Genomic DNA, 144,179 nt, shown 5'->3' with positions numbered 1-144,179 from the left:
AACATATGCAACGTCAGGCGTTAGCAAGCATGAAGGCCAATTAGTGAACTCTAATGCTAATTCAAATCCAAGACATTTACACCAATAAGGTGTTAGATACCATGTATAAAACATGAATCTAACAATACCTTCACAGTCTTTAAGATAATAAGACAGTATTAAGACGAAATAATTTGAAATGGGGCATTGACACCAATGACAAAGGAGGCTGTACAGCTGCTTCAGCAAAATTGCTTCATTAATCCTTTCTGAGCACCAGAAGCTGTATAAAGGTGAAAATGAAAAGATCTGAAAATCAGCTTAAAGTAAGGTTTCCTTGTGTGTCTGGGTTCATTTATTACTTATAGTCCTCTCAGCTGGTTGCAACACAATATAACACTTTCTCCAAGACAGTTTTTTTCTCTTTTTATAGTATTTAATTTTTGTGGTTTATCATTTAGTTTCCATGCTTTCACCATGGGCCCTCAACCCTCAAATAAAACCCCAACCCACAACATTTAAACCAATACAAAAAAGAAATGTTTCAAGGAACAAATATTGCTACAGCACTCTGCTCATGCAGCTATGTCTAAAAATTCTGGATTCTCCTTTGAAGAGCTCACATCTAACTTTACTACAGAGCTCCAAGCTGAAAAAGATAGTATGATTATGAGGACCAGAAGACAAGGAAAACCAGAGAAATTAAACTTTAGCAAGACTGTGATTTTTTTTTTATTGTATTTTATTACATATACTGAATTAGAAACTGGATTCTATTGATTGTGTCAACAGCACAACAGTCTCTAAGTATCTTCTACCATGATTTATTTGTGCTCAGTCATGCAAAAGGTAATTGCCCAATTGCTACATGTATTCTCTGAGTTCAGAATTTCAGATATACTCCTGATCCACTCACATAGATCAGGCACATTTGCAGTCATTTGCTTGACTTCTGCAGCAAATTTATAGTTTTAATTATTTTTTATTTGTTGATTTTGTTTTCTTTGGAATTACCCTCCACAAAATTAACTTCTAGGAAAATACTTCTTGGAAAATTGATTATTCTATTCTCTGACTAACTGGTGTTGAAATGCTTATCCGTGGTTGATGTCTGACCTCCTAAAGTCTAAACATAGGGAGAAACAAAGGCAATTAAAAAAAATAAAATCTCAGACCAGCAGTAAAACATTTTCCAAAATGCATTAACTACTTTCAACAACATAACATGAAAATGACTGAAACTATTTCCTTTACTTAGAAGACACTTGAAAATAAAAGAATAGAACTGCTCTTTACACAGCTTTATGAGTATCTGACCTTACCTCCTGTCCTGGTTTCGGCAGGGATAGAGTTAATTTCCTTCCTAGTAGCTGGTACAGTGCTGTGTTTTGGATTTAGGGTGAGAACAATGTTGATAACACACCAATGTTTTAGTTGTTGCTAGGTAGTGCTTACACTAGTCAAGGACTTTTCAGCTTCCCATGCTCTACCAACGGAGAAGGCTGGAGGTGCACAAGAAGCTGGGAGGGGGCACAGCCAGGACAGCTGACCCCAACTGGCCAAAGGGATATTCCATACCACATGATATCATGCTCAGCATATAAAGCCAGGGGAAGAAGAAGGAAGGGGGGGACGTTTGGAGTGATGGTGTTTGTCTTCCCAAGTAACCGTTACACGTGATGGAGCCCTGCTTTCCTGGAGATGGCTGAACACCTGCCTGCCCATGGGAAGTAGTGAATGAATTCCTTGTTTTGCTTTGCTTGCATGCGCGGCTTTTGCTTTACCTATTAAACTGTCTTTCTCTCAACCCACGAGTTTTCTCACTTTTGCCCTTCCGATTCTCTCCCCCATCCCACCGGGGGGGGAGTGAGCGAGCGGCTGCGTGGTGCTCAGTTGCCGACTGAGGTTAAACCACGACACCTCCCCAGCAGCGTAAGAAGACAAGTACTAAAAACATTAGTTTTTAATCTTGACTTTACAAAAGCCCTACATTCAGCTTAATTCCAGTTTCTTCCTTATATCTCGTCTAAATCTACCCCCCTTTAGTTTAAAGCCATTCCCCCTTGTCCTGTCGCAACAGGCCCTGCTAAAGAGTTTGCCCCCACCTTTTTTATAAGCCCCCTTTAAGTACTGATAGGCTGCAATAAGGTCTCCCCAAAGCCTTCTCTTCCCCAGGCTGAACAACGCCAACTCTCTCAGCCTTTCTTCATAGGAGAGGTGTTCCATCCCCCTGATCATTTTTGTGGCCCTCTTCTGGACCCGCTCCAACAGGTCCATCTCTGTCTTATGCTGAGGGCTCCAGAGCTGGACACAGTACTCCAGGTGGGGTCTCACCAGAGCAGAGTAGAGGGGCAGAATCACCTCCCTCGACCTGCTGGCCATGCTTCTTTTGATGCAGCCCAGGATACGATTGGCCTTCTGGGCTGCGAGCGCACGTTGCTGGCTCATGTCCAGCTTTTCATCCACCAGTACCCCCAAGTCCTTCTCGGCAGGGCTGCTCTCAGTCCCTTCATCCCCCAGCCTGTATTGATACCGGGGGTTGCCTCGACCCAGGTGCAGGACCTTGCATTTGGCCTTGTTAAACCTCATGAGGTTCACACAGGCCCACTTCTAGAGCTTGTACCTCCTTCCTTGCCTGTCCCTTCTAAACAGATAAAGTGGGCAATTTCCTAAGTACTGATTAAACCCACCCCATGACCCAGACAGAGAAAACTTGTGAAGAAAGCAGTGATGTGATTAAAATTGTAGTGGTTGCAACTAGCATATGCAATGAAAAATCGAGGAATGGTCCCATGAAACTGTGTCTGAGAAAAAACCCTCTCATTAGCAACTGCCCTAACAGAGCAGACTGATGGTCTGTCTATACCCTGCATCTAACAACGGGTAGAAATGGAGAATACTCAAGAAAATGCCAGAGGTTAATTAGGAGTATATTTTTGTAGCATGTTTTATTCAGAAGAATAAATTGGAAAATTGATTTTAGTGTCACCGATGCTTTCTAATAAACCACTCTTTGTGCACAGTATATATTTAGGCCTCGATGAGTTACAGCTCTATAAGGTTTCTGTGACCAAACACCCTAAAAACAACAGGGCTCCTTGAAGATGTGAGCTTGCGCAGCCAGAACCCACTGTAAGACTGAGACTGAGCAGATATTTTCATTAAGGTATCTGTAATAGTGCCTAGGAATGTTTCCCTAAGGAAGCCAAACCTTTTAATTAACATATATAATACTTTCTTCCAGATGAGGTCAGCTAGAGCTTTTTATTTTTTTTCAGTTATTCCTAATAACATATCTCTCATCAGGATGCACACACTCGCAGCATCTCGTCTGCTTACTTCTGTCTCAGTGTAAAGTTACTGCAATGGAGCAACCCAGCCGCTCTGCCACCAGGTACTGGCAGCACGCGCACTTGTCAGGACACAGCACTGCCAGCCCATGTTGTTTTGATATTGCTCCAACGCACCCGCAACTTCTGAATTATGGAGTCTCAACGGTATATTTCTGAGTTCCTTCGGAGCAATGCCTAAACTACCAACAAACCTTCACTGATAACTCGTGTCATTCACTTCTTGCCCTTTCCTGAAGGATCCTAAGAAACAAAATACCCTCAACCCCCCTCAGAAACAGAGCCCAGAAAGGCGAAGGGAAGAAAGAACACATCGGAGGTGGGAAGACGCCGAGGTGAGCTTTGAACTCCCTCTTCCCCAAGCACCTCGCTGAGGAGATGAGAGGCCCCCGCCTGCCCCACCGACCGCCCCCAGGAGAGGCCGCAGGTGCCGCTGCCGCCGCGGCCGGTGGGTGCAGGCCTGGCTGGGGGGCAGCCCAGCTCCCCCTCCGACCCCTCCTCACGCTCCCTGTCCCGCACGAAGCCGCCATGCGACCCCCCGGCGGGCGGCGCTCCCGCCGTTCCGCCCGCCTCGCCCCCCCGCCCGCCCGGCGGCTCCGGGCACCCCGCCGCCGGCCGGGTCGCGCCCTGGTTCCCTGCGCAGCGTCGCCGCCCCGCGGGGAAGGAGTGAGCGAGCGAGCTCCCGCCCCGCCACTTCCCCGGCGGACGTGGGGCGGCTCTCGCCGACGCCACAGCCCCGTCCCCTGCAGACCCCGCCGTTACCTCCGCTCCGTGCCCCATCCCCCTGCGGCGGTTTCCCGGCCCGTCCTGCGGCTACACCCCCGGCCCGAGGGGAACTGGCAGTCCAGCACGCCCGGCCGCCGCACACGGGCAATGAATAGAAACGCGCCCAGCGGTCCCCGTCCTCCCCCCCGCCCAACTTCAGCAGCACCGTCTCCGCCTCACCTCCGCCGGGCAGTGGCGGCTCCTACGCGCTGGGGCTCCGCTGCCGCTGCCTCCGGCCCGCGCCCCGTCGGGCTCGCCCTCCCCCGCTCCCGCCGCGACCATGCACCGAGGGAGGAGGAATGGGATCCCAGTGAGCGTCGACCCGGCCGCCCCCAGCCGTAGGGAGGGAGGGAGCCGCGGTGCGGCGAGGGGCGGGGAGGGACGGGACGCGGCGGCCCTGGCCCTGCCCAGGACCGGCCCCCTCACACTGACGTCCCCCGCCCTGACACCGCCAGCCGCGACGGGGTGCCCGCGCCCGGGGGGGGTCGCCCAGAGTGGGGCCGGGCGGGAGATGAGCGAGGGGAGGAAGGCCCCGTCCGGCCTGGTCTGGGCCCCGCGGGCAGCCGCCGAGCGCCCCGCGCTCGGGCATGCCGGGCCGTGTCACAGCTGTCCCAGCGTGCTGGCCAAAGAAGTCACTGGAAATAGTCCAAATAAACGCTGACCCGTCATTCTGTCGGTTTAAATAACCAACATTCATTTATCTGCCTCCTCCAATGGACCTGGCTAAGAACTGGCACTGGCCTGCAAGACTGGCCGTGTCAGGCCCCGTATTAACTATTTCACTTCTCATCATTGTAATAGAAACAACTAATTAATCTGCCCTGTTTGACCTAGTCTTGGAGGACACATTGAATAGAAAGTGGGAATGCTAAACACCAACTCCCCCCATTTCCAAACATTCCTCTTTGTCTAGATCTTCTGAAAAAATGCAATTAATTATTATACAACTTACACTGCAAGAAAATGTCTCAAAAATTGCCTGCAAAGCTTCTCTTCTTGAACCTTTTCCCCTCAGAACTAATAATTTCCCATCAGTCTCCCTTTAAAATCCCAGTTAACACATTTCCAGTTTCAAAGAAGCACTCTGATGACCCAGGCTTTTCAAGAATTTTGTAATTTTTAAAGTGTCTTAAGATGTCTAATTCTAAGCACATATGTGTCTACTAGCAGTGATACTCATTTAAAGCATCTGCAGAGAAAATTATGGTTTAGGCTTGGACACGTCTCCACATACCCATGCTATTCCCTGCTGTTGTGCCCTCATGTTGTGTCCTCAACTGATAGTGGATGACAGGTGTCTAACTTCATACAGCTTTTCTCAACGTCAGCTTCACTTGCTAGACTGGAACTGGCTGTTGCAATAGATAAACCAGCCACTAAATGGGTCAATAAAATAAATCACTCGGTATTTCAGAGACATAAATGAACTGCTACACCAATGTAAAACTTGATTTGCCACAGCTAAAGCTGTTTTCCTCCTGGGAAAAAGTAAGGAGTTCTCTTTTCACAGCTATCAGAGTGCTATCTTTCACAAACACTGCATTTACTTGAAGCTATGGTTTTGAGTTGAATTACTCTTTCACTCCGATGATACAGAGGGATCTACGCAGGCTGGCCCTGCTGACAGCTTGGGACTCCAAAGTCTTCAACAGATCTGTGCAAAGGCTCCCTCCATCTGACTGGGTCCAGTTGCTGGATCCATGCCTTTTTAATTAGTGTCTGCTGCTCAGAAAATCAAAAGCCAGTTAATGTTTTCCTAAGTATGTAGGTTTAGGAGGAAGAAACAAGCACAAATAAACAAGAATAATGTTCCTGTGGCAGAAACATTAAAAACATATACAGGTATCTACACTTACTGAAAACAGCATATGCTTTCATGCCTATGTTTATTGTCCAAACTTGTATCCTTATATTACTTTTCCCCTTTCTTTCTGGACAAGTCATCAACCAAAACATTCTAAAAAAGTTTTATTAGAGATATTTTTGTTTGTTCCTATTAAAGACACTGAAGATTCATTTTCTACAAAATAAGGGTGTCTGTAAAGCTGAACTCTCTGTGACCTCCAAGAGCAGCTACTTTAACATACAACAGGAAACAACTCAATAGGCCTGTCCAGAAATAAACATCTGTTTAAAGAATATTTTAACCCTAGAGACTTCACACAAATAGAGCGGTCACAATGTTATTTGATATTACAAAATTAATGTAATAGATGTATTAATTTCCAAAAAGACCTTTTGCATTCCAGTTTTTGAGTACGCTTTGAGCTAGTCTCCGTAATAGATGGCTCTACTACTTTCGGATCAGAGTGTTTTTCCCAAACAGATAAATGCCCTATGCTGTTTCAAAAGGATGTGTTAGAACCATGATAGTCCATCAATAACGTGGGGAAAAAAAAAAAAAGAAAAAAGGACATTTGAAGAATCTAAGTCAGGGGAACCCATCTGTTACAACTTGTTTTACCATAGCTTATAGGAACCTTGGTCACAGGTCAGACTCACACTGTACTATGAACACAGAGTAAAATGAGGGCATCCTGGCCAGAAACATCTTACACTCTAAACAAATCAGTCAAAAACCCCAATGCCTAGATACAGACAAGCATAAGGATGCTGAGAACTAAATAACAACAACTACTGATCAGCATTTTTGGCAAAAGTATCAGCGTAAAAAAAAAAAAAAAAGGCCCTGAATCTATCATCACGTAAATCTATCATCATGGATTGTTTGTAATATAATGGACATTTTGGTAGCAAATGAGAGATGAGAAGAGGCTGTGCTTAAGCTGAAAAGGACATTCAAAATTAGGATCAAAATTAGAAATAAAAAAAATAGAAGAAAGGGACTAATATCTTTCTAATAACTGCACAGTACTTATTGGTTGTGGTGGGTTGACCTTGGCTGGCCACCAGGTGCCCACCAAGCCGCTCTATCATTCCCCCTCCTCAACAAGACGGGGGAGAGAAAATATGATGAAAGGCTTGTGGGTCGAGATAAGGACAGGGAGAGATCACTCACCAATTACTGTCACAGGCAAAACAGACTCGACTTGAGGAAATTAAATTAATTTATCGCCAATTAACACCAGAGTAGGATAATGACAAATAAGAACAAATCTTAAAACACCTTCCCCCCATTCCTCCCTTCTTCCCGAGATCAACTTCACTCCTGAATTCTCTACCTCCTCCCCGCAAGTGGCTCAGGAGGGCAGGGAATGGGGGTTGCGGTCAGTTCATCACACGTTGGCTCTGCTGTTCCTTCCTCCTCAGACTCTTCCCCTGCTCCAGCATTGGGTTCCTCCCACAGGAGACAGTCCTTCACAAACTTCCCCAACGTGAGTCCTTCCCACGGGCTGCAGTTCTTCACGAACTGCTCCAGCGTGGGTCCGACCCACGGGAGACTACTTCAGGAAAGGACTACTCCAGTGTGGGTCCCCCGCAGGGTCACAGGTCCTGCCAGGAGCCTGCTCCAGCACGGGCTCTCCACAGGGTCACAGCCTCATAGAATCACAGAATCATTAATGTTGGAAAAGACCTCTAAGATCATCGAGTCCAACCGTCAACCCAACACCACCATGCCCACTAAACCATGTCCCTAAGCGCCTCATCTACACGTCTTTTAAATACCTCCAGGGATGGGGACTCAACCACTTCCCTGGGCAGCCTGTTCCAATGTTTAACCACTCTTTCAGTAAAGAAATTTTTCCTCACGTCCAATCTAAACCTCCCCTGGCGCAACTTGAGGCCATTTCCTCTCGTCCTATCGCTAGTTACTTGGGAGAAGAGACCGACACCCACCTCGCTACAACCTCCTTTCAGGAAGTTGTAGAGAGCGATGAGGTCTCCCCTCAGCCTCCTCTTCTCCAGGCTAAACAACCCCAGTTCCCTCAGCCGCTCCTCATAAGACCTGTTCTCCAGACCCCTCACCAGCCTCGTTGCCCTTCTCTGGACACGCTCCAGCACCTCAACATCCTTCTTGTAGTGAGGGGCCCAAAACTGAACACAGTATTCGAGGGGCGGCCTCACCAGTGCCGAGTACAGGGGCACGATCACTTCCCTACTCCTGCTGGCCACACTATTTCTGATACAGGCCAGGATGCCATTGGCCTTCTTGGCCGCCTGGGCACACTGCCGGCTCATGTTCAGCCAGCTGTCAACCAACACCCCCAGGTCCTTTTCCGACAGGCAGCTTTCCAGCCACTCTTCCCCAAGCCTGTAGCGCTGCATGGGGTTGTTGTGGCCGAAGTGCAGGACCCGGCACTTGGCCTTGTTGAATCTCATACAGTTGGCCTGGGCCCATCGATCCAGCCTGTCCAGGTCCCTCTGCAGAGCCTTCCTACCCTCGAGCAGATCAACACTCCCGCCCAACTTGGTGTCATCTGCAAACTTACTGAGGGTGCACTCGATCCCCTCATCCAGATCATTGATAAAGATATTGAACAAGACCGGCCCCAAAACTGAGCCCTGGGGAACACCGCTCGTGACCGGCCGCCAACTGGATTGAACTCCATTCACCACAACTCTCTGGGCCCGGCCGTCCAGCCAGTTTTTTACCCAGCAAAGAGTACACCTGTCTAAGCCGTGAGCCGCCAGCTTCTCTAGGAGAATGCTGTGGGAGACGGTGTCAAAGGCCTTACTGAAGTCCAGGTAGACCACATCCACAGCCTTTCCCTCGTCCGCTAGGCATGTCACCTGGTCATAGAAGGAGATCAGGTTGGTCAAGCAGGACCTGCCTCTCATGAACCCGTGCTGGCTGGGCCTGATCCCCTGGTTGTCCCACTCATGCCTTGTGAGCGCCCTCAAGATGAACCGCTCCATAATCTTCCCCGGCACCGAGGTCAGGCTGACAGGCCTGTAGTTCCCCGGATCCTCCTTCCCGCCCTTCTTGTAGATGGGCGTCACATTGGCAAGCCTCCAGTCATGCGGGACCTCCCCTGTTAACCAGGACTGCTGATAAATGCTGGAGAGTGGCTTGGCGAGCTCCTCCACCAGCTCCCTCAGCACTCTCAGGTGGATCCCATCCGGCCCCATAGACTTGTGAGCATCCAGGTGGCATAGCAGGTCATTGACTGCTTCCTCTTGGATTATGGGGGGTTCATCCTGCTCGCCGTCCCTGTCTTCCAGCTCGGGGGGCCGAGTACCCTGAGGATAACTGGTCTGCCTGTTAAAGACTGAGGCAAAGAAGGCATTGAGTACCTCAGCCTTCTCCTCATCCTCGGTGACAATGTTCCCCCCTGCATCCAATAAAGGATGGAGATTCTCCTTGGCTCTCTTCTTGTCATTAATATATTTGTAAAAACTTTTTTTGTTGTCTGTAACGACAGCGGCCAGATTGCGTTCTAGCTGGGCTTTTGCCTTTCTCATTTCCTCTCTGCACGACCTAACGAGATCCCTGTACTCTTCTTGAGTTGCCTGCCCCTTCTTCCACAAGCGGTAAACTCTCCTTTTTTTCCTGAGTCCCAGCAAGAGCTCCCCATTCAGCCAGGCTGGTCGTCTTCCCCACCCGTTCTTCTTACGGCGTACAGGGACAGCCTGCTCCTGCGCCTTTAAGACTTCCTTCTTGAAGATCGTCCAGCCTTCCTGGACCCCTTTGCCCTTCAGGGCCATCTCCCAAGGGACTCTCTCCACCAGCATCCTGAACAGGCCAAAGTCTGCCCTCCGGGAGTCCATGGTTGCGGTTTTGCTGGTCCCCCTCCTTACTTCACCAAGAATGGAGAATTCTATCATTTCATGGTCGCTAAGCCCAAGACAGCCTCCGACCACCACATCTCCCACCAGTCCTTCTCTGTTTGTAAGCAGCAGGTCGAGCGAGGCACCTCCCCTGGTAGGCTCACTTACCAGCTGCGTCAGGAAGTTGTCTTCCACACACTCCAGGAACCTCCTAGACTGCTTCCTCTCTGCCGTGGTGTATTTCCAGCAGACATCCGGGAAGTTGAAGTCCCCCACGAGAACAAGGGCTAGCGATTGAGAGGCTTCTGCCAGCCGCTTGTAGAACGCTTCATCCGCCCCTTCATCCTGGTTGGGTGGTCTATAACAGACTCCCAGCAGGATATCTGCCTCGTTGGCCTTCCCCCTCATCCTTACCCATAAACACTCGACCGTATCATCATCACAATCGTTGAGCTCTAGACAATCAAAACACTCCCTAACATACAGGGCCACCCCACCGCCTCTCCTTCCTCGCCTGTGCCTTCTGAAGAGTTTATAGCCATCCATTGCAGCACTCCAATCATGAGAGTCACCCCACCACGTTTCTGTGATGGCGATTAAGTCATATCTCTCCCGCTGCACAATGGCTTCCAGCTCCTCCTGTTTGCCGCCCATGCTGCGTGCATTGGTGTAGATGCACTTGAGCTGGGCTATCGATTTTGCCCCCGGCATTGGCACGCCACCCCTAGGCTCATCTCTAGTGAGCCTGGTTTTATCCCCTTCCCCCTTCAAACCTAGTTTAAAGCCCTCTCAATGAGCCCTGCCAATTCATGAGCAATGATCCTTTTCCCCCTGTGAGATAGCTGGATTCCATCTGCCGCCAGCAGGCCCGGTGCCGTGTAAACCTCCCCGTGATCAAAAAAGCCAACATTCCACCGATGGCACCAGCCCCTGAGCCACGTGTTGATCAGGTGCGTTTTCCTGTTCCTTTCAGTATTCTTCCCTGCCACTGTAGGGATTGAGGAAAACACTACCTGTGCTCCCGATCCTTCAACCAGTCGCCCCAGTGCCCTGAAGTCCCTTTTCGTCACTGCAGGACTTCTCTCTGCAACCTCATCACTGCCAGCCTGTATAACCAACAGCGGGTAGTAATCGGAAGATCGTACCAGACCAGGGAGTTTCCTAGTAATGTCTCTGACCCGGGCCCCAGGGAGGCAGCAGACTCCCTTGTGGGATGGGTCCGGTCAGCATATAGGGCCCTCTGTTCCCCTCAGAAGGGAATCGCCTACGACAATTACCCTCCTTTTTTTCTTAGCAGAGGCAGTCATAATGCGTGGGGCTGACCGCCTCACCCTAGGCAACCTCCTGGATCAACCTTCATCTACATCCTCGTTTGCCTGGCCCTCAAGCTCCAGGGCCCCATATCTGTTGTGTAAAGGCAACCGGGAAGGTGAGGGAGGCCGGGCGGGGGTTCACCTGGCACCCTGAGCAGGGACCTGTTTCCATTCCCCCCCTGTCACTTAGGTCCCCTCTTTCTACCTGGTGGCAAGAAGGCAGGGGATCCTCTACTTCTTGTGGAGCCTCCATCTGCTGCCTTTGCCTCAGGGATGGTAGGATGCGGCTCCACCAATCTATCTCCCTCTCACACTCCCTGATACTCCTTAACCTTTCCACTTCCTCCTTCAGCTCTGCCACCAGGCTGAGCAGATCATCCACCTGGTCACACCACACACAGGTGGTGTCTCTGCTGCCCTCCAGTACAAGTGACAGGCTCAGGCACTCCCTGCAGCCAGAGACCTGGACAGCTGTATGCTTGCATGAGGGCTCCGTCTGGGTCGCCACATTCCTTCTGGCGACGGCTTTCGGCCGAGTGGAAACCATAGCTGGTCCTCTTCTCAGAAGCCGACGATTACTAATTGAGTTGGCCTCTAGAGCCAGGAGGGGGGCTACGCCTTAGCCCGCTCGCCTTCCCTGAACGCCCTGCCTGCGCGAACTGCCGCGCAAACTGCCGCGCCACGTCCTGTTTGCCCGCCCTGTTCACCACGCTCCGGGTCGCTCACGCTCCCTGGGGGCTGCTCGTGTATGTGAGGGGATTTGGCCGCCGTCCCTCTTGTCCCCGCCCACGCTGAGTCAGAGCTGCCGCTCGTCAGGAACTTCCTCCTCCGGCTCGGGGCGGGGAGGTGGGGCACCCTCCCACTCCCTGCGCTTTTGCTTTTCGCGGGTTTTGCCGCGGTTTTGCCGCTTCAGGAAGGGTCCCCCGGCGCGATCCTCCGCTCCGGAGCCCTTCGCTTCGGTGGCTTCGCTGAAAATGCCCCTTTGGATGCATCCACCTGCTCTGGCGTCGGGTCCTCCACGGGCTGCAGCTGGATATCTGCTCCACCGTGGACCTCCATGGGCTGCAGGGGGACAACCTGCTTCGCTATGGTCTTCACCACGGGCTGCAGGGGAATCTCTGCTCTGGCACCTGGAGCACCTCCTCCCCCTCCTTCTTCACTGACCTTGGTGTCTGCAGGGTTTTTCCTCTCACATATTCTCACTCCTCTCTCCTGGCTGCTGTTGTGCAGCAGTTTTTTCCCCTTCTTAAATATGTTATCACAGAGGTGCTACTGCCATCGCTGATTGGCTTGGTCTTGGCTAGCAGTGGGTCCGTCTTGGAGCCGGCTGGCATTGGCTCTATTGGACACAGGGGAAGCTTCTGGCATTTTCTCAGAGAAGCCACCCCTGTAGCCCCCCCCCACTACCAAAACCTTGCCACACAAACCCAATACATTGGTATAAACTAGCTTAGCTCAGTTGGCTACAGTAGAGATATATCATCCTCCTAACATGAAGATCTTGGCTCTTCTATGACTCTTATAATTTCTCAAGAATTTGGAACAATAGGGCTGAAATCGGAGAAATGTGAAAGCATGAATTATTAGTGAAATGTGCATGACTAGATGATGTGATGAGAGCAGGAACTGACAAGAGAAAGGCCAGGCCATGAAGCTTTCCGTTTGTATGTGTCAACAAATCATTAAAGGTGCATGAGGATTTGCAAATGCTACATGATTTGAAAATCTGTTCTGCCTTTAATTTTTTGGTTTACTGCCTTTGAGAGGAGAGGAATGAAGAGTGTCAAATTACAAAGTGGAACTCCTACTGCTGACCAGAAAACATTGGATTTCCTTGTTCAGACCCTAAGGGAAAGAACAATAGCCACTGTTACAGCTTTTTGGAACTTGATTTCTAAGCAGTAACATAAAGCTAAATATGGGCCCATTTTAGAGCTATAGAAATCTAACAGGTTTACTAGACTCTCTGTCTGTATAGGCTTTATTATCAGTCTACCAAAAGAAAATTCTCTCTTAAACATATTTTTTTCTTTCTAGGGTTTGTAGCTATCATTTGATCTTTATGAAAAAAACTTCTTTCATTTCTAGGTTTTTGAGCAGAAGGACAAGAAAATGGAGATTATTACATTTTCAAGGAGTAAATGGAGATTATAACATTTTCAAGACAGTAAATTCTATTAATGATAGTTCCTAATACTAGCAGGTTTGTTTTGAAACTGAAGTTCTATGAATAAATGTATGTTTGATATCTTTCTCTGGAGTCATATCTAGCTAACATTTATTTTAAAGATAAACACACAATGAAAAAACCTAAAATAACATTAAACAAGAATAGAGTGTTTGTAATATGCATAGATAAAAAAAATCAAGTTATTAACTGAGAGAGTAAGTTTTTCTTCTTCCAACTTTGACATAGGTTAACAGTTGTTGGCACATCACATTTTCAGATTACTGTTCAAAATAAGCCTATGATTCCACAACAAATATAACTTTATCAGGGAACAAGAATCAAAGTTTTCCCTGAACTGAGAACACGATTCCAGTTTACATTATGAACGGGAATCCTTAATTCGGCTCTATAACTAGACTGGGCCGGTTCATAAAACAAGCTGGAACCATGACTGCACTCAGGTTGAGTGATCAATATCTTGAACAAAGTTTTTCCAAAAGGCACCATTTTTGACACAGCCCTGTCTCTATTTCTCACAATATCCTCTCCTCTCCTTCTTTTCATATGGGCAACTAAGACACACAGATGTTAATTAATCATTAATTAATTCAGAATCTTCTGAGTGCAGCTCCTGGGCAAAGATCTTTCACAAACACTGCATTTACTTGAAGCCATGGTTTTGAGTTGACTAACTCTTTCACTCTGACAATACAGAGGCATCTATGCAGTAGTCAGCTCCTAAGACAGCAGTGGAAGGAAACAGTGCTTCGAGGCCGCTGCAGTTGCATGCACTTTTTGGGCTGACAGTTATGGATCTAAATGATTCCAGATCTCTGCTACATCTAGAGTTTTGATGATTATCACTGTATTATAGTCACTTATGGCCTGGGTAAAGTTTAGGATGAAGTCTAAGTGATTTCACCAAGCGTGAAAAAAACATTTTATTTTATTCTAATGCACATCAGCAGTATGTTTATGCAAAGCACAATGAAAATAAACTATGGATAAAAATAGCACTTACATATAAAATGAGGCCATTACTTTATTTGGACATGCCATCAAACAAATGTCATTAAATCATATTAAGTAAAAGGATGGATAGTGGCTGCTATTAAAAAGTCAGCTTTTGCTAGCAGCTCGTGATGCTTACAAATACATTTCTATAGGTCATGAGAAGAATGGCTGTTAAATGATGTTATTATAGCAGGGTATCAGCATCGTCACTGCTTCTAAAAAAATAGATGTTAATGCACTGAGTAATTTCATCTTGGTATTTAGAACCAGAGACCCAAAATGTGAAATTTAGAAGTAAAACAAACTTAGATAAAGTAGAAGCTTGCTTTGTTTGGATTTGGGGTTTTGGACTGGGTTCATATATATTTTATGTCACAAGTTAAACATAAAATGCATAATTCATTGAATAGTACAAATATCATCAATAATATTTGTGGGTTAATAATTAGACTTGCCTCTTAACTCAGTCTTTATAGCCAAAAAGATGGCTTCTTGCAATTTTATTTATTGCTATAAATAGAATAAAAATTTGGATTGAAAAATCTTCCTTTTTGTAAGAAAATGCTCTTCATTTTCTAGAGGTGGAATAATAATTAAAGAAAATTTTTCTTTTAGCCATTTGTTTACTATACCATGGCCTTATTTTCTTTATTATAAAGTAAATATGGAAAAAGGCGGAATTCTAAAAAATTCTCCACATAAAACAATGTACATTAAATCCCTGTGTATTGTGGGCAAAAATAATTACCAAAAAATCCTGTTGTTAACAAGCAATTATAACTCAAAGGAATTTCAGACACCTTATACCTGCTGCCTCTAAGAGACAATCTCTCAATCATTCACTTCTGTAAATGTTTCTTCAGAGTGGGCTACTTTCTAGGGAAAATATAAACAGAAATGCAACTGTTCCACTCTATTCCCTCCTACATTTTTCAAAATCCAGCTGGGATATTTTCATAAGTCTTCTTTGATATTATAAATGTGCCTATTTTTTACTCAGCCAAAGGCTGTGCCATTTCAGCTGTTCTGGATTTTTTTAGGCTGAATTTATGGCAAAAGAAAACTGTCAGTAAATTCTTAGCCAGGCTTCTCCACTATATTAGTCTCAGAGCTTTAGCTAGATGCAGAATAATGTTAATGTATACGTTGCTCTTATCCAGTTGATTAATATACCATGACCACGCCATCTTCATTATAAAGTAAAGCCAAAACAGAACTGAAAAGGCAGGAGAATGACTTTGTTTCTACAACATGTCACTGCTGGGGCAGGGGTGTGTGACTAGACCAGATTAATAGCCACCTTGGGATTATTTCAGATGGTGCTTTATCAATCAAATATGACTTGCAGAACAGAATATTTGAAAACAAAGCAAAGGGGACAAGAACTAGAGTGAAAATTCAGTACATCTATAAGGGCCACCTACAAGGCAGCAGTGTTTTCGCGGTTTTTGGGATGACAGTTGTTATGATTTTCACAGCCTTTTAAAGGCTCCTCTTACCACTAATACACAGGGCAGAGTGAAAAAAATTATGATCCTCCAGAAATTGACTGTTTTAATGGATAAACTGCACTGGTGAGCAACACTGAGAAAATAGTTTGGAGTCACAGAACTGCCATGACTGGAATCTATAGAAAAAAAAAAAGATATTTGTTATAGTGAGTTAAGTAGAGTCAAGCTGAAACTGAGATGGATGTCTGCTAGAAGTGAAGTCAAGCCTCAACTTAATGCTCTCAACATTCATTTTTCTCATTGTCCAGAGACCTGTTAAACTTTTTTTCCCAGTGAGGCAGGATAAATTTAAGGGTAACTTAAGGGCTCAGATGTCCTTGAATAAGCCATTTCAGAGCTCTCTATCCACATTCCCATATAAAAATTGATGACTCCTACTTCACAAGTGTGCTGGAGAATGTACACAACGAAGAAAGGCTCCAACACACTGTGTTAACAGGGCCATCAAGTGATGTTCCCGGCAGAATTTTAGATCCCATGAAATGATTTGGGCAGGCCACAGATGTCCTGATCAAAGTTTTCCATTCATTACTGTGGGCTCTATGCCCAAAACTACTCAACAAGCATTGCTGAATACAGAACATAGCTTACTTTGTTTGTATGTGTATTCACTGCGTTCTAACTCCTTGTTTGCTTGAAGAAATCATAAGAATGCATGGCACAAAGCAAGACAGAGTTCTTTATTTTTATCACTGTCCTGAATGCCAGAATCTGGCAGCACAGAACTGTGGCTTTGGTGTAGTACCTTGTTGTGGCTTTTGAAGACTTGTCCAAATAAGCACTGCATTCCTTAGATCCAAATCTAGCGATTCTGACTGTACTTTTTCTAACTATAGTCCTGCAGACAAAATATAGCTTCCTTTGTTGCTACTGAGTTTAGCCAGAATTAGGGGATCAACAGCCAGTAGCTGCTTTGATGATGGCAGCTGATAGTCACTTTTTAGAAACTTGGCAGCAGATGTATCACCAACCTTTCCAATATCTCTCCACTCCACCCTGCAAAAATAACACTCTCAGGAGGGAACACTAACACAACAAGAACTTAATGCATCATCCTCTTTGCCTCCGCTAACCACGGTATGCCATCATAACAAGGGCCGTCACTGAACCCATCCATGGTTGGATGGCTGACTCACTCTGCCTGCCGTGTGCCAAAATGTTTTTACTGTTCCTTGCAGCAGTTCTGCTCAATGTAGATGAGCTCATTGTACAGCACCAGAAGAAGACATGTGAGAGCACTGGAATCAGAACATTCAAAGCAGCTTGGGACCCCAGGGAACTCTCTACACCGTACATTTAACCAGGATCTTCCTATATAACAACCTGAATCAAGTCCACTGTTTGTCTGCAGCTGACAAAGACAGTAAGATGAAAGAGTTAAAACACTCAGTTGGAAACCTGCTGACAAAAATATTGCTTACAAACCTCCTCAAACTTAGAATTGGTGTGGGGTTTTTTTTCTTCTCTTAGCAAAAGCACTACTTTCCCATTACAAACCTCAGCTTATTTATAGCTAGAAAGACACGAAACCTGTGGGTCCGCTTAGGGTGGGGCTGCAAAGGGGCTACCAAGGGAAGGGCTGGGCTGTAGAAAGGGCCATCCATTGCGTTGGAGCCAAGGTTAGTATTATGAGAGAGACACAGCCTCAGGGTCCAGTTGGAGGGGGGCCTGCAGTGGGCCGTCAAAGGAACAGGTAGGCAGGAAAATGAATTCTCCTTTGACAACTGCTACATCTTGGCAATGGTTTGGTGTTCCTAGGCTAAGCACATCCCACACCTATGGTTAGATTCTGGATCAGCATGTATTGCTTGACATTATATATTTTTTTCTTTGTCAAGTTTTCTTTCATTTAGACTGTTTGCCTTCTGTGTTTTGTGATTCACTTGCCTATTTCTCATCTGGGTTTCCCAGGCCCTAGGATTACAAACATGACTATGCATGCAGATAGTATGCCCTGGTGTGCCAGACTCCATCACACATGCCATATCAGTGTTTCTGTCACTATCATCCCTTTCATCACAACTCTTTGGTACATCCGCAATAGGGTGGCACAAGTCTAATAGGATACTCTGTATAACCTCAAGCTTGTTTACTGCTTCTTAAAGAAAACATGGAAGAGCTTTGGAAATACGCCTAGTAGCATTACTACCATTAAACCACTTTGTCAGAGAGTGAGATGAGAGGCAAATTCCCAGAGACCAACAGGGACTGCTAGTGGAGCTTCAAATCCACACAGACCACAAGGGTTTAAACTCTGGGTTCTTCCGTTCAGAGATTCTGAAGAGGATAAAACTCAGTTTCATCCAAGCCCCATTTATCAACTTTAGGAAAGTTGGACAAATTATTTTCAGGCTGAATATAGGGCCTTTGACTCAAGAACAGGTCCAGAACTTCTGTTTTGCTTATAAAATCATCCCTTTGTTGTTTGTGTGCATCTTTTTATAAATAAGCAATGCAGAATGAATAGCCAGTATGAGCATTCTTCCTAAACTTGGTTACTTTTCCAAAGCTTAAATAATTTTTACAATATAAATATGAAGACTTCTGAATTCAAAATGCTCAGATGTTTGCTAGATTAAGAATGAATCTTAACTTGGAAAGGGATGAAATGAAGTTTTATTTAGAGAGTTCAAAATGCTTGCATTTTTGAATGCTACTCAAGTAACCACAAAACATATAAAGAATTCTGTACTTCCCAATTTGAAACAACTGAACAATATACAACTCTTTGGTGATGCCAAACTAAATGTGTCAGCCAGCTGTTTTTTTCCCCTAACCCAGTTCAATTAAAATATTTTATGAAAGGCCACCCATGGAAAATAATTAGGAATTAAATAATTGTGTACTGTAGCTGAGAAAATAATGAATCCTTGGATTTTAAAATATAACATCTTTTTGTAAGGAAAAAGGATAAATAGAGGGTGAATTTAATACCTACAGAAAATAATGACATGCCACAGTCTCTTCCTGGTAGATGAACTTCTATTAGCAAAATATTAAAATGTAGATTGCAGAACATAAAGAAAAGAGAACATATAAAAGCTCTACTTACCTCTGAAACTAAAATTAGAAGTTCTTTTCTAACTTTAGCCAAGGAGCTAACATTGATAGGAGACTCAAACGCATAAATTACTTGAGCTTTTACAAGTTAGCTGATGTTTCTTTCTTTTCCATGAAATTGGATATCAGCATAAGAAGATCAGTAACTATATTAAAAATATCATTGACAGAAGTCCCCACTTTTGTGGGTATGCCAACATCTTTCCTCATGTAATATGAGTACAGAATGCTGAATGACACACAGGAATGTAGGGCAGAAATTCCGCCCTCCCCCCACCCCCGAGTTCAGTCCCTTGTTATTGTGGCAACCACATCCTGTAATTGCTATTATAAACTAAAACGTTATATGTGGGTATTGACTGAGAACAGTAAGCTTTCTAGTCTTACATGTCTGCTTGTGTAGACAGAGTGCTAAATAAGTATGCACTATGAAAAAACCAGCCAACTCTTGAAAGAGTGACGATAATGTAAATTCATCGGATCTAATTGCCTTATATACTGGGGAATGGCTGTCAACTTCTCCATCTGCATTTTGATTGCAAGAATAAATTAACCAACACATTCTGAATGAATAACAAATAGAGTACTAAACAGATGGAACCTCTGATATTTGGATGATTTATTTCAAAAAGGCATTTGAAGGCCAAGCTGTATCATTAATGCATAAAATACAGAAATAGTAACACTAAAAGTTGCACAAGGTGATTTGACATCTTATTCTTTCAGAATCTCATATTCCAAACCATGTTACTAACTATATGCTACAGAAAATTAGGATATGAAACAAAGTTGCAGTATTAAACAGATAAGTTATAAACTAGCATAAAACATTATATTGGTATAAAATAAATAAACTGCAATAGTTAGGAAGGGGAAGGGCAATAAAGGTTTTCTAGAGCTACTGAAGGAAGATGTAAGCTTTGTCAAGGTGATGCCATAGCTTATAAAAAGGTTTTGTTGCTTGTGTTTTCCGTCCCTTGCTGTGGTCAGCAAATAATGGACTCTGAGTCTCAGTTATCATAAAGAATCTTCAAAAGCTCAAAAGTGAAATGCTGCTGTGCTGTGAAGCCATGATTGTCACAGTCCATTTGGATCTGTCAAATTTACAGGACAATGTACCCTAAGTTATTTTAGGAGCTCATTAGGAAAGAAAACAAACACACATGAAACAAGGGCTCGATCCCATTTGTACAGACTAGTAATTAACCCGTGAGGTTTCTAACCCACAAGTTCTCTAATTCATAACTCATGCACCTATGAGCAAAATACTTACCTAGCTGATGGTGAGAGTGCTCATCCTTCCTCCTCCATCACAGTGCGGGTGTCCCCTGTATCACACTGGGAAGCATGAAAGCCTCAGCAGTCCAGCTGCTGTTGGATCTGATTCAAAAGATTTTTGGGTAAGCTGACATATTTATACCTTCCAGCTTGGAAGTTTGGTCTATACCATTTCCATAAGTTAGTGGATTCTGAAGAAATTGCCAGACAATTAATATGTAATTATTATGGCTGCAGGAGAAAGCAAGCTGCAGGTGATAACGGCTGCATAATGACCTTTACTCCTTCCTGTCCTGGCTACATGTTGTTCTCGCTTTGACCTAATGGCACTTCTCCCAGCATATATCAGGCCTTAGCATGAGCTGTGTGTTAGCCAAAATCTGAGCAGTAGTTGAGTGTACAGTCACACATGATAGAAAGAAAAGCTTAAATGAGTTTTGTGAAATGGAAGGAGATATGATCATGTATCAGTTCGGAGACTACCTTTGCAGAACATATAAATTCTTTTTTGATATTTTAAAGATATTGGTTAATATGAAAGTTGCTAAATGTGATATTGTAAGAGCTTCTGTCACACCATACATATTTTACCAGTGAAAATTCAAATTAGCTGGAAGTAGGTCATAAACAGACAGAGATGATTCTTCAAAGAGTGTGTAGTTAAGCTGTGGAAATACAGAAAAGGATTGTGTGAATAGAATCATAGAATCATTAAGGTTGGAAAAGACCTCTAAGATCATCGAGTCCAACCGTCAACCCAACACCACCATGCCCACTAAACCATGTCCCTAAGCGCCTCATCTACACGTCTTTTAAATACCTCCAGGGATGGGGACTCAACCACTTCCCTGGGCAGCCTGTTCCAATGTTTAACCACTCTTTCAGTAAAGAAATTTTTCCTCACGTCCAATCTAAACCTCCCCTGGCGCAACTTGAGGCCATTTCCTCTCGTCCTATCGCTAGTTACTTGGGAGAAGAGACCGACACCCACCTCGCTACAACCTCCTCTCAGGTAGTTGTAGAGAGCGATGAGGTCTCCCCTCAGCCTCCTCTTCTCCAGGCTAAACAACCCCAGTTCCCTCAGCCGCTCCTCATAAGACCTGTTCTCCAGACCCCTCACCAGCCTCGTTGCCCTTCTCTGGACACGCTCCAGCACCTCAACATCCTTCTTGTAGTGAGGGGCCCAAAACTGAACACAGTATTCGAGGGGCGGCCTCACCAGTGCCGAGTACAGGGGCACGATCACTTCCCTACTCCTGCTGGCCACACTATTTCTGATACAGGCCAGGATGCCATTGGCCTTCTTGGCCGCCTGGGCACACTGCCGGCTCATGTTCAGCCAGCTGTCAACCAACACCCCCAGGTCCTTTTCCGACAGGCAGCTTTCTAGCCACTCTTCCCCAAGCCTGTAGCGCTGCATGGGGTTGTTGTGGCCGAAGTGCAGGACCCGGCACTTGGCCTTGTTGAATCTCATACAGTTGGCCTGGGCCCATCGATCCAGCCTGTCCAGGTCCCTCTGCAGAGCCTTCCTACCCTCGAGCAGATCAACACTCCCGCCCAACTTGGTGTCGTCTGCAAACTTACTGAGGGTGCACTCGATCCCCTCATCCAGGTCATTGATAAAGATATTGAACAAGACCGGCCCCAAAACTGAGCCCTGGGGAACACCGCTCGTGACCGGCCGCCAACTGGATTGAACTCCATTCACCACAACTCTCTGGGCCCGGCCGTCCAGCCAGTTTTTTACCCAGCGCAGAGTCCACCTGTCTAAGCCGTGAGCCGCCAGCTTCTCTAGGAGAATGCTGTGGGAGATGGTGTCAAAGGCCTTGCTGAAGTCCAGGTAGACCACATCCACAGCCTTTCCCTCATCCACTAGGCGGGTCACCTGGTCATAGAAGGAGATCAGGTTGGTCAAGCAGGACCTGCCTCTCATGAACCCATGCTGGCTGGGCCTGATCCCCTGGTTGTCCCGCTCATGCCTTGTGAGCGCCCTCAAGATGAACCACTCCATAATCTTCCCCGGCACCGAGGTCAGGCTGACAGGCCTGTAGTTCCCCGGATCCTCCTTCCCGCCCTTCTTGTAGATGGGCGTCACATTGGCAAGCCTCCAGTCGTCCGGAACCTCCCCCGTTAACCAGGACTGCTGATAAATGATGGAGAGCGGCTTGGCGAGCTCCTCCACCAGCTCCCTCAGCACTCTCAGGTGGATCCCATCCGGCCCCATAGACTTGTGAGCATCCAGGTGGCGTAGCAGGTCATTGACTGCTTCCTCTTGGATTATGGGGGGTTCATCCTGCTCGCCGTCCCTGTCTTCCCGCTCGGGGGGCCGAGTACCCTGAGGAGAACTGGTCTGCCTGTTAAAGACTGAGGCAAAGAAGGCATTGAGTACCTCAGCCTTCTCCTCATCCTCGGTGACAATGTTCCCCCCCGCATCCAATAAAGGATGGAGATTCTCCTTGGCTCTTTTCTCGTCATTAATATATTTGTAAAAACTTTTTTTGTTGTCTTTAACAACAGCGGCCAGATTGCGTTCTAGCTGGGCTTTTGCCTTTCTCATTTCCTCTCTGCATGACCTAACGAGATCCCTGTTCTCTTCTTGAGTCGCCTGCCCCTTCTTCCACAAGCGGTAAACTCTCCTTTTTTTCCTGAGTCCCAGCAAGAGATCCCCATTCAGCCAGGCCGGTCATCCTCCCCGCCCGTTCTTCTTACGGCGTACAGGGACAGCCTGCTCCTGCGCCTTTAGGACTTCCTTCTTGAAGATCGTCCAGCCTTCCTGGACCCCTTTGCCCTTCAGGACTGTCTCCCAAGGGACTCTCTCCACCAGCGTCCTGAACAGGCCAAAGTCCGCCCTCCGGGAGTCCATGGTTGCGGTTTTGCTGGTCCCCCTCCTTACTTCACCAAGAATTCTACCATTTCATGGTCGCTAAGCCCAAGACGGCCTCCGACCACCACATCTCCCACCAGTCCTTCTCTGTTTGTAAACAGCAGGTCAAGCGAGGCACCTCCCCTGGTAGGCTCACTTACCAGCTGCGTCAGGAAGTTGTCTTCCACACACTCCAGGAACCTCCTAGACTGCTTCCTCTCTGCCGTGTTGTATTTCCAGCAGACATCCGGGAAGTTGAAGTCCCCCACGAGAACAAGGGCTAGCAATTGAGAGGCTTCTGCCAGCCGCTTGTAGAACGCTTCATCCGCCCCTTCATCCTGGTTGGGTGGTCTATAACAGACTCCCAGCAGGATATCTGCCTCATTGGCCTTCCCCCTCATCCTTACCCATAAACACTCAACCGTATCATCATCACAATCGTTGAGCTCTAGACAATCAAAACACTCCCTAACATACAGGGCCACCCCACCGCCTCTCCTTCCTCGCCTGTCCCTTCTGAAGAGTTTATAGCCATCCATTGCAGCACTCCAATCATGAGAGTCACCCCACCACGTTTCTGTGATGGCGACTAAGTCATATCTCTCCCGCTGCACAATGGCTTCCAGCTCCTCCTGTTTGCCGCCCATGCTGCGTGCATTGGTGTAGATGCACTTGAGCTGGGCTATCGATTTCGCCCCCGGCATCGGCATGCCACCCCTAGGCTCATCTCTAGTGAGCCTGGTTTTATCCCCTTCCCCCTTCAAACCTAGTTTAAAGCCCTCTCAATGAGCCCTGCCAATTCATGAGCAATGATCCTTTTCCCCCTGTGAGACAGCTGGACTCCATCTGTCGCCAGCAGGCCCGGTGCCGTGTAAACCTCCCCGTGATCAAAAAAGCCAACATTCCACCGATGGCACCAGCCCCTGAGCCACGTGTTGATCAGGTGCATTTTCCTGTTCCTTTCAGTATCCTTCCCTGCCACTGTAGGGATAGAGGAAAACACTACCTGTGTTCCCGATCCTTCAACCAGTCGCCCCAGTGCCCTGAAGTCCCTTTTCGTCACTGCAGGACTTCTCTCTGCAACCTCATCACTGCCAGCCTGTATAACCAACAGCGGGTAGTAATCGGAAGACCGTACCAGACCAGGGAGCTTCCTAGTAATGTCTCTGACCCGGGCCCCAGGGAGGCAGCAGACTCCCCTGTGGGACGGGTCCGGTCAGCATATAGGGCCCTCTGTTCCCCTCAGAAGGGAATCGCCTACGACAATTACCCTCCTTTTTTTCTTCGCAGAGGCAGTCATAATGCGTGGGGCTGACCGCCTCACCCTAAGCAACCTCCTGGATCAACCTTCATCTACATCCTCGTTTGCCTGGCCCTCAAGCTCCAGGGCCCCATATCTGTTGTGTAAAGGCAACCGGGAAGGTGAGGGAGGCCAGGCAGGGGTTCGCCTGGCACCCCGAGCAGGGACCTGTTTCCATTCCCCCCCTGTCACTTAGGTCCCCTCTTTCTACCTGGTGGCAAGAAGGCAGGGGATCCTCTGCTTCTTGTGGAGCCTCCATCTGCTGCCTTTGCCTCAGGGATGGTAGGATGCGGCTCCACCAATCTATCTCCCTCTCACACTCCCTGATACTCCTTAACCTTTCCACTTCCTCCTTCAGCTCTGCCACCAGGCTGAGCAGATCATCCACCTGGTCACACCACACACAGGTGGTGTCTCTGCTGCCCTCCAGTACAAGTGACATGCTCAGGCACTCCCTGCAGCCAGAGACCTGGACAGCTGTATGCTTGCATGAGGACTCCGTCTGGGTCGCCACATTCCTTCTGGCGACGGCTTTCGGCCGAGTGGAAACCATAGCTGGTCCTCTTCTTGGAAGCCGACGATTACTAATTGAGTTGGCCTCTAGAGCCAGGAGGGGGGCTGCGCCTTGCCTGCTCACCTTCCCTGCACGCCCTGCCTGCACAAACTGCCGCGCCACGTCCTGTTCACCACGCTCCGGGTCACTCGCACTCCCTGGGGGCTGCTCGTGTATGTGAGGGGATTTAGCCGCCATCCCTCCTATCCCCACCCACGCTGAGTCAGAGCTGCCGCTCGTCAGGAGCTCCCTCCTCCGGCTTGGGGAGGGGAGGGGAGGGCTGGGGCACCCTCTCACTCCCTGCGCTTTTGTGGGTTTTGCCGCTTCAGGAAGGGTCCCCCGGCACGATCCTCCGCTTTGGAGCCCTTCGCCTCGGTGGCTTCGCTGAAATGGCGAAATTAGCAACAGTTTACAAGGGTTCAAGGAAAGGTTGTGCAACCTCATGGAAGAGAAAAAATCACTGACGGCAACTAAATACACAGAAGTTAAGTCTCTGAGGCTCTGAAGCGATAGTTTAGAAGGTGAGAGACAATCTGGAGAACTTATCACATATGCTTGCCCTGGCCATACTCTGGCTGCAACCATCTGCTTTCTGATGAATGAATGGAGGATATTGAACCTTGGTCTGACACAGGGTTCCAAAACACATCCAACCAAACCACAGAGAATATAGGTTTGCCCAGTATAGGAGAATTATTTCCTCTCAAACTATTTTTCTTCTTTCCCCACCTTCAAGGCTGAAGAGAGTGAATGAAATAGAATAGAAAAAATACTGAAATAAAGGGACAGAAGTGACAAAGGAGAAAGAGAAACATGAGAGACTGGGAAAAAGACAAACAGCTGAACAGGCTTCTGGAGAGCTTTGGCTTCACTTCTACTTGTAGGAACATATCAAAGGTGGAAAAGGCAAGCTAGATTTAAGACAGTGTAATGGAGAATCAGCTGTTTCAGAAAGCAGGAATTGCTGTTCATTTTTATATGCATTTTAAGTTTTCTTAAGTTTCGTCTTTTCCATGCTTTATCCTTTTATTTTAAAAATGCACAAATTCTGTCAAGTCCATCTCTTCATGAATCTATTTGCTAACAATTAGCACAAGTCTCCTGAGGGAAAACTGGGAAAAGGTGTGCAAAATTTTAGTGCAATATATAGGACTTGATCCTGGACCCTGAAAATAGGCAATTAGATCCCTACTTTCTGGAGAGGATGACAGCTAGAGCTCTGCAGTCTGAGAACTTGGCTAAGGACACTGAGAAGCAGTACCAGAACTCTGGCCAGAATCCAGAGGTTTGAGACATTAAGAGAGATGGTGGGTTGATCTTGCATAAATTTGATGAGTAACTGAGAAATGCTGCTTGGTCTGGTTTCTTCATGGCTCAGAGCCCACTTCAAGATGAAAACAGACTCTACTGTGATAATAAACAAACAAAATCTGAGAAGAAAGGGTGCTCACCACATAGGCAGGCAATAAGAGTAAGGTTTTGTTAATCATAGAATCATTGAATAATTCATGCTGAAAAGGCCCTTTGGAGGTCACCTGGTTGTTCCCCACCACTACTACCAAAGCAGGGCCAACTTCAAATTAGATCCAACTTCAGAGTTAGATCACATTGCTCAGGGTCTTCTCCAACCAAGGTTTGAACATCTCCAAGGATAGGAATGCCATAGCCGCACAGTTCCAATATTTGACTAACCTCATGGTGTGATTTCTCCTTTTTTTTTTCTTAGATTGAATTGGAACTTCATGTATTCCCTGTGTGCTTCTCATCTTTGTGCATCTCTAAGAAGAGTCTGGCTTCATCTTCTCTATGCCCTCACATTAGGTAGTTGAAGATAGCAATTTCTCCTTTCTCTTTTCTTCTCCAGCATAAACTAACCCATTTCTTTAGCCTTCCCTTGTTTGCTCTCCTCCACATGATCATCATCATGGTGCTCCACTAGACTCACTCCAGTTTGTCAATATTTTTCTTGTACAGGGAAGCCTCAAATGTGATGCTGTGCTCCAGTCCTGAACAGAGGGGAATAAACACTTCTCCTAATGTGCTGGCTACAGTCTCGCTAATATGGAGCAATATCTGGTTGGTCTTCTTCACCAAGACAGCACATGGCAACTCTTGTTCAATTTATTGTCCAGCAGGATGCCTAGATGTTGGGGTTTTTTGTTGGTTTTGGTTTTTTTTTCCCCACAAAAATGCTTTCTATCTGGTCAGAGCTCAGTGTATACTCTTACATGGGGCTATTCCATCCCAAGTGCAGGACGTGGCCTTTGTTGAACTTCATGAAGTTTTTGTTCACCCATTTCTTCAGCTTGTCAAGATCCCTCTGCCTGACAGCCCTGCCCTCTAGTTGACCACCATTCTCTACTCCAGTTTGATATGTTAACAGTGAACAGGGATTAGGGATTTTGCTGTATTCCGGGAGGTTGGGTTTTTTTACTCTGTGAGATTTCTGCCTGTTCCCTTTTCTGGACAGAGGTGCACATTAAAAGCAAAATTTATAATATCAACTGTTGTTTTTTTTTTTTTATTCTTTACAGATATGTAACAGCTTCCAATAGAATTTGTCTTCTGGACAAACATGAAACCAAAAATCAGTTTATTCCACAAGAGAATTCTGGATGTCCCTGCTGCCATGATTCACTGCAGCTTTTTAACAAAAGTAATCTCTTTCAGGGAGGGAGGCAATGTTTTACTTTCTGCTTTAAAGGTATATTGTTGACAAAGAATATTCAAACAACAGATTTATAATTTTATCAACATCTCACATACAATTTTTAGGAAGGAGAGAGTGGGAAAGGACTGAAATAAGATTCCCACCATATTTTAAGAGTAAAAAATACTCTTAAATGAGCTCACAATTAGCAATAGTGTAATAAACAATGTAAGAAATATGTGACTAGGACCCTGAGTCCATAAAACAATCTCTGCTACAGGGATGTTTTGCAGGATGCAGTGCTGTGCACTATGCCCAAGGACCCCAAGTCCCAGTTGCTGCTGGATCACAGTGGGGATCCTCATCAGAGTAGAACATGGACACTGAACATTTATAATAATACTGAAGCTGTGAGAGCAATTTTTTCACCACATGAGGATATTTTTTAGACAAATCATTTTTCTCTTCAGGATCACGAACAATATCAAATAGCCAAAGTCTCTTTGTTGGTGGATCGGATGACTGAATCTTTGACTCATTGAACAAAGATGGTGGAGGGAACCAATGACTGCAGCCTACAGAAACAGGAACAGACCAAGGGTTAATTCTCAGATACAGAGAAGCAGTGTGGAGAGGTAGAGTTATACTGCAATCTAGGAATTCACTAGGTCCCTTGACAAACCACTGGCCAGTGACTGTTGCTGCATTCCTTAACTCTAGCCCAGCATCAGTCTCTCTAGTCCAGGGCTACCTATACAAGAGTCCTATTTATATAAAAAAGCTGCACCATGGGGATTCCAACTTCTATATCACATAATTTCAAATCAATTTAATATAGACTTTCTTCTTGACGGTTTTTCCACTACTGTGAAAGTCATTTGTATACAAAATATTTGCAAAATGAAAGAATACGTTGTCTGGATTTTAGAAGTGCCCCTTCTAGATTTTTGCATATGATCAAAACCTGAGAAGTTAGCAGAATAAATAAGAGAAATGATAATATATTAAACAGAATAAAACTGTGTTTGGGGCATGGGGGAGATATGACACATTGTACAAAAAAGGAGTTACTTCATTACCTGGATATCCAGTTAGTAACTTCCACTTTCCACATTGGATTGCTGCATGCATGGATATATTGAAAAGTGTATCATCCCATGGAAAAGAATTGTTCTGTGGTAAAGATGCCCTATTGTCAATGTCAAGACCTTAATGGAACAGTAAACTATGTTAGGTACATTGCATATACATAAAGTCATTTTTAGAACTCTGTTGGGAAAAAAAGCAGTATCATCCATTTATTTTTATGTGTTGGATAAAGAATTTGTTATATATATGTGCAAATATCTGTGCTACAATTCACTGGATGTATTTAACTCTTAGAACTTGAACTGCACCCCAAAAAGTGATATGGTTACCAGTGGAGAAAGTCTGGATAACTGGACTCATCTCGTATACAGATATCATATGTGTATCTCATAGACCTATATTAGAATCATAGAATCATAGAATCATAGAATCATTGAGGTTGGAAAAGACCTCTAAGATCATCGAGTCCAACCGTTGACCCAACACCACCATGTCCACTAAACCATGTCCCTAAGTGCCTCATCTACTCGTCTTTTAAATACCTCCAGGGATGGGGACTCCACCACTTCCCTGGGCAGCCTGTTCCAATGTTTCACCACTCCTTCAGTAAAGAAATTTTTCCTTACATCCAATCTAAACCTCCCCTGGTGCAACTTGAGGCCATTTCCTCTTGTCCTATTGCTAGTTACTTGGGAGAAGAGACCAACACCCACCTCGCTACAACCTCCTTTCAGGAAGTTGTAGAGAGCGATGAGGTCTCCCCTCAGCCTCCTCTTCTCCAGGCTAAACAACCCCAGTTCCCTCAGCCGCTCCTCATAAGACTTGTTCTCCAGACCCCTCACCAGCCTCGTTGCCCTTCTCTGGACACGCTCCAGCACCTCGACGTCCTTCTTGTAGTGAGGGGCCCAAAACTGAACACAGTATTCGAGGGGCGGCCTCACCAGGGCCGAGTACAGGGGCACGATCACTTCCCTACTCCTGCTGGCCACACTATTTCTGATACAGGCCAGGATGCCATTGGCCTTCTGGGCCACCTGGGCACACTGCCGGCTCATGTTCAGCCGGCTGTCAACCAGAACCCCCAGGTCCTTTTTCGCCAGGCAGCTTTCCAGCCACTCTTCCCCAAGCCTGTAGCGCTGCATGGGGTTGTTGTGGCCGAAATGCAGGACCCAGCACTTGGCCTTGTTGAACCTCATACAATTGGTCTGGGCCCATCGATCCAGCCTGTCCAGGTCCCTCTGCAGAGCCTTCCTACCCTCGAGCAGATCAACACTCCCGCCCAACTTGGTGTCGTCTGCAAACTTACTGAGGGTGCACTCGATCCCCTCATCCAGATCATCGATAAAGATATTGAACAAGACCGGCCCCAAAACTGAGCCCTGGGGAACACCGCTCGTGACCGGCCGCCAACTGGATGTAACTCCATTCACCACAACTCTCTGGGCCCGGCCGTCCAGCCAGTTTTTGACCCAGCGCAGAGTACACCTGTCTAAGCCGTGAGCCGCCAGCTTCTCTAGGAGAATGCTGTGGGAGACAGTGTCAAAGGCCTTGCTGAAGTCCAGGTAGACCACATCCACAGCCTTTCCCTCATCCACTAGGCGGGTCACCTGGTCATAGAAGGAGATCAGGTTGGTCAAGCAGGACCTGCCTTTCATGAATCCGTGCTGGCTAGGCCGGATCCCCTGGTTGTCCCGCTCATGCCTTGTAAGTGCCCTCAAGATGAACCACTCCATAATCTTCCCCGGCACCGAGGTCAGGCTGACAGGCCTGTAGTTCCCCGGATCCTCCTTCCCGCCCTTCTTGTAGATGGGCGTCACATTGGCAAGCCTCCAGTCGTCCGGGACCTCCCCCGTTAACCAGGACTGCTGATAAATGATGGAGAGTGCCTTGGTGAGCACCTCCACCAGCTCCCTCAGCACTCTCGGGTGGATCCCATCCGGCCCCATAGACTTGGGAGCGTCCAGGTGGCGTAGCAGGTCGTTGACTGCTTCCTCTTGGATTATGGGGGGTTCATCCTGCTTGCCGTCCCTGTCTTCCAGCTCGGGGGGCCGAGTACCCTGAGGATAACTGGTCTGCCTGTTAAAGACTGAGGCAAAGAAGGCATTGAGTACCTCAGGCTTTTCCTCATCCTCGGTGACAATGTTCCCCCCCGCATCCAATAAAGGATGGAGATTCTCCTTGGCTCTCTTCTCGTCATTAATATATTTGTAAAAACATTTTTTGTTGTCTTTAACAACAGCGGCCAGATTGCGTTCTAGCTGGGCTTTTGCCTTTCTCATTTCTTCTCTGCACGACCTAACGAGATCCCTGTACTCTTCTTGAGTCGCCTGCCCCTTCTTCCACAAGCGGTAAACTCTCCTTTTTTTCCTGAGTCCCAGCAAGAGCTCCCCGTTCAGCCAGGCCGGTCGTCTTCCCCGCCCGTTCTTCTTACGGCGTACAGGGACAGCCTGCTCCTGTGACTTTAAGACTTCCTTCTTGAAGATTGTCCAGCCTTCCTGGACCCCTTTGCCCTTCAGGACCGTCTCCCAAGGGACTCTCTCAACCAACGTCCTGAACAGGCCAAAGTCTGCCCTCCGGAAGTCCATGGTTGTGGTTTTGCTGCCCCCCCTCCTCACTTCACCAAGAATGGAGAATTCTTTCATTTCATGGTCGCTAAGCCCAAGACGGCCTCCGACCACCACATCTCCCACCAGTCCTTCTCTGTTTGTAAACAGCAGGTCGAGCGAGGCACCTCCCCTGGTAGGCTCACTTACCAGCTGCGTCAGGAAGTTGTCTTCCACACACTCCAGGAACCTCCTAGACTGCTTCCTCTCTGCCATGGTGTATTTCCAGCAGACGTCCGGGAAGTTGAAGTCCCCCACGAGAACAAGGGCTAGCAATTGAGAGGCTTCTGCCAGCCGCTTGTAGAATGCTTCATCCGCCCCTTCATCCTGGTTGGGTGGTCTATAACAGACTCCCAGCAGGATATCTGCCTCATTGGCCTTCCCCCTCATCCTTACCCATAAACACTCAACCGTACCATCATCACAATCGTTGAGCTCTAGACAATCGAAACACTCCCTAACATACAGGGCCACCCCACCGCATTAAGAATGCTCATGATTGTAATTGCTAAATTTGCTCATACAAGTGCCTGTATCTTTTGCCAGTTAGGAATATAGGATTGAAATATCTCCTGAATCAGTGCTACTACTGTTAATTATCTTAGATCACTCCAGGGAGCAAGTCCTAGGTCCTGACTTGTATCCACACGCAGAGAGCTGACTGTCTCTGGAATGAGCTGGCTACATTCACACAGATCCACATCTGGCCAGCAAGGTACTTCTATGGCATGACACAGAGTAGAAAGAGTCACATATGACGTGGCCCCATATCCAGATATTGCAGCAAACTCTCAAGTGTCAACCATGTGCAAATTCGCTCTCAGAAGGAGTCTTGAAGCTCTTTATAGGAGGGAGCTCAGAAAAAAATTAACATGCATACACCAGGGATGATCAGGAGACCAGTTCTTTACTGGAACCAGGAGGGAGTCAGACAGACACTTCAGGAGCATCCAAACCTGCAACCATCTTGCATATCAGTTTTCATAAACAAGACAGGACTTTAAGAAATAAAATCTAAGAGTTTTATATATTAACTGTATCAGCTGATACCTGTTTACCAAAAAAACTACCAAAAGGCAATCAGACTAGAAACATGACATCAGGAGGTAGAGAGAAACCAATGTTGATTTTCTAGTATCTTTCAAGAGATGATTTTCAATCAGCTTAGGGAATTTGAAGGACTCAGTTGACAGATTTTTGCCACTGAAATGAAAAAGACAATCCATGAGATGTACAATGTACATGTGAGATCCAATATGAGAGGCAGTACTAGAGGTTTCTAAAAAGAGTAAATTCTGTACATCACTGGGGAAATATACATCAGATAGAAGAGAGCAACAGAAAGTTTGGAAAGGAAATGCTGGGACACAATTTCTCTTTTTTTTTATGAAGGTCCTGCTAAGTTTCTATTTTATTACTGGGCTTCATACTTTGAATCAGTTTTTTTTAATAAGCACTTTTTGTGCATACCCAAGTTCTCTTTTTACATCAGACTTGTATAATGTTCCCAGATAAATAAGGCTATAAAGGGGGACTACTTGTTTAGAATATGCATACACAGACTGGGGAGGGCTCAGCTCATTTTAGATCATGAAGCACTGAAGCTGATGGTAAAAAAAAACAAAACCACCCTATAAAAACAAGGAAAACTTCATCAAAATCCCCAGAAGAATCTCTTCCGGAAGATAAATCCATACACAGCCATGTGATGTCTGTAGCAGATACAAAAGAGTTTAAAGATTAATATTGCTTACTTTTCAACATCAGTATGTTATGTATTATTTTGTCATACTGTTTGCTACTGGGAATACTCATCTTTGCCATTTACTTTCTTAAACAGCACAATGAAAGACATTCAGCAGATCAAAAAACACATCCATGTTTTTTAAACATTACATCTCAAAATGACAATATTAGGGGTTGGTCTAAAGGAAAAATTATGAGAGTCTACATTTCCGATTTCAAGGTTTAACATGCAGAATATGCTTCTGGTTGCTGAGCTACGGTATGTGAAGCTATAGCATTACACAAGATAAATTATTTAAAATACTTCAAATAAACAATATGAAAGACTGTATTTTTAGACATACTTTGCAAAATATCCTTAGAATGCCATACATAAGACATAATAAGATTCAAGAAGACAAACCAATTAAAAAACCCTGTTATTTGGTCCAGGTAACAAAACCAAACAACTCCGAACCTAAGAAATGGTTTTACCAGAGCTTGTAGTTGAAATTGTTTGGTAGAATATTATCTTTCAGCAAAATTTTTGAAGAGAAAAAGATAAATGCACTCATGTTGAGCTATTATAAACAGAACTCTGTCAGTCATGTTAACTCACCCATTGCAAGCACTTGTGCCAAAGAAATGTACTATTATTCAGCCAAGTGCATTGCTTCACAGGCAGTACAGGTCAACTTTTATCAGACATACCAGCCATGGAAAACAGACTGAATGCGCTCTATATAGGATATTTATAGGATTGCCAGTTTATTACAGTAGATACAGTACTAAGATAAATAAAAACGTTGCTTGATATGAGTTCTCTTCTTCTCGTTGTATGACTTTCACCTTAAGCTAGAATATTCCTCCCCTTGCACTTACCTGACTTTCTCCTTCTCTTCAGCACAGCTAAGTTTCTACCTCTGTGTTCATTCTTCAGCTTCTGCTATGGCAGGTGAAATACAAAATACCTGGGCAGTCTTCTCCCCCACCATATGAATTTTACAGGGATCCCTTTTCCAATTTGGCAGACTAAAGAAGTCACATTCTTTTTGTTTCCTTTGTAAGATAAAACATTCATTCCCTAAGCATCCAAGCAGTTTTTCTCTACATCTGCTCTAGATTGTTTTGGTTGCGTTTTTTTTGTTGGCTTGGTTTTTTTTTCCCCAGCATGGTTGACCAGGCAGTAACAACAGCCCCATGGACTAATTCAGCAGTCAAAGGACAGATTCCTTTATGGATCTGTGTAATCAAGTCTGCCTTCACATGCCCACATACTCTCTTTATAGACTCATATATAAAAAAAACCCAAAACTTTTGCTTGTGCAAAGAGACTAGACATTTTATTTTTCTGCAGTTTGATCACTGTCATGGTTTAACCCCAGTCGGCAACTAAGCCCTACACAAATGGCTGTGTTTCCACCCCTGGGGCAGTCGGTTCCAGGTGTACTGGACGCCCCTCCAAGTGAAAGCAAACTGTGGCCTGCACTCTGCTGCCAAAGGGATTGAGAAAAACGCATTAGCAGTATCAACTGTGGCATACCACTTGGCTGCCTTTGACTCCAATTCGTATTGAAGTTCTAGCATGTCTGGCACAGCAGCACTCAGCGGCGGCGTGACTTAATTCAGGCCACGATAGTCTACTGTCAGTCTCCACTCTCCATTAGACTTCCGCACTGGCCATATGGGACTGTTAAAGGGTGAGTGAGTCTTGCTGATCACTCCTTGGCTCTCCAGTCGACGAATGAGCTCATGAATGGGAATCAAGGAGTCTCGGTTGGTGCGATATTGCCACCGGTGCACCGTGGTGGTAGCGATTGGCACCTGTTGGTCTTCGACCTTCAGCAACCCCACAACAGAGGGGTCCTCCGAGAGACCAGGCAAGGTGGACAGCTGTTTAATTTCCTCCGTCTCCAAGGCAGCTATACCAAAAGCCCACCGGTACCCTTTTGGGTCCTTGAAATACCCTCTCCTGAGGTAGTCTATGCCAAGGATGCACGGAGCCTCTGGGCCAGTCACAAGGGGGTGCTTTTGCCACTCATTCCCAGTTAGACTTACTTCGGCTTCCAATACAGTTAGCTGTTGGGATCCCCCCGTCACCCCAGAAATACAGATGGGTTCTTCCCCTATATAGCTTGATGGCAATAGGGTACACTGTGCACCGGTGTCTACCAGAGCCTTATACTCCTGTGGGTCTGATGTGCCAGGCCACCGAATCCACACAGTCCAGTAAACCCGGTTGTCCCTTTCCTCCCCCTGGCTGGAGGCAGGGCCCCTCTAATCCTCATCACAGTACTCATTTCTCACTTCTTGTACATAAGAGTCAGAAGTCACTTCATTAAGATCAGGAGTAAGATCAGCCCTTCTACTCTGTCTGGGGAACGGCCCACTGGAAACTGGAGCAGCAATTTTCCTGGAAGAACCCCTTTCTGTGATTGTTTTCCCTTGCAATTCACGTACCCGTGCCCCTAGGGCTGCAGTAGGTTTCCCATCCCACTTCCTCATGTCCTCTCCGTGGTCACGCAGGTAAAACCACAGGGTGCCCCGTGGTGTGTACCCTTTATGCTGTCTCTCTTGAGCAAAAGAACGCTGACTCCTAATACCCGAGATATTGGTCCATACAGGTGGGGAGTAGGACCTATCCTCTCTGAGTTGCTGGATCTCCCGGGACAGTTTCTCCACAGCCGAGATGAGGGAGGAAGAGAGACTTTCCTCATATTGCCGGAGTTGACTAGCCAATTCATCCACTGTTTGTTCCTCTCCATCTTTCCAGGTCATCAGTGCCAATGAGTTGGCATATGACGATGGTGCGCTCCTTACAAACTTCCGCCACATGGGTCGTGTGCACTTGACTTCGTCTGGATCTTTGGATAGCTGTTCATTGTTCAGGTCACCATAAATCACCTCCAGCACAGCTAATTCTCTCAGAAACTGGATACCCTTCTCCATAGTGATCCACGTGCCTGGGCGACATATGACATCTTCCTTGAAGGCATACCTTTCCTTCACGCTTGACAAGAGTCGCCTCCAAAGGCTGAGGACTCGTGTCCCTTTTCCAATCGCTCTGTCAATGCCCCCTTCCCTGGAAAGGGATCCCAGCTGCTTGGCTTCTTTACCCTCTAATTCCAGGCTACTGGCCCCATTATCCCAGCATCGGAACAGCCAGGTGACAATATGCTCGCCTGGACGACGGCTGAAATCTTTTCGTATATCTCGCAGCTCACTCAGGGATAGGGAACGCGTGGTTACTGCCTCCTTTATGAGTTCTTCTTCTTCTTCCTCCCCGAGCAGTGGCCGGCCCTCCTCCTCCTGTTCTCGTGATGGCCCTTCTCCAGGGTAGTCTGCCTCTTCCACTTCTTCCTCTGGCTCCCTTTTTGAAGAAGTTTCTTCCTCCCTTACTAAACAAGCCGACTTCCGCTTCCAAGATGTCTTCTTGTGTACAGGGGCGACTGATACTGGCACAGGTTGGCTTTTTGGTTCAGCCACAGGGCCTGTTGCCGGGGTCTGAGTATCCTCAGTGCATGTCACTGGAGTCTGAGTGGCCACAGAGCCTGTCGCTAGGGTCTGAGTGGCCGCAGGGCCTGTCACCGGGGTCTGAGTTGCCGCAGAGCGTGTTGCTGGGGTCGGAGTGGCTGCAGGGCGTGTCGCCGGGGTCTGAGTGGCCGCACGGCGTGTTGCTGTAGTCGGAGTGGTCGCAGGGCGTATTGCCCGGGTCTGAGTGGCCGCAGTGCGTGTCATTTTACCGTCAGAGCCAGAGACCTTCTCTTCCCTTTGAGAGTACTGAATGGTGTTGAACAGGGCTCGGTAGGCATGGGCCAGGCCCCAGCACGTTGCAATGATCTGCATCTCTCTGGAGTTGCCAGGGTGACAGCATACTTTGTCCAAATATTCTACTAACTCTTCAGGATTCTGCACTTGCTCAGGGGTGAAGTTCCAAAACACTGGGGGTGCCCATTTGCCTAGGTACTTGCCCATCTTGTCCCACACACCCTGCCACTCATAACTATTCAGCCTTGGGGCAGATCTCTGGATGATATTCTTAAATTGCTTACTAACTTTAGACAAAACCGAAACAATATTCCAAAGAAGTATTAATAGAAGTATCTTAACTGCCCAAGGATGTTCAAAATACTGAAAAGTTACTGTAACGAAGGAGGAAACATCATAGAAGAAGGTAGTGACACTGCCATTCTGTATTTCCTCCGTAAAAACTCTCAGAAAAGTTACTGCAATTGCTAGTTGTCTCCACGAAGTGGTATCCATGGTACAGTAACCGCTTCATTGCGAAACTTACATACCACACTAACGTGGTATGTAACGTGTAACGTGACCCTTTTGGGTCCTTGAAATACCCTCTCCTGAGGTAGTCTATGCCAAGGATGCACGGAGCCTCTGGGCCAGTCACAGTGGGGTGCTTCTGCCACTCATTCCCAGTTAGGCTTACCTCAGCCTCCAACAGTTCTTGGGATCTCCCTGTCACTCCAGAAATACAGATGGATTCTGCCCCTTTGTAATCTGATGGCATTAGAGTACGCTGTGCACTGGTGTCCATTAGAGCCTTATACTCCTGTGGGTCTGATGTGCCAGGCCATCGAACCCACACAGTCCAGTAAACCTGGTTGTCCCTTTCCTCCACCTGGCTGAAGGCAGGGCCCCTCTATTCCTGGTCGGAGTCTTCATTACTTGATTTTTGTAACTGCAAAACAGAAATCCCTTCATCAGGGTCAAAAGTACAATCAGCCCTTCTACTCTGCCCAACAGACACTGGAGCAGCAATTTTCCTGGATGGATGCTTTTTGGCTGTTGTTTTTCCTTGCAGTTCCTGTACCTGAGCTTCTCGTCTCCAGGTAGGTTCACCATCCCACTTCCTCATGTCCTCCCCCTGGTCACGCAGGAAGAACCACAGTGTTGCACATGGTGTGTGCCACTGGTACCCTCTGCCTTGATCAGAAAAAGGCTGACTCTTAATAGCTGAGGCCTTGGTTGGAATGCGTGAGGAAGACCTATCCTTTTCAGCTTGCTCAGACATTTTTTGGGTCAGTCTGTCCACAGCCAAGATGCAGGCCCACATAGAGGAAGTGAGATTATTGTCGTACTCTTGGAGTTATCTGGCCAGTTCATCTATAGTTGGTGCCTCAGTGTCTGTCCAGCTCATTATCGCCAGGGTGTGGGTGTATGTCATCGGTGCATTTCGTACAAACTTTCACCACATGGACCGCACGCACCGGATTTCATACGGGTCCTTGGATGCCTGGTTGTCATCCAGGTCATTATAGATCACCTCCACTACGGCTAATTCCCTCAGCTACTGGATACGTCCCTCAATGTTGGTCCATTTGCTCCGGGAATTTGCAAGTTCTTCCTTGAAGGGATACCTGTCCTTCACACTTGACAGGAGTTGCTGCCAAAGACTGAGGACTCCTGCCCTTTTTCCAATCCCTTTGTCAATGGCCTTATCCTTAGCAAGGGATCCTAGCTGCCGGGCTTCCTTACCCTCTAATGCCTGACTACTGGCCCCAATATCCCAGCATCGGAGTAACCAGCTGAGAATTAGCTCACCTGGTTGACGGCTAAAATCTTTTCGCATATCTCGCAGCTCACTTAGGGATAGGGATCGGGTGGTTTCTGTCTTATTTATGATTTCAGTCTCTTCCTCCTCCTGTTCTTGTGACTGCTGTGCTGCAGAACAGGCTGCCTCTTCTGATTCTTTTTCCTGCTCCCTCTTAGGAGAAGCTTCTTCATCCCTTACCAAATGAGCTGACTTCCGCTTCCATTGTTTCTTTTTAGTTATAGGGGCGGCTGATATAGTGTCCAGTTTAGCCATAGTGTCTGTTGGTATGTTTTCCCTCTCTTCTCCCTGAGGGTGCTGCATAATATCGAGCAGTGTTTGGTAGATGCTGGCCAGGGCCCAGCACAGTGCGGTAAGTTGTGCCTCTTTGGAATAGCCACGTCATTTTTTTTTTTCCAAACATTCTATCACTTCATCAGGATCCTGTAGTTGTTCGGGAGTGAAGTTCCAGAACCTTGGAGGTGAGAAGTTCTTTAGATACCTGCCCATATTCTCTCACATGCCGTGCCACCCATGACCATACTCTCACAGAGCCTGGGTCATATTCCTAAATTGCTTGTTAACCTTAGACAAAACCGAAGCAATATTCCTAAGAAATACCAATAGTAGTATTTTAACTACCCAAGGATGTTCAAGATACTGAAAAGTTATTGTAACGAGGGAGAAAACATCACAGAAGAAGGTAGCGAAGGTGCCATTCTGTATTTCCTCCACAAAAAACCTCTCAGAGGAAGAAGTATAATTGTTAATTGTCTCCATAAGATGGTACCAAAAGTACAGTAATGGCTTCAGTACAGAGCCCAAATACCAGATTAAGCTCAAGGTCAGTGTTTTAATAAAAACAACCTCATAGACACCTGGGCCAAAGAGCACGGCATTGAGTGGGTATATCACATCCCCTATCATGCACCAGTCTCCGGAAAAATTGAACAATACAATGGACTGTTAAAGACTACACTGAAAGCAATGGGTGGTGGGACATTCAAACATTGGGATACACATTTAGCAAAGGCCACCTGGTTAGTCAACACGAGGGGACCTGCCAATCGAGCTGGCCCTGCCCAGTCAGAACTTTTACGTACTGTAGATGGGAATAAAGTCCCTGTAGTGCACATGAAAAATATGTTGGGGAAAACAGTTTGGGTTATTCCTGCCTTGGGCAAAGGCAAACCCATCTGTGAGCTGGGTGCACTTGGTGGATAATGCGGAAGGATGGGGAAGTCCGATGTGTACCTCAAGGGGATTTGATTTTGGGTGAGAATAGCCAATGATCTGAATTATGTCATGTTAAGTACTAATTATAGTTATAATAGTTATACTAATAACAGATATACTAATAATATTGTATGCCATACTAATGTTATTACAATAAGAATCACCCAGACTAATGAAGAATAACTTCAGTGAAACCAAGCAAAGCACAGTGATGATGGTACCAGAACTGACTTCAACATGAAACAATCCAACACCACATACCATCTCCATTTTTCCTGCCCTGGAAGATTATTACGACAGATGGAGCCCGAAGTCACGGACTAAATGAACTCACCGAATGTTTTAGAGTGATGGCCCACAGACTAAGGGAATGATATCTCTGTGTGTGTGTGTGTGTATATATATATATATAGAAAAAAAGGGGGTGGTGATTAATGAAAATGTACTGGAAAATATGAGACTTGAGCATGACGTAGGTGGTATAGAAAAAGGGGTGGATATTGTCCTGGTTTCGGCAGGGATAGAGTTAATTTCCTTTCTAGTAGCTGGTACAGTGCTGTGTTTTGGATTTAGGATGAGAACAAAGTTGATAATGCACCGATGTTTTAGTTGTTGCTAGGTAATGCTTACACTAGCCAAGGACTTTTTAGTTTTCCATGCTCTACTGACTGAGAAGGCTGGAGGTGCACAAGAAGCTGGGAGGGGGCACAGCCAAACTGACCAAAGGGACATTCCATACCATGTGACGTCATGCTCAGTACATAAACTGGGGAAAGCTGGCCGGGGGGGCCGCTGCTCGGGGACTGGCTGGGCATCGGTCAGCGGGTGGTGAGCGATTGTACTGTGCATCACTTGTTTTGTGTATTATTATTATTATCATATTATTATTATCATATTATTATTATTATTATCATTTTATTTCAATTATTAAACTGTTTTTATCTCAACCCCCGAGTTTTTCTCACTTGTGCTCTTCCAATTCTCTCCCCCATCCCACCAGGGGAGGGGGGAGTGAGCGAGCGGCTGTGTGGTGCTCAGCTGCCGACTGAGGTTAAACCACGACACCCAAATACCAGATTAAGCTCAAGGTCAGTGTTTTAATAAAAAAATCTCCCAGGCAAAACATCCCTAATCACTACAGAGCACAGCAAACTGCAAAAGCCAACACCAATCTCTAACGTGTACAGCAAAGAGCATGATGCAGATCAGATAAACTAACATCGAGAACAGATGAATCAATATCGCGACCCGCAACTGTTAACAGATATAAATCCCTTCTAATACGCTCTGGTCAATCTGTTATTAACTCAAACCCTTCAAGCCCCACAGTGGGTGCCAAAAAGGACTGTCGTGGTTTAACCCCAGCCGGCAACTAAGCACCGCACAGCCGCTCGCTCACTCCCCCCACAGTGGGATGGGGGAGAGAATCGGAAGAGGAAAAGTGAGAAATCTCATGGGTTCATCTAAGAAAGTTTAATAATTGAAATAAAATGATAATAATAATAAATTGTAACGAAAAGGAAAATAACAGAGAGAAATAAAACTCAAGAAAGACAAGTGATGCAAATGAAAACAATTGTGCACCGTCAACTAACTGATGCCCAGCCAGTCCCCGAGCAGCAGCCCCCCCGCCAACCTTCCCCCTAGTTTTATTGCTGAGCATGACATCATATGGTATGGAATATCCCTTTGGTCAGTTGGGGTCAGCTGTCCTGGCTGTGCCCCCTCCCAACTTTTTGTGCGACCCCAGCCTACTCACTGGCGGGGTGGTGTGAGAAGCAGAAAAGGTGTGAGAAGCAGAAAAAGAGCAGACTATGTAAGCACTGCTCAGCAATAATTAAAACACCCCTGTATTATCAACACTGTTTCCAGCACAAATCCAAAACATAGCCCCATACTAGCTACTATGAAGAAAATGAACTCTATCCCAGCCGAAACCAGCACAATCACCAGTGTATCAGTGGCTAATGAAATACTAAAGCTTTGCTTTTACCTTAAAAAAAATAATAATCCCACAGCCTTTGCCATGAATTTTCTTATTTTCAGAAGTTTCTGTTTCCTGAAGCCCAGCTTTGGAGCCTCACCAGCTCCTATATTTCTTTTTAAGTACTCTCTTGGGAAATGATACAACTTTTATTATTTAAGAAAGCAGGGAAATTTCATTCAGATATTTATTTTTAAATATTTAATGCTACAACAATTTGATCTAAATATTTTAGTGTTTTGTTTGGAGATGTAGGTCACCAAAAAAGTATTCAAATAGCTTTTATATCTCTGTAGAAAAAACAAGTACTTCAGAAAATGTTACCCTTGGTATGTGACTTCGGAGGTTATATCATATTTCAAGACCATCCTTAGCCTTAACAGCCTGAAAACCAGTTTCAGGATCAGATTTCAATAGGAATTGAGGTGGCCAGCTCCCACTATCCACAAAAGTACTTTATGATCTAAATACTTTAAAAGTCTATCCCTTTGCCCCTTATGAAAACTTCAGCTTAGTTCTTTTATTTCCATTATCGTACATTGTCTCTATAAACAGATATATATTCCAAATTAAGATGTAAAATCCTAAATAATTTTCAATAGCTAATTTGTATCTTCAAGAGACCTGAATTCCAACGTCAATTCTGAAAAATCTATGCAAGATGCTTAGAAAGCATCAAAAATGTTACCTGCATTTGCAAAAATAGTTTCCATGTTAATAATTTAAATATTCCATAGCATACCTTTCAGGTAGGATGTTGAAAAATTTACTACTGGGTAAGTATATAAATAATATCCCAAATGATGACCAGAGAATACGTAGGACTTTTTAGAAAAGTGAACAATCTTTCAATGCATTAAGCCTTGCTAATGCACAAGCATAAGTACAACAAAAGGGAAAGTAATGAACATGGGGAAAAAAAGCCAACCCTAACTCTGCATACATAAAAGAATGTGCTCTGAACAAGCTATTGCTATTTAGGAAAGAATTATAATAAACAGGTAATGCCCAGCAGCAGTCAAAAAAAGCAAAAATAATATGAAGTGGCAAAGAATGGGACACTGCCACAGCCTAGGTCCTTGTTGTGCCTCACACTGGATACTGTACAGTTTTGGTCCCCACATTACAAAACAGATAAAGAAAAAACAGAAGAGCTACAAAGAGATGTGACAAGGAAGATTAAAGCTATGGAACGGCTTCTATGTGAGGACTAAATAAATAGGACTCTTCATCCTCAAAGATGGACAACTGATGAGGGACAGGACAGAGATCTATGAAATTGTGCAGCCATGACAAGTTGAATGAGGAACAACTGGTCTTTCCTAATAGGGGTCATCAAATAAATTATGAAGCAGCATATTCAAAATAAATGATAGGATATACTTCCTTATCACAAACCCAACTCAAGCATGGAATTCCTTTCCATGGGATGTTGTGGATGTCAGAAATTTACACAGGTTGAGTGATAAAAAGGGTTCACAAAGTGGAAGAAAAATCCATCGAGGATTCTTCAATCCAAAATCACAACCTAAAGATCAGGAGCTCCATTAGCTACAGGTTGGGGGGGCACACAAGAGAAGTATATTTATGTGCTTGCCCTCATACACTCCTTCCTACACAACTGCTACTCTCGGAAAAAGAATAATGAGCTAGACAGATTTTTGGCCTGATCATACACAAGACATATTACCAAATTGCTTTCAGTTCAGGACAAACCAAATATTTTGTTTACAAAGGAAAGCGATATGTCCAAGCAGATTTATGCAACCCCTTTTATTATATTAATCTTTGTATGTACTAAAGTGAAAGAGTCAAAACTTTTAAAAAAGGTAAGTATATATGATTCAGATTCAGGTTTAACTGTAGTTTTAGAAATACATGATCACCATGAGTAATTTCTAGCATACCCTCTAGTTTACTTTCAGTGTTATTCTTAAAAGGAGAGATAGCATAAAGAAATGAGAATATTCATTTGTATTAGCAATGGTTTCCAATGCACAGAATAATCTGTATCAATGCAGACAAATCAGTTATTTGCTTAAGGCTTGTTTTTCACTCATAGCAGAATGTAAATCAAGAGCAAAGTCATTGAAATAATGGAGTCACACCAGATTTATACTACTGTGATTAAGATCGGAATCTGATAACCTACATTAATTCCTGCTTTAGTCATACAATTTTAAATTTTAAAAAACCCTACAATTTACAGAAATGTTACAAGAAGACAGGTTTTGCCATACTGAAGAAATTCTTTGGTACATTCAATCCAGTAGTGTGTCCCAAGAAGTAATTAATAATGGATGAGTCAAAGTAAAACAGAAAGTATAAACTAAAACTCTTTACTTTGCCCAGCAGTGTCTTCTGAACAATCTTTTCTTTCGCTTCACTTTGCATAATTTTTTTATGATCTTCCCTATGCTTGGAATGTGCTTAGCCATGTTTTTTTCCTCCTAGCATTTCAAAAAGGCTCTTCTGATCTCATTAAGTATCCCACGTGTACTCTTGATTCAATACATCATTTAGGTTAGGTGGGTAGCTCTTCCAGAGAAAAAAAAAACCTGTCTGCCTATGTATTTTTGCATACACTTACAACAGCTTTCTGCTTAACTCATTAGTTCACCTATCCAACCGGGCAATGATTTCTGGGGGTGGAAAATAGGAAGAAACATTTCTTCACATTTCTTTCCTGTTGATCAATGTATGCTTGAGAATCGATCATCTATTCCTTGGCTCATACAATCCTAGTTACCTATCAGAAACTTATCTAAAATAAAAAAAATACTAATTTATCTGACCGCCATGAAAAAGACAGAAATGTCTGAAAATCCATTTATTTTCTGTGTAACTCAAAACCTTTTAAGTTCTTCTACTACTGCTGTACACCAAAATAACTTTGTGACCCTTTGATGCCTGCGATGCTACATGGCAATAAATAAAAGAAGGGTTGATGCAGTTTTACTACATTTTACAGCTTTAGATGTCTTATCAGAAGCTCTCTACTCCTCTTCCTGTACAGGGCCTATAAATCCAACTTGTTGTCGTGGTTTAACCAGGACACTTGTTTATTTTTCTCTCTAAGTCTCATGATGTTCCTGACAAGTTTCATTGATATTCTCTGAAATATTTAATATTCAATCAAGAGTAAATACTAAAACCAAAAAAGTTTTCCTAATGCAAGCAAAATAAAAAAATAGCAAAAAGAACAACAAAAAGCCACTGCAACACAGTACTTGATAGCTAGGCTGGAAAATTCAGATCTGTCAGCATCTTTGTATATATTTCCTATGATTTGTTTCAATCTTTTGATTTCTACTTTGCAAAGCAAATATTTCAAGTACCCCATGACCATAATTTGTAAAAAAACCCCAAGATTTCAGGATAGTCAATACCTGTATTGTGTAAATTTGCAAGGTTAAAAAAAAAAAGAAGAAAAGAAAAGAAAAGATACAATCTGAACTTTTTTTTAAAGAAAGGCTCCACTTCTTTAGCTCAGTCTAAAAGATAAATTTGTAGAAGCATTTCATTAAATGTAATGAATTTATTTAAGAGTATATTTATTTAATCTTTGCTCTCTAATTTTTAATCATAAGAAGGAAGAATATAAACTGCAAATTTTCAGCTGAGATTTAAAAAATAGAATATATATGGGAATACATATTCTATATCAATATATGATATTCGCGCAGATCTAATAAGCATAGATCAATTACTCTTCTCATTCCTCTAGCTCTCCTTTTTCTTTCTTTCAATGAGACCAACTCCAGAAATTTGTAGAAACCTAAAATGTGGAGTTATAAATTTATTTTTATCTAAAAATAAAATGTTCTGCCTTTGGTCTATGATTAAGATTATGAAAATGATCCATGTTGAGAAGAGGTTTTCTTGGTTGGTAAGAGATCAAAGAACACACAGTTCTCTCGAACATGCCATTTAGCGAGGTCCCGATCACAAAATTTAAAGGGTCCAAAACAATATTGCGTGAAGCATGCTATATTTCTGTACACTGTGGTCTACAATACTAGTGTGCAGGGAGGAAATGTTGGGTTGTGGAGAGCGATTTTGGAGAAAGACAAAAGAACACTAATTTATTATTTATTTGGGAAACAGAGCCCTGCCCAAAGAGTTAATCTAAACAGCCTAAGTGAGTGTCAGATTGACTATGCCTCTAGAATTTTCCAATATGCTACACAGTAACAAAAAAAACCTCATTTATAAGCAGCTACATATAATCAGTGCCCTTTTTTGGACAACAGAAGTAAATGAAGCTTCTACCTTTGTTTCTTCATCTGCAAAACAAGGACATTAGAAGTTACCTACCTTTTGCAGTGTATTTCCCAAAGTAAACAGTGACAAATAACAGCATTCTCTATAGTCAAACTTCTATTTATCATAATCATAGAATAGAATCATAGAATAGTTTGGGTTGGAAGGGACCTCTAAAGGTCATCTAGTCCAACCCCCCTGCCATGGGCAGGGACATCTTCAACTAGATCAGGTTGCTCAGAGCCCTGTCCAACCTGGCCTTGAATGTTTCCAGGGATGGGGCATCCACCACCTCTCTGGGCAACCTGTTCCACTGTTTCACCACCCTCAGCGTAAAAAATGTCTTCCTTATATCTCGTCTAAATCTACCCCCCTTTAGTTTAAAGCCATTCCCCCTTGTCCTGTCGCAACAGGCCCTGCTAAAGAGTTTGTCCCCATCTTTCTTATAAGCCCCCTTTAAGTACTGATAGGCTGCAATAAGGTCTCCCCAAAGCCTTCTCTTCTCTAGGCTGAACAACCCCAACTCTCTCAGCCTTTCTTCATAGGAGAGGTGTTCCATCCCCCTGATCATTTTTGTGACCCTCCTCTGGACCCGCTCCAACAGGTCCGTGTCTTTCTTATGCTGAGGGCTCCAGAGCTGGACGCAGTACTCCAGGTGGGGTCTCACCAGAGCAGAGTAGAGGGGCAGAATCCCCTCCCTCGACCTGCTGGCTACGCTTCTTTTGATGCAGCCCAGGATATGATTGGCCTTCTGGGCTGCGACATAATATAATGTAATAGCAGTTTCAGCCATATGACAGGGAAAATATAATCATAAAAATCTCCAAGCTTAATTGCAACCCACTTGATCAAAAAGACTGAAAAGCATGCATCAAGAAAAGTCACAAAATCTAGGATGAATTAAGATTTTAGATGGCTCACATTATTTCCAGTGTAAATTAGAAACACATCTGAAACAAATAATAAACAGGTGCTACTGCTTTGCAGGTCAGTAACATAAAGTACATTTAAGAGCTTCCAGCCAAAGCAGGAATATCACCAACATTTCCTGTAACACAAGTGTGTGTGCATATTACGCTACCTGTATGTCTAAATAGTTTGATACCTTGCAGTTTACAACATATATCGCACAAAAGGATTCCCTAGATATTCTCTTAGTAACTGAAAATGATCTCTGTAGTTCTCAAGACTTCTATTTCAGTAGAAAGTTTGTCTGGCTACGCAACTCCCCCTATCACTTATTTGATTACTCCACTCCAATATTTAAATAATACATAACTGGATCCACATAGAACAGAAGTTTACTTCTTGTACTGTATGGCCATCTAGGCCAAGAAACTAAGCAACCATGGGGTAAGAGGAAAAATCCTCACGTGGATAGAAAAGCATCTAATAAGATGGGAAACAAAAAAAAAGTTTTGATTTCACACTGGAGAGGCCACCATTGGATTCCTAAAGGAATTTGTGCCAGAACCCATATTGTTGAACATATTCCAAGTAACCTGGAAAGGGGACTGAACAGTGAGATTACAAAGTCTGTGGATGATAAATTATTTAAATCTGACTGTAAAGAACAACAGAAGGCCCTTATGAGACTGGGTGAGTGGGCATTAAAATAGGCAATGATATTTAACATGGATACAGGTAAAGTGATGCATGTGTGAAATAACAATCCTAAATTCACATATGAAATGATGGCCTGTGCATCATCCATAATTGTCTAAGAGTGAAACCTTGGGATCATGACAAATTGAGCTGACACTTTTTCAGAATTATGTCAGCACTGGTCAAAAAGAAAATTGAATGCAAGGATTTATTAGAAAAGCACTAGTGAACAAAGCAAAAAGCTCTACGCAACTGGAAAACTGTAGTTCTGGTCTTCCCATCTCAAAAAGAATACAGTACAACTGAAAAGGTTCAGAAACCAGTTACAAAGTTGGATGACATCTGCAATCCCTCATGAATTAAAATCCTCTGCTAGATGTACATTCTGCTTAATGAAATTCCTATATTCTAGGGAACTCCAGGGACCAGGCTGCTTCCATCCCCTGCAGGTGCACAGGAAGGTTCTTCCCATCTCGTGTGATGTTGAGCCAAATGCAATCAAATAATCAAATCCTTAATGTTTTAATTGACAGGGGACATATCAATGTAACACACAGGCCAAATAGTTTGAGTGCTTACTACTCAGACCTTGTGAAATATCTGAGTGAAACCACATCATCTTTGTAGTCGTTAGTATATTCAATATGGCTACAGTCTCTACCTGACCTGAGTAGACATCATCTACAATGCCAAATGGCGCTACTACACAGTACGTACCCACAGTAAGAAAAACTCAAACATGCTGAAACACTAGATGAGACATAAAATTCTTTACCTGGGAAATTCATCATCTGCTTTTGCCAGTAACAGCATGTTCCAACTGGACTAGACTACATTCTCTGAACAAATATAATCTTGGCTACATCCTCAAATTCAATTACATGCCATTTTTTTCAATCACTGAAGATGTTTCGTGGAATACCTCCATGTTATTCTATCACTCTGTAAAACCTTCTTTTAATAGCATCTCAGCTTGTTGCTATCAGAACAGCTAGAACACGTGTCTCAGCTTCTGGTCCCCTGCTGTCCTTACCCCTGTGTGATAAAGGAGATTTCATTTTGTCAGTAGGCACCACATAAACAACAATTGTTACTAGGACAGTGTTGCAATAAAGTCCTGTTTGTTTGCAAAGACTCTGAGGAGGATCATTGGGAGCGCTCATGTTTTCAGACATATCTCTGCTAATGCCAGCTGGAGAGACATATACTGAGCTACAGGTGTGACAAGATGCACTCATTACAGGATTCTATCAGTTACGCGTTCAGAGCAATGAACACAGCCATAACAAAGTTTCATCACATAGCCAGAAGACAAGAAACTACTGAACTGCAGAAATTAGTGCTTGCAGTAAGGCCCTTTCTCAGCTTTAGGGAATGAAGTGGCACTTATGCATATGTCCAAAAAAGATACTGCATTTAAAAGAATACAATCCTGTGCATACAGATTGTGATCTCACTGAAGACTGTCACTCCAGGAAGACAGGCTTTCAAAAGGTAGTGTCACCTGGCAATGACAAGTCTCAAGGGGATAAATTCAATAATATTTTTTTTTTATTCTGCTGAGATTATACGCTAAAACATTATGAGTGATTCAAAAAAAGTTTCTTTACTTTGTAAAAATGATTTTACTAGAGAGGAGTGAACAACTCTATGTCATGGAGTAGAATTCTGCTTAATAGCTGAACCAAACACTGGGGAAAAAACACACAGGCTACTTCCACTAGAATTTAAAAGCAACAAACAATAACCAGTAGTATTTTCATAGCAAGGCGACGCATATGCCTCCCTGCCTATTGTGATCTGATTAGTAGTCTATAAAAACCACAGAGGAGATCCCCAGACAGAAGTCTGGGACTGGCAAACCAAAACCCACTTATATATGAAACCCAAACAGTATTTTCTAGTATGTTCATTATCGTCTTTAAAATCAACATACTATTTTAATCATCCAAGAAATCCCTATTGTATTCACCAGCTTCTATATATTTTCAGAAAAATGGTAATAGTATCATTCACCTAACTGCTTCCATTAAAATAAATCAAAGGTTTTGCACATCACAGCTTCTGTTCTAATGTAAACCATTTGACTCTATTATCAGGATTTAAAACATTTACTTACATGATGCCCATTAAACAGAAAAGAAAGAAAATCCAAGCAATTCAAAAAGGTGATTACTTTTCTATCAATAGACACTGCAGACTCCTTCAAATCACCTTAGCCTGTTTTTGTGCCACAATAGCAGAAGCAGTAAGTAAAAAATCACATATTATCTTATGAAGTTGCTAAGCCACTATCCATCGTACTTGAGAAGTCGTGGCAGTCCGGTGAAGTTCCCACTGACTGGAAAAGGGGAAACATAACCCCCATTTTTAAAAAGGGAAAAAAGGAAGACCCGGGGAACTACAGGCCAGTCAGTCTCACCTCTGTGCCTGGGAAGATCACGGAGCAGATCCTCCTGGAAGCTATGCTAAGGCACACGGAGGACAGGGAGGTGATTCGAGACAGCCAGCATGGCTTCACCAAGGGCAAGTCTTGCCTGACCAACCTAGTGGCCTTCTAGGATGGAGTGACTACATCAGTGGACACGGGAAGGGCTACAGATGTCGTCTATCTGGACCTCTGTAAGGCCTTTGACACGGTCCCCCCCAACATCCTTCTCTCTAAACTGGAGAGGTATGGATTTGATGGGTGGACTGTCCGGTGGGTGAGGAATTGGTTAGATGGTCGCATCCAGAGGGTAGTGGTCAACGGCTCAATGTCCAGATGGAGATTGGTGACGAGTGGCGTCCCGCAGGGATCCGTATTGGGACCGGTACTGTTTAATATCTTCATCAATGACATAGTGGGATCGAGTGCACCCTCAGCAAGTTTGCAGATGACACCAAGCTGAGTGGTGCGGTTGACACGCCAGAGGGACGGGATGCCATCCAGAGGGACCTGGACAAGCTCGAGAAGTGGGCCTGCGTGAACCTCATGAGGTTTAACAAGGCCAAGTGCAAGGTCCTGCACCTGGGTCGAGGCAACCCCTGGTATCAATACAGGCTGGGGGATGAAGGGATTGAGAGCAGCCCTGCCGAGAAGGACTTGGGGGTACTGGTGGATGAAAAGCTGGACATGAGCCAGCAATGTGCGCTCGCAGCCCAGAAGGCCAATCGTATCCTGGGCTGCATCAAAAGAAGCGTGGCCAGCAGGTCGAGGGAGGGGATTCTGCCCCTCTACTCTGCTCTGGTGAGACCCCACCTGGAGTACTGCGTCCAGCTCTGGAGCCCCCAGCATAAGAAAGACATGGACCTGTTGGAGCGGGTCCAGAAGAGGGCCACGAAAATGATTAGGGGCATGGAACACCTCTCCTATGAAGAAAGGCTGAGAGAGTTGGGGTTGTTCAGCCTAGAGAAGAGAAGGCTTTGGGGAGACCTTATTGCAGCCTATCAGTACTTAAAGGGGGCTTATAAAAAAGGTAGTGGCAAACTCTTTAGCAGGGCCTGTTGTGACAGGACAAGGGGGAATGGCTTTAAACTAAAGGGGGGTAGATTTAGACGAGATATAAGGAAGACATTTTTTACGCTTAGGGTGGTGAAACAGTGGAACAGGTTGCCCAGAGAGGTGGTGGATGCCCCATCCCTGGAAATGTTCAAGGTCAGGTTGGACAGGGCTCTGAGCAACCTGATCTAGTTGAAGATGTCCCTGCCCATGGCAGGGGGGTTGGACTAGATGACCTTTAGAGGTCCCTTCCAACCCAAACTATTCTATGATTCTATGATTCTATGATCTTAAATATTATGGAACTCTACATAACAATTACCCTCATGAAAGCAATCTTTAACCTCCTAGAAATCTCACCACATGCATACACATAAAACTTGCATGATTGGCTGGTTCACTGTCCCTTACTAATGCTTAACTGTGGAGCAGCAGAAGGTCTGTTAGGGCTCGAAAAAAACCACATTGAAACTAATGGGAACCTTTCCATTAATTCCAGTGGGCTCTGATTTAGATTGGTGTATTGGGTTTACGTGGCAAGGTTTTGGTAGCGGGGGGCGCTACAGGGGTGGCTTCTGTGAGAAGATGCCAGAAGCTTCCCCCATGTCTGATAGAGCCAGTTCCAGCTGGTTCCAAGATGGACCCGCCGCTGGCCAAGGCTGAGCCAATCAGCAATGGTGGTAGTGCCTCTGTGATAACATAGTTAAGAAGGGGAAAAAAAACTACTGCGCAACAGCAGCCGAAAGAGAGGAGTGAGAATATGTGAGAGAAACAACTCTGCAGACACCAAGGTCAGTGAAGAAGGAGCGGGAGGAGGTGCTCCAGGTGCCAGAGCAGAGATTCCCCTGCAGCCCCTGATGAAGACCATGGTGAAGCAGGCTGTCCCCCTGTAGGCCATGGAGGTCCACGGTGGAGCAGGTGGATGTGCCTTGAAGGAGGCTGTGACCCCGTGGAGAGCCCACGCTGGAGCAGGTTTTCTGGCAGGACCTATGACCCCTGCAGGGGATCCACGCTGGAGCAGTCTGTTCCTGAAGGACTGCACCCCGTGGAAAGGACGTATGCTGTAGAAGTTCATGAAGAACTGCGGCCCATGGGAAGGACCCATTTTGGAGAAGTTCATGGAGGACTGTCTCCTGTGGGAGGGACCCCACACTGGAGCAGGGGAAAAGTGTGAGGAGTCCATCCCCTGAGGAGGAAGGAGCGGCAGAGCCAACATGTGATGAACTGACCACAACCCCCATTCCCCGTCCCCCTGCACCGCTCAGGGGGAGGAGGTAGAGAAGTTGGGAGTGAAGTTGATCCCAGGAAGAAGAGAGGGGTGGGGGGAAGATGTTTTAAGATTTGTTCTTATTTCTCATTATCCTACTCTGGTGTTAATTGGCGATAAATTAAATTAATTTCCCCAAGTCAAGTCTGTTTTGCCTGTGACAGTAATTGGTGAGTGATCTCTCCCTGTCCTTATCTCGACCCATGAGCCTTTCATCGTATTTTCTCTCCCCCTGTCCAGTTGAGGAGGGGGCGTGATAGAGCGGCTTGGTGGGCACCTGGCATCCAGCCCACGTCAACCCACCACAACTGGTTAAGCATCAGTAGTAACAAACAAGGAATTTACACCCTACCAACTTCTCTTAATCAAACAAATGAAGCTAAATTCCCCTTTATCCATACAGTTCAGTAGACACAGTGTGTTTTCCACGAAACTTTTATATGAAAGGCTTACACATTTGTATTCACAACAATCCTTTCTGGCAACAACACATAAGTTTTAACACACCCCCCCCCCCCCCCAAATTATCCAGGGTAAATTAAAGTGATTCTGAAATCAAATACGATTTACCAAGTCTCAGAAGCAAAAGCTTAAGAAAATAATTAAAAAAAAAAAAAATCAGTAGCAGCACACAATCCCACAAATGTTACCAAAAATTGAGGCTTATGGATGAGCAGAGAAAACTGAATTCCAGAGTCATTTTTCCTGCTGCAAAATCCATGTCACTAAGCTCAGAAGTTAAGATCTAGAAACTGTTTACATAAATATATTGCTTGATCTTCCCTGCAGCACTGAAACAGCAGAGGAAAGGCAGTCTTCATGTAACAGGCACCCAAACACTTGATTCTTTATAGGAGTGTGCAGCCAGAAAGGGAAATACAAAGTTGAGAAATTAACCATAACTTCACTGCACTAAAACTCAGGAAGCCACCCTATAACTTTTCTTTGTGGTCAGCGCTGCTTCCCACAACCACATCTTCTGAACTGTCCTCTGATAGCATTTTTCCACCTGTCCAATAGCTTCCTCCCTAAAGGAGGAAATTCTCAGGTCACACCAAAAGCCCCAGACAACTGCATGCTATATAAATTATTGTTTGTCCACTAAAGCAATTAGAAACAAATGCCAATTTGATGCTGAACTTATTTAATTTTCAGTAAACTGGAAATAAAGAAAAGGCTCAGACCAATTAAATATTTAACTTCCATACATTTTTAATAAAAATAAAAATGAACCTGGAAACTAAGGGTTAAATTCACATGGGGACATACCTGACAAAATGAGAGTTTTTTCTCTCCCTTCCAAAAAATCTAGCCCAACACTGGGCATATGTTTCTGGGCTTCAGGGATCCAATTTCATGCCCTGAGTTGCACTAACTGTTACAAGGGGTTTTGATCTGTGCTCTCCCATCTTTCAGAAGAGATTTCTCCCCAACAGACTTTATGAAATTCCAGGACGGAGGTTTTCTCCATATTTTGTTTCACACCATATAATACATGCGAATATTTTGAATGACAAAAGAGAATAGAAGCCTCTAACTTGGTGATGGGATATTCGAACAGGATTGGGTAATTTTGATTTCCACTCATACCAAATTCATACATAAAACTTTGAATTTATATACGAACATAAGCAAATGTAGTGGGTACACCATTTGGAACAGATTATTAACTTTTTACTGTCTTCTAAATTTTAATTCAATGATCTATGTGTTTCTCTAGGAAACAATAGACGCAAAATATTCTGTAGGCACAGGGTGGTTTTGATTTGCAGGCAGTCTGGTTTGGTGTTTAAACAAATTATTCTACAAATACATCCAAATGAGGGACTCTACCTTACACCATAAAAAACAGAATGGTAAGTGAAAAAAAAAAATCCAGATTTCCTTCAGTATTTCCCAGTTTGGAAGTACCTGGATCTGGGGAGAACAAACAGAATGCAGCAAGAAGATTTAATGTGGGAATACATAAATACCTTTCAGCATACATCTTTTCTAGTGAAGGCCATTTTAGCAATTGGAAAGCTGTACTCTTCACATTGTTCAGCTGCACACATAACAAAAGTAGTATGAATCTATGGACTGGGTCAGAAATGTAAGCTGACATTGGATTTCCATTCTATTTGAATTTCTTTGCTTTATATTTTTGGATTAAGCACCAACATGCTTTACGTTAACATGAGATTTTTCTCCTCCTAAATATCAGGAAATAATATATTGAATATGGTTCAAATTTTTTAATATATGCACTAGACCACAGTTATAGCACTGAGAGCAGCAAAAGTACTACATTTTTAATTTCTCTTGATGAATATTAAATCAAGTCTCTTCCAAAATCTCTGAAAATCTTGACTGTCTCTAATGTAGTAATATAATTTATACAGTCCCTAAAATCTTAAACCAGTCAAATGAATCAACTACTCACCTGCAAGATAAGAGTAAGACTAAATTTTCAAAGAAAATTTTGAGAAATAAAAAAGTAAAAGAACAAAAGGCATAGTTAATATTTTTACAATTAGGAGACACACTTAGACCTTATATATCTTCTATTTATAAACATAAAGTCTTTTTAAATGCCTCATTTGTTTGTCAACAGTATGGAAATGCACAACTTTTCCATGCATTTATAAAAGGAACCAGAGGGGAAATAGGGAGTATTTCTCTCCCCTATGCTCCCTACAGAAGCATAAAAAGTCTTAGACACAAGTAGATAAGGATTCCCCAGGCAAAACTATCACTTGTCCATAAATAGAAAATTTTGCACTGTGTTTCACACAGATGCATTAGAAACTTTGTAGATGGTGCTGTACTGGAAATTTATTTTTAGTCTTTTATAAAATGGAAACTTCATGACAAAAATTATCTCTTGCTAGACTTGATTCTGTGAAGCAGCCTGTTGCTTAGTTTTCACTAAGAAACGCACAAGACAAAGCAAACTCCAGGAGGAGTTTTAAGAAATTCTCCTTATTGCTCTGGCAAAGTGCATATTGTTATCTTAGCATAAATGCAACACATGTTCCTCCTGCAACCGATTCAGCTCTGGGATCCAGTGCACACAAGACAGTCAATTGGGGTTTAATCAATCATGACGAAATGTGCTGATCTCACCAGGATCGTTTTGGTCCTCTGCAAATTGTCTTAAGGTCTTTATTGATAACTGCTGAACTTTAGAAAACCTCAGTCAATGAACTGTCAAAATGAAATTAGAAATATCTTCCACAAAATGCAGGAAATTTTTAAAGCTTCCTGATTAGAATAGATAATACCATATGGGATACATGATTTGAAGCAACTTCACTGTATTTTCTCTGAATTAACTGAATATGAAATTCCTACTTCCATGACTGGAATTTTGGGAAGAGATGGAGAAATGGGAAGAGATGGAGTAATAGGCAGGAGAAAATGGCAGGAAACAGAAAAAAATGTTATGGATACTTATCATAACACGCACAGTCACCATCATCCACAATAAAGCCAAAATTTAGAGCTTACTGCATATCTCAGAAAATATATATTTTTTAAAGTACTGATCAACATTTGCTCTGTTACATTTGTAGCTGTTTTACATCCATTGCAAATTTAGTCTTTCTGAGAGAAAATCTACAGGGAAATACAGAAAACAAAAAAACTCTTCTATTATGGGAAAAGTTAAATATAAAAGTTCCAGTGTCTGTCTTTAATAAATGAACAACACTCTGAGCCCAAGCAGATTATTTAGACCATTTTAAGGAAAGTGTATATAAGGGTATCTTGTTTGTGAATAAACTGTTTTTGCATAGACATTGGTTTTTGTACGTTAACAAACCTATAATCAGTAGATTATTTAGTGCTTCTTAGACTTTTGCCTTCTTATAAAGCACCAAAGCCAAAAAATCTCATAGAAATCAAAGTTAAAAGTTACAAGGTAACTTTGAATAGCACTGTCTAATTAAGTAGCATTTTCCCTCTTCACGATACCAAACACATACCATCAATATAAGAGTAGAATAAGTTCTTCGTGGTTATTTCTAAGCCTACCGCATTGTTTTGGACAGCTGTTGCTACTGATGGTCTGTACTACAGAACACAGATAACTCTTCTCCCTACTGGAGAGAAAATGTTGCGTATTTTTTGAAAAGGCTCAAAGTCACATGATGCACTTTGTTCCATCTACAAGAACACTTTTACCTCCTCACACAGATAAAGTGTGGGAATGGGAGTCTCACTAACGGACATTCCTGAGTTTGATTTTAATGAGCAAACACTGCACCACCCGGCATAACAAGGCACTTAAGCAGAAAACAACGGAGAAAGGAACGTGCAGCTGGAAGGAGAAAAACAAGATAAAGACCATGAAGGCATTTCGCATGATCAGAAAGAACGGGCCAATCTGCTAGAGGATAGATGCGCGTGAACACAAGGCTGTAACCTATCTGCAAGCTGCAGGTAGCGCGTGTCCATAGCAGTTAACTATATAAGCCCTGTTATAAGTGTAAATAAAGGAGAATGACCATACTCATATTGAGATCTGTCATTACTCCGGAATCGCAACTCCCACTCCGTCGTCGACACTGAACAAAGGGAAACTCCGACATCTGGTAGCAGAGGATGGTTCGGCGCATATCTTTGAGACTGCGGTAAGAGCAGCGAGAGAAGGGGAGCGGGAGAAAAGCGGCTGGGAGTTGTACTATCCTGATGATCGGAGGGGGATAAGATAACAGAGCAGTCTGGCCAACTGCCTCCCAGTGAGCGACCGCTATCATGGAAACAGAGGCGGCAGCTGTGTTGCTCGTAAGCATCCTCTCCAAGAGAGGGATCGAGACAACGGTGAAACAATTATGTACGTTGATTAAATTAGGACAACGTTGGGGACATTTTAAGGACAGTCAAACTATTTTTTCTGACCTTGAGTGGCGAGAGCTTGGCAATACTATGTGGGAGCAGACTATCACGGGGGATGAAAAGTCAAAGAAGGAGATTAAAACAGTGCGGGAACTATGGAGGTCTGTGTCAGAGACTTTAAAAACCATGAAAGCTGAAAGAAAGGTGGCTTGTGCAGCCACTCAAATGCTAGCCCCAGAACCCTTGCCTGATAGACCGAAGAATACAACATCTGGACTGTTTCGGTTCTTTGGGCCATCTGCAGTCCGAGGTATGTCGGGTACCCCCAAACGAACTGCCTTGGAAGCCAAGTATAGTGTTCTGGGGGGTGACGGCGCTTCTGAACTGCTTGAAACGTACCCTCCGCTTACGGACTGCAAAGATGCAGAAACTAGCGGTAACGGGGCCCCTCTTTCACCTGAGGCGGTCGCGGAAGAGCGACGACCCGGAGAGGAGGAGCGGCTGGTTCCGTTAACCCCTCCGTGGCCAACAGCCCCGCCTCTAGGAGTCTCTTCAGGTGCGTCTACTCCGCCACAGGGTGACAGCAAAGAACAGAGTATGGCTGAGACTAATGAGCTCCTGAAGAAGGTGGTGCAACAGTTACAGGACTTAACAATTACAGCCCAGAGGGGAGGGATGGAGCACCTGTCCGGGGCATCAGGGGAATCCCTACCCCCTTGCCTCTCTGGACCACCAGCGACGGTTCAGCCCAGACGCTGGAGCGAAGTGGCTAGAGACGCTATGCTGGACGGGCAGTGGCAAGCGGTATCCAGCTTGGGGGCGAGTGCTTTTCCTGTGCTGCAAGAGAATAACGGCAATAAGTGGGCACCTCACGATTGGAAAATCCTACAGCAAGCAAAAAACACTGTGTCCCAGTATGGGATAAAATCAGAAGCTTCACGTCAAATTGTAATCTGGATTTTTTCGGCTGACCTGATGTGCCCTGCTGACTGCCAAAACCTTATGAGGCTTTTATTGTCACCTACGCAGTATTTGTTGTGGGGGTCGGAATGGTCACGGCGGGCAGCAAGTGCTGCGGCACAGCATCAAACGCAGGGGGATCCCCTCTATGGGATTACCGCGGAAATGATAACGGGGACGGGAAGGTTTAACGATATTAATGCTCAGTTGGTTTTTCCTATTGCTTTGTTGCAGTTGTCTGCCAAACTGGTGCTAGAAGCCTTTTTAGCCTTACCCGGTTCGTCCACTCCATCTTTTAGTTCTGTACAGCAAGGTGCCACTGAAGCGTATAGTCATTTTGTCGATCGCTTGTGGGGGGCGATACGTGGGGGGGGAAAAAAAAAAAAAAAAAAAAAAAAAGAGAGAGAGAAAAAAAAAGCGAAAAAAGAAAAAAAAAACCCAACAAACAAAAAAAAAACAAAAACAAAGACTGCCTACGGTGTGTACCGTGGGTATTGTGTCAGTTGTACCATTGTGATAAGAAGTGCTGAGCCTGGTGCACGCGCGCACAAAGGTGATCTGAAACTTGCTATCTGAAAGAAATAGTGCTCTATAGAATATTAATAACCACTGTACATGAAATGCAGTCCACGAAACTGCCAAATTGATTATTGTTTGTAAAAAAGAAAAAAAATAAAATAAAAAAAAAAACCCAACAAAAAAAAGAAAGGCAATTCGCCTAGAAGAGAAAATGTTGAGCCAGGCAGATGTGATCGTAATTGGGCTAATCTTAATAATCCCAGGGTCGGCAACTATACATCGCATTAACCCAAGGGAAAATATGTGGGTAACCTGGGCAAATAAAACAGGGCAGCCCGTGTTTTGCCTTTCCCTCGCCTCAGCAACTGAGCCGTTTAGGACTTGTTTGTTAGGTATGCCTGGATATAAGGAAGGTGACTTTGCCAGGTTCAGTACTGGCAGTTGTACTAATGTGACTGCAACTAGCAACTGTAGTGCTAACTTGATAAAAGGATTAAATCACTCGCTACCCTGGAATCCCCAGGAGTTGGAACTATTAGGGTCGATGCGAGTTGGAAATACATCTAAAAATTGGACTCAGACATGTTTTATATTTGGGGGACCCCTACAGACGGGTATCCACTTCTACCAGGCAAGAAATTGGACAGGGTGGACTAATGTCACCTCTCACGCATCTTACTACAAGTATCAGGATGCGGGCGATTTTTGTGGTACCAATGACAGTGGTAATAGCTATGCTTTAGGAGCGGCTAGAGCGGAAACAAAGGGAGGAATAGGGATCTGGAACAATGGTACCCCAAAGGCGTTGCCCCCACAGGTATTTTTAATATGTGGGGACAGGGCCTGGCAGGGTATCCCAGCAAATGCTGTAGGAGGGCCATGCTACTTAGGAAAATTGACCTTGTTGGCCCCGGGAGAAAATTGGTGGAAAGCCATAACAAGAAAAGGGCAACAACAAAGACGAAAAAGAGCCGCCACGGGTCTTTCCCCAGACTGTCGTGATGACGTAATTCTGCCTAGCGACACTGAAAAAGTCTTCCTTTCACTATTTGTACCAGGCGCTGCAGCTGCGAGGGCCCTAAATGAGGTAGGGAAATTAGCTTGTTGGGCTAAAAAGCAGGCTGATGTGACAACAGAGCTTATTGAAAAATTACTTGCAGATCAGGATAGCTTCCATCATGCGATTTTACAGAATAGAGCTGCTATTGACTTTCTGTTATTAGCACAAGGACATGGGTGTGAGGATTTTGAAGGGATGTGTTGTATGAATCTGTCTGACCATGGGGAGTCAATCCACAAACAGCTACAATGGTTAAAGGACCACGCCAAGAATATTCAACAAGATCACAGCTTATTCGATACCTGGCTTAAGAATATATTTGGGGAACTGCCATCTTGGATAATAAGTTTAATAAAAGAAAGCTTACGCATTTTAATTGTTATATTAGTAATAAGTATATGCTCTTGTATAATTTTTAGCTGTGTGAAGAAAGCAATTATGAAAATTGTTAATCAAGTCTGGGTTGCTCAAAAACAAGAAGGGGGAATTGTGGAGGAGTGGCTGGTACAGCAGGGGCACGATCTAGTATCCATGAGCAACCCATGTTTTTAACAGTAGCAGGGATATGCTGACAAAGACGGCTGGTGACCTTGACCGTCCTTCCCTGGGCAGAAGAAGGAACCTCGCCACGCGATGAACAACAAAAGCGGAACAACACCCGGGATGGGGAGGGGGCAGAGATCGGCGGGACCAGCCGGCAGCTACCAATGAGAAGGGTGGTGTGAGAGCGTGCCCAGCCACCCCATCCGTTCCGATGAATGATGGGGGAGTGACCGGGGAGAAAGACCCCCTGGCTGCTGCGTTTGCAGACTTGTGGGTATCAGACAGCTCCTCCTCGTGGCTGGTTAAAAGGACTAGCCAAGCTAAGAGGGATATGTGTAATAGTATTTATATGCATTTTTGTTTTGTGTACCCTGTTTGTTGCAATGTATACGAAAAATGATTGAAAGATCGGTTTCAGCAGTGTTTCTAGTAAAACAAAAAGGGGGAGATGTGGGAATGGGAGTCTCACTAACGGACATTCCTGAGTTTGATTTTAATGAGCAAACACTGCACCACCCGGCATAACAAGGCACTTAAGCAGAAAACAACGGAGAAAGGAATGTGCAGCTGGAAGGAGAAAAACAAGATAAAGACCATGAAGGCATTTCGCATGATCAGAAAGAACGGGCCAATCTGCTAGAGGATAGATGCGCGTGAACACAAGGCTGTAACCTATCTGCAAGCTGCAGGTAGCGCGTGTCCATAGCAGTTAACTATATAAGCCCTGTTATAAGTGTAAATAAACGAGAATGACTATACTCATATTGAGATCTGTCATTACTCCGGAATCGCAACTCCCGCTCCGTCGTCGACACTGAACAAAGGGAAACTCCGACAATAAAGTCAATTCATTTTTGCTTTTCTTCTCAGTTTTTTAAAGCAAACAGTTTTTCCTTCATGCTTATAATGAATAAAATAAATGAAATATTCTAAAGTGTTTCTAAATGATAGCTTAATAGTCAATAGCCCTTCGAAAGTGATGATTTTTCCATTTCAGTTACATCTGTATAACCTTTGTCTTTGCCCATCCTCACTCGTAAGGTACTTTTTTAAAGTTGCACATGTGTTTGTAGGTGTGATGCCTTAATTAACAGACTGCTTATGAGAGTCCATGAAAATGTGTCAGAAGGAAGGACAAGTCTGCCATAGTCACTTTGAAATGCAGATGGCTCTGTGGGCTATCAAGGCCTTTGCATATATATACTTTTAACTGATCTCTCTTTTTTGAGCTGTGATGTATGGAACAATTATTTCACCTCAACAAAGAAACTCTGGAAATGTCAAGGGCTCTTCCAACCTATACTGTGACAATGAATTACTGAAGAAATAAGGTGTTTGGCTACTTCACTGAGGAAAGACATTTTGTGACCTTTTGCTGCTTTATGGCAATAATGAGTTTTCTACAAAACTCCAAGTCTTTCTGTTACTTTATTAAATAAAAACGTTTGAGGAATAGCCGTGACTTTAACCTTGGAAGAATTAATAGAATACTGATCTTAAAGAAACAGATGAGGCCTGAGACACTATAACTTCTTATCGTCATGTTGACAAGGCATAGGGCTGTGCCATAGACAAACCCAGTGAAGTTCACCTATCTTAATTCACTTAGTTGAACGTTGTGAACATACAGATCCAAACTCCACTATTATCCCTTCTAATTTCAGTTTTCTCATAGTAACATTTGATTCCAAAGGAAAGATTTATACTAGAATATCATGCTCAGTCTCTTACCTTTCAAAACGCATGCTCTTCTAAACTTAATTTCAACAATAGTAAGCATATAAAAATATTCTTGTTCTTGTTGCAAAGTACTCTTCGTCTTGAATTTTAAAAAAGATTATATCTTTAAGAAAAAAAACACACCACACAAACAATTGAGTAAAACACAAAACTACTAATGGCAGCAAAAAATCCCTGTGAACATCAACAGGGTGAAGCATTTATCCAGATTATTACATTCTTAAACAATTACACACTAAAAAAATTAAAGTTATTCTAAATGAGAGCAAACTTATTAATACAGCCTACAAGGACAAACGTTGCAAAATGAGAGACAGCAAAAAGAAATGCTTGACTTTCACTTTTCCTGGAAAAATAAGAAAAAAATATTTTTTCAAAATCTTATTTTTTCCAGGTGTCGTGGTTTAACCTCAGTTGGCAACTGAGCACCACACAGCCACTCGTTCACTCCCCCCCACCACCAGTGGGATGGAGGAGAGAATTGGAAGAGCACAAGTGAGAAAAACTCATGGGTTGAGATAAAAACAGTTTAATAATTGAAATAAAATTATAATAATAATGTAAAAATAATAATAATAATACTACACAAAGTAAGTGATGCACAGTACAATTGCTCACCACCCGCCGACCGATGCCCAGCCAGTCCCTGAGCAGCGGCCCCCCCCGGCCAGCTTTCCCCAGTTTATGTACTGAGCATGACGTCACATGGTATGGAATGTCCCTTTGGCCAGTTTGGCTGTGCCCCCCTCCCAGCTTCTTGTGCACCTCCTGCCTTCTCAGTCGGTAGAGCATGGGAAACTAAAAAGTCCTTGGCTAGTGTAAGCATTACCTAGCAACAACTAAAACATCAGTGTGTTATCAACTTTGTTCTCATCCTAAATCCAAAACACAGCACTGTACCAGCTACTAGGAAGGAAATTAACTCTATCCCTGCTGAAACCAGGAAAATATCCACCCCTTCTTCTATACCATCTGCGTCATGCTCAAGTCTCATATTTTCCAGTACATTTTCATTAATCACCACACCTTTTCCTGAGTTTATTTTAATATATATACACACACAAACAAAGATATAATTCCCTTAGTCTATGGGCCATCCCTCTAAAACGTTCGTTGAGTTCATTTAGTCCATGACTTGGAGCTCCATCTGTCGTAATAATCTTCCAGGGCAGGAAAGATGGAGATGGTATGTGGTGTTGGATTGTTTCATGTTGAAGTCAATTCTGGTACCATCATCACTGTGCTTTGCTTGGTTTCACTGAAGTTATTCTTCATTAAACTGGGTGATTCTTATTGTAATAACATTAGTATGGCATATAATATTATGTACTACTTAACATGACATAATTCAGATCATTGGCTATTCTCACCCAAAATCAAATCCCCTTGAGGTACACATCGGACTTCCCCATCCTTCCGCATTAGCCACCAAGTGCACCCAGGTCCTTGAGCAAAAGCAATCCCACGGATGGGTTTGCCTTTGCCCGAGGCAGGAATAACCCAGACTGTTTTCCCCAGCATATTTTTTATGTGCACTACAGGGACTTTATTCCCATCTACAGTACGTAAAAGTTCTGACTGGGCAGGGCCTGCTCGATTGGCAGATCCCCTCGTGTTGACTAACCAGGTGGCCTTTGCTAAATGTGTATCCCAATGTTTGAATGTCCCGCCACCCATTGCTCTCAGCGTAGTCTTTAACAGTCCATTGTATCGTTCCATTTTCCCAGAGGCTGGTGCATGATAGGGGATGTGATACACCCACTCAATGCCGTGCTCTTTGGCCCAGGTGTCTACGAGGTTGTTTCGGAAATGAGTCCCGTTGTCTGACTCAATTCTTTCTGGGGTGCCATGTCGCCATAGGACTTGCTTTTCAAGGCCCAGGAGAGTGTTCCGGGCAGTGGCATGGGGCACGGGATATGTTTCCAGCCATCCGGTGGTTGCCTCCACCATTGTAAGCACGTGGCGCTTGCCTTGGCGGGTTTGTGGGAGTGTGATATAATCGATCTGCCAGGCCTCCCCATATTGATATTTCAACCATCGTCCTCCATACCAGAGAGGCTTTAACCGCTTGGCTTGCTTGATTGCAGCGCATGTTTCACATTCATGGATAACCTGTGCAATAGTGTCCATGGTCAAGTCCACCCCTTGATCACGAGCCCATCTGTATGTTGCATCTCTTCCTTGATGGTCTGAGGTGTCATGGGCCCACTGAGCTAGAAATCATTCACCCTTATGTTGCCAGTCCAGATCCACCTGAGTCACTTCAATCTTAGCAGCCTGATCCACCTGCTGGTTGTTTTGATGTCCTTCAGTGGCCCGACTCTTGGGTACGTGAGCATCTACGTGACGGACTTTTACAACCAGGTTCTCCACCCGGGCAGCAATATCTTGCCACAATGCGGCAGCCCAGATGGGTTTGCCTCTGCGCTGCCAGTTGCTCTGCTTCCATTGCTGCAACCACCCCCACAGGGCATTTGCCACCATCCATCAGTCAGTATAGAGATAGAGCACTGGCCACTTTTCTCGGTCAGCAATATCTAAAGCCAGCTGGATGGCTTTCACTTCTGGAAACTGACTCAATTCACCTTCTCCTTCAGCAGTTTCTACAACTTGTCGCATAGGACTCCATACAGCAGCTTTCCACCTCCGATGCTTTCCCACAAGACGACAGGACCCATCAGTGAACAGAGCATATTGCTTCTCATTTTCTGGTAGTTCATTATACATTGGGGCCTCCTCAGCATGCGTCACCTCCTCCTCTGGCGACATTCCAAAATCTTTGCCTTCTGGCCAGTCCATGATCACTTCCAGGATTCCTGGGCGACTGGGGTTTCCTATTCGAGCCTGTTGTGTGATCAGTGCGACCCACTTCCTCCACGTAGCATCAGTTGCATGATGTGTACAGGGGACCCTCCCTCTGAACATCCAGCCTAGCACCGGCAGTCGGGGTGCCAGGAGGAGCTGTGCTTCAGTGCCGATCACTTCCAAAGCAGCTCGAACCCCTTCATATGCTGCCAATATCTCTTTTTCAGTTGGAGTATAGCGGGCCTCGGATCCTCTGTATCCCCGACTCCAAAACCCTAGGGGTCGACCTCGAGTCTCCCCTGGTGCTTTCTGCCAGAGGCTCCAGGTAGGGCCATTCTCCCCGGCTGCGGTGTAGAGCACATTTTTTACATCTTGTCCTGGCCGGACTGGCCCAGGGCTACAGCATAAACTATCTCCTCTTTAATTTGTTCAAAAGCTTGTCGTTGCTCAGGGCCCCATTTGAAATCGTTCTTCTTTCGGGTCACTTGATAAACAGGGCTTACGATCAGGCTGTAATTTGGAATGTGCATTCTCCAAAAACCCACGACGCCTAAGAAAGCTTGTGTTTCCCTTTTGCTAGTTGGTGGAGACATGGCTGTTATTTTGTTGATCACATCCATTGGGATCTGACGACGTCCATCTTGCCATTTTATTCCTAAAAACTGGATCTCCTGTGCAGGTCCCTTGACCTTACTTTGTTTTATGGCAAACCTGGCTTTCAGCAGGATTTGGACTATTTCCTTCCCTTTTTCAAAAACTTCTCCTGCTCTCTTGCCCCACACGATGATGTCATCAACGTATTGCAGGTGTTCTGGAGCTCCAGTGCAGTCTGGATCAGTCCATGGCAAATGGTGGGGCTGTGTTTCCACCCCTGGGGCAGTCGGTTCCAGGTGTACTGGACGCCCCTCCAAGTGAAAGCAAATTGTGGCCTGCACTCTGCTGCCAAAGGGATTGAGAAAAACGCATTAGCGATATCAATTGTGGCATACCACTTGGCTGCCTTTGACTCCAGTTCATATTGAAGTTCTAGCATGTCCGGCACAGCAGCACTCAGCGGCGGTGTGACTTAATTCAGGCCACGATAGTCTACTGTCAGTCTCCACTCTCCATTAGACTTCCGCACTGGCCATATGGGACTGTTAAAGGGTGAGTGAGTCTTGCTGATCACTCCTTGGCTCTCCAGTCGACGAATGAGCTCATGAATGGGAATCAAGGAGTCTCGGTTGGTGCGATATTGCCACCGGTGCACCGTGGTGGTAGCGATTGGCACCTGTTGGTCTTCGACCTTCAGCAACCCCACAACAGAGGGGTCCTCCGAGAGACCAGGCAAGGTGGACAGCTGTTTAATTCCCTCCGTCTCCAAGGCAGCTATACCAAAAGCCCACCGGTACCCTTTTGGGTCCTTGAAATACCCTCTCCTGAGGTAGTCTATGCCAAGGATGCACGGAGCCTCTGGGCCAGTCACAAGGGGGTGCTTCTGCCACCCATTCCCAGTTAGACTTACTTCGGCTTCCAAAACACTGCGGGTGCCCATTGGCCTAGGTACTTGCCCATCTTGTCCCACACACCCTGCCACTCATAACTATTCAGCCTTGGGGCAGATCTCTGGATGATATTCTTAAATTGCTTACTAACTTTAGACAAAACCGAAACAATATTCCAAAGAAGTATTAATAGAAGTATCTTAACTGCCCAAGGATGTTCAAAAAACTGAAAAGTTACTGTAATGAAGGAGGAAACATCATAGAAGAAGGTAGTGACACTGCCATTCTGTATTTCCTCCGTAAAAACTCTCAGAAAAGTTACTGCAATTGCTAGTTGTCTCCACGAAGTCGTATCCATGGTACAGTAACCGCTTCATTGCGAAACTTACATACCACACTAACGTCAAGGTCAATGTTCTAAAAACAAACCTCACAAGCGAAACATCACTATTCACTGCAGACCACAGCAAACTGCAAAAACCAACACCAATCTTTAACATGTACAGCAAAAAAAAAGAGCACGATGCATATTAGACAAATCAATATTGAGAACAGAGAAACCAACGTTGTGACTCACAACTACTAACAGATATAAATTCCTTAATACACTCCGGTTAATCTGTTATGATCTCAAACCCTTCGAGCCCCACGTTGGGCGCCAAAAAGGACTGTCGTGGTTTAACCTCAGTCAGCAACTAAGCACCACACAGCTGCTTGCTCACTTCCCCCCCTCCCCCCCGGTGGGATGGGGGAGAGAATTGGAAGAGCACAAGTGAGAAAAACTCGTGGGCTGAGATAAAAACAGTTTAATAATTGAAATAAAATGATAATAATAATAATAATATGATAATAATAATACTACACAAAGCAAGTGATGCACGATGCAATTGCTCACCACCCGCCGACCGATGCCCAGCCAGTCCCCGAGCAGTGGCCCCCCCGGCTAGCTTTTCCCAGTTTATGTACTGAGCATGACGTCACATGGTATGGAATGTCCCTTTGGCCAGTTTGGCTGTGCCCCCTCCCACCTTCTTGTGCACCTCCAGCCTTCTCAGTCAGTAGAGCATGGAAAACTAAAAAGTCCTTGGCTAGTGTAAGCATTACCTAGCAACAACTAAAACATCGGTGTGTTATCAACTTTGTTCTCATCCTAAATCCAAAACACAGCACTGTACCAGCTACTAGGAAGGAAATTAACTCTATCCCTGCCAAAACCAGGACACCCGTACAGCTGTCAAATCATCAACAACTTGGCTTTTTTTTTTTAAAAGACAAAGTAACAGAAATGGGGCAAAACAATTTTGTTTTTTCTTTCCAACGCATGTAAGTCAGATTTTTGATTTATGCAACTTTTAAGTTAATTTACACATTTTATTTGAGCTTTCTTAACCTATACATTACAGAGAAAATGATACACTGTTTCAACGTAATTCTAGCTTTCTGGTTTTAATTTTCTGAATTTACTACCGAACTCTTAAAACTAACAGAAAATGTTACTGTTTCAGACACAAACCTGGAAGACAGTAGATCTTTTATAGCAATATCCTGCTTTTATGTAATGGCAAACTCTCTAATAAATTACAAATCTACACTGAGACCTAGTGACTGAGACATGTATTCATCACTTTTGAAAAAAAAAGCAACAGGGTGATGAAGAAACAACCAGAAAGACAGACAAAAACAATGGCTTTTAGCAAGGAGGGAAAGGAGCAACCAGCTCTGAGGAGCCTGGGTCCAGCTCCATCTACAGAGCTCACCAAACTGGTTTAGTGCAGCAACGTCCAACCAGAAGGTGCAGCCCCCCACACCTTCCCCCTGGGGCTCTGGCTCCACTAGCAGCCAGCCAGTGCTAGGAGGATTGGCTCTCTCTCTGCCTCCCCACTTTCAACCGCACAGCCCTCTTCGCCCTCACCTTGCACTGGCTCTGGCATCCATCAGGCCCTCCAATGAGCAGATTCAACCTACCTGACAGAGGAAAACCCACCCCAGGTTAGCAAGTTGAATCAGTCCATGGAGGTATCCAACAAGTGCCAGAATGGATGCAAAATAAGCATCAGGAGCGTGCGGCTGGGAATGGGGAAGGGAGGAAGTGAAGTACATCCCCAGCAGAAACCTCCTGGATCACTTCATCCTGCATTATGAAATGGAAACTTCAGGATTTAATTTCAGAGCCACCAACAGAATCAGTCTCACCTGTCCCCTGAAATTCCTTCCAGTCCCTCCCTTTGTGCCAAAATGAGCACTTGGCTATATATCCAAGATACATCCCCAGAAAAAAGAAAAATTGTTATTAAAATCTGAACCAATATCCTGATCTGGTTCATAACCTGGCTATGTGAGTGGGTTTGGTGACCCAAGAGAGAGGGGAGTGGTGGTGAGCAGCTGTGGGAGGCAGGATTTCCTCTTTGGTAGGCAGCAGTGACCTACACTAGCTCAAACTCCATGAAACTACTGCTTCTGGCTGAGGTTCCCCAGTGGCCTGAGCTGATCTAGCTGCTTGGTCTTGCGGCCAGTCCCTCCATCTGCCACCAACCACACACTCCTCTCCGCTCCCAGTCATACAGCTACAGGGCAAGTTGATCCAGCTGGCTGATGTGGTAGAAACCTTTCCTCCTCTTTTTCCCCCACCACCTAGGACAGTATGAAGGCTGATCTGGCAGAAGACTCATCTTGTTGCCATGTGGTTTCCAGATCCAACTCAAGGGAAGGAAGAAAGGATGGGAGAAAAGGAGAGGACAGGCTGGCCATCTTGGCAATAGCTCACTACCAGACTGGCTTTGCTACAAAGACCACAACTCACCCCCCTCCCCTTCCTAGTTTTTGGACATCCCACCCCAGTTTTTCACTCCACCACCTTCTCTGTTACACCACCACAATTGTTCTAGGTCCGCATTGCAAACCAGAACAGTTCATCGAGAGAAAAGATTATTTTTAACCCCGACCATTCCACTGGGCTGCCACAGGTCAGAGGGACCCTGCAGGCAAAGTCTGCAGTCAGGGACAGGAACTCCTTTTTAGCACTGAAGATGACAAATGAGGAATTACAGTCTAAAACACTGCAGTATGTTTCAGACCACTGCAAAGGTTTGTATTTGAATGAAGAAAGTCTGCCCTCTGAGAGAGAGAAGGCGATTACTTGAAAGAGACCATGAAATAAGACCTGTCAGCATTTTTTTGTAAAACAGAACTGCAGACAAACTAGTTTACAGTGTTTTCCCTCTTATGCTGTTTAGTATTAACAATAGGAGAGAAGTACAATACTTTGACACAAGACTACTGTAGGTCTATTGTATTCACCACCGGACATGAGCTCCTGAAAAAAAGTAAGCAGATGCTGATCAGTAGATTCATCAGATCTGCTGGACTAACCCTAGCTGATGGCCAGATGTTAGAAGCCAGCGCCCAGTCTAAGAACTTGAAAAGTTGTATGATGTTACCCCATGAGTGGTAAACACACAGGTTAAGGTCAGTTCTAACAGACCACAGCAGCAAAGATTTAGTTAGCTCCGTAATCAAGATAGCATTTCCAATCTTTAACTTAACATTCTGTTAAATACTTGGCTGTAACAGTTGAGTTGACACTAAATTAATTCTTTTGCACAAATTCTTCCCTGAAGGAATGCTTATTTTGGTGTAAAAAATCTGAACAGAACAAAGCTCAGTTTTCTTATTTCAGTCAAAAATCAATGAATTACATGAGACATCCCATCATTCATGCTACTAAAAATATATACTATCAGTTTATTCAGACAGAGATGAAGATAAACACACCCATTAAATAAAAATAATATATGCTGAAAGAATATATACATTATATGCAAAAGCACTCAAGTTCAGGAGCACTGAACAGGCACTGCGTGCAAGTACAACAATAACTTAATGCCCTATGTGTGCACAACTATAACAGTACAGTGTCTTCCTTAATAGTATGATCAGAACTCTCCTGATTATCTGCAACATCCTGAAAGTTTTTTTGGTTATGTTTAATAGTATCTTGAGATTTAATTTCCTCTTTGCTCTTCCACAGTACTCTGCAAACCCAAAGGTTTAGCAAATCTGTATCTTCCAGTTATTATTTTACTTTCTATTTCAATTTCTACAAAAAAGAAAGTATTAGTATGATATGAATGCTTCATCTGACATAAGACGATTTAGGTGAAGTGATTTTTTTAAGTGGACTAGGACAAGGGCAAGACTGGCATAAAGAAGGCCAAAGACTACACAGGAGGTGAGAAAGAACCAAGCAAAACATACATGCATATATTTTAGCACCGTAGGCAAAAGAATACTCTGATCTCAAAACAGTTAGGACAAGGAAACAATAAACAGTCAAGGAAAGAGCGAGACTCCAGAGTGGCACACAGTTTATCACCTTGGTGATAGAAAGATTGTATGGGCAGTTTATTTTAAAATGCTTTTTAAAAAAAAAACCATGAAGAGAGCCATGATTGATTGCTGAAAATATGAAAGTACCTATATATTCCAAGCTTTGTGTCTCCCTAATCTATCCATAATAGAGACACCAATATAATTTATCTGGATCTTGATTCTAAACTTATTACTCAATTTGTACAAATGAAAAACAGACATGTTAAGAAGAAATCGTCTGAGTTACATACATATACAGTTACTCCTAATAACTCAGATTGCTAAATAGAAATTTTAATCCTTATATGACAATGCATAATTTCACTATCCGGGTCAAAAACAGAATCATAAATAATAGAATGACTCATCCTGCAAAGCACAAAACCATTCCAATTTCCAGTTAACTTATAAGAAATTGAGCACATTATGACAATAGATGAAGTACAAAGAAAGCTGGATTCTTGTCCCCAACACTGGACTATAAATTAATATGCTCTGTTGCATTAGAAACAGTATGTTAATTAAAAGAACAGTGATCTGAAAAAGTAGAGTTTTATGTATATTTTGTCATGTATAACGGTGATATATCTTGTCAAACCTATCAGAAATACAATTACTTACTCTCAAATCCTTTAAGAACGGTATCATAAAATCAAAATTAGGAAAAACGTAACATATACTAATTTGGAGGTCAGCTCTACTTGTTCCTGACCAAAAGTGCTATTAAGGGAGAAAGTGAAACAGGTGGCACAAAGTAACTTGTCAAAGTTATAGGCCTTCGCTGAGAAGAGACAGGGAAACCCTATATGATGCATAAGGACACGCAGGTAAAAAGTTTTTTGTTTTTAATTACTCCAGTTTTGAAAGGTACATTAAAACATTATAAATTTACAAGTACGTATACCCCTCCCTCTGTTCACGATGCTTAAAAGTCACATCTCATCCAGAATAAATGTTCCATTTACCACAGCTTCTACCCACCTGCCCCACTCCCTGCCCACATCTCATGCAACGCACACAAAACGTAAGGACACACTATATGTAGCGTACAGTGAAGTATCATCAGAGTATGGCATCATGGAAACAATCCGGGGAAGTATTTCCTGAGCTTAGGCTCCTGAAAACTTCCTCCACTCGTCCCACTTCTATTTAAACCAGGAAGTTGTCTATTCAAACACCTCAGCTGAGCTCAATCATGGCAGTTCCCACAAGGAAAAGTTGGTCTCTAAAGTATGCCCGAAAATACCACATCAGGGCATAACATTGTACGGGAATGCTACGACTCATTGAGCATTCTTTGAAGGGAAATTGGAGTAGCTGCACCTTAATTCCGTCAGTATGTAGGAATTATCTGCAGGCAGTGCTGTCCAGCCAACACTAGATAGGGATAATGTTGCTCCTTCTGAGAAAAGCATCACAGGGCCAGATGTGCATTCAAGAAGGCCACCTTACCCCTTTCCATCCAGTTACTACAGCACAACTTGTATCTATCTTGCAGGCAACAGATCACTGTCCCTACTGTACTACTTTTCCTCTACCTGGATTTACTTCTTCATTTAATGAAATACAGAAATGCTATAAAAAGACTGTAAAGGACCTGTTCCAATGTTCTGCATGAAAAAATCTCTGCTTGAAAAGTTTGTAGTCCTTAGCAAGCTAATAACATTGAATCATAAAACAGACAGTGTTTAAAGAGCTATAGAATTGGTAAACTTAAATTCCAATTTATGTGATTATGGCATTAAAGATCCAACCCATGTGATTATGGAACAAAAGCAATCATGAGGCTTGGAACTTCTTAGCTTCTCACAAACTCAGGTTTTCCATTTGCAAGGTCATATATAGATGTATCAAGATATGCTAGGGTGAGCAGTTCATTGGGAGGTACCTGCCAACCTGGAGCACTGAAGACAGGGTTTGATGGGGTTTTTTGGCAGTGTGCTTCCCTGTGCACCTCAGACACATGGCTGCTCCTCAACAATTCCATGTCCCAAAGTTCTTTATTCATTACCCAACAGAGCTTCAGAGCTCTGTGAAATAGGAAGCGTGTGTTGGTCATGATTCAGTAAGTACTTACAGCACCTGGGGGATGATGTTTCTGTATTTTAAAGCTAAACTATTTACTTAAAAGCAGAAGGCATCATACTCTATTTTGTTTCACCTAGAAGGAAATACTTCACTTAAGGAAAACAAGGAATGTTAGGAAGATAAACTGTATACTTAATAAGTCTCGAACAATCAGTAGCATACTCACATGGGAAGTCATCCACAAACATGGGGTCTATGTTATGAAGCAGTTCCACTCTGGGGGAAGGTCTTCCTTCACTAGGAGAGATTTTAAAAGGAAATGTTAATTTCCTTCTACAGCTCATTAGGATTCTGCATGTTTTATTTTAAGTTTTTTTGTCATCCTACTACAGAATGAGCTCATACCCATAAACTAATTGTTATTGACTTTAATTTGAATGCTCTTTTCCAGCCCAGTAGCAACACCTTTTGCCCCTATCAGTCTTCCCCGACTTCACTGGTGTTTACTGGTATTCACAAGTTTACAGAGTACAGAATTGGCCCCACCAAAGCAGGGTTTCACAATAATCAACTTTAAAAATCAAATTTAGCAGCATAAGCTGGCATGCTAGACTTGCTATGCTCTCTGCATACCTTTACAAGACTCATCACTCTAGAGCGCTGAAAGCATTTTGGCTGGGTGCCTCAAAAAACACTAAAGGCATTGGCTACCCCTCAAAAACCCCCACCTTCGATTTGTAATTGAGGTCACAAGGATTATTTAGATACTCTGAACCTTCTTGTGAAAAAATCATCCCTCTTTCTCTAACTATTGACTACATAGGGATGGTGTGGAATGAGCCTCCTAACTTACCCATAAATTTTCTGAGTTAAATAAATCCCAGTCCTAAAAAACTGAGTAAAAGAAATTTCCTCCTTATAAAGGGCAGCGTGAGTACGAAGTCATAATTAGAAAGAATCTTGGCTACATCATGACACAACAATATTTTATTATTTGACAGTGAACCTAAACACATCTTTTTAGAAACTTCCAAATAACTTAAATTGGGTTTTTTTTGTTTTTTGTTAGGGAGTTTCATTGTAAGACTCAAAAATTCAACCAAGGCCCCTAAACCACTTCACATTAAGAATAAAAAAAAATAAAATCAGGTAATATAAAACTTAGTGGAAACCTCAAAAATGGCTGTTATTTTAATATATAAAATGTATAATTAAACAATATTTACACATAATTTAAGTTTCAATAACAACTAATTAAAATTAATATTGCTCTATTCAATTTCTAAAAATATTTCTGGATGCTACACATTTTGAATAAGTACAAAATTAACAAGGAGGATCAGATGAAAGATTAAATGTATTCAGATAATACAGCCTTGCAATTAATACAGAGGAAGTACAATAATTAACCTACAAGGTTAGTAATTCAGTGTATAAAAACTGCCATAAAAATGTTTTTCCCAAAATGTGTATGAAAGGTTAACTTTTTTTTTCCTCCCCTAATGTCTTTACTGGTCACACTCTTAACTTAGGAGTGTCTGGCCTTATTTAACCAAAATTTATCTTAGATTTAATAGACTTTTACTGCCTCTAGATGCTCCATTTACAGCTGTGATCATGTGCCTTTTGCCATCCATTCATAGGTAATAGTAACATGAACCAGTTAGTGCAAGTTAAATCAGGATGTGAATTTATAGTATGTGAGTGATTCTACAGTAACTTCTTGAGGAGATATTCTTATTTTGCAGTTTCTGAGCTGTATCTACATTTTTCAGTATCCTTTTAAAAGAAAGCAAACACCAGAATTATGCTAAGTAGAATAGTATCTTCCACCAGTGTCAAATAAAGAAGAAAAAAGTAACTTACTCCTATGTGTTTCTCCTGTTCATACATCCAATATTCATACACTATCAGGTTAGGCCCAAGAAAGTCAGAACTGAGGATATTTATGCTGTTTGAGCAGACTAGTAATGCTATCATATTATTAAAGGAAATTTCCTTTTATGGCTTTTAATCTGTAGGGTAGATACTGTACACTAAACATGGCTATTGTCGTGGTTTAACCCGGCAGGCAGCTAAACACCACACAGCCGTTTACTCACTGCCCTCCAGTGGGATGGGGGAGAGAATCGGAAAAAAGGTAAAACTCGTGGGTTGAGATAAAGACAATTTAATAGGACAGAAAAGGAAGGGAAAATAATAATAATGATAAAAGAATATACAAAACAAGTGATGCACAATGCAATTGCTCACCACCCGCTGACCGATGCCCAGCCAGTTCCTGAGCAGCAGCCACACCCCCTCGGCCAACCTCCCCAGTGTTTTGTTCAGCATGACGTCATATGGTATGGAATACCCCTTTGGCCAGTTTGGGTCAGCTGTCCTGGTTGTGTCCCCTCCCAGCTTCTTGTGCATCTCCAGCCTTCTCAGTTGGTAGAGCATGAAAAGCTGAAAAGTCCTTGACTTAGTGTAAGCACTGCTCAGCAACAACTAAAACATCAGTGTGTTATCAACATTGTTCTCATCCTAAATCCAAAACACAGCACTATACCAGCTACTAGGAAGGAAATTAACTCTATCCTAGCTGAAACCAGGACAGCTATGAATGTTATTGCACAGCAGGTAGAACACAAAATATAAAGATTACACCTGCATTAATTCAAGTTTTTCATGCTGCAGTCAATTTTTATTGAATCCATTTTTTTGGGGGACAGAATATTGATATTAGTAACTTGGAAATGCAATTTACATATAATCATGAGATATACTCCTTGAAGCCTATGGCATTACTGCATTAAGCTCTGTAGCACTATTAACTGGTACTGAACTGCTTGTGTGTTATTGGTGTTATTTTAGTAATTCTGTTGCACACAAAATGGATATTTATAACCAGCATATATTATTCACAAAACAATAGTCAGAGAAAAGAAGATGGCATTGTATGTTGAAGAAAGCGGACAGCTGATAGAAAAGGACATCAGGAAGACAGAAACATAGTCCTGGGGACAAGAAGAAGAGAATTTATACTTGTAGCAGAGTTCCCTTCCCCTGTGCTGAAACTCTGTCCTCCTTCCCATTTATGGAGCTCCATGCTGACTTAGTCCCCTCAAAAGACACAGCTTCAACAACAGATCCACCTTGGCAGATGTCCTGCCAAGGTTTTTTTGCATCAGGAATATATTCTAGACAATGGAGCTAAAATAAGAAAGCACGAAGATTCTCTAGGGCATCTTGCCTTTGTATTTTAGTAGCTTCCAGTGTAACCATATCGTACAATTCTCTAATTTTAGAATATTTATTTTTAGACTCCAATATTCTAATATATTGGTCCTCCCCCTAAAAATAAGGAACTTTTTCTTTTCTCTGGTAATTATTCTACCGTGTGGACTGAATATTTAATTAAGCAGTTAAAAGGTATTGTTTTCCAAAAAAATCCTCTATGTAAGAGCATCTTGATGGAAACATATGGAGTAACTTCAGAGTTGGTATGAGAATCAGCTAATTTATGCTGAGCACATCACTATCATCTGCTTTGCAAAAAAAAAAGTGTTTAAAACATACAGAAAGATCTATTACTCCTTAGTGAACTTGAACAAACATCTACATGCAATCTTTCACTTTTGTTGTTGTTGTTGGTGGTGTTAAATAGGCAGAAGGTGTCCTTGGAAAGGAATCCAAGGTTTTTCAGGGTAAATATGTTTATCTTGCACAAAAACATCGTCAGTGTCGCTCAGCAAAAGCATTTGCAAAACCTTGCCATGTATTGTATTTCTCTGGGTCATATCTGTACGTGCTTTCCTAAAATAATTATATTTCAGATATGCTGGAAATAAACATTACTCTCAGCTTTAGACTGCTCTTTCTTCAGCATTAATTTATACCACAACAATGAGAATTTTTCCAAACAACTATTTAGTTCCTCAAATTAATGTAACCATTTGGTACATAAGAATTCAAGTTGATCTTGCTTCATTTACTTCATCCATTCAATTGTGATATTTCCAACGTTACAAAAATATAAAACTGTAACTTGCCTTGCAAAATGTATGAATAAAACTTGAAAGCCTACACTTGGTAACAAGCTTTGAAGAAATATTAGTTATTTTGACTGCATTTTATCCTGAATCTCTCAGTGCCTGTCATACTGCTTCATGTGCTTTATCATTTGGTTTTTCATTTTCCTATTAATGCACAACAAAATCCTTTTTCTGAGCACAGGCATAATAGATATTCAGTACTGAAAACCAAAATATATAAAAACAATATATCAACCAGGGCAAATTTCTACGTAAGGAAAATTATTTTGCCTCATGTCTCTATTTCAATAGAGTAGCAAGCATCTGGAGAACAGATGTTTCTTAGAAATGCAAGTGCTTTTTGAGATATTTGCTTGGAAACATGCAGTACAGTTTAGATTCCTTGACTAGTTGCATTTTAGTATTGTTTTCTATTAATTGTTCTTGGTATTCTAAATTCCTATTTTTGTAAAATATATTCATGATATTATACTGAATTTTTAGATATAATTTTTAATATGTACATGGTTTTAGAGGTTCCACTATATTGTAGTGTTACTCATGATAATCTAAGGTATTATAAAAGTGCAACCTACTATGATTTATGTAGGAGGTTTATACCTGTGGTGGGTTGACCTTGGCTGGCTGCCAGGTGCCCACCAAGCTGCTCTATCACTCCCCCTCCTCAGCAGGACAGGGTGAAGAAAATAAGATGAAAAACTTGTGGTTCAAGATAAAGGCAGTTTAATAAAGAAAAGCAAAGGCCGCGCATGGAAGCAAAGGAAACAAACAAAAAATTATTCTCTACTTCCCATCAGCAGGCAACGTCCAGCTCCTTCCAGGGAAGTAGGGCCTCAGTACGTGTAGCGGTTGCTTCGGAAGACAAGTGCCTTAATAATGAATGCCCCCACCTCCTTTCTCTTATCTTTTATTGTGGAGCATGACATCATATGGTATGGAATATCTCTTTGGTCAGCTTGGGTCAGAGGGCTGCTATGGGGAAAGTTAACTCCATCCCAGCCATATCCAATACAATACCTGAGATTGAAATGTCAAGTTTTAGAGAGGAGAGTTACAATGAAAGGACATTGCCCATACTGTAGCACCCTACTCTATCGCTGGCGGGAACAGGAGGGCATCAGGGGCTGAGTGGGAGAAAAGCTGAGACCAGTGGTGGCAAGCTGAAGTGGCATGAGGAACCCCAGGTAGGTGCCCCCCTGGGAATTATGGAACGCTCTGACTGATATCCAAAAACATGTTGGTACAGTGATACTATCCTAAGTCATTTTCAAAAAGAAGTTGGGGACATTAAAGGGAGATTTAAATCTAATTCCAAAGGTACCTGGAGGAAAACAAAGTTTAAGAACTACTGGTCTAAAGATATGCTGCAACAAAATTTTGGATGGAAAAGCTTTTTTGGTGGCCTACTGTCATGGTTTAACCCCAGCTGGCAACTGAGCACCACACAGCCGCTCGCTCACTCCCCCTGCCCCGGTGGGATGTGGGAGAGAATCGGAAGAGTAAAAGTGAGAAAACTCGTGGGTTCAGATAACAGTTTAATAATTGAAATAAAATAAAGTAAAACAGTAATAGTAGTAGTAGTAGTAGTAGTAATAATAATAATGATAAAAAAAAAAAATACAAAACAAGTGATGCACGATGCAACTGCTCACCACCCGCCAACCGATGCCCAGCCAGTCCCCGAGCAGCAGCCCCCCAGCCAGCTTTTCCCTAGTTTATATACTGAGCATGACGTCACATGGTATGGAATATCCCTTTGGCCAGTTTGGGTCAGCTGTCCTGGCTGTGTCCCCTCCCAGCTTCTTGTGCACCTGCAGCCTTCTGAGTCGGTAGAGCATGGGAAGCTGAAAAGTCCTTGGCTAGTGTAAGCATTATCTAGCGACAACTAAAACATTGGTGTGTTATCAACATTGTTCTCATCCTAAATCCAAAACACAGCACTATACCAGCTACTAGGAAGGAAATTAACTCTATCCCAGCCGAAAGCAGGACACCTACTACCTTTTACTGTAGAGGACTGTAACAGAAAGGCCAAGATTGGTATGAATGGAGAAAGACTGGAAATATCTGCGTGTGGAGACAACAGCACGAACACACAGCAGGGAAATGGCTCTCATAATGGCCTGTGTTAACGACACCCAGATTAGCAGGTCAGCAAGATCCCAACACATCTATGCCTGTTTCACAGGACATGGACATCTGGAGAGAAAGATGGCACCTGGTGGCTCACAGAGGTGAGACAGGATAAAGAAACAGCACCAAAAGGGTACAAAAAGGCATAACCAAAACCTGTGCATGGTCACCAACCTAAGAAGAACACAGAAGATGTGACAAGGACTTCATAGCTGGCGTCCCTTGACCTCTGCACCATTGCAACAGATCCTGGACCTAACATCTGGTCACAAGCATCGTAGTGCCTGGCTGCCAGATGGATGGCTTGAAAACTCCTGCCCCGGTGCCTGGCTGCTGGGCAGACTTCTTAGACACACACCTTTTGGTGAGTGAGAGTGTCAGACTGTGAGTGTCAGACTGTTTCCATCAGATGTTACTAAAAGGGCACTGTGCCTTTGTTGTTTGCTATCCAATATTCAAGTGACCTTTTGAGTTATGATCATGAAGTTCAGTACACTCATTTCTCCTGATTACATGGGAAAATCATGTGAAATTTGACATTTTGGCTGCAAGGTCAGCCAAACAGCAGCCTAACAATTCACAAAAACTGACTTTTTCCCCTCTGGACAGAGGCACTCCGGTTGGCACAACTAAAAATATCAGAGGTCACCTATTCCCTAGCGGTGCTAGTAAACATGACATTCAGTCCCTCCATGAAGAGATAAGATTCAAGTGCCAGGAGTATGCAGGGGATGCACAGCTGTACCTATCCTTCCCCACATACAATTTTCCCACTAAAGTAACCTGATCTGAGAAGATCAGTCCATGACAAAGAATACCTGGTTGAAACTGAACCTGAAGTAGACAGGAATTCTGCTGGTAGCTGGAAGAAAAGTTAGTCTATGGTTTAGGAGCACCCCAGGATCTTGCTGATGCGAAGTTTTCCCACAGTAACATTGGCATGTAAAACATTTTACTGTCTCTGGCTAGACAGGGGTCTCCATTCCTTCCTGGCGGTTAATGATCCCTGGCCTCAATTATACACATCCTTATCTTCTTCCACTTGGAACAGAGCCATACAGTATACCTGGGCACAAGGCCATGAGCTCTCTGCAAAATCCAGCTAGTACAGAAAAACTACCCCATAGCTCCTCAGAAACAGAGACAGCACTAAGTAAGAAATCAAGCTAGGCAGTTTCAAAACAGGTAATTCTACTAAAGGTACAAACAAAATTCTGAACTCAAGATGTTATTTTCTAATATTTTTTTTTTAACTTCACTTCAGGGTCTAAATAGGGCTAACCAGGGACAGGTAGATGGGTTCGATTCTGCCTGCTCTAACACTCAGTTTCTCATCTCAAATCCTAACCCAAATGTTCCTGTTCATGCTTGTTTAGAAACTGATTAACTCCTGTAATTCAGAGTCTAGGATGCTAAGACGCACGAAATCAGTGTTTATCATAATGCACTATGTAGAAAATTGCAGAAAATTCAGCGATTGCTACATAAATAGCTACATTTCTCCTGCAAGCTGGGGTGGGAACCCTGAGAAGGGGACAAAAGGTTATAACACGCATAATATACAAAGAAGTAAAATACCCTTACACGGAATAATCCATAATATTGGCTGACTGCTATAAAAACAGAACAAAGATTATCAAAAGAAACAAAACATTAGTTCTCAGACAAACAGCATGTAGGATGTAGAATTTCTAGTCCTTTTATTCTGCTTTAGCAGTATTAAATTTCCCATCCTAAATGATTCTTATGTGATTTAAAACTATATTCAAAGACCAATTAAAATAAAATAACTTCTATGAACATAGATAATAGAATTTAGCCCCATCAATGAATATATTACATGCAGCACAGAAGAGGAAGAAACAAAGAAATCAAAACCAATGTCACCATGCAATTTAAACTAAGGGTTGGTCACAGAAGTTTAAAATTCTGCAGAAACTCAGGTTTTAAAGACTCTTTAATCCATTTTAGTAGAATAAAAGAACATTAGAATAAAAGAAAAGCTTTGAAAGATGAAGGACTGTTTGAATATAAGTCTTGATTGAAGATATCATAAAGGGGCAACACCAGAGTTTCTTTTGATAGTTTGTTCCAGTGAAAAATCACCTTTACCAGTTAATACCTATTTCATTTATTCTTTTACATTCTCTTCTACTTACACACTAGTAATAAGCACATATTCAGATGTGCCCAGAGCCCCAAGTCCAGTATCCAGCATTTGTGATACCATTTTTATTATTCTTCTCCAGAGTAAAAATGTATGGGATTTAACTCATTTTTCTTTTAATGCACAGAAGACTCTCCATTATCTGAACTAATGGGGTTTGGGATATATCCCAGTTAATCCAGACAGCATGAGAAGTGCACAGTGTCAGATAGAGCCCAGTAAAATTCATTAGCTTGGTTTCATTGCCAACCAAACTGGAGCTAAGCTGCCTCTTCTTTACAGCCATCTAAGCATTTCTACACTGTGCTCCTGAGTGCTCCAGCTTGCTTAAATCAGGCACATCACAAACTCTCAGGAACCAAGTCAGGTCTACTTTTGTACTCAACCTCACAGGCTTTCTGAGACACTGGACAGCATGATATGGAACAATTCAAATGGTTACACTTAGAGCCAGCCTCACAGGTCCTGTACTGAGCTAACAAACCCCACTGAATCAAAGTGGAATCCATGCTCAGCTAGTTTAATGTCTGCATAGATTTCCCACATGTCCAATTTCAGAAGCATACTGCAGAGACACCCGATTGGGCTCTGTAGAGAGCAGGGCTGGGTCCATAAAATTTACTAACTTGTACTCCATGCTGTGCAATATCAATTAACATACTTCTGGATCACGGAGGGTTCTTGAAAAAGTATACCATGTTTGTGCATTGCTGTGTCCACACTGATAAACTCAACATACCAAGCTAACACTGTATGGAGGTTTGGCATCTGTGACCAGGATTAATCTGCAACCTGGATAATTCTCTCATGGATAGCAAAGTTAATGGAACTTATATCTTCCCTTTATCTAGGGAAAGGAACATGTAATATCCCCCCCCCAGTTCCAGCTCTGTTCTCTGGGCTGATTAAATTCATCTCATACCAGAATTCTGAGTCAGTAATTTGACATGCAAGTAACCTGATAGCTTTCCAAACATCAAAGCCATCCAAAGGCTTAGTGCCATTGGTATGTCCTCCAGCAAGGTGCACCAGCGTTGGCAGCCAGAGATATGGATAAGTTCATGACTTTCTACACCTTTTTGTTTCAGTAAAGGACTTGCAACAAAGCCTACTCCTCTCACTCCTCCTTCCCAGAGGGTCCATTTTCTTCCTCTCAGCGGCCACTTATTCCCACCTGCCAGTCTGTCCTCCATTATCTGAAAAATAAATAATTAAAAGGAATTATAGGGAAGAAAGAACAATCCTCCTCACAACATTTATTCATCCATTTGAAAAAATATTTCCACAATATAGGTGTAACATACAAGTACTTGCATAGTGCTGTTAGGTGTTCATACGTGTTGTATGTTCAGAGCATGTTACAAACATAAGTTAATTCTTGCTACAGTTTTATAAATTACTACAATGAAAAGTTATTGCTAGGCAGAAATGATACCATACTACAAGCCAATGATTTCGAAAGACATTGTTAAGAGCAACCTCTGATGTTGATTCTAAATATATTAGGCATCCACAGCTTCCAAAATCAAAGACTTAAAAAATTTAGTTCCAACTACTTTAAAGACCACAAGAAGAGTTGCTATCAATGCCATCATTAGTACTCAGACTACACTATCATTCTATTTTCCAAAGTGATTAAGTTATACTTAAAATGGAAAACTGTTATTCCAGTGTCAGGACAATACACATACTCCTATTTTAGAACCAGTTTTTTTTCCTAGATTTTTAGGCAGCCACATTGATTTGTGATGTCACACAAAACAGTTTCTTAGGCAAAAGGAGAAAGCTTCAACAAAATGAGTTGAAACTAGTTGAAATAGTTGAAGCAATTTGGAAATATACGGAATCTATTGCATTTGGTGAGAACAACATATGAGATGGTTACAGAAAAAGTTGAACTGTGACTACACTAACTCTGAAATATCTACATGAATTAGAGATAGCTCATGTAACTCTTTTAACTCTCTCTGACCAAGTTTCCACACTTAGAATAAAATCCATATTCCTGAAGTTGACAAAAGTAACTTCAAAGAATCATTAATTCTATTAGTGCTGTATAGTTGTTCTTGATCAAATCTATTTTAATGATCTTGGAAGAGTCACTGATAGCAATTCTTTTAAGCATAATTTTTCTGTATTTTAATGAGTTTAAAATTATTTCCAATAGTAGTTGTTGAACTGACATTCAGCATAATTTGTCATGTTTATATTTTAAGTATTTTCTGATTAAAACCCAAGAATTTGAGGGAAGAAACAGGAAGTACATGTCCAACACCTTACTTTACTGTAACCACAATACAAAAAAATTATCTCCCTTCTGTTTCATTAATTAGGGATCAATGTAAACCCCTACTGTGAACATCTTTCTACTGCACACAGGAGACCCTTTTTGTTCTACTAAGGAATAAACTAGTGCATGTCTCTGCGAAGATTTTCAAAGGTGGAAGCCTAAGCTAAAGGAAGCACTTGGAAAAAAATAGCATGATTTGAAAAGTGCAAAGTGTTCTGTGGCCCAACTAGCTTCCAGTAGGGCTGCTTGTGCATCCAGCACCCTTGGGTTAAAAAAAAAAAAAAAAAAAAAAAAAATTTAAGAGCTTTATTGTCTTCAATATGAAATGCAGGCAACCAAATACTAGCTACCAATATTTCTCACACAACAATGTTGAGTGCTGAGATCTGAGAATTTAAGCAGTTGCCGGTTACAAAAAAAATATGAGTTTCTACAATTCCTTCTACTCTTAGTGTAAACAGGAATTTGTGTCAGGGATACTCAGGGGACAGATATTTCAGTAGCTTTTAACCTTTGGTGGCATTAAGATAAAAGGTATCTTATCTACACTATGTTAGAACACAGTTTGGACACACTGCGGAATCAAATCTTAAGTATGTTAAATATCATCTTTGTATCACAGGCTACTTATTGTCCATATCAGTTTTATACTAGCACACGAGATTTTTTAGTCCTGAATATCAGCAGCGAAGTAGCAAGGAAATTATAGAAGTAGAATGTCTTTTTGAAGAACAGAGAGAGAAAAGTGTGCATTTCCTGGGTTACAATCAAATCTTTATTATACTTATTATTTTTTCTGAGACTTTACTTTCTGTAGTTGAGTTGAAGACATTCACATTGTGCCAGTTTCATTATGCAATAAATTCCCTGAGACAAGCATTCTATCTAACATATATGCTGTAAAGCATTCAGACATAGTACTCTAAGTTAAAAAAGGGGGAAAAAAATTCTTGTTTTGATAACTTACCTGATATGTAAATGAAAAAACCCAACATATGAAACAAGTTTCATCCCACTCATTTTGACTTCTCATTTTCACATTGCTAGAACTTAGTATTTCCTTCTCCCTAAGGAATTCATGTTCAAGACACCCTTTCTGCTTCATTTCTTGACTGACTTATCAAGAAAGTTCTGAAGGATGGTTTCTGTTTTGATTCCTGAAGTTTGTTTCCTTCCTAGGTAAGCAGAACAGAGCTGACTTAAAATATCAATAATATGTTAAAGGTGAGCAAGTTGCATAATACTAAAAGATCATAATGGAATCTGTACTGATGAAATATTAAGCTAACCAGTAAATAATAAAGGTGGAGGAGGGAATAAACAAGAAGCCACTGATTGCATGAGGTACAAACTTGGGAGAAAGACAAGCATGAACCACCACTACAGGACTGTAACTGGAGTTCTAGTTGGTCTTACCTACTAGGGTATGTCTAGACAGCAGGAGACAAAATGGCTAGCTGCTGTGTGTGTGTTCAAATACCTTTCCCCTAAGATATACCTGTGGATGCATACAATTGATGCTAAAAGCTTGCATGGGTTCAGAAAGCCACTGGAGAAGTTCAAGATTAAAAAATCATAGAATCACAGAATCATAGAATATCTCAAGTCGGAAGGGACCCATAAGGATCATCGAGTCCAACTCCCTGCTCCTCACAGGACTACCTAAAACTAAACCATATGACTAAGAGCGTCGTCCACACGCTCCTTGAACTCTGACAGGCTTGGGGCTGTGACCACTTCCCTGGGGAGCCTGTTCCACCGACCGACCACCCTCTCAGCGAAGAACCTTTTCCTAATGTCCAATCTGAACTTCTCCTGACACAGCTTCATTCCATTTCCACGTGTCCTATCGCTGGTCACCAGAGAGAGGAGATCAGCACCTCCCCCTCTGCTACCTCTCTTGAGGAAGCTGTAGACTGCGACGAGGTCACCCCTCAGCCTTCTCTTCTCCAAGCTGAACAAGCCAAGTGACATCAGCTGCTCCTCATAAGTCTTGCCCTCGAGACCTTTCACCATCTTGGTCGCCCTTGGTCACCCTCCTCTGGACACACTCCAATAGCTTGATGTCCTTCTTTGCCCAGAGAGTTGTAGTGAATGGAGTCAAATCCAGTTGGCGGCTGTTCAAATTCCGGTTGGCGGCCGGTCACGAGCGGTGTTCCCCAGGGCTCAGTTTTGGGGCCGGTCTTGTTTAATATCTTTATCGATGATCTGGATGAGGGGATTGAGTGCACCCTCAGTAAGTTTGCAGACGACACCAAGTTGGGCGGGAGCGTTGATCTGCTCGAGGGTAGGAAGGCTCTGCAGAGGGACCTGGACAGGCTGGATCGATGGGCCCAGACCAATTGTATGAGGTTCAACAAGGCCAAGTGCCGGGTCCTGCACTTCGGCCACAACAACCCCATGCAGCGCTACAGGCTTGGGGAAGAGTGGCTGGAAAGCTGCCTGTCGGAAAAGGACCTGGGGGTGTTGGTCGACAGCCGGCTGAACATGAGCCGGCAGTGTGCCCAGGCGGCCAAGAAGGCCAATGGCATCCTGGCCTGTATCAGAAATAGTGTGGCCAGCAGGAGTAGGGAAGTGATCGTGCCCCTGTACTCGGCACTGGTGAGGCCACACCTCGAATACTGTGTTCAGTTTTGGGCCCCTCACTACAAGAAGGACGTTGAGGTGCTGGAGCGTGTCCAGAGAAGGGCAACGAGGCTGGTGAGGGGTCTGGAGAACAAGTCTGATGAGGAGCGGCTGAGGGAACCGGGGTTGTTTAGCCTGGAGAAGAGGAGGCTGAGGGGAGACCTCATCGCTCTCTACAACTACCTGAAAGGATGTTGTAGCGAGGTGGGTGTCGGTCTCTTCTCCCAAGTAACAAGCGATAGGACGAGAGGAAATGGCCTCAAATTGCGCCAGGGGAGGTTTAGATTGGATGTAAGGAAAAATTTCTTTACTGAAAGAGTGGTGAAACATTGGAACAGGCTGCCCAGGGAAGTGGTGGAGTCCCCATCCCTGGAGGTTTTTAAAAGACGAGTAGATGAGGCACTTAGGGACATGGTTTAGTGGGCCTGGTGGTGTTGGGTTGACGGTTGGACTCGATGATCTTAGAGGTCTTTTCCAACCTCAATGATTCTATGATTCTGTGATTCTTACATTGAGGCGCCCAAAACTGCACACAGTACTCGAGGTGGGGCCGCACCAGTGCAGTGTAGAGGGGGACAATCGCCTCCCTCGACCGGCTAGCTATGCTGTGCTTGATGCACCCCAGGACCCAGTTGGCCCTTTTGGCTGCCAGGGCACACTGTTGACTCATGTTCAACTTGCCATCAACCCAAACCCCCAGATCTCTTTCCACGGGGCTGCTCTCCAGCCTCTCGTCCCCCAATTTGTACGTATAACCAGGATTACCCCATCCCAGGTGGAGAATCCGGCACTTGCTCTTGTTAAATTTCATACAGTTGGCGATTGCCCAGCTCCCTAGTCTCTCCAGATCTCTCTGTAAGGCCTCTCTACCCTCGAGGGAGTCCACAGCTCCTCCTAGTTTAGTATCATCAGCAAACATGCTTAATGTACATTCGATTCCTGCATCCAGATCATTTATAAAAACATTAAAGAGCACTGGCCCTAAATTTGAGCCCTGGGGAGCCCCACTGGTGACTGGCCACCAGCCTGATGTAACCCCATTTACTACAACTCTTTGAGCCCGATCCATCAGCCAATTGTTCACCCAACGTATTATGGACTTGTCTAGCTGTGTGCTGGACATTTTGTCCAGAAGGATACTGTGAGAGACAGTATCAAAACCTTTCCTAAAATCCAAAAAGAATCCACACCTACTGGCTTCCCTTGGTCAACTAGATGGGTGACCTTGTCATAAAAGGAAATTAAGTTGGTTAAGCAGGACTTTCCCCTTGTGAACCCGTGCTGGCTATGACCAATGACTGTGTTGTCTCTCAAGTGTTTTTCAGTAACTTCCAGAATAACCTTCTCCATAACTTTACCAGGCACTGAAGTGAGACTGACAGGCCTGTAATTACCAGGGTCTTCCTTCTTTCCCTTCTTGAAAATTGGGACAACATTTGCCAGCTTCCAGTCGACTGGGACCTCTCCAGGCTCCCAAGACTGAATTGGCAGGGCTCATTGAGAGGGCTTTAAACTAGGTTTGAAGGGGGAAGGGGATAAAACGAGGCTCACTAGAGATGAGCCTAGGGGTGGCATGCCGATGCTGGGGGCGAAATCGATAGCCCAGCTCAAGCGCATCTACACCAATGCACGCAGCATGGGCGGCAAACAGGAGGAGCTGGAAGCCATTGTGCAGCGGGAGAGATATGACTTAGTCGCCATCACAGAAACATGGTGGGGTGACTCTCACGATGGGAGTGCTGCAATGGATGGCTATAGACTCTTCAGAAGGGACAGGCGAGGAAGGAGAGGTGGTGGGGTGGCCCTGTATGTTAGGGAGTGTTTCGATTGTCTAGAGCTCAACGATTGTGATGATGATACGGTCGAGTGTTTATGGGTAAGGATGAGGGGGAAGGCCAACGAGGCAGATATCCTGCTGGGAGTCTGTTATAGACCACCCAACCAGGATGAAGGGGCAGATGAAGCGTTCTACAAGCGGCTGGCAGAAGCCTCTCAATCGCTAGCCCTTGTTCTCGTGGGGGACTTCAACTTCCCGGACGTCTGCTGGAAATACAACACGGCAGAGAGGAAGCAGTCTAGGAGGTTCCTGGAGTGTGTGGAAGACAACTTCCTGACGCAGCTGGTAAGTGAGCCTACCAGGGGAGGTGCCTCGCTCGACCTGCTGCTTACAAACAGAGAAGGACTGGTGGGAGATGTGGTGGTCGGAGGCCGTCTTGGGCTTAGCGACCATGAAATGGTAGAATTCTTGGTGAAGTAAGGAGGGGGACCAGCAAAACCGCAACCATGGACTTCCGGAGGGTGGACTTTGGCCTGTTCAGGATGCTGGTGGAGAGAGTCTCTTGGGAGACAGTCCTGAAGGGCAAAGGGGTCCAGGAAGGCTGGACGATCTTCAAGAAGGAAGTCTTAAAGGCACAGGAGCAGGCTGTCCCTGTACGCCGTAAGAAGAACGGGCGGGGAAGACGACCGGCCTGGCTGAACGGGGATCTCTTGCTGGGACTCAGGAAAAAAAGGAGAGTTTACCGCTTGTGGAAGAAGGGGCAGGCGACTCAAGAAGAGTACAGGGATCTCGTTAGGTCATGCAGAGAGGAAATGAGAAAGGCAAAAGCCCAGCTAGAACACAATCTTGCCGCTGTCGTTAGAGACAACAAAAAAAGTTTTTACAAATATATTAATGACAAGAAGAGAGCCAAGGAGAATCTCCATCCTTTATTGGATGCGTGGGGGAACATTGTCACCGAGGATGAGGAAAAGGCTGAGGTACTCAATGCCTTCTTTGCCTCAGTCTTTAACAGGCAGACCAGTTATCCTCAGGGTATTCAGCCCCGTGAGCTGGAAGACAGGGACGGCGAGAAGGATGAACCCCCTATAATCCAAGAGGAAGCAGTCAACGACCTGCTACGCCACCTGGACGCTCCCAAGTCTATGGGGCCGGATGGGATCCACCCGAGAGTGCTGAGGGAGCTGGCGGAGGTGCTCACCAAGCCGCTCTCCATCATTTATCAGCAGTCCTGGTTAACGGGGGAGGTCCCGGACGACTGGAGGCTTGCCAATGTGACGCCCATCTACAAGAAGGGCGGGAAGGAGGATCCGGGGAACTACAGGCCTGTCAGCCTGACCTCGGTGCCGGGGAAGATTATGGAGTGGTTCATCTTGAGGGCGCTCACAAGGCATGAGCGGGACAACCAGGGGATCAGGCCCAGCCAGCACGGATTCATGAGAGGCAGGTCCTGCTTGACCAACCTGATCTCCTTCTATGACCAGGTGACCCGCCTAGTGGATGAGGGAAAGGCTGTGGATGTGGTCTACCTGGACTTCAGTAAGGCCTTTGACACCGTCTCCCACAGCATTCTCCTGGAGAAAATGGCTGCTCATGGCTTAGACAGGTGTACTCTTCGCTGGGTAAAAAACTGGCTGGACGGCCGGGCCCAGAGAGTTGTGGTGAAGGGAGTTAAATCCAGTTGGCGGCCAGACACAAATGGTGTTCCCCAGGGCTCAGTTTTGGGGCTGGTCTTGTTCAATATCTTTATCAATGATCTGGATGAGGGGATTGAGTGCACCCTCAGTAAGTTTGCAGATGACACCAAGTTGGGCGGGAGTGTTGATCTGCTCGAGGGTAGGAAGGCTCTGCAGAGGGACCTGGACAGGCTGGATCGATGGGCCCAGACCAATTGTATGAGGTTCAACAAGGCCAAGTGCCGGGTCCTGCACTTCGGCCACAACAACCCCATGCAGCGCTACAGGCTTGGGGAAGAGTGGCTAGAAAGCTGCCTGGCGGAAAAGGACCTGGGGGTGTTGGTCGACAGCCGGCTGAATATGAGCCAGCAGTGTGCCCAGGCGGCCCAGAAGGCCAATGGCATCCTGGCCTGTATCGGAAATAGTGTGGCCAGCAGGAGTAGGGAAGTGATCGTGCCCCTGTACTCGGCACTGGTGAGGCCGCACCTCGAATACTGTGTTCAGTTTTGGGCCCCTCACTACAAGAAGGACGTTGAGGTGCTGGAGCGTGTCCAGAGAAGGGCAACGAAGCTGGTGAGGGGTCTTATGAGGAGTGGCTGAGGGAACTGGTGTTGTTTAGCCTGGAGAAGAGGAGGCTGAGGGGAGACCTCATCACTCTCTACAACTACCTGAAAGGAGGTTGTAGCGAGATGGGTGTCGGTTGTAGCGAGGTGGGTGTCGGTCTCTTCTCCCAAGTAACAAGTGATAGGACGAGAGGAAATGGCCTCAAGTTGTGCCAGGGGAGGTTTAGATTGGACATGAGGAAAAATGTCTTTACTGAAAGAGTGGTTAAACATTGGAACAGGCTGCCCAGGGAAGTGGTGGAGTCCCAATCCTGGAGGTATTTAAAAGACGTGTAGATGAGGCGCTTAGGGACATGGTTTAGTGGGCATGGTGGTGTTGGGTTGACGGTTGGACTCGATGAACTTAGAGGTCTTTTCCAACTTCAGTGATTCTATGATTCTATGATTGTATAAGACTGTTGAAATATAATGGAGAGAGGTCCCGCGATAACATCGGCCAGCTCTTTCTGTACCCTGGGATGAATCCCCTCAGGCTCCATAGACTTATGCATATCCAGCTGGAGCAGCAAGTCTCGAACAAGTTCAGGGTCGGCTGGGAATTTATCATCCCCCCAGTCACGGTCTTCCAACACAGCGCTCCGGGGGTCCCAGGTCCCATCATCAGTGTTAAAGACAGAGGCGAAGGTGGCATTAAACGTCTCTGCTTTGTCTACATCCCTATTTGTGAGGTGACCGACCTCATCAAGTAACGGACCAATGTTATCTCTGATCCTCCTTTTGCTGTTGACATATTTTAAAAAGCCCTTTTTGTTGTCCTTCACAGTGCTGGCCAGCTTGAACTCTAATCGAGCTTTGGCCGCATGAATTTTCTCCCTACAGTGGCAAACAGCATCTCCGTAGTCCTCCCGTGTCGCCTGTCCTTGCTTCCAATGTCCATACGCTTTCCTTTTCCGCCTAAGTTCTAGGAGGAGATCCCTGCTCAGCCAAGCCGGCCTTCTGCCCTGCTTGCTTGACTTCCGACGCTTTGGAATTGCCTGTTCCTGCGCTCTTAAGAGAGGGCTCTTAAAAAGTGACCAGCATTCATGGACCCCAATACCTTCAAAAGCACATCCCCAGGGGTCCTTACTAACTAGCTCCTTCAGCAGCCCGAAGTCTGCTCTCCCCATATCCAGGGTCAAAGTTTTGCTGGAAGTTTTTCTCCTATCTCCAACGATTTGAAACTCAACTACTTTGTGGTCACTGTGACCAAGACAGCCACCAATCACCACTTCGCCCACGAGTCCCTCTCTGTTTACAAACAACAAATCTAGGAGGGCACCTTTCCTAGTCGGCTCCCTTAGTACCTGCACCAAGAAGTTATCTTCTACGTGCTTCAGGAATTTCCTGGACCTGTTTGTGTCCGCTGTATGATATTCCCAGTTGACGTCTGGGAAGTTAAAATCACCCATAAGGACAAGGGCAGCTGATCTAGAGATATCCCTTAATTCCTTATAGAATAATTCATCGGTCTTGTGATCCTGGCTGGGTGGTCAATAGTAGACTCCCACAACACCACCTGCTTTATTTGCTTTCCCCTTAATCCTTACCCAGAGGCTCTCAACCGTGTCATCACCAACTGCAAGCGCCATACAATCCAACTCCTCCCTTACATACAGCTCCACCACCCCCGCCTCGCCTGCCCTGCCTATCCCTCCTGAAGAGTCTATAACCATCCATCACGGCACACTAGTCACAGGACTCATCCCACCAGGTTTCACTTATGCCAATGATGTCGTAGCTCTGGGACTGGGCCAAAGCTTCTAGCTCCTCTTGTTTATTCCTCATGCTGCGCGTGTTAGTATAGAGACATTTCAAATGTGCTCCAGTGCACTCAGCACATTGTGGAGCAGACTGAAGGACCTCGCTAGCACACCATCCCTCAAACATTGGCGTGTCACCCCCAGGCTTATCTCTAGCGAGCCTGGCTTTATCCCTGTCCCCCTTCAAATCTAAAGCTCTTTCAGTGAGCCCTGCTAACTCTTGTGCAAAGATCCTTTTCCCCCTTTGAGAAAGGTGTACCCCGTCTGTTGCCAGCAGGCCTGGTGTCATGTAGACCGACCTGTGATCAAAAAACACAAAATTCTGCTGGTGATACCAGTCACGGAGCCAGGTATTGATCAGCTGGGTATATGTGAGTCCAGAAGTCCCATCTCCACCCCTACTCCCAATTTGGCAAATTGGGCAACATCTTTAGTTCCTGCTACTTCAGCCTACGCATCCAGGTATTTTCTAAAGCTTGCTTCCTTCAGCTTCCACCAACATTTTGAAGAGGTAATATTCCTCTGCGACGTGGGGATTTTTTTGTTTTGTTTTGTGTTTTTAAAAACATCCATCAGGAGCTCCTACGTAGTTTCTTTTCTTGTTCTTCACCTCAGGGTACATTCATCTGATCACATTTTCATAAATACGCCCATGGTCTTTTTTCCAACTCATAAAATTGAAGTTCATCTTTTCCTCTAAACCCTGCACATTTTTCTCTCTTGCTATTTATCCAACCTGATTTCTTTCATCAGTCTTAAATCAGAGGACTTTAAATAATAGCTCATCATTTCTGCCACAGCCTACTCTACAATTTACTTATGCACTGATTCTCATGCATGTTCCCAGCCTGCAAAGCCACTGTCCTGAATTATCAAAAACCTAATTCTTCTAAGCACTCTAAGGCACAGAAAACAGTTGAGATTTGCATACTTAAAAAATTCTTATCCTATCCTGCTAGATAAATAAGATTATTCATCTTGCATTGTTCTCCTTCAGAAGAGTGCCCATACATTTTATCAGGACAAAAGTCATGGTTTCCCTGTATTTTGCATGTCACACATTGATTACTCAACAAGACAGAGGAGAAGGTTTGATACCAGTCCTACAGATTAAACCACTTAATCCAGAAACACCTTTCCAGTGGTTCCAAGTGCTTCAAAGAAAAGTGCAAATTCTTGCACTGACCATGGGGAGAGTCTTTTCATAGCCCCCAAGAGAAACCGATTTGTACTTCATGGCACAAAAAGCTTAAATCCTTTCTAAATCTTAGAGAAACAGATGATCAAGAAAGCCTAAAGCACAAATCTATGATAAAAATTTTTCCTTCCATTTTTAAAATCAACCAATTTTTAACTGATATAATATCTTACTATAAAATAATTGTAATTTGGAATAACTAACATGCATTTATGCATTTTAGTTGTGGGGTTTTAAACTCAAAATCTGTAAAATGTATGACTTCCTAGGCATTCAGCACATCTATGTTCTGACATTCTAAGTAATTCTGCTGGTTTTACTCTCCTGTGAATTAAGGCAGAGAGGGAAAACTTTACTCCTTTAATGCATGCTAAAGTGAAATCTTCCACAAATATACGTCTATTATGTTCTATGCATAAGAATAACATGGAATGATGGAAAGTGAGAGAGATAAAATACAGACAGTTGTGCTGAGCCTTTATTTGGAAGTTCTCCGTTTCTTCTGTAGAGTTTAGCCTTCACTCACATGTTTATTTGGAGCATACTTTAATTCTGGAATATTCACAAGTATATGAAATACATATCCTAACCAAACCATAATCTATATGAACATATAGGTATGAAAAAAATGAAAATGCAGAGAAGGAAAACAGATCCAGAAGAACTCAGCAGGGATTCAAGTAATCTTTTTCAGATACTACTTATTTGACTAAGGCCATCTTACAACACCTGCAGCTTCTTCCAAATTCTTAACCCAGACCAGACAATATTGCATGTTTCTTTCCGAAGTCAATCAATGATAGATTTTCCCTCTGTTTCGATATTGATTCATAAAAGCAAGGGTTGTCCATGATTGACAAAGTAAGTCTCTTGGAGAAGCAGTATTTCTAAATAAATATGAAAGCTTTGTGCGAGACAGTTCTGTGTTGTTCCAAACAACATTAATCAGCTACAAAGGAAACTTAAAAATCTATGTATATAAAATTTCAAACTTCAGTCTATTTGGATTTGTTCTATTAAACCATGATTTATAATTTCGTATTAAAGACCTAAGTATTTCCACCACATTTTTAATATGATCTTCTATAAAATAAAATTAAGCTATTCTAAGAAAACACAACAGCAGATACTAAAAAAATATTAGTGCTCTACGTGACAGATTTAGTATATATCCACTCCAGTGAGTGATTCCTAGTGATACTAAAACACCATTCCTCTTTTTGCTGCATATTCAAAGTTCAAATATAAGAAATGTAGGTTCTAAAAGAATAATCGCAATATGCAAAAGAGATGTTGTAGCTATCTCCTTTGCTAATGCTGGTTAAGAAACTATGTCGTGGTTTAACCTCAGTCGGCAACTGAGCACCACACAGCCGCTTGCTCACTCCCCCCCACCCCCGGTGGGATGGGGGAGAGAATTGGAAGAGCACAAGTGAGAAAAACTCGTGGGTTGAGATAAAAACAGTTTAATAATTGAAATAAAATTATAATAATAATATGATAATAATAATAATATAATAATAATATAATAATAATAATAATACACAAAGCAAGTGATGCCCAGTGCAATTGCTCACCACCCGCCGACCGATGCCCAGCCAGTCCCCGAGCAGCGGCCCCCCCGGCCAGCTTTCCCCAGTTTATGTACTGAGCATGATGTCACATGGTATGGAATATCCCTTTGGCCAGTTTGGCTGTGCCCCCTCCCAGCTTCTTGTGCACCTCCAGCCTTCTCAGTCGGTAGAGCATGGAAAACTGAAAAGTCCTTGACTAGTATAAACACTACCTAGCAACAACTAAAACATCAGTGTGTTATCAACATTGTTCTCACCCTAAACCCAAAACATAGCACTGTACCAGCTACTAGGAAGGAAATTAACTCTATCCCTGCCGAAACCAGGACAGTATCCACCCCTTATTCTATACCATCTATGTCATGCTCAAGTCCCATATTTTCCAGTACAACCTCATTAACCACCCGCCCCACTTTCCATCCTTTGATATAACACACAGATATCATTCCCTTAGTCTATAGACCACCCTTGTGGAATGTCTGTAAAATGTCCAGAAATGTCCATGAAATGTCCATTGAGTTCATTTAGTCCGTGACTTTGGGCTCCATCTGCAATGGTGGTCACTCAGGACAGGAGAGGTGGTGTGTTGCGTGGAGTTACTGGGTACCAAAGCCAGCTCAGGTCAGGTCACTGCTGCACTTGCACTGCTTCTTGTAAGGCTTGTCCTCCATTGGTTTGGGTGGTTCCTGCTATAGTAATTCCGATAACATGCAACTCAAATCATGGGTTACAACAATTTAAAGTATTTCCATTACAGTCTCCACCCCTGGTCCCTTCGGATCAAACCATAGGGTTTAACATTGCAATGAACTCCTCCCCTTGCCCCTGCTCCGGCTTGGACTTATCCACAGACTGCAGTCCCTTAGGGTAGTACCTGCTCCAAGTGGAGCCTTATCTATGAGCCACAGTCTCTCCAGGGGTACACCTGCTGCAGCATAGACTTATCCATAGTCACTTTGAGATGCACCTGTTCCAGCACGGCCTTCTCCATGGGCCACAATGTCTTCAGAGATATACCTGCTCCAGCGTGGCCTTACTCGCAGCCACAGTCCCTTCAGAAGTAAACCTGCTGTAGCACAAACGTAACCGCGGCCACAGACGCTTCAAGATGTACCTGCTCTGGCATGGGCTTATCCACGGCCACAGACGCTTTGGGGTGTCCTGCTCCCGCATGGACTCATCCACAGGTCACAGTCCCTTCGACTCGAGTTCACACTGGAGTTCCAGCCTGTCCAGTACAGCAGCACAGAAACAGCAGCGATGCCCTGGCCATCTGCCAGCCCAGGCACATCGCCATTGCTGTTATCAAAATGTTCCCAGGCACAGTAGAATACGATGATAAGCAGTACAGCAGTACAGCAAGCAGCAAAAGCAAAAAGCAGCCACTAACGAGCACTAGACTCTAATATACAGTAAGGCAAGCAAGCCCCATGGCAAGCACAGGAGCCTGCCAATTAATAGCTAAACAGCAATAACAGGTATAAATTTGATCTAGCACATTCCAATCAAACCTGTCATTATCTTGAACCCTTCGAGCCCCACGTTGGGCGCCAAAAAAGGACTGTCGTGGTTTAACCTCAGCCGGCAACTAAGCACCACGCAGCTGCTCGCTCACTCCCCCCACAGTGGGATGGGGGAGAGAATCGGAAGGGTAAGAGTGAGAAAAACTCGTGGGTTGAGATAAAGACAGTTTAATAGGTAAAGCAAAAGCCACACGCACAAGCAAAACAAAACAAGGAATTCATTCACTACTTCCCATGGGCAGGCAGGTGTTCAGCCATCTCCAGGAAAGCAGGGCTCCATCATGCGTAACGGTTACTTGGGAAGACAAACGCCATCACTCCGAACGTCCCCCACTTCCTTCTTCTTCCCCCAGCTTTATATACTGAGCATGACGTCACATGGTATGGAATATCCCTTTGGCCAGTTGGGGTCAGCTGTCCTGGCTGTGCCCCCTCCCAGCTTCTTGTGCACCTCCAGCCTTCTCAGTCGGTAGAGCATGGGAAGCTGAAAAGTCCTTGACTAGTGTAAACACTACCTAGCAACAACTAAAACATCAGTGTGTTATCAACTTTGTTCTCACCCTAAATCCAAAACACAGCATTGTACCAGCTACTAGGAAGGAAATTAACTCTATCCCTGCCAAAACCAGGACAAACTAGTTGACCAGTAAATGGCATATATTTGGCTATATCTTAATATTTAGTACCTTTAATAGTACCCAATATATTTGTAAATTCACAGTGGTAGTCTAAAACAACTTACAGGACAAGAAAAAAATACTAAAAGTTGTGCAAGGAAGAGTCGTGATGAAAAACAGAAAAAGCTTATTTACCCAAAGTTTTTCTAAGCTTTTTCCATCACCTGTGGTGTTAGATTAGGAGATTAGATTCCCACAGAAAATGGAAGACATTTCACCGTTTGGATACCTAAGATGGGCAATCAGGGAAACAAACAGAAACCCATACCCACCAGATCCTAGTAAATCAAAGAAGGAGCAAATTCCTTCCTTCTCCTCAAGTTTCTGATACATTTCCACTGTGCATCACCTGAGTTCAGAATGATGAAAGCTTAAAAAGAAACTCAGACTCACATGTTTTGGGACTTTTTTTCCCTTTTCTTGTTGTGCTACTGCATTAGGAGATTTTTATGAGTTGTAAACAGCAACAACAGAAACACACTTCTAATCCTGAATCTCACAGCATCTAAAGTGATCCTACCACTGTGCCACTGTCAGCACAATTCCCTTAACAGAGGATGAATTACAGAGGATGATGGATTGAGGACAGATTTTCAACCACCTTTGTCTCACTGATCCAAAACAACATGAACCACTAAACTGGATGACAGAAGATATTGCTTCTTTCTCTCCTTTGTGTAATTCTGTTTTGTTTTGCAATACTGAGTTTTTTATTTTTCTTTCTGATATTGTAATATTGCATTCTAAAAATCAAATGCAATTCAACCTTGAATACTAGTGACCATATAAGTTCCTTTAATCCACAACAACTAGACATTAATGGGAGTAACAAGTATAGAAAGAGATGGCAGAAATAAGATGGCATATCCAATTCATCCACAGTTTAATTCTGTAAACATTTGTTACATGTTATATATCTAGTGTTCCTTTGAAGGACTGGGGCTTTATGAGCAATCATGCTCTTATACCTAATCAGAACCATATGGAGGTCAGCGTGAGGGTCCATCCACACTGAAGCAGAACTGGAAAGTATATTAGAAGTTAACTGTGAAATTATTTCATACATAACTTATAAAGTTTAAGAAGCCAGTTTAACAATATTAGTGTCTCGGTACTGTTGAAAAGAGTATGTCAATTAAGTGACTCACACTACATACGGTATTTCTACAAAACAAATTTCTGAAATTTGCAAATAAAAATAAATAAAAGGAGTAACAGGCAACATGCAAACATCCTTAGACAAAGATAAACAAAAGATAGAGGATGGGACGAAACCCATATCCCCATACCTTTCTTGCCGTTGCCCATTTCTGATGGGGAGACTACAGAAAAACCAAACTCCAGAAGTTTTGGTTACATAGAGTGCTGACGTCTCTTTTCCATAATGCAAAACTGGGCTTTATATGATTTTGTTTTAAATACTATTGAAATTACGGAGGCAGTCAACAGTTCATGGTAATAAAAAGCAAAGAAGGGGAACTACAAGCAACACTGATACAATAGTTTACAAACCCCGCAGCTATTTAGCAGACATGATACCAGTACATACCATTTAATATGTATTTATTTAAAAATGAAGTGATGGATATAAGCAGGAGACAAGTCTACATGCAGAATTCTCGTACACAAAGTTTGGATGCAACACTACAATCAATTGCCAATATCAACAATACAAGCAGGCAGTTAGCTGTTGGTTTTTTTCAAAACCTTTTTTAATTTTCTGGGTGAATTTAGTATATATGAAAGGGAATTAAATAGCATTTACTAGTGCCAGACACAATACAAGCAAGCACTAGACAGCTTCAATGCACAGCTCTGTAAATGCATCTCATTTTTGACCTCCAACATTCTTGCTAAAAGTCTAGATCACAGAACAGGACTTCAGAGTCTTTCCTTTGTGTGATTTAAGCTCATGGTTGTGACTCACAGTTAAACAGAGTGCGCTGTCGATAATAGCGGTAAAGGATCACATTTGGGGAAAATTTCTCCCCTCTGATCTTCACAGCATGAATAATGCTTATTCTGTGTGTGTTCCCAGTATGGAACTCCCATTGAGGTTTCATAAAAAAAAAAAGTACAGAATACACAGCAGAGATCTACACTGCGGATAAATGACTCGCAGCATGAATTAGAGAATAACTTTGCCCTTAATTTGAACTCATGTTCTTCCCTGCTTCCTCATATTGCATTTGAAAGATCCATTTGTTGCTGCATTTTCCAATCGTGCTACAAATGTGGCAGAAATGTAAGCATACTCCCTCTGATGGCTAACACGAAACATATATTTCCAATGAAATGAACCAAAATCATTTGATTAAGATCAGTTTATGAAAAAACATTTGTTGCATACTTCAGTCTGATGCTGTATACTCTCAGTGGAAAAAGTAACCTTGAAGGTTCAATATAAGCAGCAGCAAAGCCACTCAAAAAAGTGTTGAGAGTGCTGACGCATTATTATATTTTCCAGTGCTTAATACAGATTTTTTTCAGAACTACTGAAAGCCTTTACATTAGAGGCACAATAGAAACAGAAAACCACACCTTCTCCTATAAAATTCTGCTAATGTCATTTTTGTTGTGCTTTAAATACACCCATAGCGCTTTTATTTTCCATCAAGGGAACATAATACCTCTCCTGCATCAGAGCACCATTTGCTGAGCAACTTTACAGAGCATTTACAGAGCAACTTTTACTGAGTTGTGCTTAGATAAATCAACCTGTAAGTTTTTTGTAAGTCACCAGAATTGTCTGTTTATTCTCCTGACTTTTATAAAGTGGGAAAAAAAAAAAGGAAAATTAATCTAATGGGAAAAAAAATGCATTTGATGTATACAAGATTCCAATAGTTACAAACTTAGCCCTACAAAAGCTGCGTGTACAACGTCCTTTTTCATCCTATTCAATTCTTCTTTTTCTCCCCCCCCCCGTACAGCTTTCATGATAGGAGCAATCCCAGTGCAGACAGTTTCAGGCAACTGCTTTCATTGTAAGTAGTCTCAGTAATTAAACAAGTCTCTGTAGTTACAGATCCTGCTGTGTCAGGTCTACACTAGGATTCACCATCACTAAACACAAGAGAAACATGGAGGGAAATTTTAACCTAAAAACAACGGGAATAACCCGACAACCTATTCATATGCCTGCAGTAAGCAATTTAAATGAGACATGGTCGAGAAAACTTTGCACTTCTCCCAACGACAGAGCACTGAACCTGACCACTGATTTGGGTGTAGAAGATTCTGATACAAAGTATAACAGCTTCTTAAACACTATTATGGAGAACAAACTAGTATAGTTTAATAGTAATCCTAGTTTAACACAGCCTTGTGAGAGCTGTGGGAAATTATTAAATGTTGTTAACGTGTAAAATGAGCTGTTTTCAGCATTCATCATTACTCCTCAGCCTGAGAAAAAAATTGCTAGGATAACTATCAGCATGCTTAAGTCAAAGCTTTAAACAAAAATGGCCAGTTTGTGACTCTGGGCAAAATTAATTTCTGAGTTTCATTTACAAGTGAACTTCACTTTAAGCACTGGCATTTGCTCAAAACAGGAAAAAAAATTTCAAGATTCTACTTATGTTGGAATTTTAAACACAAAGTGAAAAAAGAAGCGAGTATCTTTGGTACAAGGTCATCCTCTGTTCAGGAACTTGATTTTGGAATCATAGAATCATAGAATCATAGAATCATTGAGGTTGGAAAAGACCTCTAAGATCACCAAGTCCAACCGTCAACCCAACACCACCATGCCTACTAAACCATGTCCCTAAGCGCCTCATCTACACGTCTTTTAAATACCTCCAGGGATGGGGACTCAACCACTTCCCTGGGCAGCCTGTTCCAATGTTTCACCACTCTTTCAGTAAAGAAATTTTTCCTTACATCCAATCTAAACCTCCCCTGCCGCAACTTGAGGCCGTTTCCTCTCGTCCTATCGCTCATTCCTTGGGAGAAGAGACCAACACCCACCTCGCTACAACCTCCTTTCAGGTAGTTGTAGAGAGCGATGAGGTCTCCCCTCAGCCTCCTTTTCTCCAGGCTAAACAACCCCAGTTCCCTCAGCCGCTCCTCATAAGACTTGTTCTCCAGACCCCTCACCAGCCTCGTTGCCCTTCTCTGGACACGCTCCAGCACCTCAACGTCCTTCTTGTAGTGAGGGGCCCAAAACTGAACACAGTATTCGAGGTGCGGCCTCACCAGTGCCGAGTACAGGGGCACGATCACTTCCCTACTCCTGCTGGCCACACTATTTCCGATACAGGCCAGGATGCCATTGGCCTTCTTGGCCGCCTGGGCACACTGCCGGCTCATGTTCAGCCGGCTGTCGACCAACACCCCCAGGTCCTTCTCTGCTGGGCAGCTTTCCAGCCACTCTTCCCCAAGCCTGTAGCGCTGCATGGGGTTGTTGTGACCCAAGTGCAGGACCCGGCACTTGGCCTTGTTGAATCTCATACAGTTGGCCTGGGCCCATCGATCCAGCCTGTCCAGGTCCCTCTGCAGAGCCTTCCTACCCTCGAGCAGATCAACACTCCCGCCCAGCTTGGTGTCGTCTGCAAACTTACTGAGGGTGCACTCAATCCCCTCATCCAGATCATCAATAAAGATATTAAACAAGACCGGCCCCAGTACTGAGCCCTGGGGAACACCGCTCGTGACTGGCCGCCAACTGGATTTAACTCCCTTCACCACAACTCTCTGGGCCCGGCCGTCCAGCCAGTTTTTGACCCAGCGCAGAGTACACCTGTCTAAGCCGTGAGCCGCCAGCTTCTCTAGGAGAATGCTGTGGGAGACGGTGTCAAAGGCTTTACTAAAGTCCAGGTAGACCACATCCACAGCCTTTCCCTCATCCACTAGGCGGGTCACCTGGTCATCGAAGGAGATCAGGTTGGTCAAGCAGGACCTGCCTTTCATGAATCCATGCTGGCTAGGCCGGATCCCCTGGTTGTCCTGCTCATGCCTTGAATGTTAGGTTTTGCACATAAAAAGCAGGGTGGGTGGGGAGGGGTTAACGCTAGAAGGAAGGGAAGATAAACAAACATTTCCTATGAAACATTTTAGGTTTTCATAGGATTTTAGAACAGGAAAAAAAAATCAATATATTACTTGACTATCAACATCTCAGTTTTCATTTTTAAATTAATTTCCATCATAACATTTCCACCTTTGATAATATATTCTTACAAACCGGTCTAGATGTCCCATTACTATTATCTGCAACTTAAGGCATCAATCCAGATGTCCCGTGTAACACAAAAAACTGCAGAGAAGATATTCTTTACTTCTAAAAACATTTATTCTTACCACCCATACTTTAATGTGGAAAAAGTCTAAAAAAAGAATAAAAGCCAGCACTGGAGTATGAAACACCAAACACATGCACCTTTCATTATTTATCATTGGCATGCAATAACTCTGACCAATGCAAGTACAGTGACCAGATGTACCTTTTGCCTGTATAATAACAAGCTTAAATAATCAAGATAGAAAAGTAGTATTTGAGAATATACGGACTCAAATAACTTGTTTGATTGAAGGTGCTTGCAGCTAAGGCACCTGTGCTTATTTCCTCTTTAGGAAGCAGTAGACACTCAGGCAGTAGATTCTCAGGCACTTTCCTTGCTGACAATGCACTGAACCTTTCAGAACCTCCTGAGAGGACCGATTAAAGCAGGTCTTCAGACCTGTAATTGAGCAGGTTTACTAAAAAAAAATAAATCTGTCTAACAACACAACCTTTAAAATTAGCACCTCTAACAACACAACCAGAGAATAAGTGCTCTAACCAATTGATCCTTCAGTTGGCTTGGACAATTGTGACAGATGCACCCACTCTGACTGAGTGAACTTTGGTTCAGGCATCACCGACAAGTAGGCCTGACTGAAGTCAGCCCTGCTGTGCAAACCGTGAGAACTGTGCTAGGCCATATCTTCTCAGGAACTAAGGAGTCTAGGCCATGTCTTATCAGGAGCTAACAGTACCAGCCCGAGCTGGGACTAGACAAAACTAAAACTGCTACAGCTGCACACCTGCACATACACCAAAGGGTGGGGGGGTTGACTACGAGTCAATCACTTTACGCTATAAAAATTTGTAGCCCCTCCGAGCCCATTGACCTCTCCTATACGGCAGCAGGCTGCACGGCAGTGATCTCCCCCCTGAGTAGGGACACCTCTCAAGGTTACTCCTCGAGGTTGAGAGACCCCTTACCGGGCATCTGATATCTGTAACGAGGTAAGTGACTGTCCTGGTTTCGGCAGGGATAGAGTTAATTTCCTTCCTAGTAGCTGGTACAGTGTTTTGGATTTAGGATGAGAACAAAGTTGATAACGCACAGATGTTTTAGCTGTTGCTAGGTAATGCTTACACTAGCCAAGGACTTTTTAGTTTTCCATGCTCTACCAACTGAGAAGGCTGCAGGTGCACAAGAAGCTGGGAGGGGGCACAGCCAAACTGACCAAAGGGACATTCCATACCATGTGACATCATGCTCAGTACATAAACTGGGGGAAAGCTGGCCGGGGGGGCCGCTGCTCGGGGACTGGCTGGGCATCGGTCGGCGGGTGGTGAGCAATTGTACTGTGCATCACTTGCTTTGTGTATTATTATTATTATCATATTATTATGATCATTTTATTTCAATTATTAAACTGTTTTTATCTCAACCCACGACTTTTTCTCACTTGGGCTCTTCCAATTCTCTCCCCCATCCCACCGGGGGTGGGAGCGAGCGAGCGGCTGCGTGGTGCTTAGTTGCCGACTGAGATTAAACCACGACAGTGACATTCTACATTAGGCCTAAAAGTATATCGTATGCTAGCAACATTTTTATATACCCAGCTATAGCTTAATTATTAGAAGTGTAGTAAGTAATAGTGTTTGTCTGCTGTCTAAATCAGTTACATCATCGTCAGATCATTGTCAGATCATTGTTAAATCACTGTTTAACTAACATTCAATTATTGCTTAATCACCATTTGATTGCCATTTGATTTTCATTCAATCATCGATTAATTACCATTTGATCATCGATTGATCATTAATAAAACCCTTTTAGTTAACCCCATAACGATGACTTCTCTTAATAATTCACCTGTGACAACAATCTAGAATTAAAACTGTCTCTGAAGTCCCTTACCAGCAAAAGAAAATGAGCAGAAGTTTATTCAGGAACAAAGACGTTAGGGAGAAGATAAAAAAACTGCCCTCGAGGAACCAGTGAAAGTCAGATCCCTGGTTTCTACCAAAGTAGAAGCTGGAAACAAGCAAAAAACCCCAACATTTTATTAGACAAAAGCCACAATATACTGGAATGAAAAAAAAGGGGAAAAAAAAAAGACTGAGAAGTCATCTTTATTAAGAAAAGATAATATAAAATTTTGGAAAAAAATATCTAGGGGGGTGTGTGAGAGAGAGACTGTATAAACATCAGTATGTCCAAGACAGTCTGTGCTCTTATTAATCAGGCTTGAAGAGAAAAGTTCCACATATTTTACTGTTCAAAGCCCTCTTATGGCAACTACCAGACACTACAGTGCTAATCTACATTTAAGAATTAACAGACATATTGGAAGAAAGAGCAGTAAGGAATTTTACTTCAAAATTATTTAGTATATTAAAAAGCTGAAAGTTAAATAAAGCAAAGGATAGTAGCTTTAACACAGAACTGAAATTAGAGGTCCGATTCCTTTGCTCTAACGTTAGCAAGTTTCCACACAAATTACTTGTAATATGTTGTAAAAACTATAAACACATGCTATGCACAGCAAATCCCCACTTCTTACCTCAAATCATAGGTCTACATTTGAAGCAAAACTTGGACTCTAAGCCAGTGTTAATAGTGCTGAGGTAAATTTGTACCACTTGAATGCTTTTTATGACTTTTAGTTATTTTAAATCAAGGTCGTCTTCAGGAAAGTTGTAGTTATATTCTCTTAAGTTTCCTAAAAAGAAAAATAAACCCTACATCTCATTCTTTTTGATTTCAAATGGATAAAAGGCCATGGGTACCCAAGACATTGCTGTATCCATTTTTATCTGTTTTGCTTGAACAGGCAATGACTTCATTTTCACCACTGATCTCATTAGCATAGACTTGTATCTGCAGTATAAAAGGTGCTCTATAAAAGCAAATTTAATTTAATATTGCACCAGTCAAGAATTTTCAAGCTACTACTTGATACACAAATATAACACCACTTACCATTCAACTAGCTCATCTTTTTTTTTTCCCCTTATTTACCTGTAGATATAGCTTGTGTATCTGTTCAAAAAGACACCAGAGATGTTGATTTATTCTGATGGAGTCAGACTTTGCTAATGACCAGATTACTTCATTCTTGGCCCAGTATTTCCATCAGGTCACTTTAAAGAACTTTAAAGGCCCTTTTAAAATGTGCAATAGTTCCATTTGCCAACTAGCATGTTTTCAAGGGAATCCTGGTTGAGCCATAACATATACAAACAGGAAGAAACACAAAAGAGTTTAATAAAAAGAAATCTACCATGAGAGCAAAGATTATATCATTTCCTAAAGTATTTCAATGAGCACGCACTAAAAAGAAATCTCTAATTTTGGGGTTGACACTTCACAGTGCAGTAATTGATCAGAAGACTGTATGTTTGTTGCAGTGCTACTTGGTTGTCCTGGTTTCGGCAGGGACAGAATTAATTTCCTTCCTAGTAGCTGGTACAGTGCTGTGTTTTGGATTTAGGAGGAGAACAAAGTTGATAACGCACCGATGTTTTAGTTGTTGCTAGGTAATGCTTACACTAGCCAAGGATTTTTTAGTTTTCCATGCTCTACCGACTGAGAAGGCTGCAGGTGCACAAGAAGCTGGGAGGGGGCACAGCCAAACTGGCCAAAGGGATATTCCATACCATGTGACGTCATGCTCAGTACATAAACTGGGGAAAGCTGGCCTGGGGGGGGCCGCTGCTCGGGGACTGTCTGGGCATCGGTCGGCGGGTGGTGAGCAATTGTACTGTGCATCACTTGCTTTGTGTATTATTATTATTATTATATTATTATTATCATAATTTTATTTCAATTATTATATTAAACTGTTTTTATCTCAGCCCACGAGTTTTTCTCACTTGTGCTCTTCCAATTCTCTCCCCCATCCCACCGGGGGGTTGGGGGGAGTGAGCGAGCAGCTGCGTGGTGCTTAGTTGCCGACTGAGGTTAAACCACAACAGTCCTTTTTGGCACCCAACGTGGGGCTCGAAGGGTTTGAGATAATAACAGATTAACCGGAGTGTATTAAGGAACTTATATCTGTTAATAGTTGTGGGTCGCAATGTTGGTTTCTCTGTTCTCGATATTGATTTGTATAATCTGCATCGTGCTCATTTTTTTTGCTGTACATGTTAAAGATTGGTGTTGGTTTTTGCAGTTTGCTGTGGTCTGCAGTGAATAGTGATGACTCGCTTGTGAGGTTTGTTTTTAGAACATTGACTTTGACCTTAGTGTGATACGTAAGTTTCGCAATGAAGCCGTTACTGTACCACGGAGACCACTTCGTGGAGACAACTAGCAATTGCAGTAACTTTTCTGAGAGGTTTTTTTTGGAGGAAATACAGAATGGCAGCGTCACTACCTTCTTCTATGATGTTTCCTCCTTCGTTGCAGTAACTTTTCAGTATTTTGAACATCCTTGGGCAGTTAGGATACTTCTATTAATACTTCTTGGGAATACTGTTTCGGTTTTGTCTAAAGTTGGTAAGCAATTTAAGAATATCATCCAGAGATCTGCCCCAAGGCTGAATAATTATGAGTGGCAGGGTGTGTGGGACAAGATGGGCAAGTACCTAGGCCAATGGGCACCCCCAGTGTTTTGGAACTTCACCCCTGAGCAAGTGCAGAATCCTGAAGAGTTAGTAGAATATTTTGGACAAAGTATGCTGTCACCCTGGCAACTCCAGAGAGATGCAGATCATTGCAACGTGCTGGGGCCTGGCCCATGCCTACCGAGCCCTGTTCAACACCATTCAGTACCCTCAAAGGGAAGAGAAGGTCTCTGGCTCTGACAGTAAAACGACACGCACTGCGGCCACTCAGACCCAGGCAATACGCCCTGCGGCCACTCCGACCCCAGCGACACGCCGTGCGGCCACTCAGACCCCGGCGACACGCCCTGCAGCCACTCCGACCCCAGCAACATGCACTGCAGCCACTCAGACCCCGGCGACAGGCCCTGCGGCCACTCAGACCCGGGCAACACGCACTGCGGCCACTCCAACCCCGGCGACAGGCCCTGCGGCCACTCAGACCCCGGCGACAGGCTCTGCGGCCACTCAGACCCCAGCGACATGCACTGCAGCCACTCAGACCCCGGCGACAGGTCCTGCGGCCACTCAGAACCCAGCAACATGCACTGCAGCTACTCAGACTCCGGCAACAGGACCTGCGGCCACTCAGACCCCAGTGACATGCACTGCGGCTACTCAGACTCAGGCAACAGGCCCTGTGGCCACTCAGACCCCGGTGACAGGCCCTGCGGCCACTCAGACCCTGGTGACAGGCACTGCGGCCACTCCGACCCCGGCGACATGCACTGCGGCCACTCCAACCCCGGCGACAGGCCCTGCGGCCACTCAGAATCCGGAGACGCGCCCTGTGGCTGAACCAAAGAACCAGCTTGTGCCGGTATCAGTCGCCTCTGTACACAAGAAGAAATTTTGGAAGCAGAAGTCGGCTCGTTTAGTAAGGGAGGAAGAAGCTTCTTCTAAAAGGGAACCGGAGGAAGAAGTGTACGAGACAGATGACCCTAGAGAAGGGCCATCACGAGAACAGGAGGAGGAGAGCCGGCCGCTGATTGGGGAGGAGGAAGAGGAAGAACTCATAAACGAGGCAGTGACCACCCGATCTCTATCCCTGAGTGAGCTGCGAGATATACGAAAAGATTTCAGCCGTCATCCAGGTGAGCATATTGTCACCTGGCTGCTCCGATGCTGGGATAATGGGGCCAGTAGCCTGGAATTAGAGGGTAGGGAAGCCAAGCAGCTGGGATCCCTTTCTAGGGAAGGGGGCACTGACAAAGCAATTGGAAAAGGGGCACGAGTCCTCAGCCTTTGGAGGCGACTCTTGTCAAGCGTGAAGGAAAGGTATCCCTTTAAGGAAGATGTCATATGTCGCCCAAGCAAGTGGATCACCATGGAGAAGGGTATCCAGTTTCTGAGAGAATTAGCTGTGCTGGAGGTGATTTATGGTGACCTGAGCAATGAACAACTATCTAAAGATCCAGATGAAGAAAAGTGCACACGACCCATGTGGCAGAAGTTTATAAGGAGCGCACCATCGTCATATGCCAATTCATTGGCAGTGATGACCTGGAAAGATGGAGAGGGACAAACGGTGGATGAATTGGCTGGCCATCTCCGGCAATATGACGAAAGTCTCTCTTCCTCCCTCGTCTCGGCTGTGGAGGAACTGTCCGAAAAACTGTCCCAGGAGATCCAGCAACTCAGAGAGGATAGGTCCTACTCCCCACCTGTACGGACCAGTATCTCGGCTATTAGGAGTCAGCGTTCTTCTGCTCAAGAGAGAGAATATAAAGGGTACACACCACGGGGCACCCTATGGTTTTATCTGCGTGACCACGGAGAGGACATGAGGAAGTGGGATGGAAAACCTACTGCAGCCCTAGGGGCACGGGGACGTGAGTTGCAAGGGAAAACAATCACAGAAGGGGGTTCTTCCAGGAAAATTGCTGCTCCAGTTTCCAGCGGGCAGTTCCCCAGAGAGAGTAGAAGGGCTGATCTTACTCCTCATTTTAATGAAGAGACTTCTGACTCATGTTTACAAGAAATGAGAAATGAGTACTGTGATGAGGATTAGAGGGGCCCTGCCTCCAGCCAGGGGGAGGAAAGGGACAACCGGGTTTACTGGACTGTGTGGATTCGGTGGCCTGGCACATCAGACCCACAGGAGTATAAGGCTCTAGTGGACACCGGTGCACAGTGTACCCTAATGCCATCAAGCTACATAGGGGCAGAACCCATCTGTATTTCTGGGGTGACGGGGGGATCCCCACAGCTAACTGTATTGGAAGCCGAAGTGAGTCTAACTGGGAATGGGTGGCAGAAGCACCCCATTGTGACTGGCCCAGAGGCTCCGTGCATCCTTGGCATAGACTACCTCAGGAGAGGGTATTTCAAGGACCCAAAAGGGTACCGGTGGGCTTTTGGTATAGCTGCCTTGGAGACGGAGGGAATTAAACAGCTGTCCACCTTGCCTGGTCTCTCGGAGGACCCCTCTGTTGTGGGGTTGCTGAAGGTCAAAGACCAACAGGTGCCAATCGCTACCACCACAGTGCACCGGCGGCAATATCGCACCAACCGAGACTCCCTGATTCCCATCCATAAGCTGATTCGTCGACTGGAGAGCCAAGGAGTGATCAGCAAGACTCGTTCACCCTTTAACAGTCCCATATGGCCAGTGCGGAAGTCTAATGGAGAGTGGAGACTGACAGTAGACTATCGTGGCCTAAATGAAGTCACGCCACCGCTGAGTGCTGCTGTGCCAGACATGCTAGAACTTCAATACGAATTGGAGTCAAAGGCAGCCAAGTGGTATGCCACAATTCATACTGCTAATGCATTTTTCTCAATCCCTTTGGCAGCAGAGTGCAGGCCACAGTTTGCTTTCACTTGGAGGGGCGTCCAGTACACCTGGAACCGACTGCCCCAGAGGTGGAGACACAGCCCCACCATTTGCCATGGACTGATCCAGACTGCACTGGAACAGGGTGGAGCTCCAGAACACCTGCAATACATTGATGATATCATTGTGTGGGGTAACACAGCAGGAGAAGTTTTTGAAAAAGGGAAGGAAATAGTCCAAATCCTGCTGAAAGCCAGGTTTGCCATAAAACAAAGTAAGGTCAAGGGACCTGCACAGGAGATCCAGTTTTTAGGAATAAAATGGCAGGATGGACGTCGTCAGATCCCAATGGATGTGATCAACAAAATAACAGCCATGTCTCCACCAACTAGCAAAAGGGAAACACAAGCTTTCTTAGGCGTCGTGGGTTTTTGGAGAATGCACATTCCAAATTATAGTCTGATTGTAAACCCTCTCTATCAAGTGACCCGAAAGAAGAACGATTTCAAATGGGGCCCTGAGCAACGACAAGCTTTTGAACAAATTAAACGGGAGATAGTTCACGCAGTAGCCCTGGGGCCAGTCCAGGCAGGGCAAGATGTAAAAAATGTGCTCTACACCGCAGCCGGGGAGAATGGCCCTACCTGGAGCCTCTGGCAGAAAGCACCAGGGGAGACTCGAGGTCGACCCCTAGGGTTTTGGAGTCAGGGATACAGAGGATCCGAGGCCCGCTATACTCCAACTGAAAAAGAGATATTGGCAGCATATGAAGGGGTTCGAGCTGCTTCGGAAGTGATTGGCACTGAAGCACAGCTCCTCCTGGCACCCCGACTGCCGGTGCTGGGCTGGATATTCAGAGGGAGGGTCCCCTGTACACATCACGCAACTGATGCTACATGGAGTAAGTGGGTCGCACTGATCACACAACGGGCTCGAATAGGAAACCCCAGTCGCCCAGGAATCCTGGAAGTGATCATGGATTGGCCAGAGGGCAAAGATTTTGGAATGTCGCCAGAGGAGGAGGTGACGCGTGCTGAGGAGGCCCCAATGTATAATGAACTACCAGAAAATGAGAAGCAATATGCTCTGTTCACTGATGGGTCCTGTCGTCTTGTGGGAAAGCATCGGAGGTGGAAAGCTGCTGCATGGAGTCCTATGCGACAAGTTGTAGAAACTGCTGAAGGAGAAGGTGAATTGAGTCAGTTTCCAGAAGTGAAAGCCATCCAGCTGGCTTTAGATATTGCTGACCGAGAAAAGTGGCCAGTGCTCTATCCCTATACTGACTGATGGATGGTGGCAAATGCCCTGTGGGGGTGGTTGCAGCAATGGAAGCAGAACAACTGGCAGCGCAGAGGCAAACCCATCTGGGCTGCCGCATTGTGGCAAGATATTGCTGCCCGGGTGGAGAACCTGGTTATAAAAGTCCGTCACGTAGATGCTCATATACCTAAGGGTCGGGCTACTGAAGAACATCAAAACAACCAGCAGATGGATCAGGCTGCTAAGATTGAAGTGGCTCAGGTGGATCTGGACTGGCAACATAAGGGTGAATTATTTCTAGCTCGGTGGGCCCATGACACCTCAGGTCACCAAGGAAGAGATGCAACATATAGATGGGCTCGTGATCAAGGGGTGAACTTGACCATGGATACTATTGCGCAGGTTATCCATGGATGCAAAACATGCGCTGCGATCAAGCAAGCCAAGCGGTTAAAGCCTCTTTGGTATGGAGGACGATGGCTGAAATATCAATATGGGGAGGCCTGGCAGATCGATTATATCACACTCCCACAAACCCGCCAAGGCAAGCGCCATGTGCTTACAATGGTGGAGGCAACCACCGGATGGCTGGAAACATATCCCGTGCCCCATGCCACTGCCCGGAACACTCTCCTGGGCCTTGAAAAGCAAGTCCTATGGCGACATGGCACCCCAGAAAGAATTGAGTCAGACAACGGGACTCATTTCCGAAACAACCTCATAGACACCTGGGCCAAAGAGCACGGCATTGAGTGGGTGTATCACATCCCCTGTCATGCACCAGCCTCTGGGAAAATTGAACGATACAATGGACTGTTAAAGACTACGCTGAGAGCAATGGGTGGCGGGACGTTCAAACATTGGGATACGCATTTAGCAAAGGCCACCTGGTTAGTCAACACTCGGATATCTGCCAATCGAGCAGGCCCTGCCCAGTCAGAACTTTTACGTACTGTAGATGGGAATAAAGTCCCTGTAGTGCACATAAAAAATATGCTGGGGAAGACAGTCTGGGTTATTCCTGCCTCGGGCAGAGGCAAACCCATCCATGGGATTGCTTTTGCTCAAGGACCTGTGTGCCCTTGGTGGGTGATGCGGGAGGATGGGGAAGTCCGATGTGTACCTCAAGGGGATTTGATTTTGGGTGAGAACAGCCAATGATCTGAATTATGTGATGTTAAGTACTAATTATAGTTGTAATAGTTATACTAATAATACACAGATATATTAATAATACTAATAATATTATATGCCATACTAATGTTATTACAATAAGAATCACCCAGACTAATGAAGAATAACTTCAGTGAAACCAAGCAAAGCACAGTGATGATGGTACCAGAACTGACTTCAACATGAAACAATCCAACACCACATACCGTCTCCATTTTTTCCTGCCCTGGAAGATTAATATGGCATATGGAGCCCGAAGTCATGGACTAAATGAACTCACCAAACGTTTTAGAGGGATGGCCCACAGACTAAGGGAATGATATCTGTGTGTGTGTGTGTGTATATATATAAAAAAAAAAAGGGGTGGTGATTAATGAAAATGTACTGGAAAATATGGTACTTGAGCATGACGCAGATGGTATAGAATAAGGGGTGGATATTGTCCTGGTTTCGGCTGGGACAGAGTTAATTTCCTTTCTAGTAGCTGGTACAGTGTTTTGGATTTAGGATGAGAACAAAGTTGATAACGCACAGATGTTTTAGTTGTTGCTAGGTAATGCTTACACTAGTCAAGGACTTTTCAGTTTCCCATGCTCTACCGACTGAGAAGGCTGGAGGTGCACAAGAAGCTGGGAGGGGGCACAGCCAAACTGGCCAAAGAAACATTCCATACCATGTGACGTCATGCTCAGTACATAAACTGGGGAAAGGTGGCCGGGGGGGCCGCTGCTCGGGGACTGGCTGGGCATCGGTCGGCGGGTGGTGAGCAATTGTACTGTGCATCACTTGCTTTGTGTATTATTATTATTATCATTTTTTTATTATTATCATAATTTTATTTCAATTATTAAACTGTTTTTATCTCAACCCACGAGTTTTTTCTCACTTGTGCTCTTCCAATTCTCTCCCCCATCCCACCGGGGGTGGGGGGGAGTGAGCGAGCGGCTGCGTGGTGCTTAGTTGCCGACTGAGATTAAACCACGACACAATCATATTGAATTCCACTCCTGGCAATTTAAAATGTCAATTAACTCAAGACATGTCCCATTAGATAGGACAGACACTAGATTCTGACTCTTGTTGAAATGTACTTGTAACTGATTGCAAGATAACTACTGTTAAAAGCAGGATATACTGTCATTGTTTGGAAAAATGTTTATAAACAAAAAATAAATTTGTCTTTTTAATTCAGTCATACCCCGTAATTCCAACTCGGATGTCTTTAGTTTTATTCCACAATGTACTGAAGAAACATTACTGAAATAACTACCAGGACCCCATCAGCAAAGACTGGATTTTTTCCATATGGAATAAATATTGCTATCATTTTCCATATGGCTTTGCTTACTTTTAGTTTTAAATATGAAAACATCATAAGCAGAAACAAGCATAGAAGAGTTATCAAATCCTGTTAGAGCCAAAACCTGGACACAAACGTAACACCACAAGGCAAACAGTTTGGACTTAAAATGAAATTCCAAGATTCCAAGTCTTATATGAAGCAGCTGCTAAACTCAAAACACATCACTGCATTTTCATCAAAACTTGGGGTTTGGGTTTTTTTTGTTTTTTTTTTTTTAAACTGTTCACAGAAAATGAATTTGCCATTTTGACAGCCCTAATCTGTAAAGCCTGGGCAAAAGAGCAATTTTAAGCATTGAAAGGCTACTTCCCAGTCCCAACCAAACAAGAACTACTATTTTCCTGAAACCCAGCCAAGCAGCTGTATTTCAAAAAGGTTCTGTTTCATTCCTAATTTGGAAACAAAGGAGACTGCTTTGTAATGTATTATTTGCATTATCCTAATAATCTAGAAAACAGATTGTGTACTAACACATACAAAAACTTACCCTGTAATTTGGCAGCCTAGACTGTATCATCACATTAAGCTCTTTTATTAACAGACCTTTGCTTCACAGGAGTAAGGTGCCAGGAAAATATTTCAGGCAAGACAAAAATTACATTACATTAAAGTAAGGGAAAGAAAGAGTTTTGGCTTCAAAGTGCTTGCTGTCTGGCAGTTTGTGCCTCATGCAACATGTGGCAATTTATAGAGTGATCAGACAGCTACCTACAGCTCAGGACAAACTAATTTGGTAGATAGCTCTCAGTAAGGATTCATTTCTGACAGATACTCAGTGACCACAGTGGCAAGTAAGATGCCTCCAACTTCACCGTACTCAGTCTTTACAATGCTGCTTTTACTCCAGTAGGAGTATCCCCTATTTCCACAGATGCTTCTTCAGAGCTGTTTTAGTCATGCTTGAGATAGCCATAAGAGGGGGGAAGAGAAACTGCTCCTTCTGGTATAAAGTTCTGTTTCATTTTCATCACTCTTCTGTAGTTACAAAATATATTGAGGAAGGACAAAGGGGGCAGATGTCTCTGCAGTCAGCTTGTTAAACACCATATCAAAGGTATTACTGAAAGTATATTTAAATTAACTTACCAGTAGAGAAAACAAGAACTGTGTTGTCCCAAAGACCATATCTTTTAAGAGCATCAGTAAGATTTCCTACAGCTTCATCCATAAGAGACACCATTCCTGCATAATGGCGCCTCTTTCCATTTTTAATAGAGGAATACGGTTTCATGTATTCTTCAGAGACTCAAGAGGTTCACAGACAGACTGAAAAGCAAGGTAGAGAAAGAGAGGCTGGGATGGAAGGGATAGAATGGAAATTAGTTGAACATGAAGTACTAAAGGCCAAAGTTACTGCAGCAAAAGCAGCTCCGATTCATCCACAGGTACAGGCACTGTGTTTTGATATCTTTTACACTTCTTTCTTCTAATCCCTAAGCATAAACTAATAAAACTTTGATAAAGGACTTATGTGAAGCTGTGGAAAAACATCAAGTGTATCTTTTCTTCATAACAGTTTCTTTCTATGAAACTCCTCCCACTAAACTCTCCATTCTCTTTCTAGAAGAGCAAATTACATGCTAAATCATTTCTATAAATTCATTACTTTTATTATTAAAAAAGAAATGGAGAAGGGTAGCAGGACAGGGTTGGCTGGCCAGCCAAAACTGATTCTGATAGGAGACAAGGCAAATTTTATCACTGCTAGTTCTCACATTTAGCAGTCACTGTGCACCCTTGTCCTGGTTTCGGCTGGGACAGAGTTAATTTTCTTTCTAGTAGCTGGTACTGTGTTTTGGATTTAGGATGAGAATAATGATGAGAATAATAATGATTTAGGATGAGAATAATGTTAATAACACACTGATCACTGCTCAGAAACTGGCTGGGCATCAGCCGGCGGGTAGTGAGCCTCACCCTGTTCCAGTGCAGTCTGGATCAGTCCATGGCAAATGGTGGGGCTGTGTCTCCACCCCTGGGGCAGTCGGTTCCAGGTGTACTGGACGCCCCTCCAAGTGAAAGCAAACTGTGGCCTGCACTCTGCTGCCAAAGGGACTGAGAAAAATGCATTAGCGATATCAATTGTGGCATACCACTTGGCTACCTTTGACTCCAGTTCGTATTGAAGTTCTAGCATGTCTGGCACAGCAGCACTCAGCGGTGGCGTGACTTCATTTAGGCCACGATAGTCTACTGTCAGTCTCCACTCTCCATTAGACTTCCGCACTGGCCATATGGGACTGTTAAAGGGTGAACGAGTCTTGCTGATCACTCCTTGGCTCTCCAGTCGACGAATCAGCTCATGAATGGGAATCAGGGAGTCTCAGTTGGTGCGATATTGCCGCTGGTGCACCGTGGTGGTGGCGATTGGCACCTGTTGGTCTTTGACCTTCAGCAACCCCACAACAGAGGGGTCCTCCGAGAGACCAGGCAAGGTGGACAGCTGTTTAATTCCCTCCGTCTCCAAGGCAGCTATACCAAAAGCCCACCGGTACCCTTTTGGGTCCTTGAAATACCCTCTCCTGAGGTAGTCTATGCCAAGGATGCACGGAGCATCTGGGCCAGTCACAAGGGGGTGCTTTTGCCACTCATTCCCAGTTAGACTTACTTCGGCTTCCAATACAGTTAGCTGTGGGGATCCCCCCGTCACCCCAGAAATACAGATGGGTTCTGCCCCTATATAGCTTGATGGCATTAGGGTACACTGTGCACCGGTGTCTACTAGAGCCTTATACTTCTGTGGGTCTGATGTGCCAGGCCACCGAATCCACACAGTCCAGTAAACCCGGTTGTCCCTTTCCTCCCCCTGGCTGGAGGCAGGGCCCCTCTAATCCTCATCACAGTACTTGTTTCTCATTTCTTGTAAACACGAGTCAGAAGTTTCTTCATTAACATCAGGAGTAAGATCAGCCCTTCTACTCTGTCTGGGGAACTGTTCACTGGAAACTGGAGCAGCAATTTTCCTGGAAGAACCCCTTTCTGTGGTTGTTTTCCCTTGCAATTCACGTACCCGTGCCCCTAGGGCTGCAGTAGGTTTTCCATCCCACTTCCTCATGTCCTCTCCGTGGTCACGCAGGTAAAACCATAGGGTGCCCCGTGGTGTGTACCCTTTATATTCTCTCTCTTGAGCAGAAGAACGCTGACTCCTAATAGCCGAGATATTGGTCCGTACAGGTGGGGAGTAGGACCTATCCTCTCTGAGTTGCTGGATCTCCCGGGACAGTTTCTCCACAGCCGAGACGAGGGAGGAAGAGAGACTTTCCTCATATTGCCGGAGTTGACGAGCCAATTCATCCACCGTTTGTCCCTCTTCATCTTTCCAGGTCATCACTGCCAATGAGCTGGCATATGACGATGGTGCGCTCCTTACAAACTTCCGCCACATGGGTCGTGTGCACTTGACTTCATCTGGATCTTTAGATAGTTGTTCATTGCTCAGGTCACCATAAATCACCTCCAGCACAGCTAATTCTCTCAGAAACTGGATACCCTTCTCCATGGTGGTCCACTTGCCTGGGCGACATATGATATCTTCCTTGAAGGGATGCCTTTCCTTCACGCTTGACAGGAGTCGCCTCCAGAGGCTGAGGACTCGTGTCCCTTTTCCAATCGCTTTGTCAATGCCCCCTTCCCTAGAAAGGGATCCCAGCTGCTTGGCTTCCTTACCCTCTAATTCTAGGGTACTGGCCCCATTATCCCAGCATCGGAGCAGCCAGGTGACAATATGCTCGCCTGGACGACGGCTGAAATCTTTTCATATATCTCGCAGCTCACTCAGGGATAGAAATCGGGTGGTTACGGCTTTGTTTATGAGTTCTTCCTCGTCTTCCTCCCTGGTCAGCGGCCGGCTCTCCTCCTCCCGTTCTCGTGATGGCCCTTCTCTAGGGTCATCTGTCTCGTACACTTCTTCCTCCGGTTCCCTTTCACAAGAAGCTTCTTCCTCCCTTACTAAATGAGCCGACTTTCGCTTCCAAGATTTCTTCTTGTGTACAGGGGCGACTGATACCGGCACAGGTTGGCTCTTTGGTTCAGCCACAGGGCGTGTCTCCGGGGTCTGAGTGGCCGCGGTACCTGTCACCGGGGTCTGAGTGGCCGCAAGGCCTGTCGCTGGGGTCAGAGTGACCGCAGTACCTGTCGCCGGAGTCTTAGTGGCCACAGGGCGTGTTGTTTTACTGTCAGAGCCAGAGGCCTTCTCTTCCCTTTGAGGGCACTGAATGGTGTTGAACAGGGCTCGGTAGGCATGGGCCAGGCCCCAGCACGTTGCAATGATCTGCATCTCTCTGGAGTTGCCAGGGTGACAGCATACTTTGTCCAAATATTCTACTAACTCTTCAGGATTCTGCACTTGCTCAGGGGTGAAGTTCCAAAACACTGGGGGTGCCCATTTGCCTAGGTACTTGCCCATCTTGTCCCACACACCCTGCCACTCATAACTATCCAGCCTTGGGGCAGATCTCTGGATGATATTCTTAAATTGCTTACTAACTTCAGACAAAACCGAAACAGTATTCCCAAGAATTATTAATAGAAGTATCTTAACTGCCCAAGGATGTTCAAAATACTGATAAGTTACTGTAATGAAGGAGGAAACATCATAGAAGAAGGTAGTGACACTGCCATTCTATATTTCCTCCAAAAAAAAACTCTCAGAAAAGTTACTGCAATTGCTAGTTGTCTCCACGAAGTGGTATCCATAGTACAGTAATGGCTTCAGTACAAAACTCACATACCACATTAACGTCAAGGTCAATGTTCTAAAAACAAACCTCACAAGCGAGACATCACTACTCACTGCAGACCACAGCAAACTGCAACAACCAACACCAATCTTTAACATGTACAGCAAAAAAAAGAGCACGATGCAGATTATACAAATCAATATCGAGAACAGAGAAACCAACATTGTGACCCACAACTATTAACAGATATAAGTTCCTTAATACACTCCGGTTAATCTGTTACTATCTCGAACCCTTCGTGCCCCACGTTGGGCGCCAAAAGGACTGTTGTGGTTTAATTTCAGTCGGCAACTGAGCACCACGCAGCTGCTCGCTCACTCCCCCCCTGACCCCCAGTGGGATGGGGGAGAGAATTGGAAGAGCACAAGTGAGAAAAACTCGTGGGTTGAGATAAAAACAGTTTAATAATGGAAATAAAATAATAATAATAATAATGTAATAATAATAACAATAATGATAATACACAAAGCAAGTGATGCACAGTACAATTGCTCATCACCCGCCGACCGATGCCCAGCCAGTCCCCGAGCAGCAGCCCCCCCCGGCTAGCTTTCCCCAGTTTATGTACTGAGCATGACGTCACATGGTATGGAATGTCCCTTTGGCCATTTTGGCTGTGCCCCCTCCCAGCTTCTTGTGCACCTGCAGCCTTCTCAGTCAGTAGAGCATGGGAAGCTGAAAAGTCCTTGGCTAGTGTAAGCACTACCTAGCAACAACTAAAACATCGGTGTGTTATCAACTTTGTTCTCATCCTAAATCCAAAAGACAGCACTGTACCAGCTACTAGGAAGGAAATTAACTCTATCCCTGCCGAAACCAGGACATCCTATCAAGGGATATGCTGTTAAGCATTGAATGCCTTTGCTTTTTATTGACCAGAAACAAAACTCTTCAAAATTGTTTGAATCTCAGTAATTATTACTTTTGAAATTAGATTTCAGATTTATCCCCCAATACCCTGAAAAAACCAGCCAAATCTGGAAAAATATATTCTGAATTTCCGCAAAACCAAATTAAAACCGGGGACAAAAATCCAAAATCGAGGAACTTCTCTTGAATTTTTTTCAGCAGCTTCAAGTGCAATTACTTCTGCAAAAAAGTATGTACATAAAAATGAAGTTCTATTTTAAATACAATATAAACTTCTAATACATTTTTAGGAGAAAAAATGGCTTTTCTTTTAAAGCATAAAGAGTGATTTTGTGGGCAGACTGCCTACATCAATATACTCAGAGCTGCAAGTTAAGTTTTTCCATTTTGAGCGCCCATTGTGGGAGACACTGCGTCAAGTTTGCCGAAGAATCAAATGCCCCTAATTGCAATCAATGCCTACTGGAATTACATGAACATTATAGGATATTAAACTACTACATTCTCTGAAAAATAATGTCACGCTGGGCACCCAACGACCATGCCTAGAGCCAGCCTGTATTAAGGCCCCTGCATTAAGAGCCTGCTCAGTCCCAGGGTGAGATTTCACGACGAGCACCAGCCTATCTACATCTATGCTTTCAAAAAGGTCCCAAGCTCCTGTGAAGGGACAGGAGCAGGCAGCTAATGCGGGAGGAGGCATATACATTTAAGCAATGAGCCGTTATATTATGATCCATATATATTAGCTTAATTCAGTCATGAAAACATGGCCCCGAGCTCCCTAAAGAGTTGAAAAAAAGAGATAAACAATCTAAGGGAACAGTCCTTCCCACCTAAAGTTTGAATCGCCACTGTCTATAAAGGGCATGTTGCACAACCAGGCTCTTCATTTAAGTACCTAAAGTTAGACAAGAGGAACATGGGCTTCAGCTTAAGTTTCTCTGTATCTTCCTATCAACTTTCCATTCAGTACCATGCAGAATGAGATGTATTGCAGACAGCCTGATTCACATAACATCTGTGATACTTGTGCAAAACTATTAAATGTCCAATCAATATTGGGACAGGAGCCTTTGCGAGAGGAAGAATAAACTATGTGCAGTTACAAGTTGCTTTGTAACACACTCACACTTGGACAATCTAATTCTGGCACTTTTTTTTTTTAATCTGAGGGCTTGACTTCATAACTTGCGAGTTCCTGTAACACACCTTTTGGATGCTGTTTTATAGAGGCTCTCACACCACCTTCCTTGCCACAGGCTCTGGGAAACCAATGCTACTCTATTCACAGAGCATGAACACAGCGTGGTATGACATCTATTTCTCTCTTTTAAAAATATCAGCTTTTAGAAGTGTAATGTTATTTGCAGAGCAAGTGATGTCTACTGTCTGATCTAACGCAAAACATTCAGATTAAAGACACTTCTAAAAACAAACTGATCACTACACCTTAAATCTTCTAACCATCATGGAGACAAATTCAATGCAGATCTTAAGAGAGAAATACTTTCTTTGGAGCCACTCAATAATTATGATATTTTCTTCAATAAGTTGTAAATCTTGGGCATGCGTTTAAGGCACTATCTTATTTTAAGCCGTTATACTTTGGAAACATGCGTGCCCAAGTATTGTTTTACTTATACACTAATAATAAATCTGCTGTTCTTCAAAGAATCAGGCAGTTTCTAATCATTTTTAATACCACATTTATTGCCCATGTTAAATTTAATCATTATCAAAGTAATGTGGGTTGGAAGGCATTCTTTTCTGTACATCCCTAAATGCTACTTCCCCACCATGTGGGTAACATATCCTGCCTCTTTAAGTAGCTCTGGGAGGAGTTTTTTCATCCAGTGGTACACAGCTGGGCTGGCACAGCCAAATTATCTGGTGTTGTAAACCTGTGTGGATCTAGTAGAGAAAAGAAGGAAAAGATATTAGTTACAACACAGCGACACATTCCTGTAGGCTACTTTATAAGCAGGTGCAAAAAGAAACAAAGCTACACCAGAAGCTAGCATTAGTTTTAGGGCCTGCTGTTTTCACCAATGTAGCACAGAGGAAGATTAGGAAGCCACAGGTAGAGGACAGGAGGAGTATGGAGGAAGACAAGGAAATAGCACCGCAGGGGTTAACAAAATCTTCCCAGGCATAAATTAAGTGCAATAAAAAAACCCAACCCCAGAGCCTTTTGTGTTTTCATCTAAAGATCTTAATAGGTAACAATTACCATTGTGGTCTCTTTGAAGGCTAGGGACAACATCTCAACACAGAGTGAGAGATTTTAAATGGGATGGAGGTGGGCAAAAAGACGCATGGCAGATGAAGCTACCGAGCTTTTGCCTGTATCAGAGAATAGTCACCTGGCACATTTGTATATTTATTTACATACTTAAAGTGAGTGTGAGCACTTTTACAAAAAAAGCATTTGGATACTGGGGACAACATGTTTTAGACGCTGACTAGATCTAAACTCTAATAGTTCCACATAAGTTTCCAATCTTAATAAGTGGTGAATTTTATCTCTTTACAAAAGCATGATTGATAATGATACTCCAAGTAGTACATTTTGCTTGATGCAAGAAACCTCTTCACTTACTGTGTACTATAAGCTGACTTTTGTCGACTCCCCTATCTCCTCCAGGAAAAAAAACAAAAAACCAAAAAAACCCCCACTATCCTAAACCTAGGCTGGGAAACTTACATATACAAGAAAAAATATCTTGTTTGTTTACTAAATATTTCTAGTAATCTGTCAATTCTAGTAATGTGTCAAAGCACAAAACCTCCAAGACCCCCTAGACCACAAGACATAAGATTTTAAAACTCCACTAAGCACTCCCGTGTAGCAAGCTGCATGATTAATTTTAAAAGCATTGCTTTAGCAACACTTTGAATTCACTTTTAAACCAAATAACCCTGATCTTAGGCGAGTGGGTAAGTAGACTCTCACAAAGGGTATACTAGTTACCAATTTTCTTTGAAACAGGAGCTGGAAAAAAACTTGGGTTTTGGGGTTTTTTTTTACATGCAGTATTAGAAAAAAGATTATTAATATAGTGAAAGACACAAGCTAGCAAAGCATTGTAATTTCTTCCGCTGTCTATACAAAGCAAGAAAAAGGAGGGGAAAAAAAAATAAGAATCATAGAATCATAGAATCATTTAGGTTGGAAAAGACCTCTAAGGTCATCGTGTCCAACCGTCAACCCAACACCACCATGCCCACTAAACCATGTCCCTAAGCGCCTCATCTACACGTCTTTTAAATACCTCCAGGGATGGGGACTCAACCACTTCCCTGGGCAGCCTGTTCCAATGTTTAACCACTCTTTCAGAAAAGAAATTTTTCCTCATGTCCAATCTAAACCTCCCCTGGCACAACTTGAGGCCATTTCCTCTCGTCCTATCGCTAGTTACTTGGGAGAAGAGACCGACACCCACCTCGCTACAACCTCCTTTCAGGTAGTTGTAGAGAGCGATGAGGTCTCCCCTCAGCCTCCTCTTCTCCAGGCTAAACAACCCCAGTTCCCTCAGCCGCTCCTCATAAGACTTGTTCTCCAGACCCCTCACCAGCCTCGTTGCCCTTCTCTGGACACGCTCCAGCACCTCAACGTCCTTCTTGTAGTGAGGGGCCCAAAACTGAACACAGTATTCGAGGGGCGGCCTCACCAGTGCCAAGTACAGGGGCACGATCACTTCCCTACTCCTGCTGGCCACACTATTTCTGATACAGGCCAGGATGCCATTGGCCTTCTTCGCCGCCTGGGCACACTGCTGGCTCATATTCAGCCGGCTGTCCACCAACACCCCCAGGTCCTTTTCCGCCAGGCAGCTTTCCAGCCACTCTTCCCCAAGCCTGTAGCGCTGCATGGGGTTGTTGTGACCCAAGTGCAGGACCTGGCACTTGGCCTTGTTGAATCTCATACAGTTGGCCTCGGACCATCGATCCAGCCTGTCCAGGTCCCTCTGCAGAGCCTTCCTACCCTCGAGCAGATCAACACTCCCGCCCAACTTGGTGTCATCTGCAAACTTACTGAGGGTGCACTCAATCCCCTCATCCAGATCATTGATAAAGATATTGAACAAGACCGGCCCCAGTACTGAGCCCTGGGGAACACCGCTCGTGACTGGCCGCCAACTGGATTTAACTCCCTTCACCACAACTTTCTGGGCCCGGCCGTCCAGTCACATTTTTACCCAGCAAAGAATACACCCGTCCAAGCCATGAGCAGTCAGTTTCTCTAGGAGAATGCTGTGGGAGACGGTGTCAAAGGCCTTACTGAAGTCCAGGTAGACCACATCCACAGCCTTTCCCTCGTCCGCTAGGCAGGTCACCTGGTCATAGAAGGAGATCAGGTTGGTCAAGCAGGACCTGCCTCTCATGAACCTATGCTGGCTAGGCCAGATCCCCTCGTTGTCCCGCTCATGCCTTGTGAGCGCCCTCAAGATGAACCGCTCCATAATCTTCCCCAGCACCGAGGTCAGGCTGACAGGCCTGTAGTTCCCCGGATCCTCCTTCCCGCCCTTCTTGTAGATGGGCGTCACATTGGCAAGCCTCCAGTCGTCCGGGACCTCCCCCGTTAACCAGGACTGCTGATAAATGATGGAGAGTGGCTTGGCAAGCTCCTCCACCAGCTCCCTCAGCACCCTCGGGTGGATCCCATCCGGCCCCATAGACTTGGGAGCGTCCAGGTGGCGTAGCAGGTCGTTGATTGCTTCCTCTTGGATTATGGGGGGTTCATCCTTCTCGCCGTCCCTGTCTTCCAGCTCACGGGGCTGAATACCCTGAGGATAACTGGTCTGCCTGTTAAAGACTGAGGCAAAGAAGGCATTGAGTACCTCAGCCTTTTCCTCATCCTCGGTGACAATGTTCCCCCACGCATCCAATAAAGGATGGAGATTCTCCTTGGCTCTCTTCTTGTCATTAATATATTTGTAAAAACTTTTTTTGTTGTCTCTAATGACAGTGGCCAGATTGCGTTCTAGCTGGGCTTTTGCCTTTCTCATTTCCTCTCTAAACAACCTAACGAGATCCCTGTACTCTTCCTGAGTCGCCTGCCCCTTCTTCCACAAGCGGTAAACTCTCCTTTTTTTCCTGAGTCCCAGCAAGAGATCCCCGTTCAGCCAGGCTGGTCGTCTTCCCCGCCTGTTCTTCTTACGGCGTACAGGGACAGCCTGCTCCTGTGACTTTAAGACTTCCTTCTTGAAGATCGTCCAGCCTTCCTGGACCCCTTTGCCCTTCAGGACTGTCTCCCAAGGGACTCTCTCAACCAGCATCCTGAACAGGCCAAAGTCCGCCCTCCGGGAGTCCATGGTTGCGGTTTTGCTGCCCCCCCTCCTTACTTCACCGAGAATCGAGAATTCTATCATTTCATGGTCGCTAAGCCCAAGACGGCCTCCGACCACCACATCTCCCACCAGTCCTTCTCTGTTTGTAAGCAGCAGGTCGAGCGAGGCACCTCCCCTGGTAGGCTCACTTACCAGCTGCGTCAGGAAGTTGTCTTCCACACACTCCAGGAACCTCCTAGACTGCTTCCTCTCTGCCGTGGTGTATTTCCAGCAGACGTCCGGGAAGTTGAAGTCCCCCACGAGAACAAGGGCCAGCGATTGAGAGGCTTCTGCCAGCCGCTTGTAGAACGCTTCATCCGCCCCTTCATCCTGGTTGGGTGGTCTATAACAGACTCCCAGCAGGATATCTGCCTCGTTGGCCTTCCCCCTCATCCTTACCCATAAACACTCGACCGTATCATCATCACAATCGTTGAGCTCTAGACAATCGAAACACTCCCTAACATACAGGGCCACCCCACCGCCTCTCCTTCCTCGCCTGTCCCTTCTGAAGAGTCTATAGCCATCCATTGCAGCACTCCAATCATGAGAGTCACCCCACCATGTTTCTGTGATGGCGACTAAGTCATATCTCTCCCGCTGCACAATGGCTTCCAGCTCCTCCTGTTTGCCGCCCATGCTGCGTGCATTGGTGTAGATGCACTTGAGCTGGGCTATCGATTTCGCCCCCGGCATTGGCACGCCACCCCTAGGCTCATCTCTAGTGAGCCTGGTTTTATCCCCTTCCCCCTTCGAACCTAGTTTAAAGCCCCCTCAGTGAGCCCCGCCAATTCATGAGCGAGAATCCTTTTCCCCCTGTGAGACAGCTGAACTCCATCTGCCGCCAGCAGGCCCGGTGCCATGTAAACCTCCCCGTGATCAAAAAACCCAAAATTCCTCCGGTGGCACCAGCCCCTGAGCCACGTGTTGATCAGGTGTGTTTTCCTGTTCCTTTCAGTATCCTTCCCTGCCACTGTAGGGATTGAGGAAAACACTACCTGTGCTCCCAATCCTTCAACCAGTCGCCCCAGTGCCCTGAAGTCCCTTTTGATCACTTCTGGATAATAATAATAATAATAATAATAATAATAATAATAATAATAATAATAATAATAAATCTATAGCTTTCATAAACCAATACCTTTGCTCTTCTTTCTTTATGGAGTGCAAGATGACTATCAAAATTCCAGCTCCAGATAGGACCATATTTAGAATCATAGAATCATAGAATCATTAAGGTTGGAAAAGACCTCTAAGATCATCGAGTCCAACCATCAACCCAATACCACCATGCCCACTAAACCATGTCCCTCAGCGCCTCATCTAAACGTCTTTTAAATACCTCTAGGGATGGGGACTCAACCACTTCCCTGGGCAGCCTGTTCCAATGTTTAACCACTCTTTCAGTAAAGAAATTTTTCCTCACGTCCAATCTAAACCTCCCCTGGCGCAACTTGAGGCCATTTCCTCTCGTCCTATCGCTTGTTACTTGGGAGAAGAGACTGACACCCACCTCGCTACAACCTCCTTTCAGGTAGTTGTAGAGAGCGATGAGGTCTCCCCTCAGCCTCCTTTTCTCCAGGCTAAACAACCCCAGTTCCCTCAGCCGCTCCTCATCAGACTTGTTCTCCAGACCCTTCACCAGCCTCGTTGCCCTTCTCTGGACACGCTCCAGCACCTCAACGTCCTTCTTGTAGTGAGGGGCCCTTTTTTAGGTTACTTTTTCAAATTTCTGAGCAGTTGTTAATTATATCAATGGGTAAATCAAAACAAAATCCCATATATTTGCTACATAATTATTTCCTGCACAGAATCTCTCCTCAATTTTATAGAAAAATTACTTCCATTTTCTAATATTATTTTACTCATTTGTAACAAGGTCAACACAAAGATAATTAAATTATCATCAGATGCATATGATGAATTTAAATCAAGACTGAACTATGAGCATTTCCAATTTCCACTTTAAAATCAGATGCAGTAACATCCAGTTAACCCTGACCCATTTCTAGATAAGCATGCTCAGAGTATGAACTCTATTCTAGAAATAGTCAAAATGAAGACATGTTTTAGGTTATTTACATAAAACAATTTAAAGAGTTGTTGGTAAAAAAAAAGTCAATTACATCTTCCTATTCTTTATTATTGACTCTTGGAGTTTCTAGGAACAGAACAAATGTTGCTTGGCAAGAGTATCACCTAGAACAACCCTCCTGTGACAATAAGAGAGAACATCCACTATTACAGGATGACATTTATTTTCATTCTGAACAGTTTCTTTGACAAATCACTATGGTTAACATGTACGTGCAGGACTTTTTAGAGAGAGGGGAAGTTTCTGAAATACACTTAACCCTTTGTGAGTTTCTTCTTTCTGTCCATGCTGTATTCTTCTCCCCTCCCCATTTTTGCCAAAGTTGCAATAAAAAGAAGAGGTAGAGGGAAAAAAAAATATAGCAGTATGATAAAGTCCAATTCTTATACCTGTGCAACTGAAAAAAAATGGGAAAAATCATAACTATGATGACAAAGCAGCTAGATACCCAGACTAAGGATCAGTCTGTGTGCACTCCATCAAGGGGCCCATAAACGTCTACATCTACAGTATCATATGAAGGATAACATACAGGTTAGGATGCATTTAAATGCTGCATTGGAAAATTAGCTGCATAAACCGAGCACGTAGTGCTGATCTGCTTCTGACTGCGTGCCTGGCCAGTTCAGAAGTACATAACAGAAGATGACTATGACAGGGATATTTTTCACGATACGCTGCCATGCCTGTACAACAACTCCGGGACTGAGTTTTCACGGGTTTCCCCCTCGACCGCCGCTCCGCGCCCTGCCTGGTAGCGGCCGCTGAGGAGCTGGCTGCGGGACGGGGTGCAGAGCGGCTGCGTGTAGTACCGCTCCAGCCGCCCGCCGCCCGCCCCCAGCGCGTCCAGTCGCGGCGTGCGGATGGCCGAGCCGTGCCAGCCCACGTCGTCAGCCAGCATCACCACCAAGCGCGGGGCGGGCGGCTGCGCCGACGCCAGCCGCAACAGGCAGAGCGGCGGGAGAACGCCCGCCCGCCGCGCCATCCCCGCCACCAGGAACTGGGCCACGAGGCCCGCCCCGGGGACGGGCCATGGCGGGGGCAGCGCCGGGCGGGCCGGGGCTGCGGGGGCGGTGGCATGGGGCGCACCCGTCCTCGGGCACCGACCCGGCGGGGCTGGGGCGCAGACCTCCCGGGGTTAGGGTCCTACTACTGCACCCCTGTGCTGTAGCTCAGTCCGAGTTTGTTCAACGATAAGAATAGCGAGGTTCCGGAATACATGTTGTGGGTGAAAGCAGTGTAGCTTTAGGCCGATTAGTTTATGAAATGATTTAAAAAAAGAGATTGTGAAGTTGTTCCCGATGTTAGCGCAGTATCTCAGTCGCCGAGGCGAGCAGCTCCGGTGCCGGCAGGATCGGCAGCGGAGCGCTCCAGCGTGGTGCACAGGAGGGTTTCCTGAGCCGGGGGAACCTCAGGGGGAGCCGAGAGAGCCGCTAGGAGCCCGCAGCTCGCGCGACAGCAGCTGACGAGACCTGGGCGGGGCCAGGAGCAACGGCGGCCAAGCCCCCCCGTATAAAAGAAGTCCCTAGGGAGCGCTAGTGGCAGCTCTGCCGGTTCGACCACGGAGCAATGGTATCCACCCTGGCGGAAGGTTATGTCCACTCTAAACTCTGCACCCGTCACGACTGATGCAGCTTCCCAGACAGAGCTCCGATGGGAACATGCTGCCAGACAGGTGTCAGGCTGCAGGGTGTGCCCTACTCTTATGCCAGTACTGGATGGCAGTAGTGAGCACACCTGTGGGAGGTGCGCCCAGATAGAGGAACTCCTCAGCTTAGTGACAGAGCTCCGGGAGGAGGTGAGTAGGTTGAGAAGTATCAGGGAGTCCGAGAGAGAGATAGACTACTGGAATTGCACCCTGCCTTCCCTGGGACAAGCCCATCAGGCAGACAGGACACATGATACGGAGGATTCCCTATCCTCTCTTCACCCGGCAGAAGTCACCTGGTGACTTAAGGGATAGGGGTCAATGGTGACAAGTTCCTGCCTGGTGCAGCAAGCGCGTCTCCTCTGCAACTACCCTACCTTTCCAGGTGCCCTTGCATAATAAGTATGAGGCTCTGCGAGTGGAACCGAACAATGATGAGAACAATGGTTCATCTAGGTCGCAGGTGTTGCCAAGGTTAAGTCGGCCTATGTCCTGCGTCAAAACTGCTTCCATAAAGAAAAAAAGACGGGTCATTGTCATAGGAGACTCTCTTCTGAGGGGAACAGAAGGCCCAATGTGCAGACCAGAGCCACTTCTTAGGGAAGCCTGCTGCCTCCCTGGGGCCTGGGTTAAAGATGTGATGAGAAAACTTCCTACCCTGGTACGGCCCTCAGATTATTACCCATTATTGATTTTTCATGTAGGCAGCGGCGAAGTTGCAACAAGAAGTCCGAGGGCAATCAAGAGAGACTTCAGGGCCTTGGGATGACTGGTTAAGGGATCAGGAGCACAAGTAGTGTTCTCCTCTATCCTTCCAGTTGCAGGGAATGATGTTGGAAGAAACAGGAAGACCCAGCTGATCAATACCTGGCTCTGAGCCTGGTGTCACCAGCAGAATTTTGGGTTTTTTGATCATGGGTCAGTCTACACGACACCAGGCCTGCTGGCGACAGACGGGGTACACCCTTCTTAAAGGGGGAAAAGGATCTTTGCGCAGGAGTTAGCAGGGCTCATAGAAAGAGCTTTAAACTAGATTTGAAGGGGGAAGGGGATAAAACCAGGCTCGCTAGTGATAAGCCTGGGGGCAGCACACCAATGTTTGAGGGACGGTGTGCTAGCAAGATCCTTCAGTCTGCCATCCCAGTGGAGGTAGGGGATGGAGATCCACGTGGCAGCAAAGACGCAAGGGTTATGGATGTGTTAGAAACCACGGAAGCGCCTGAGAACAGTTGCATAGGAATTAGGGCTTCTCCCCCAAAAAAGGTGGTGGGATCAGTAGCCTACCTGAAGTGCATCTACACCAATGCATGCAGCATGGGCAACAAACAGGAGGAGTTGGAAGCCATTGTGCAGCTGGAAAACTATGATATAGTTGCTATCACGGAAACAGGGTGGGATGTCTCGCACAACTGGAGTGCTGCAATGGATGGCTATAAACTCTTCAGAAGGGACAGGTGAGGACGGAGAGGCGGTGGGGTAGCCCTGTATGTTAGGGAGTGTTTTGATTGTCTAGAGCTTGATGATGGTGATGATAGGGTTGAGTGTTTATGGGTAAGAATAAGGGGAAAGGCCAACAAGGCAGATATGGTGGGAGTCTGTTACAGACCACCCAACCAGGATGAAGGGGCAGATGTAATATTCTATAAGCAGCTGGGAGAAGCCTCGCGATCGCTAGCCCTTGTTCTCGTGGGGGACTTCAACTTCCCGGACGTCTGCTGGAAATACAATACAGCAGAGAGGAAAGAGTCTATGATGTTCCTGGAGTGTGTGGAAGATAACTTCCTGACACAGCTGGTGAGTGAGCCAACTAGGGAAGGCGCCCCGCTGGACCTGTTGTTTGTGAACAGAGAAGGACTTGTGGGTGATGTGATGGTTGGAGGCTGTCTTGGGCACAGTGATCATGAAATGAGAGAGTTTTCAATTCTTGGAGAAGTAAGGACGGTGGTTAGCAGAACTGCCACCTTCGACTTCCGGAGGGCAGACTTTGGCCTGTTCAGGACGCTGGTGGAGAGAGTCCCTTGGGAGACAGTCCTGAAGGGCAAAGGGGTCCAGGAAGGCTGGACATTCTTCAAGAAGGAAATCTTAAAGGCGCAGGAGCAGGCCGTCCCCATGTGCTGAAAGACAAGCCGGCGGGGAAGAAGACCGGTCTGGCTGAACGGGGAGCTTTGGCTGGAACTCAGGGAAAAAAAAAGAGAGTTTATGACCTTTGGAAGAAGGGGTAGGCAACTCAGGAGGACTACAAGGATGTTGTGAGGTTATGCAGGGAGAAAATTAGAAGGGCCGAAGCCCAACTAGAACTTAATCTGGCTACTGCCGTAAAAGACAATAAAAAAATGTGTCTATAAATACATTAGCAACAAAAGGAGGGCTAAGGACAATCTCCATCCTTTATTGGATGCGGGGGGAAACATAGTGACAAGGGATGAGGAAAAGGCTGAAGGTGACTTGATGCCTTCTTTGCCTCAGCCTTTAATAGTAAGACCAGTTGTTCTGGGAGTACCCAGCCCCCTGAGCTGGAAGACAGGGATGGGGAGCAGAATGAAGCCCCCATAATCCAAGGGGAAATGGTTAACGACCTGCTACACTGCTTAGACACACACAAGTCTATGGGGCCAGATGGGATCCACCCAAGGGTACTGAGGGAGCTGGCGGAAGTGCTCACCAAGCCACTTTCAATCATTTATCAGCAGTCCTGGCTAACCAGGGAGGTCCCAGTTGACTGGAGGTTAGCAAATGTGACGCCCATCTACAAGAAGGGCTGGAAGGAGGATCCGGGGAACTACAGGCCTGTCGGTCTGACCTTGGTGCTGGGGAAAGTTATGGAGCAGATCATCTTGAGTGCCATCACGCGGCACGTACGGGACACCCAGGTGATCAGGCCCAGTCAGCATGGGTTTAGGAAAGGCAGGTCCTGCTTGACTAACCTGATCTCCTTCTATGACAAGGTGACCTGCTTAGTGGACGAGGGAAAGGCTGTGGATGTTGTTTACCTGGAGTTTAGTAAAGCCTTTGACACCGTTTCCCACAGCATTCTCCTGGAGAAACTGACTGCTCATGGCTTGGACGGGCATACTCTTCGCTGGGTAAAAAACTGGCTGGATGGCTGGGCCCAAAGAGTTGTGGTGAAGGGAGTTAAATCCAGTTGGCGGCCAGACACAAATGGTGTTCCCCAGGGCTCAGTATTGGGGCCAGTTCTGTTCAATATCTTTATCAATGACCTGTGTGAGGGGATCGAGTGCCGGGTCCTGCACTTGGGTCACAACAACCCCATGCAATGCTACAGGCTTGGGGAAGAGTGGCTGGAAAGCTGCCTGGCGGAAAAGGACCTGGGGGTGTTGGTGGACAGCTGGCTGAATATGAGCCAGCAGTGTGCCCAGGCGGCCAAGAAGGCCAATGGCATCCTGGCCTGTATCAGAAATAGTGTGGCCAGCAGGAGTAGGGAAGTGATCGTGCCCCTGTACTTGGCACTGGTGAGGCCGCACCTCGAATACTGTGTTCAGTTTTGGGCCCCTCACTACAAGAAAGACATTGAGGTGCTGGAACGCATCCGGAGAAGAGCAATGAAGCTGGTGAAGGGTCTAGAGCACAAGTCCTATGAGGAGCGGCTGAGGGAACTGGGACTGTTTAGCCTGGAGAAAAGGAGGCTGAGGGGAGACCTTATTATCGCTCTCTACAACTACCTGAAAGGAGGTTGTAGCGAGGTGGGTGTCGGTCTCTTTGCCCAAGTACCAAGTGATAGGATGAGAGGAAATGGCCTCAAGTTGTGCCAGTGGAGGTTTAGATTGGATATTAGGAAAAATTTCTTCACTGAAAGTTTTATCAAGCATTGGAACAGGCTGCCCAGGGAAGTGGTTGAGTCCCCATCCCTGGAGGTATTTAAAAGACGTGTAGATGTGGCGCTTAGGGACATGGTTTAGTGGGCGTGGTGGTGTTGGGTTGACGGTTGGACACGATGACCTTAAAGGTCTTTTCCAACCTAAATGATTCTATGATTCTATATGTGCATTCCCGAATTTATGTAGCCGTTTGGTAACAGGTGAAAGAAAAATCCACATGAAAAATAGTATTTCTCAGTAAGAAAGGCAAATATTGAGTATGCCAGAATCCTGTCTTTCTTTTTGATTGACAAGTCTCTGTAGAAAGAAGTTTCCTGCTCCTATGAATGAAGTCTAGTGGATAAGCCTATGAAGTTACTAGATTTTTTTTTATAAATCCCAGAGGATTCGCTGCTGGTTTGAAAACAGCAGCAATGATGAGTGATGCCACACTTTTTTTCTACAGTAATGATGTGTTATACTCCACAGCTCAAAAACATGGCTTGATAACTTCAAACTGTGATATCTCCAAATTATGAAGGTGTGCTTGTGAGTGGTAGTTAACTTGTTGGTCTTCCTTAGTTAATATAATTCTGTGTAAATCAAGTGACTGATTTATAATCTCTTGAGGAGTCAGTTTAACCTTAAGTTTTCAACTCTGAAGCATATACAATATCATCCTACTGATGCCCAGAATATATATTTTTTGATTGTTAGTGGTCCTGATATCTGTCTAGGCCAATGATGCTCGCTGTCTTCCCTGCTTCCAGATGTTTCTCCAGAACTTTTGGGTTGAAGAAATGGGAAGTCCCACAGACGCAACTCCAATTAAGATGTCAGGAGGAGAGACTGGAACTGCACTCAACACACAGGAGAGGAAAATCCATAATAAAAAGAAAGTAGGGAAGCAGATGAGGACAGCAGTGGTGAGAAGAAGATGTATCTGACAGGTAATGTAAAGTGCCAAGGAAATCCATGCAAAAAGCAATCTGATTTAAGGTAAAAGAAAGACATAAAACAGAATTTGAGAGGGAAGAGGTGAATTAAAAGAAAAAAAATTATTTTGTTGTTAAATTTTTCTCTCATAAAAGACAATGAAGAATGAATGGATACTATTAAGGCAAGTTACCACTGGTTTTGTTATACATGGACCTGCAAGTTTTCTTTCTTTACATGCAAACAATTATTATTGCTATGTTCTTATAGTTTTATTCTGCATATTATACCACATTTATTTTCTCCTTGAGTCTCTGGTTAAGAGTCAATTTTTGGAACTGAGCACTGGTGTGCTGAAAGTTCTGGAAGAAGGCTTTTCCTGCGTGCTTTTGTTCATCTCTGCTTTAGGACTTGGGTGAAAATTAAACAAGTTACATAAATAAGATACCCAAATTTCTTTCTTTGTTGGGAAGGAAGCCAAGAAGACTTTTTTTGCTTATCAGCCTGGTGTCAAAACAGGACACTGCTATTGGAACAAGAAGCAACAATACTGTCCTAAAGTCACTTTTCCCTGAAGTAAATTCCAGAATTGCTGACAAACTGGTATGTGGCTATGAGTTATATTTTCTTTGTTGAGATGTGATTCATACTGTTCAAAAGGCAGGAAAGTTCCGATTTATCTTGGTTTTATTTCAGATCCCATCACCAGTCACAGTTGTCTCACTGAATTGTATATTTTGCTAACTTCTTCCACGTCCTTATTATATGTAAAATTCCATTCAAATGTTAGCACATTCCCATGGAAACCATTCTAGTTCATTCAAAATAATTACTTTGAAAATCTAGACAGCGCTGATGAAATCAGAAATGTTGGATACAAATTTTGCAATAAAAATCATAATACCTATTCACTTGGCATGTTTTCAAAGGTATCACGGTGTTCAAGTGCCACTGAACTCATATCCCCGTGTAGAGGGGTGTCAGGAGTTATTTGCTGTTTGTCCTGCTCCACCAGAATTGGATAACCTGGTTGCCTGAGTTCCCAGAGTTAAAACATTAAATCAAACCATCTAAAACATACACAGCAGATACTGCACAGTCACAGTCTGGATATTGCTGCTGTCATATTTTCTTAGTGCTTTTTTTTCTAATTACTATTTGAGGGATTTGGAATCCCAATCAGAAAATACTATTTATATCAGAGAGTATTCTCTTGAATCAAAAGAATAAATACTGGAAATGGCCTATGTTCAGTCCCCTATGTTTCAGTCTACTTTTTCTGAATTTAGGTTTGAATAATTTGGATGCTGTTTTGAGGTCAATGATTAATGAAATCATTAGAGTGACACATGAGATTATGGTATCCATGTTGATTTATCATTCCACACAAAGTATGAACATGGCACATCTTGCCATAGTATGTGGGAACTTAGAACAAAAATTCAAATGGTAGTAGTAACATCTACTCTGGGGTACTAAAATTCTCTGGAGCTGGAAGGAGAATAAGGGAAAACTATATAAAATGTGTCTGAGAAACCTGCCTTTTGACATGTCCTGATCTCTCCAGACGCAGAAATTTGAGTATTTCAGAAAATTTCCTAGATGACCAGCTATCATTTTTTCACCTCATTACAGAGGTGTCTCCTCTGTTAGCTAATGAGGTTGCAGAAGACTCAAAAGATGTCCCTGCCAGTCTTTCTACCCGGGTATTTTGGTTTCATTGGTTGGAAGCCGTCTTAAAACATGGATGTACTGCTTAAAGATTCTTGCTCCTATTCACTTCCTCTTGCTGTATCTTGACACCACAAGTTTATGCAACACTGTATCACAACATACAATGAAAAGAAGCAGTGACAGGAAACCACAAAAGCTGCCAAAATCCACCATCCATTTCTTCAGGTTTATCATTTTCATTTTATAACTATGAAAGATTGACTTATATGTGTGAACATTCCCCTTACAGTTTTTTCATGCTGTGCAAAGTGCTGCAACGGTGAGCTATCCTAATGTCGTGGTTTAACCTCAGTCAGCAACTAAGCACCACACAGCCACTCGCTCACTCCCCCGACCCACGGTAGGATGGGGGAGAGAATTGGAAGAGCACAAGTGAGAAAAACTCGTGGGTTAAGATAAAAACAGTTTAATAATTGAAATAAAATAATAATAATAATGTAATAATAATGATAATACACAAAGCAAGTGATGCACAGTGCAATTGCTCACCACCCACCGACCAATGCCCAGCCAGTCCCCGAGCAGCGGACCCCCAGGCCAGCTTTCCCCAGTTTATGTACTGAGCATGACGTCACATGGTATGGAATGTTCCTTTGGCCAGTTTGGCTGTGCCCCCTCCCAGCTTCTTGTGCACCTCCAGCCTTCTCAGTCGGTAGAGCATGGGAAACTGAAAAGTCCGTGGCTAGGACTAAACTAAAACATCGGTGTGTTATCCGATGTCCACCCCTCGAAGTGGATCGAAGTCCACCCCTCGATCACGAGCCCATCTGTATGTTGCATCTCTTCCTTGGTGACCTGAGGTGTCATGGGCCCACCGAGCTATAAATAATTCACCCTTATGCTGCCAGTCCAGATCCACCTGAGCCACTTCAATCTTAGCAGCCTGATCCACCTGCTGGTTGTTTTGATGTTCTTCAGTGGCCCGACTCTTGGGTACGTGAGCATCTACGTGACGGACTTTTACAACCAGGTTCTCCACCCGGGCAGCAATATCTTGCCACAATGCGGCAGCCCAGATGGGTTTGCCTCTGCGCTGCTAGTTGCTCTGCTTCCATTGCTGCAACCACCCCCACAGGGCATTTGCCACCATCCATGAGTCAGTATAGAGATAGAGCACTGGCCACTTTTCTCGGTCAGCAATATCTAAAGCCAGCTGGATGGCTTTCACTTCTGGAAACTGACTCAATTCACCTTCTCCTTCAGCAGTTTCTACAACTTGTCGCATAGGACTCCATGCAGCAGCTTTCCACCTCCGATGCTTTCCCACAAGACGACAGGACCCATCAGTGAACAGGGCATATTGCTTCTCATTTTCTGGTAGTTCATTATACATTGGGGCCTCCTCAGCACGCGTCACCTCCTCCTCTGGTGACATTCCAAAATCTTTGCCCTCTGGCCAATCCATGATCACTTCCAGGATTCCTGAGCGACTGGGGCTTCCTATTTGAGCCCGTTGTGTGATCAGTGCGACCCACTTCCTCCACGTAGCATCAGTTGCATGATGTGTACAGGGGACCCTCCCTCTGAACATCCAGCCCAGCACCAGCAGTCGTGGTGCCAGGAGGAGCTGTGCTTCAGTGCCGATCACTTCCGAAGCAGCTTGAACCCCTTCATAGGCTGCCAATATCTCTTTTTCAGTTGGAGTATAGCGGGCCTCGGATCCTCTGTATCCCCGACTCCAAAACCCTAGGGGTCGACCTCGAGTCTCCCCTGGTGCTTTCTGCCAGAGGCTCCAGGTAGGGCCATTCTCCCTGGCTGCGGTGTAGAGCACATTTTTGACATCTTGTCCTGCCCGGACTGGCCCCAGGGCTACTGCATGAACTATCTCCTCTTTAATTTGTTCAAAAGCTTGTTGTTGCTCAGGGCCCCATTTGAAATCGTTCTTCTTTCGGGTCACTTGATAGAGAGGGTTTGCGATCAGACTGTAATTTGGAATATGCATTCTCCAAAAACCCAGGACGCCTAAGAAAGCTTGTGTTTCCTTTTTGCTAGTTGGTGGAGACATGGCTGTTATTTTGTTGATCACATCCATTGGGATCTGACGACGTCCATCTTGCCATTTTATTCCTAAAAATTGCACCTCCTGTGCAGGTCCCTTGACCTTACTTTGTTTTATGGCAAACCCGGCCTTCAGCAGGATTTGGACTATTTCCTTCCCTTTTTCAAAAACTTCTCCTGCTCTCTTGCCCCACACGATGATGTCATCAATGTATTATAGGTGTTCTGGAGCCTCACCCTGTTCCAGTGCAGTCTGGATCAGTCCATGGCAAATGGTGGGGCTGTGTTTCCACCCCTGGGGCAGTCGGTTCCAGGTGTACTGGACGCCCCTCCAAGTGAAAGCAAACTGTGGCCTGCACTCTGCTGCCAAAGGGACTGAGAAAAATGCATTAGCAATATCAATTGTGGCATACCACTTGGCTGCCTTTGACTCCAGTTCGTATTGAAGTTCTAGCATGTCCGGCACAGCAGCACTCAGTGGTGGCGTGACTTCATTTAGGCCACGATAGTCTACTGTCAGTCTCCACTCTCCATTAGACTTCCGCACTGGCCATATGGGACTGTTAAAGGGTGAACGAGTCTTGCTGATCACTCCTTGGCTCTCCAGTCGACAAATCAGCTCATGAATGGGAATCAAGGAGTCTCGGTTGGTGCGATATTGCCGCCGGTGCACCGTGGTGGTAGCATTTGGCACCTGTTGGTCTTCGACCTTCAGCAACCCCACAACAGAAGGGTCTTCCAAGAGACCAGGCAAGGTGGACAGCTGTTTAATTCCCTCCGTCTCCAAGGCAGCTATACCAAAAGCCCACCGGTACCCTTTTGGGTCCTTGAAATACCCTCTCCTGAGGTAGTCTATGCCAAGGATGCACGGAGCCTCTGGGCCAGTCACAAGGGGGTGCTTTTGCCACCCATTCCCAGTTAGACTTACTTCGGCTTCCAATACAGTTAGCTGTGGGGATCCCCCCGTCACCCCAGAAATACAGATGGGTTCTGCCCCTTTATAGCTTGATGGCATTAGGGTACACTGTGCACCGGTGTCTACTAGAGCCTTATACTCCTGTGGGTCCGATGTGCCAGGCCACCGAATCCACACAGTCCAGTAAACCCGGTTGTCCCTTTCCTCCCCCTGGCTGGAGGCAGGGCCCCTCTAATCCTCATCACAGTACTTGTTTCTCATTTCTTGTAAACACGAGTCAGAAGTCTCTTCATTAAGATCAGAAGTCAGATCAGCCCTTCTACTCTGTCTGGGGAACTGCCCACTGGAAACTGGAGCAGCAATTTTCCTGGAAGAACCCCCTTCTGTGGTTTTTTTCCCTTGCAACTCACGTACCCGTGCCCCTAGGGCTGCAGTAGGTTTCCTATCCCACTTCCTCATGTCCTCTCCGTGGTCACGCAGGTAAAACCATAGGGTGCCCCGTGGTGTGTACCCTTTACATTCTCTCTCTTGAGCAAAAGAACGCTGACTCCTCATAGCCGAGATATTGGTCCGTACAGGTGGGGAGTAGGACCTATCCTCTCTGAGTTGCTGGATCTCCCGGGACAGTTTCTCCACAGCCGAGACGAGGGAGGAAGAAAGACTTTCCTCGTATTGCCGGAGTTGACCAGCCAATTCATCCACCGTTTGTTCCTCTCCATCTTTCCAGGTTATCACTGCCAATGAATTGGCATATGACGATGGTGCGCTCCTTATAAACTTCCGCCACATGGGTCGCGTGCACTTGACTTCATCTGGATCTTTGGATAGCTGTTCATTGCTCAGGTCACCATAAATCACCTCCAGCACAGCTAATTCTCTCAGAAACTGGATACCCTTCTCCATGGTGGCCCACTTGCTTGGGCGACATATGACATCTTCCTTAAAGGGATACCTTTCCTTCACGCTTGACAAGAGTCGCCTCCAAAGGCTGAGGACTCGTGTCCCTTTTCCAATCGCTTTGTCAATGCCCCCTTCCCTAGAAAGGGTTCCCAGCTACTTGGCTTCCCTACCCTCTAATTCCAGGCTACTGGCCCCATTATCCCAGCATCGGAGCAGCCAGGTGACAATATGCTCGCCTGGACGACGGCTGAAATCTTTTCGTATATCTCGCAGCTCACTCAGGGATAGAGATCGGGTGTTCACTGCTTCTTTCATGAATTCTTCCTCTTCTTCCTCCCCGAGCAGTTGCCGGCCCTCCTCCTCCTGTTCTCGTGATGGCCCTTCTCCAAGGTAGTCTGCCTCGTACACTTCTTCCTCTGGCTCCCTTTTAGAAGCAGCTTCCTCCTCCCTTACTAAACAAGCCGACTTCCGCTTCCAGGATTTCTTCTTGTGTACAGGGGCAACTGATACCGGCACAGGTTGGCTTTTTGGTTCAGCCGCAGGGTGTGTTGCCGGGGTCAGATTGGCCGCAGGGCCTGTTTTTTTATCGTCAGATCCAGAGACCTTCTCTTCCCCTTGAGGGTACTGAATGGTGTTGAACAGGGTTCGGTAGGCATGGGCCAGGCCCCAGCACGTAGCAGTGATCTGCATCTCTCTGGAGTTGCCAGGGTGACTGCATACTTTTTCCAAATATTGCACAGTGCAATCGCTCACCACCCGCCGACCCATGCCCAGCCAGTCCCTGAGCAGCGGCCCCCCCGGCCAGCTTTCCCCAGTTTATGTACTGAGCATGACGTCACATGGTATGGAATATCCCTTTGGCCAGTTTGGGTCAGCTGTCCTGGCTGTGCCCCCCTCCCAGCTTCTTGTGCACCTCCAGCCTTCTCAGTCGGTAGAGCATGGGAAGCTGAAAAGTCCTTGACTAGTGTAAGCATTACCTAGCAACAACTAAAACATCAGTGTGTTATCAACATTGTTCTCATCCTAAATCCAAAACACAGCATTGTACCAGCTACTAGGAAGGAAATTAACTCTATCCCTGCCGAAACCAGGACAGGAAAAGAAAATACAAAGTCAATTTTATTTATCATCTTCCCATTAGGTGTAGGGGGAATGGTTTGTTAGGCAGCATTTGAAGCAAGAATGAAAATAATTATCAGTGGGCAAATGAAAAGGACCCCTAAATGCCCACCGTTTCACCTTCCTGTGTTCTTTCCTTTTCAAAGGAATTAGGAAAAATTTCAGGTAAGCAGAAATTATACAGATTTTCCCCAAATTCTGTAGGCCCCCTGAATAGTTCTTTATTATGAGTGAGCAAATTTGGCAGAAACAAGCTAATGGGAAATGAACAAGTTCCAAATACATTATGAAGCAAGAATAATTGGCATCTCATGACATAGTTATTACAGAAATAAAACATTTACAGAATCTATCAGCCAAACCTTTGATTTCACAACACTAGAGCTCGGCAAAATCCTCATAATTTTGTTATACACAAGAGGGAAAAACATCAGTGAATCAAAATAAGTGTCTCTTTGCCAGCAGTGCAATGCAGTATACTAGTTAGTTTATTTTGAGAAGACACTTCAGAATTATAGCAGCTTTTCCTGCTCAAGGTAAATTTTCTTTTCATGCTAAATTGAGAAACTGGAACAAATACTATCTGTGTTAGCTCTGACTAAAAGCAGTGTAATCATAATGAAATAAGGAAAATAAACAGAAAAAATAATAAACAAGTTCTATTTCCTGACCTCTGCCCCTCAGGCTTGGAAACCCTTTTTCAGCCTTAAAGCATTCAGAACATATGTTCCAAAGTTGTCAGTTCCCTCTTTTTGGCCAGCTTCCATGACTGCATTGTAAAGAGTTACAGAATCTTCTTTTCTATGATAGAGCTCCCAGCCCAATTCACCTGTTATACAAACAAGATTAACAGTTTCATCAACTCAACAATGAAACAATCCTAATAAATACAGTCCTATAATTGGTAAAAAGTGGGGATCAATGCTGTAAGTGTTAATGCATGTTTTAGGGTCAATTCTGCTATCATATAGCAAGTCTAATTCCCTGCAAGGACCACCAGCGGATTTATGCCCTAGATCTTAAGGAGTGGTACTATCATTCTAATTTAAACTGTTAACTGAAATCTGGGGGGGGGAAGTCAGAATAACTGATAAGAAAAGGTCATGTAATGAAGTCACAATAAGAGATTAAGTTTAACGGCATTATAAATAGATGATGACTTGGCAAGTGAACAGCAAATGTAACAGTGTAAATAAGCATAAAGTAATATATTGTATCATATTTAGTATGATGGAAAGAGAATATAAATTATAAGGACTTCAGCTGCTTCAGAATGCTCTGAATTCAGTCCATTGCAGTAGAGATAGACATGAAAAGAAATAAAAAGTAACTGAGAAAAACAAATACTCAGCACTACAGCATTACATTTTCAAGGCACTTGACAAACACTAATATACGGTAATCCAAAAAAAATTCTTGACATTGATTTTGCAGCAAATACCACAGAGGTTATCAGAACTGGCCTTTTGTTTTGTAAAATAAATATTTACACTATAGGGTATTCTAAAGAAAAAGGTCTTGGAAAACTTAGCACAGACCCTGACTAGATCACATTTGAAAATCAGTGATGTGCTGCGTTTCCTCGCACATTTATATATAAAATGAGATTATCCCATTGCTTATGAATACATGATGAGATTTATTTTTCAACATAATTTCAGTTACACTTCTTATTTTATTTATTGCCTCTTTCCTTAAGAGTCTCTTTTCTCTATTGCTTACCTGTGTACGATATCCTAATGGCAGTAACAGCAATATCAGAAGAAACTTAAATAAACCATCACTCAGATCCTCAGTTGTCAACTTCTGGAGGACCTGTCATGCATATGGACCTGCTACACCAAGTACTCCCATCTCATCTGTCATGTTTTCAATTTTATATCCACCTTTCGTTACCTCCTCTTCTATCATCTGCATGTAAAACACAACAGTGATGTTAATTTTTTTAATGAAAAATAACTGATTTAGATAAAGATTAAAAATAAAAAAAAATCTGTTAGTGTTCATCTTCCCAGCAGCTCCCAGTCCCACACCTTCTCAAAACCAATGAAAGTATGTGCTACATTAGATAGTCAAATATGTCACTGATGTTAAACAGTGTTTTCTGGTGAGATACTGGTATAGGAACACAGGTATCTGGGATACAGCAAGGAAAGGAGAAAATTTAAATGGGTGGAACAGTATTTTGAAGATAAGAGTAAGAAGAGATGTCATAGGACTGAACACAGATTTGCCTTTGGATCCAGAATGTGTCAATTAAAAGTCATACAAAAAGAGTAAGCAGTAAACACAATGAACATAAGAAATCTCAAAATAAATTCCTGTGTCAACAGAAATGAACAACCAGCCTTGTTCCTTCCTGAATACAGTATTTAAAGTATTGGCAGAAAGTTCAGCTTTGAGTTTTGATTTAATAAAAAACATCAGCTGGGTACTGTCTTTCAGGAAGCTCACAAAATAAATGAAAGGGATATATTTAAAAAATCTTATAAAGTACTATTTTGTTAAGCAGTGTTAAAAGATCTCAGGCACAGGGGAGTACCAAACAGGACTGTAGAAATTCCATAGAGGTAAATACATTAGGCCTGGTTCTGCCATTTGGCTCCTGAATATGCCAATGGTCCTACTGATTCCCATGGGACTGTTATGAAACAGTACATTATTCATCGTATGTTGGGGTAGCAAATTTCAGTCTTTTATGTGTTGATTCATTTTGAAGAAATGATTTGTCAGTGTCGTGGTTTAATTTCAGTCGGCAACTAAGCACCACGCAGCCGCTCGCTCACTCCCCCCCACCCCAGTGGGATGGGGGAGAGAATTGGAAGAGCACAAGTTAGAAAAACTCGTGGGTTGAGATAAAAACAGTTTAATAATTGAAATAAAATGATAATAATAATATGATAATAATAATAATACACAAAACAAGTGATGCACAGTACAATTGCTCACCACCCGCCGACCGATGCCCAGACAGTCCCCGAGCAGCGGCCCCCCCCAGGCCAGCTTTCCCAGTTTATGTACTGAGCATGACGTCACATGGTATGGAATGTCCCTTTGGCCAGTTTGGCTGTGCCCCCTCCCAGCTTCTTGTGCACCTGCAGCCTTCTCAGTCGGTAGAGCATGGGAAGCTGAAAAGTCCTTGGCTAGTGTAAGCATTACCTAGCAACAACTAAAACATCGGTGCCTTATCAACTTTGTTCTCATCCTAAATCCAAAACACTGTACCAGCTACTAGAAAGGAAATTAACTCTATCCCTGCCGAAACCAGGAGAGTCAGCAATGTCCAGTAAGAAAAATTCTTTTTTTTAGTATGTACACCACTAATAACACTAGAAATGTCACTTCCAATACACATCTATGAAAAGCATTTTAATGAAGCCATCCTGTGACTGCTTCTACCGCATTTCTTTCCTTTGTTTCACTTTGTGACCCCAGAGCCCAAAGCAGAAGACATTATCACAGCATCAGGAAGACTGCACTACCGATCTGTATTGGCCAGGTCAGTGCCTCTGTGGTCATCCATGTTTAAAGCCAATTTTCTTTTTTGGGTAAGAGAAAAAACTAGAAAGGAACAACTGTGCTGTGTTCCATCATACAATGCCAAACACAAACAGGTTCAACAACAAAACAAGAACTACCTACATTAAACTATATTACATAACTATCAGTAAATTCTCCATCTTTTTACATCAACAATAATCCAATAAGCAACTGCTTATACTTCAGGATTCAATTCAACCAAGTTTCTAAGAAACTGAGATCAATAAATAAGTAGAATTCTCTTGAAGCTAGTAAAAGGTTTGTTGAGTAATAATTAAGAATTTGGCACTTAGTAAAAAGGTTTCTATATTAATGTGACTGTATAGCACTATGTACTTACTGTATCAAAAATAAACTAACCTCAGATCATGGAGTTCTGACCCCGAGCCAGTTATAAGCATAAATTCTCCTGGATACAGTTGAGAGACTGTTAGCTCAGCATGAACTTTTCCTCTTGGTGTTAACAGATGGCTTATATTTGTGGAACCCACCTACAGAGTAAAATTTGCAATTATTAAGGATGCAAAATATAACCTTTGAATTCTTAAACATTAAGAAATATATGGAAATATGTCTTTACTTGAAAGAACAACTTTTTTGTTTGTTCTGTTATGCCATAATAGGAGAGGACAGATACACAATTGGCCAAGCTTAAGCTTTACAGTTGAATTTTCACATTTTTCTTCATAGAAAAAAAAGAAATTTTTGAAATGAGATAAATTGAGACCTTTATAAATATTTTCAATTGTGTATTAGACAAGGTGTTCATTTGATTTAAGAATGCATTTTCTATGCAAATTCAATCAATTTTAGTTTGTTTTCTGATCATCAGAATAAAAAATTCTACGTGTGTTACTGACATAAATATTCTTTTTCAATCATGTGAATAAGGCTTTCAAATCCCTAAAGGATATCATATACTTTGCCCCTTACTTTAAGGAAAGAAATACTGAGCTGGCTTATGCTTTTGTGGCCCTGATTTATGCATGCTTTTATATTTTATGTAGTTGCTGACTATGAATCTACATCTCTGTACATTTGAATCAGGTTCTGTGTATAAATGTGGTCTCTAGAGGCAAAATTTCAAATAACAGTTACTTAGCTGTGGCCATAACATGTATGCATGTTCATACAGATATCTTCCATACAAACAGAAATATGAATGTGCCATAGCTGTTGTGCTGGTCGGGTTCCAGAGACAGAATTTAATCTCTCTTATTTCATTCTGCTTTCATAAGAACCTTGTCAATCACCCAGTCAGTGCCCATATTCCAGACAATGAATGGAAAAAGGAAAAATATTGCAGATATTAACATTCTTTTGCAAGGTCATATTACATTAATATAGTTACTGGCATATTACAGGCACATAGCTGAATCTTCAGGATCTGGTGCTAGTCACACCAAAAATCAGGCAATTTAAATAATCAACTGTTGTTGAATGCTGGATTTTTAAGTGGACTCATAAACTGTTCGTTCTATTTTGCTGTCTATC

At 44.2% G+C, this 144,179-nt stretch overlaps 1 protein-coding gene across 1 annotated transcript; it reads right to left on the bottom strand.

Moving 5' to 3' along the window:
* Positions 1-27,785: 27,785 nt before the first annotated feature.
* LOC143172215 (arylsulfatase B-like) lies at positions 27,786-127,064 on the bottom strand. The gene is given in 9 exon segments (XM_076361455.1): positions 27,786-28,051; positions 28,556-28,684; positions 72,829-72,899; positions 81,898-81,985; positions 81,988-82,118; positions 82,120-82,135; positions 114,129-114,287; positions 114,290-114,335; positions 126,831-127,064. Coding segments are annotated over 9 exon segments (1,140 nt in total).
* Positions 127,065-144,179: the final 17,115 nt, after the last annotated feature.

The sequence above is a fragment of the Aptenodytes patagonicus genome, chromosome W (assembly GCF_965638725.1).
Source record: "Aptenodytes patagonicus chromosome W, bAptPat1.pri.cur, whole genome shotgun sequence".
NCBI classification, from domain to species: Eukaryota; Metazoa; Chordata; class Aves; order Sphenisciformes; family Spheniscidae; genus Aptenodytes; species Aptenodytes patagonicus.
This window is presented reverse-complemented; position numbering and strand designations above follow the sequence as displayed.